This window comes from Dermacentor silvarum, chromosome 4, assembly GCF_013339745.2.
Source record: "Dermacentor silvarum isolate Dsil-2018 chromosome 4, BIME_Dsil_1.4, whole genome shotgun sequence".
Classification (NCBI taxonomy): domain Eukaryota; kingdom Metazoa; phylum Arthropoda; class Arachnida; order Ixodida; family Ixodidae; genus Dermacentor; species Dermacentor silvarum.
Genome location: NC_051157.2, coordinates 84,131,020 through 84,265,364, shown reverse-complemented (window position 1 = coordinate 84,265,364; position 134,345 = coordinate 84,131,020). Strand labels below are relative to the sequence as shown.

Below are 134,345 nucleotides of genomic sequence, written 5' to 3'. Positions count from 1 at the left end.
GTCGGCGTCGGTCTCGGCGTCGGCGTCTGCAGCCAAGAAAATAATCCCGAACCAACCCGACCACCTGTTCACGATTAAGCGCGAAGGCGGTTTCTTTTTTGCGTAATTTATTGCACAGGCCGTATTACCCCAAAACATTCAATTTTGCCTACACACAACCTAGAACAAGCCACCTATGTTTGCAAAATATTAAGTTGTGTATCACAGAGTTCCCTCGGGACACTGAGAAACAGCGTGATATGATCGTCCCAACTATCAGGCGCCTAGATTTAAAAATATGCAAACGCCACGTAGCTGGACAGAACCAATGTAATCTTGTTTGCCGTCGCTTGGAGATGCTCAGATTATTTTTTTGCATTCCGCCGAATTACATAATTAGTCTTAATTAATCAACTTCTCAAATATCATAACTAGATTAAAAGTGTAAATGAGAAAATTGGTGAGCAACATGAAAAACTCCCTGATACAGCTTTCTGGTGCTCAATACGTGCTACATAAAAGTGTTTTTCCGAGCGTGAAAGAAGTCCGCGAATACACGCAAAGTGCCTCGAGCGGCCCCGAGCGCGGCATTTGCATGTTTTGAAAGTTTGTGCATGATACTTGGGACACCCTGTATGAACAATGCGTGCTGTTTAGTTCACCAGGGATATTGGAGAAAGCAACTGCTAACCCTGTTTGGCGCAAGATAATAAAAAATGGCGTTCATCAATTATTTGCAATGCTTTTAATTAAGCCTGTAACGTGAAAGTTTCGCCACATATTAAACTTGACAATTCTCTTATTTTCATGCAATTTGAAGTTGGTTTCTTGCACAGTTGTTTTAGGACGCTGGGAAACATTAATGATACCGGCGGTATGACACTGTGGAATGCTTGCATAAGTAACTTTCTACAAAGGCCGTAATTGATGTATACCCAATAAACATTTATCGTTCGCCAAATCACAGCTCGCTTTCTTCTTCAACAAAATATATATACTTTGCCTTGCATAGTTCACCGAGGGAACTAGGAAAAGCAACTACATGCAGGCATAAAGATTGAAGGAATACAAATATTCAGTAATTATTTGAAAGCACATAATTAAGGTATATACTTCAAACGTTCGGTACATAGTACATATAGAAAGTCCGCTATTCACTACAAATACAAAATATCTGCCGCTTATGGCGCTCCCAAGAATATGGGGCAACTATTTAAGCATTTGTTATAACGCCTTCAAACGGGCCAGAAACGAGGGTGTAACCGTTTTCATTTAACCCCTAATCACACAATTAAAAATTGGCCTGCATATTGCTCTTCGCATTGCCCACATTTGCTTAATATATAAACTTCATAAATAATATAGCTTTCTAAGAAAAGTTGTGATAATTGGCATATAGCGTTTTTGAAAGCTTCTAGTCGCGTTACCAGCTTGGCTGCAAAATTTTCCGTATCACCTTTTAAAAATAATAATATAGTTAATGTGTAGGTTCAGTTGCTGAGATCACAACTGGTGCTGCTGCATAACAGAGGTTTTCTGTACATAGGATGTCACGGCTAACCTTAGCCTAGCTATTCAAAGAAAAAGACTAAAAAAAAAAACATGGTGCGAGATAAGATCTTAAGAACTACGGTGTTTAGTCACCATACTTCTGACGACACGAAAGAACTCCATAGGTCTTGAGGTATCATCTTGTACCATGTTCTTTTAATTTTTTTTTTTTTCGTTGAACAGGTTAGCTAACGTTAGCTGGGACACATGGTGCATGTACATTTGCTGCAAGTCGCTCGTGTCCCCCCGGTGTTCTTGTTTGTTTCAAATCAATTTCTATTCACTTTTCTCATCTTCTATATTTTTTTTTGTGCTTGGAACCTGCGATTCATCTGTTGAATGGGCTAGACGTAGACTGTGCACATTACTGGGAATAAGTTATTAAGCCTAATCCCACCTTTCTGTTCCGTTCAATCTCTCCGGATTAATTTCGCTTCCAATTAGGCGTCTCTACAGCACGTGCGGAAAGCCCCTTTGAACGCAGCCATGTCATTTACGGATAGCAAAAGTTGGCGAATCGGTTCCCTGTGGTCGCACGTGAGAAAACTCTGATGCCCCGGAATTTCGCCATCGAAAAAAAAAATATATGGGGTTTTACATGCCTAAACCACGATCTCATTATCAGGCACACCATAGGGGGGCACTCCGGAATAATTTGAACCGCCTCGGGTCTTTAAGGCACACCTAAATCTCAGTACACGGGTGTTTTCACGCTTTTCCCCCCATCGAAATGCGGCCGCCGTGGCCGGGATTTGATCGCGCGACCTCGTGCTTAGCAGCCCAACACCATAGCCACTGAGCAACCACGGTGGGGCCGAAAAAAACTGAAAGGGGTAAGTATGCTACGCAAGACCGCCTAACAAAAACATTACACAAGCAAGGCCGGGACACGTGGCCAAGAAGGTGCATGGTCGAATAAAGAAAGAAAGAAAGAAAGAAAGAAAGAAAGAAAGAAAGAAAGAAAGAAAGAAAGAAAGAAAGAAAGAAAGAAAGAAAGAAAGAAAGAAAGAAAGAAAGAAAGAAAGAAAGAAAGAAAGAAAGAAAGAAAGTGCGAGCTAGAGAGAAGTGTGCAAACTATATGTTTATGCAGTTTGACCGACAGGTAAAACAGGCCTTGGGACGATGAAATGCGCGCAGAATAGGATGTCGCCATTATCGGTTCATCATGTCTGCTCGCTTTAGCAAATTAAATTCTGGACGAGTCGTGATTCGAGCAGCCTACACGCTGAGCGGAAAGTGTCCTATGGGTACCAAGAAGCTGTTGCTTCTTTCAAGGTGCTCGGGGTGTGCCAGAGAGCGAAGAGGTAGCGCTACGATGAAGAGCACAACGCTGAAAATAGCAACTACAATATGAAGAACGGCACCAGACACGTAAGAAAACAACTGCCGAGGAATATTTGCACCGAAGCGGACGGTTACACCGCAGTTGGTGACATCTGCATGGCCTCCACCCAAAAAGCGCCCGCTGCCTGTGGAAAGGTTGCAAGTGTGGCGTCTTCTGTTCTTTGCACGACCGCCCTACCCTGCGTTGAGATTTCGCCTCAGACCGGTAGGTATTACTTGGGTGACGAATAATATGTGACAGGTGTGCCGTTACGCGCCATGTTGTTCGCACAAAGTACCTCGTGCTTACTTACCCCTGCTTCCTGACACGGTATACAGACAGCAATTTTGTAGTTCGCTTCAAAACTGCAGAGATAAGTTCGCATTCGTCCACAGCTCGATATTGCTTTGAAAGATGACAATGTCGCAGAACTATTTACTCTGACCTTCTCATTTACTCGCTTTAACACGCGCCTGACAAGGCCAGCGATAATTTTCATTTTAAGATGGTATTGTTCGATCCGTACGTGTTCGACAGCTACAACAGTTAAGTATTTGAAACTGGGTCGCCTTGTCCGTCTGTCCGTCCAATCTCTTACGCTATAGAGGACCATTGTCTTCATCGACGGGTTTTTGTCCTCGTCAGGCCACCTCGTCATCCCCAGCTGAACCACTGCCATAGAGGAAATAAAAAGAAAGCGTATTCACAACCGCCATCATGCACTAGAACACGAATCGATCCAGCAATGTGCATTCGGGAGTCGGGCGCGCTCACCCCTGCGCTATCGCGCAAGAGAAGCGCAGAGCAATTAGTAACCCAAGTTTGTTTTTTCCGCTCCACAAATTCTCTGAGAGCTGTGGCGTCTGTGCATGTTTCGAAGGCCAGAACAAGCGCTACTGTGGCGGACGAGGATGGCATTACGTGCATCGCAAGTAAAGTTTCTTGACAAGTCCCTATCAAACTGAGTTCATGGCCAGTTACACAATGTGGAATAGCCCATGTAGATTTAGAAAGCCGCATACAGCTCGCACAACGCCATAAACAATACGCTGCTTCATTGACTCTAGATATTGCTAAAGCATATGATACCGCGGAGCACGTTTTGATAGATCGGCTTTCCTGATATGTGGTGTTCCAGGATATATAGTTGCGTGGGTTTAGGCATGACCGCTCAGGGAAACAGAATTTTATTGCTATAAAAGTGGCTTCTTTTCTACATATATATACAAACAGGCTAGAGGAGTACCACAAGATTCAGTCATTTCCTCGGTACCTATTTAATATTTTTATCAGTACAATTGTCCATCATAAAAAAAGAATCACGTTTAGGTGGATCATATTGCTTTTTTTTTTTGCGTCCGATGACGATATCTGCACTTTATATGAACGACTGCTTACCTGAATGTCCTAACGAACTGGTTAGATAATATTTTTTTTTACTCAACTGTCAGTAAATGCGCCATTCTCGTTTTTCCGTTACATGACCCAGTGCATATCTCTCAGTCTTATCATTTTGAAGACATAACACAGAGTCCATTAAATAAATACCTAGGCATAATTTATGACGCCTCGTTTAACTGGCGCCCGCACGTTGATTATTTAGCCGGGAAAGGTAGACTTGCCATTGTCATTTTGGTTAGGCCAAGCAACGGCCACATGGGAATGAGAATAGATGTACCCATAACATATCGCACGTACGTTCGTCCCTAATGTCCCTTTTATCTGGTGCTCTGTCCTACAGAGCACGCCCTATGAAAATGTGCCGAAGTGTTTCTAGCTGTTCGCAGTGTTGACAATATTTGGCATATTGAGTCCGAAAGACCCGACGTACAGGCGATGAACAGGCGATGAACAGGAATGCTTGTAATGCATATGATAATATGCGTCAAAAAGGTATTTGAAAGATAACGAAAGGCATCACACTCCTAGCGAAGCAAGCCCGTGCGAACTAGAACCTCTACTTTCTTCGTTCTTCCTTAAAAAGATCCAAAGAACAAAGTAACGAAGTTATCGCCAAACCCTTGTTTATTGACTTCTTTGTTAACTTGCTTTTATTTATTTATTTATTTATTTATTTATTTATTTATTTATTTATTTATTTATTTATTTATTTATTTATTTATTTATTTATTTATTTATTTTATTCACTAGGCGTGGGCGAATATTCAAAGTTTCAAATACTAATCGAATATTCGCATTAACTAAACTCAATTCGCCCTCATTCCGTGAGAGAGGTTGTATAGATTTAGACTAATATGTTTAATGTATAGAAAATCGTATTCTCTATACGACGCGCTTTTTAAATTGCAACATTCTGCAACTCGACAGCGAGATTTTTGCACTTTGACTCAGTAAATATTTTTTCTCTGTAAAACTAAGACGGGTATGTACTCTCCATTTCATGTTTCCCTCCTTTTTTTTTTTTTTTTTGCTAATTCCATGCGTTACACAAACTTCTCCATGTGTTATCGGTGAACTAAGACACATTATTTAAGCTTGGTGAAAGTAAGGGCCAAGTAATGGTTTATGCCTAGGCAAAGTGCAAAGTGAGTAGCTTAAATCTCGCATTTAGAATAAATTACGTATTCAAGTGTTTTTTGAGCGTTGTGGATGGATGGATGGATGTAAAACTTAAGTGAAAGTCCTGAGGTACGCGACTCAGCGCGCAGCGGGCTTTGAGCCTTATGAAAGAGTTTTATAAGCGGGCGCGAACTTTAGCACACTGTCGATACATAACTAAAAACGCCCCCAAAAATCAAATTTAGCAGACATGTAGGGAAAGCTATGCCAAAATAATGTGATGTGAAATTCCTGTGGATTAAGTGCAACTTTTGTAAAGATTTCCTTTGACATGTGCTCGAAGGTGTCATGTGACCATTTTATGCTGTGTTTCCCAATATCCCGAAGGAACTCTACCTAGCACAACGTTTATATTTAGCAAATATATGGGGTACTTTATGGGTGATGTGTAGGCAAGAGTGAAAGTGCTTCAGTCTATCACGTCCTTTGCAATAACTTGTGCAATCAAGCGCTCCAGAGCACACATGACTGACTTTTACGAGCGGCGCAAAATTTTGCACGCAGCCTCAGCATAACTACAGATGCCACCAAGATCAAACTTGACAAAAACGTGCAGACCAGTATATATGGCAAATATGTTTGCGAAGTTACGGCTGTACCAAAAGAAAAGGAAAAAAAGACCTGAAACAAGTGTTCACAAGTGTCACGCTGCCTTTTTTTTTTTTTTTTCCAATGTCCGCAAGTAACTCTGCGCTACACAATGTTTTATATTTAACATATATGAGGGTCATACTGAGCGCGATGTGTCCTGAAATTTTAACGTTAGTGGCTTAAAGAGGAGCGCTACAGATAATTACTGAACACTCGTTTTTTCGGTATTTACATGCGTTATAGGACAGTCTCCCGGTGTTCTCGGTGAACTAAACGATGAGGTACCTTATTACTGTTTGGTGAAAGTAAGGGTAACGTGACGGCTGATGTGTAGGCAAACTTCAAAGTGGATGGGTTTATTGCGGCTTTTGCAATGAAATACGTATGCATGCGCTCAGGAGATTTATGAGTGTTTTAAGGGCGTGCAGAATTTAGCCGATTTCCCAGACATGGCTAAAGAATGCCACCGAGATTTCGCGAAAGTGAGGGGCAGGCTATGACAAATCTCTGAGTGAAGTTTGTACGGAATGAGCACTCTCCTTGCAAAACATTTAGGCAGGTGTTCATAAGTGCCGCACTGCCGTTATCAGCTATACTTCCTGATAACCTGAGATAACTCTATTTTACGCCAAGTTTATGTCAGCTGGAAAGGGAGGTTTATCATCACGGACTGTCCAAGGGTGCCTGAGGAGCTGCTTTCACACAATAAACGTTGGCGCACGCAGTCCCGGGAGCTCTTGGGCGGAAAATCGAAAACACCATTGTAGTTCGTAATACGGAGGCTGTGTAATCAAAGGATAGGGTCGGCAGATCCTGATAATGCAGCTGTGTTAGTGTCGCTAAAGTGTATACCATGGGGACCTGTAAATTTACTCAAAGTTCTTTTTTTTTCTGTAGCCATTTTTACGGCGATTCTGTATATCGCTAGGCTCTGGCGGATCGCGTCCGCGGATAAAACGACGCGTAGAACAACAATTCTCGGCGGTGGATATATATAAGTTTATGTATAAAGTGCCTTAGCACAGGTGTCAGAACAGATGTTAGCTTAAAGAATATGAGCTAATTTTAAAGTGAGTCATAACAATATCATCAAAACTAAGATTGCCCAAATTGGTTAATAGATATAGATCAACAGCTGAATGGTCAACAACTGACTAGATCAACAGCTGAACAGCTGCAATTCGATGGAGAGGCAAATGGGTATGTCCAAGACCTGGAACATTCTCCGATGCCTCTTGGATGCTGAGAGTACAAAAACTGTACAAAGACACAATGTACAGAAGGTTATACACAGCTACGCAGGTACAGAAGAAGAGCTCTTTCGAGAGCTCCAAAAGATGTACGTTGGAGATGCGAATAGAGAACGACTTCCGGATTACAGCGGCAATGAGAATCCTGATCTCGATGCCCCCATTACGGAGGCAGAAGTCAGGTATGAACTTACCAGACTGAACCCGAAATCTGCACCAGGGCCTGATGGTATAACCAATAAAATGCTCAGAAACCTTGACGATGAATCCATCTGAGCTCTCACAGACTACATGAATAAGTGTTGGGAGCAAGGTGACATTCCAAGTCAATAGAAAGCAGCCCAAATCATCTTTATACCAAAGCCTGGAAAGAAACTACACCTGACAAACTTAAGGCCCATATCGCTAACATCCTGCGTCAGTAAACTCATGGAACATGTGGTTCTCACACGCCTCACGAGATACATGGATGATGGAGGACTTTACCCACATAGCATGGTTGGATTTCGACCAAAGTTATCGACGCAGGATATTATGCTCCAACTTAAACATCACATATTAGATGCGGGCGCCAAAACTCTAGACACCAAGGCGATACTAGGGCTCGATCTAACAAAGGCCTTTGACACTGTCACGCACAAGGCAGTACTGCAAAATCTCCAAGAGTTGCATGTAGGACGTAAAACATACGCGTACATCAAAGACTTCTTGACGGATCGTACGGCAAAGATTACAATTGGGGGAACCAAATCGGAGGAGATCAAACTTGGTAATAGGGGTACTCCGCAGGGGTCGGTCCTATCCCCCTTTCTATTCAACGTGGCAATGATTGGTCTGCCTGCGAGACTCGAAAAAATAGAAGGACTCGGACACAGCCTATACGCGGACGACATTACCCTCTGGGTGGCGGCTGGAAGTGATGGGCACGTGGAAGAGATCCTCCAAACAGCAGTAAACACGGTCGAAAACTACATCAGAGACAAGGGACTGCGATGTTCCTCTCAAAAATCAGAACTACTGCTCTATAGACCCACATGCAGAGGTCGAAAAAGCATTAAGGAAACGCCGGACATTGTGGTCACAGTAGAAGGCACCAGGATACCGATAGTGGAGAGCCTAAGAATACTGGGACTCCGCATATCCAAAAACCGTCATAATGGGGAAACCATTAGACTACTGGATAATAGTGTTCACCAAACAATTAGACTAATAAAGCGGATATCCAACAGGAACTATGGCATGAAAGAGCACAATCTTATTCGATTAATAGAAGCATTCGTAATGAGTCGTATTGTATATGTGGTCCCTTACCTTAAGCTCTACGCTGCGGAGAAAGCCAAGATAGAATGTATCATTAGAAGGGCGTATAAGCAAGCCTTGGGACTTCCAGCAAATACGTCAAACGAGAAGTTGCTAGCACTCGGCGTGCACAACACATTAGACGAACTTATTGAGGCCCAGAAAGTGGCGCAGTATGAAAGACTTACGCAGAGTTTGACGGGCAGACACATATTAAACGACATCGGAATATCCTACGAAGCACAGCACGGACTGCGGGGAGACATCCCAAGGAAAATAAGGGAAAATCTCTCAATACTCCCAATCCCCAGAAACATGCACCCGGAGTTTCACGAAGATAGAAGAATCGCAAGAGCGAGAGCTCTCCACAAAAAATTCAGTAGTGCTAGGGACGTGGTCTATGTGGACGCGGCGGAATACACAAATAGACAGAGTATGTCGATAGTTGCTACCAGTCTAGAGGGTGACTCCAAAGTTAGTGGCAGTGTAAAAACAGGAAAGGCTGAGGTGGCGGAGGAGGCTGCCTTAGCACTGGCAATAGCCTCCACGGAGGCCAACATCATAGTCAGCGACTCCAAGACCGCCGTCAAAAACTATGCCAAAGGAAGAATCTCGCCGGAAGCGCTACGAATTTTAGCCAATTATCGAGAAGATCGAAAAGTTTACATTATATGGGCACCCGCACACTCCTCCCTTCCCGGGAACGAAATTGCGCACAACCTGGCTCGAGAACTGACGGACCGAGCAGGTAACACGCAAATACTGGGAACGGAGAGAGACCGGATGACCAGCTTTACAGAGATAACCAAACACTATAAATTGGGCAGGGCCCGTTTCCCCCCGGCACACTCCTCGCTAAGTAGACGGCAAGCGACAGCATGGCGCTTGTTGCAAACAGAAACATATCCGAACCCGGTGGCCTACCACCGCTACTATCCAGACCTTTACACCGATAGATGCAGATTCTGTCAAGAAAGGGCGGACTTGCAACATATGGTTTGGGCTTGTCCTGGGACACCCATATAGAATAGAACGCACAAGACCAGAGAGCAGTGGGAGACCGCGCTGCTCAGCTCTGCACCGGAAGACCAACTTAAGGCAATCCAGCAGGCCGAAGATGCCGCCAGAGCCCAAGGGCTCGAGGCCGTCATCTAGGTAGAGACGCCTAGGTCTCACAAATCTGCTACACAAATAAAGTTTATTCCTCCTCCTCCTGTAGCCATTTTTACGGCGATTCTGTATATCGCTAGGCTCTGGCGGATCGCGTCCGCGGATAAAACGACGCGTAGAACAACAATTCTCGGCGGTGGATATATATAAGTTTATGTATAAAGTGCCTTAGCACAGGTGTCAGAACAGATGTTAGCTTAAAGAATATGAGCTAATTTTAAAGTGAGTCACAACAATATCATCAAAACTAAGATTGCCCAAATTGGTTAATAGATATAGATCAACAGCTGAATGGTCGCGAAGGCGACGGGAAGCCTGCTATAGACGAACGCGTGCCGTCCGAAGGATCCGTAACGTCGGATAGCCGCTCTGTGACCGATGAAGAACAACACCGTGCCCGTGAGGATCGCCTTTGGGAACAGAAACAGGAGTGGGCGCGAAATCATCGGCAGCCAAATGGCAACCATCACAGTGACCACAAAGCAAGGTTACCATAATGACAACATGCAATAACGCCCGCGTGCTTGCATTGTAGTGCACGTTAAAGAATCCCAGGCGGTCAAAATTAATCTGGAGCCCTCCACTACGGCGTGTCCTCATAATCAGAACTGGTTTTGGCACGTAAAACCCCAGAAAGAACCATAATGACGAAGTAAAGAGAAAATAAAAGACGATAACAACAACGAAGTTATGTGTATGTGTCTTTATTCAATCAATATAGAAATTAACCATATATAACTCAATATAGTTATCAACAAGTACAGCTTCGCTGGTCTTCCATAGTGGAAGGGCTCTGAATTTTTTTAATAAATATTGGCCTTCCTACATACGAGGCGTCCGTAGATAAGTCGCGACGCATAGGAAGTGTTGCTGATGCACCCATTACCCGTATCCACTCGAGTCAACTATTCTAGTGAGAAACGAACTTGTTAAGGCTGTCGTCAGCCGCAAGCGACCACGCATATTTCTTCATAACTCAAAGTCCTGATGTAAACATATCCGTTGCGACGGCATTGAAATTCTGTAAGCGTCCATTCTATAGTTTCGAAGAATATACCGCTCAGTCAGAAAAGCGTTCATATCTCATTTTTTACAGCATGTTCTGGCCACCAGAAAAATTTGAAGCCTTAGTATTCGCAATTCTCGCTTAGTTCGTCTGTTACAGCTGAATGGTAACTGCGAATAAATCATGCAAATAAGTTGGTTTGGAGTGAGCGCTATTTCCTCTCCTCACCTCGTTCTTTTATGCTGCTTGTTTAAAAGCTTCAACTCGTTTATCCAAACTTACACAACGTTGTTTCTTCATTAAACCATTGCCTATAGTACATGTGCGCTTCGTCAGCCGTGGTTGTGTGCTCCTGAAATTGCCTCAACGACCTAATCTCCGTTTTGTTCTTGTTTTTTTTTTCCTAACACGGTAGCCTCATGAGGGCCATAACGATCAGGAATGTGGCAGTCTGGACACGTTCGTACTCCATTTCTATAAGAACTGTACAAGCTCACGGAAAACACGGACGAAAACACGGACATGTGGTCTTTTCATCGCCAGAAAAATTGGTAAAGAGACCACGGCTCTAAACGCACAAAAGCAGTGGTTGCGAAAAGAACCACAAAAGCAAATTCATAGATTGTGCTGAATGCGTAATTTATTACCTATTGTTGTCATGTGGTCGCAGCGCTGTAGGAGAAACCGGCTGTTAATTTGCCTGAACGTTCGGTTGCGCGAGCACAGTTACAGTGTCAAAGACGTGGCCGGTGGCTTTCTGGCGATGCATTGTAAGAGTTGCGGTTGCGTTCCCTTGTTTCGCACTTGTATAATTGGCGGTAGAAATAGGAATCAGCTTACAAGAGAGATTATAGAAGCCGAAGAAATAGAAAAGATGGGGTAAATATGCCTAAGTATGGCATCGATCGCGCTGACAAGGAAAGAATTTTCTTAAAATAGTTCTTAAAAATGGCCATAACGCGTAGCGCATGTCAATCAAGCATTCATCAAGGACAGATTAACAGCCCATAATTACGCCCCTTGGCTTTCTGTGAGAGATTGTACTATGGCCGCATTTCAGTTTGCGGGATTGATGCCACAATCTCGGATGAATTCAGCACGATGGAATCCGTGGTACGTTGAAACGTCTGCAATGGGCTTTCGCTGCGTAATCTTGCATAGCGATAACTTGTCTAAAATACCGTCGAATACTACAATTTTCTATGAACATTCCCTTCAGATTTTCTCGCCACGCTGCGACCTTTTGTAGATGCTTACGTGTGTAATTCATCGTTTTAGCGTGTCTCATAGCATTCGCAAAAAAAATTAAGGGTGCTTACTTCTGCTAAGTGTACAATCGTTGCATTCTACCGGTGGTAACATATGGGGCAGACACTTGGAGGTTAACAAAGAATTTCGAGAACAAGTTAAGGGCCGCACGAAGAGCGATTGAACGAAACATGTTAGGCCTAACGTTAAGAGACAGGAAGAGAACGGTGTGGATCAGAGCGCAAACGGGGATCGCAGAATATTCATAGCAGAAGCAGGATAGCATTAAGAGGGGAAAATGGAGCTGGGCAGGCCATGTAATGCGTAGGATGGATAACCAGTGGACCATTACAGTTACAGAATGGATACCAAGAGAAGGGAAGCGCAGTCGAGGACGGCAGAAAACTAGGTAGGGTGATGAAGTTAGGAAATTTGCAGGCGCAAATTGGAATCAGCTAGCGCAAGACAGGGGTAATTAGAGATCGCAGGCAGAGGCCTTCATCCTGCAGTGTACATAAACATAGGCTGATGATGATGATGACTTCTGCTTTCTTGAAGTCTGCTTTACGGGAACAGCAATACAAATGTGTGCTTTGGCCGCGTTCGAACTAGGCGCCTCGGCAGCGCTTGGAAGTAATACATCATTCACTCACTCACTCACTGCAGCGACTGACCGACCGGTCAATTGATTGATTGATTGATTGATTGATTGATTGATTGATTGATTGATTGATTGATTGATTGATTGATTGATTCTTTAAAGCTCTTATTACGGGCCGGGGTTTAGTAAACCTTCAACAGCGTCTGCTTGGACCTCGAACCACGTTGACCATAGGAGAGGGTCCGGCAGGGAAGACGAGGCGACGTAAAAGCATATAACACAAGTTTAATACATGGTTACGGGTGAGCGGTGTCCTCCAAAGAAAACCTACAAGAAAAGTTCAGCGTGCATGCACCTGCACGCTAGGGCAAAGCAAAAGTGTTCTCCAGCTGGCTGCTTGCTGGCTTTCTTATACCCTCCACCATCCGGGCACTCTTCCCCTCTCCTGCCCCCACTGCAGGACAGGGCACACCAGACGAAGTAGTGAGGGTGGGTGACCGTAGCAGGGTCAGCGTCCTCAGCGGGGGTGAGATGGTCCCAAGGCGGCACGGCAGGTTTCGTCTCTGACGTATCTCTGACCCTCGCGACGGACATGTATGTTCATGTTGACGAGCGAGATCGTTAGGCCCGCCGCTTCCCATGTGTTTGCAGGTGGTCCGGGCATGTCCGCTCTAAGTGAATCTTAACACGCTGCATCGGTGCAAGTCTCTGTATTGTTATCGAGCAGCTACACGGTTATTTAGCGTCCTCCCTATTATCAGCACATGGACGTTTTAACATTCCGTTCCCGCCAAAACATGGTCACTAGCCGCACGAATTCCAACTCGGGGCTTTGTGCAAATCAACAGAGCACCAGGCCTAACGACATAGCTCCAACGAATGGAAGCGAAACATGAAGCCTCTTTTTGCGTAGATACAGTCTAACGCCTTTACAGCGATATGATCTATACAATGGATGATAGATCACGTCCCGGCGGTATCCGTATCTTTCGTATGTATTGCGAACGCCTCTACAAAACCATTACAACGAATTTGCTTCTACAGCGAAGAAATTTAGGCTTCCTGAATGGCTGATTTGTTGCTTTACAACAAACGCCACGTATCGGTGCCGCCACCACCGACCGCAAACGTCACCAATGTGCGCTCGGCGCAAGAGTTAGCTGCAGCGCTAGCGACGCCTTTGACGAGCGTGGCATTATCATAAGTAGTTCTCCTGCACTGCTCCAGGAATCGCTCAGCACGTGTACTGTTTGTTTAGCGCACCAGCAGGTGCGACGGCTGACAAATATGTCGCAGTTGATGACGTTGTGATGATGTAACCGACGACGCCTTCAAAGTCAGCTAGGCTGGAGGACGCGAGTATGGTAACGAAAGCAACAGTGATAAACATCTTGCAACCAAATCACGATTTTTGACCTGCAAGGGAGGTGATAGCGGCATTACAAAGTGATGCAGCTTTGCTTTGCGTAGCTCCGGCGTTTCGCTGCGCAGCATACTGTGAACCTCGGTACGATAAGGTTTACTGCAGTCGCACATTCTCGGCAGATAAAGTGTGGGCAAAACATTTGCGAATTATTTCACTGAGTAGTGTCACGTGTCTTCAGTAGTGTATAACGATGAACAATTCTAATTTCTTCTGCTTTTATATTGATGTGCTCTATATAGCGTTTTTTCTGTGATTTCTAATTACGCATACTGAGTGTCTCTCTTTACGTGAAAATCATCATGTAATATAATGCTGATGCCTTGTAAAGGGGGCCCGAATCCCCGTCAAGTGAACAAAGTTCCACTTTTTGATCGTCCACGGGATCGCCGTGGACGATCTTTTGAGTGTCCACGGGATCGCCACGAAAAGGGTCAATATTGACCCTTTTCGCGGCGATCCCGTGGACGCTGCCATGTTTGATCACGTGGTGACGCGTCCATTGCTTGCCTCAGCTGCCTCCCTTGCCTCCGTGTTTGTAATGGATATGCATGACGCCCGATGCGACTCAGGAAACGTCTGTTTCGGGAGATATCGTAGACGCTGATTGGGTGGTCGACACAAAGCTTTGGCCACAGCTTAAGAGGACGTGCAAAAGCACTTTCGAAGCTCATTAAGCTTTTTCAAACGGCAAATGCGAAAACACCCGTGTACTTGCACGTTAAAGAACCCCAGCTGGTCCAAATTTCCGGAGTCACCCACTACGGCGTGCCTCATAATCAGATCCTGGTTTTGGCACATAAAACCCCATAATTTAGTTATTTTGTATTTTATCCAAGCGGCGGGAGCAGCGTATATGGTGCTTCTTCCAAAAACGAGACTATAATGTATTCCAAGCTATCCAAGCTTTCCGCTTAGGAATTGAATCAAGAGTCAGTGTGCTTTGCTCTTCGTTGTTTATTTGGCAAGTACTTTGAAGCAGCGGTTTGTCACGCTTCTGACTCAGTGAAGTTCGTCGGTGCGGTCACTATCTGATTATTTCTGCCTAATCGCTCGCGGGTGTACTCAGTTGGAATAGATTTGTTCTTGCAGTACACAAGGCTTGGAACGTAAGCTGTTCTGTTCTTTGTAATAGCTTGTAGCAAATATGTAGTATCACTAGTAACTCGCTTACTCCTGTGAACCGTCACGAAATAGTCAGCTTCGACCATTCGTGTGCTGTCGGTGTGGTAAAAAAATATATGGGGTTTTACGTGCCAAAACCACGATCTGATTATGAGGCACGCCGTAGTGGACTCCGGAAAATTTGGATCACCATGGAGTTCTTTAACGTGCACCTAAATTAAGTACACAGGATGTTTTCGCCCCCGTCGAAATGCGGCCGCCGTGGCCGGGATTCGATCCTGCGACCTCGTGCTTAGCAGCCCAACACCATAGCATCTAAGCAACCACGGCGGATATGTCGGTGTAGTCGCTGTTGCCCATGCTTTGGCACATTGATTCAAGTGTGCGCCCATTCACATATTCTTAATACATTGGCGATAGAGTGTGCGTAAGTTGGCGTGCGAGTTGAGATAGATAGGTGTAGATAACGTGCTCGAAAGTTACTATGCCAGGAAGCGGTGCTGCTCCCTTTGTCATTGTTTAACGAGCAGTACGCACTCTTGCCGACGTTCCGGGGTTGAAGTCTTTGGAAGTTAGCGATACAACGGCTGACATGACTTTTTGTGAATTTTCTTGAAAATTTATCCTTTTCTTTATCGACGAGAAGATCGTCCATTGAGAAGGGCCGGCAACAGAGGCTATTCTTATATATGTATAGCAACGGTCCGTGAACTTAGACACACATATTCATTCCATTCCTTAATATGCCAGTCATTATTTTTGGAGCCAGCTACTGCAGACGTCTTCAATACACCTGCTCCACATTTTGCAGCATGAATGGAGCACAGTACGTGAGCGAACACCCTGTTGCATTCCCGACAGCTGATTCGCACGGAAACAGGGCAGAAGCGGTAATAATTTCGTATTCGTGCGCTTTTGCTGAGGCAATGTATGGCGCGCTGCCGAAAGCGCCATCTCGTTTCTCGAGAACAAGCTGCTCCGCGAAAAGGGTCAATAGATCCGCGTCGCCGAGGCGCGGAGACGCACTTTGCCTCGTGAGTTTGCGCCGAGCACATGGGTCGTTCGAAGAAGATCGTCACGCCCGAAGAAGAAGAGGAGCGGCGCGAAAAGCGCCGCGCTGCCACTCGAGAGCGATTCCGAAGACTTCGCACCGATCCAGAGTTTCCCCAGCACCGCCAACTAAAGCCTAGAAAAGCCAAGCTAATAAAAAGGCCAAGTTAAAGCTAAGAGAGAACCAAGCTAAAACTAAGAGAGAACTAAGTTAAAGCTAATGAAAAGCCAAGTTAAAGGTAGGGAAGGGCCACCAGCTTCGCTGTTTGCTCAGATTTCGCACCACTAGCGTGAAGCTGCCCCCATTTTTTTATTAGTTTAGTTTCCTTACTATGGTTCGGGTGTACTTCGATAAACTCGGCATTACTTATGAATAGCACTTCCTCCTCCCCCCCCCCTCCTTTTTTTTTTCTTCAAGTATGCAACTTGACTAGACCGACGCTCTACGCCAAAGTATTTTGCGTGAGGACTGTAATGACAGGGCGCCCAAATCATTTCCGGATAAAACAAAGCTCCGGGCGTACGCAGGAATTTGCGACACCCTTACAGTGCTCCATGTCCTCGTCCAGTGTAGAGAATTACAAAGTGAGCGTAAGAAGTACTTTCATTCTGCGTATCGCCAGCCTAGTCCACTTCACCCAGGACAAAACTTTCTAAAGGCTCATTCACAGCGTCGCGCGACCAAGTTGGTCGCAAACGGTCGCAAGTGGTCGCTTTTCTCGAAAAGCGACTAGTTTGGGCCAGTCGCTCGCTGCTCGATTTTTCAGTCGCGCGACCGTGGTCGCAAAGCCGCTCAACCAATCAGCGCCGCGCCGAAAGTGACGTTATGTGTTTTCATCCGGCGTCCTCCTGCGTCACGCCAAATGCAATGTCCACGCCACCATGCAGACTACAGGCCGGTAATTTGTGTTTTGCCTTGTGATGCTGGAACGCAGCAGTTGCAGCAACGTGTCGAATGTACGCGGTGGCATTCACCCGAAGGTATAAAGCAGCAAAAGAAAGCACAACACAAACCCCTTTTTCCAGCTGCCGTTCTTTGGATGAGCACGCCACCCAAAAGTGAACAGGGGGTGAACAGTTTCGCTGTAATATTACGCAACGATTCCCACGCAACGCGAACTAGAAATTTCTCGATAATACTTCTCGTCATAGGCCGGAGTTCGGGCAGGAGGCGGCTTGCGTGGCCGGCGACTTCTCGCGAGCGGAGGCACGGGCGTACCCACCAGCGTCGCGTTTTCTTCGGAGGCGTCCGCACGGCCACAGCTGACACCACGGCAGAGCACGTCAGCACAGGGACGACGCCTTCCTCTTCGCTCGAATCAAAATCCATCGCTGGTGCCGCAACGCGAAACGCGAAACCAATGTACGAAGTGCCAGCGAAGTGCGTGCGAACTGAGTATAGATTCCTGAGTTGTCGCTGAGAACGATAATCTCCGGGATTGCGACTTGCCGATCGCGCTCAGCCGGGCTTGCCGGTGTGAGCGTCGGTCGCCTTTAGTCGCTTTTTGGTCGCAAGTCACAAATGGTCGCGCGACCTCCTCAAGTCGCCGGTATGATTGAGCCTTTAAGGTACATCATGCGTTCGCATCGTACATATAACTAGCAAACTTGTTGCAAGCTTTTCATTGCATTGGCGACTTGTTAGGGTCTATGCTCTCCCTTAATATCTGGATTTACAGACCATGAAAATATATAAAACGTACCACAACGACAAACCGAACAGGCTACGCTATCACATATGTGCACTCAACAGGGACGTCGCGTCCGCTCGATCTCAAAGCGAGGTATGCGCGACGTCTATAATTATTTTCCTGTACCCGAACTCAGCTTCGGAAATGACTGTAAGAGATAGTAGAGGCAATATGTGCGGCACGATTCATAGTAAATTGTTTCGCGAGAAATAAAAAAGCGCAATTAACGAATGGTCAGCCAACGTGACAGGCAATTACCCTGGGCTTAATCACTTCGCTATTAACTGAACGTTTGGCCTACAGCTGAAAACCATTCTTTTTTTATTATATGGTATTTAGGAGACCATTCTTTTTTCTTCTCACTGGTGTCTCTTGTGGGCTCTCAGCGTGCCGAGAAGCACCCGCCATGTCACCCGAAGCCTATCTCGAACAGCTGAGTCCAACACCGGGGGGAGTCCACGGAGAAAACGATGGCTCCCAGGTAGCGCAGTTCTACAAGGATCGAGTGGTGCTCATCACAGGAGGAACAGGGTTCATCGGAAAGGTAAGCTTTTGCTACCAAGATTTTCACGACCGTCGTGACGTCTACATTTCCTGGGGGGAACCATTCATCCGACGAGTTCCTTGCGTTTATTTATCACCCTTAGGTTCAATGGGGAGTCGTGGAAATATTGGACCACGTTAGCGTACGATGATGACCGTGTGTGCAAAGGGAAGCCATGCAAAGTTTGGGTCCCCGCGATCACGTTAGAGCGCCAATACTTTTTCTTGAGGTGCTGCTAAGGTCCCTTTAGCTCATGCAAGTCTCTTGCCTCCCGTTAATTTTTAACTTCTAGTTCACAATAGGCAGGTAGCTATAGAAAAAGAGCCCCAAAACAGCAGCATGATTAGCTCTGTGGGTCAGCCAGTTCAGTAACCACCGTTGCTCCTCTGACTATGTTAAATGTGACACGCACCCTGGGAATGGTGGGAAACAAGAGTGAGTTTAAGCTGCGGGGTGTAACTATCTGTTTGCCCTGTCCAGATCGTTTCGTTCCGCCCTTATTTCGCTCAACAATACAACGTGACGCAACAACTGGCCCAACAGTCAGCGACCCTACAACTATCTAGTTCACTTGTCTACAGACACGTACTGCTTTTTTTTTATTAAATGTATTTAAGGAGAGGTTGGTGCCTATGTGTGGCGTCAGCGCTACTCCTGTATTTCAACTGTTTCAACTGCCAAAAAAAATAACCCCTGAGCCGCGAGTATACACTACACTCTTTACTTCAAATACTCTTCATCACTTTCAGCGTTATTCTTTTAAGCCGTAGTTGCCTTACTAAAATCATATCATGTGGCGACACCCTTACAGTGCTCCATGTCCTCGTCCAGTGTAGAGAATTAGAAAGTGAGCGTAAAAAGTGCTTTCATTCTGCGTATCGCCAGCATAGTCCACTTCACCCAGCATTGTTTTCTTAGTAACGAACTGTTTTTTAACCTGGAAACAGTTTCTAGCTTTTTAGATGAAGTTAACGTCACCTAAATAATTTAGCCGGGTCATGTGTAGCACAGCGTCGCCTTCGAGGCTGTAGCCGCAGTGACATAAGTTCTTATAGCACGTGCCTCTCAGCTATTTGCCTCAAGAGCCCTGTTGAGGCAGTACTTGTATGCACCTTATTATGTCTCCTTTTCGTGGTGAGACTTTTATGGTGCTATTTTTTTAACACGAAAGTGTTTTATGCCGGGGTCCACCAAGACTTCACTGACGTATTTCCGTCACGGAAATACGTCATAGAACATAATACAAAGAAAGAAACCAGAAGAAAAAGTTCCACAAACATGCAAAATTTGAAAATCGAACCCACGACCTCTCGGTCCGCGACGATAGATCGCCGAGCGTTTAACCCATTGCGCCACAAACGCATTTGCAGAGAGCTACACAGACGCGCCTTATATATCTAACACTCCTCCGTGTACCCGCGCTCTTGCTCGGGGCGGTGCCGCCGCCTACGAGCAGAAAAGAGAAGTACTGCATTATGACACTAACGCGCACCGACAGTGAACGCTTCGGTGGTCTCAGCACTACGACGCCTCGATGCCAGCATTCGAAGGGACGCTGGCATCAAGAAGCACTACCAACGCCACCTAGGTGGCGTTCACCGTACTCAGCACAGCGGAGCGTGGCCTCCGCAATTAGCTCTGAAAATGTTTCTGAAGTTGATCGCGGAGGCTGCAATTACGACGCGCTGTACGCGCTGATTTGACTCGGTGACGATTCAGTTACGTGCTTTGTCTTGCGCGTTGTATTAGTGTGTCAGTTACGTGCTTCGTCTTTCGCGTTGTGCTAGCGTGTGCAGCGTAGTGCAGCTTCCATATGCACGACGGTTGCTCATGGTCATCGACGTTGGTAGTCGTGATGGAGGAGACGTGCCACCAGGCGTCAGCGTGGGTGCATCAACGCCTAAGGGCGCTTTAGCCACAAAACACCAATAGACATTATATATCAATGTGCAATAAACATTACACTACTTCTGTGAAGACACGTTTCACTTTCGTGTTCTATACCGATTCCTATATAAGAGGGATCAACCACATTTTTTGTCATGAGTCATTGTTATATTTTACGCAGTTTACAGCGAACCGTTTTTAGGCCTCTCTATAGCCACATTACATTACAGTTTCAGCTCAACTCAATCATTTCTTACATAATACATTAAAAATGCATTACCATATGTAATGGCGCTTTTTGGCCATAGCTGGCCATTGCGCCATTCAACGCCACACATCAATCAATTACTAAAATCATGTCCTGATAACCTAATAATACCAACTGTTTTGCCAGAACATATAATAATGACGATCGAAAAAGAGGTGTTTCTCATTTTAAGTGCCGGATGCTTTCAAGAATGCTTCGACCGGAGCTAGTTGGTATGGTATGATTGTTTAATGGCGTGAAAAAAAGAAAGGGGGGGGGGGGGGGCGATTGGGGTTCAGTGCTCCCATCTTTACTACCTTAGCAGCCTATGCATATGCCATACAGTCGGAGTACTTCCAGTGACTGATGTCGACTACCGGCATAATGTAACCACGAGCTCTTGTGATGTTCTGAAGGAAGCAATACCAATTTTACCGCGACATTTGTACTTCTTTACAGCTTTCACACACACCCTGAATATTGCTTCACGCTTTGTTTAGAGCCATTTTCCGCTTCCGTCCTCACGCGCGCTTTACACAGGGACACATTTTGAACTCGATTTGATGCATAGACTAAATCTCCCTTCTTTTTTCACTCACACTCCACTTAACCGTCCATCAAACGGCCTATTAGGATGCAAGTGTATGGAGCATCACACGCTCAAAGCTCCTAAAGTTGATAGCAACATGCAGAAACACCGGTCACGCCTTTCCACAGTGCTACTCCACGTGCCTTTGATTCGTGAAAGTCCCATTTTCAGGTTCTGCTGGAAAAACTCCTGAGATCTTGCTCTGGACTCAAGCGAGTTTACCTCCTCGTACGCAGCAAGCGTGGCGAAGAACCACAGGCGAGGCTCAAGAAAATGTTCAACTCACAGGTGTGTATACAACCCCGTTCTTATGTAAAAATATGTGTTCGTCAGGCCGCCATAACTCACAATGTTTCCAGAATTGCAAAGAGAAAAGTAATGCGGATCCCACGCACTATGGTAATCGGTGGACACAAAGCTTCTTTGATGTAGATGACTGTATTGAGGATTAATTTGTTGACATTATGTTATGTATACCACGTTGCGTTATGTAGACGCAGCTTTTCCGTAATAAAGATACTAGGCTTATGCCATACATGTGATGACATTGCTTTTGTACTCGATAACAATTTAAGTTGACTTCTTTATTCTTTGAACGAAATGAACGGTCGTCACCCTTTCACGATCGATAATCAATCGCGCCTCCAATCAAAACGTTGCTAACTGCCCTTTGGAGTCTTACTGAACTAAACAAACGCGATTGGTGACGTACAAACCTCAGCCATTGCCCAAGTGATCCCTCTCCTAACTCTCTTCACGCTAACGTCGCAGTTCTTCGTGCTTTCCCTTTCCGCGCCTCGGCTGTGCGAAAGGCCTCCGCTACGTCTACACGACTTGGGAGTTTTACATTAGGCGTACGAAAAGTTAGGGTACGCAAGCCACCGGCCATACAAAAGAGCCCCAAATGAGCGCAAAAGAGGCAAGCCGGGCGTGGCGCTTTACGTACGCAGAGGCCCTTTTGAGTAGCCTAAACTCGCTGGCGAATACTAAAGCTAAATTAACACCAAACAGGAGAGAGAGGCAATGAAGTTAGGCCAACATGCTGAACCTGAGCGACTGTAGCACAATAGCATTATAAGGATCGGGCCACCCACACCTCTGATTGCACTGTCTCCAGGGTTGGCTCGCGTTACAATCCACATTAACACAATAACGAGGACACATATCTTGGGCTGATGTCACGATCGGTCCACCAAGTCACCACCTTTGATTACACAGTATGCGGTATTGGCCCAGTTTTGAATACATCATCTCCGAGGTTGGCCCAGTTTACTCGGCCAAATACACGGCCATGAGGACGGTAATATGCCAGTTAACGTTGCAATCTGTGCCGGACTCACGCAATGGTCGTCTCCTTCCATATGGCGGTCCAACCTGACGCAGCATCATATGTTGTTTAATATCATCATCAGCAGCAGCAGCCTATATTTATGTCCACTGCAGGACGAAGACCTCTCCCTACGATCTCCAATTACCCCTCTCATGCGCTAGCTCATTCCAACTTGCACCTGCAAATTTCCTAACTTCATCACCCCACCTAGTTTTCTGCCGTCTTTGACTGCGCTTCCCTTCTCTTGGAATTCATTCTCTAACTCTAATGGTCCACCGGTTATCCGTCCTACGCATTACATGGCCTGCCCAGCTCCATTTTTTCCTCTTAATGTCAACTAGAATATCGGCTATCCCCGTTTGCTCTCTGATCCACACCGCTCTCTTCCTGTTCCTTAACGTTAGGCCTAACCTTTTTCGTTCCATCGCTCTTTGTGCGGTCCTTAACTTTTTCTCTAGATTCTTTGTTAACCTCGAAGTTTATGCCCCATATGTTAGCAGCGCTAGAATGCAATGATTGTACACTTTTCTTTTCAACGACAGTAGTAAGCTGCCAGTCAGGACTTGGCAATGCCTGCAGTATACACTCCAACCCAATTTTATTCTTCAGTACATTCCCTTCACATGATCAGGGTCCCCTGTGAGTAATTGACCTAAATAAACGTACTCCTTTATATACTCTAGAGGCTGACTGGCGGTCCTGAATTCTTGTCGCCTTGCCAGGCTAATGAACATTATATTTGTCTTCTGCATATTAATCTTCAACCCCATAATCTTACACTTTCTCGGTTAAGGTCCTCAATCATTTGTTGTAATTAGTCCCCATTATTCCTAAATAGGACAATGTCATCTGCAAACCTAAGTTGCTGAAATATTCGCCGTTGATCCTCACTCCTAAGTCTTCCAAGTCTAAGAGCTTGAATACTTCTTCTAAGCATGCAGTGAATAGCATATGGAAAGATTGTCTCCTCTGACCCCTTTCCTGATAGATAACTTTCTACTTTTCTTGTGGAGAACCAAGGTAGCTGTGGAATCCTTGTAGATATTTGCCAAGGTATTCACGTATGCCTCCTGTACTCCTTGATTACGCAATGCCTCTATGACTGCTGGTATCTCTACTGAATCAAATGCCATTTCATAATATATGAAAGCCATATAGAGAGGTTGATGTACTCCGCAGATTTCTCTATTACGTAGTTGATGACATGGATATGATCCATCGTACAATATCCCTTCATGCAGCCAGCCTCTTCCCTTGCTTAACTGAATTCAAGTGTTGCCCTGATTCTATTGAAAATTATCTTGGTGACTATTTTGCACAATACTGAAAGCAAGCTAATGGGTCTATAATTCTTCGATTCTCTATAACGTCTCCCTTCTTATAGATTAGTATAATGTTGGCGTTCTTCCAGCTCTCTGGTACACCTGAAGTCGTGGAGCATTGCGTTACACATAGGTCGGCAGTGTGGGAGAGCACTCACTCACACTCACTCACCATAATTTTTTCCAGGCCCCGCACTCACTCACGTTGACGCTCATCTCCACTCACACTCACAGCACTCACTCGCACTCACTTCCACCCACACTCACTGGCGCTCACTCGCAGTCGCACTCACCTGCACTCACACTTACCGGCGCTCACTCGCACTCGCACTCACCAGCACTCACACTAACTGGCGCTCACTCGCACTCGCTCTCACCGATCCACTCACACTCACTGGCGCTCGCTCGCACTCGCACTCACCTGTACTCACACTCACTGGCACTCACTCACACTCGCACTCACGCCCTGTGAAATGATTGCGAGTGAGTGTGAGTGAGTGCACTCATGAGCGAGTGCACCGACCTATGATTGCGTATGACGAGCCGCAAGCTTTTCAAGCATGATATCTCCTCCACTTTTGATTAAATCAACTGTTACTCCATCTTCTCCGGCAGCTTTTCCCCTAGTCATGTCTTGCAAGGCCCTTCTTACTTCATCGCTAATTATAGAAGGAGCCTGTGTATCCTGTTCATCACAACTTCGAATGAAAGTAGCTTGGCTGCTCTGGGAACTGTACAGGTCAGTATAGATCAGCCTAGTTACGGTTTCATTCATTACCTCTATGTTGTCTTCATCTTCCTGTTCTAAAGCAGCATATTTGTTTGCGAGGACCAGCGTAAACTGGTCAACTTTTACCCTTACTGCGTCTAGGTTGGCTTGTTTCTTCTTGACTAATTTTACCATTTCTCTCTTCAAATTGAGAGAAATCCTAGATCTCACTAACCTATGGTCACGGCACTTTACCCTACCTAACACTTCTACATCCGGCACTGTGCTGGGATCGGCAGAGAGTATGAAATCCATTTCATTCCTTGTTTCTCCTATTAGGGCTTTTCCGGGTCCACTTCCTATTGCTGCGCTTCCTGAGGAAGGTATTAATTATTCGGAAGCCTATTCCTTTCCACAAATTCCTAGGATAGATGCCGTAGTTGCCAATTGCTTGCTCACCAGCCTGCTTTTTCCCCACTTTTGCATTGAAGTCACCAATGACTGCAGTTTACTGAGTTTGCACCTTTCTCATTGCTAATTCAACATCTTCATAAAACTGTTTTATCTCTTCATCATCGTGACTGCAGGTTGGGGCGTAGGCTTGTACTATCTTCATTCTATACCTCCTATTCAGCTTTATTACTGACGATCGCTACCCTCTCATTATTGCTGTAGAATCATCAATGTTGCCCGCTATGTCCTTATGGATTAGAAATCCTACCCCAAATTCTCTCTTATCTGGAAGACCTCTATAACAGAGGACGGGGCCGTTAGTCAGCACTCTATAAGCCTCACCTAGTTCTAACCTCACTAAGACCAATAATATCCCAGGCAATGCCTGACAATTCCTCAAATAGCACTGCTAAGCTAGCCTCACTCGAGAGGATGCCAGGTTCAGATTCCAGTGGCGGCCTGTCCGACCCAGAGATTCTTAGCACCCTCTGCCGCGTCGCAGGTCTGACCGCCGCCTTGGTCAGGTGCTCCGCAGCCGCTGTGGACTGAGAGCCATGAGTTAATCGTAGGAGTCATGAGGGAGGCAGTGGCCGAATACTGCGCCAGGGAAGCCAATTCCTCTTCTGGTGAGGGAGTGACCTTGTTGAAGCTTAGTGGGCCTCCCTAATTTGGTTGCACCTGGATTATTATAGCCCCACTAGCTCTCGGCAATATTTTCTTTTTACCGGTGTCAGGCGTGACTTCATGCCTGAAAATGTAGTGGACTGGAGGCGGATTCGAAATTACGACCCTCAGATTAGAAGCCGGGTGTTCTACCTCTGATCCACGCCACCTCGCTGTTTCAATATAGAAACTGATATATCCAGAATACTGCTTTGTGTTTCTCAATGCTGTTAGCGGGTAATGCGAGTGGCCGGCAGAGAACAACCATTTGCGTGCACGTATGCTGTATACGCATGCAGCAGTAAGTTCAGCAATGTGGCATGCGCTTACTGTACAGTACTGCAACATAGTACTGCAACAGTACATTCGGGAAGGTGGCAGTATCATCAGCCTTAAATGAATAATCGGGAACACTGGATATAAAATTACCGAATCTTAAACAAATTTATCAACAATATATATTTAATTAGTTTTTAGAATTTTGTGTGTTTGAGCAGAACTAATGACGAACTTTGAGGAAACCAAAAGCTGGTTATTCCACAGACTAAAGAAGATTAAGGAATAAAACTCCAGATTCTACACGGTACTTTTGTTTTAGTGTTGTATTTTCTTTTTATTGCTTTAGTTGAAGCTCTGTGAGGACAGCATTGACTTCTATACATCAATAAATCGTCTGAGAAAATTAGGTTATGTGTTATCAGTGCGATGGCTTCATCGCTACTTTTACGTCAGACAACTGGCGAAGCCGCACAGGATAGATATATAAACATTGTTTCAAATTCATGCGCGTAATCAGATACACCAAAGTGGGTATCTTAATGTTTATTATATTATATCAATCTTTTAAAATAATAATTTTTTTCTCGTTTAGAACTCACGCTCTCACTGTGCTCGAGACTTCGGACGATAACCTACGACCGCATTGGATAGTCGGGATCACGGTTTGCACAGTCGAGAAGAATCGAAATGAATCGAGTGTTCTTCGAAATGACCATGTAGCTACGTGTAGCCAACCTGTACTCAAATAGATAAGCGTCGACCCAAGAACAATCAAGAGTAATTGCGCGACATACTTAATTGACCTTCCAGCCTTGGCTCCAGTTAGGCACAAACTAGATTGAAAGGTATCAATGTAGGATGTAATCATCCGCGTTCTCATCTGGTCTGCTTTCTTTTCCTTTTGTTCGTAGATGTTCGAACGCCTAAAGAAAGAACAGCCAGGGGCTCTTGAAAAAGTGATGGCACTGGCCGGAGATCTAGCTCAGCCAGATTTGGGGCTCAGTGCGTCTGATCGGGCCACCTTAGTCGACAATGTGTCTGTCATCTTTCACTCCGGTGCCACGGTCAAGTTTGAAGAACCTCTCAGGCAAGTGAGATAAACGCTTGGGCTGTTTGGTAAACAGCACAACGGAGTCATACAACGGCAAAATTTACTTCTTTTATGTCAGAGCTTGAGATTCGTAACGCAAATTAGTGGGATAGAAATCGACAGGTTTAATTTTTCTCGCAATTTAAGCGCATCTCGAAATGACAGTGCAAACTGTCATCCAATATTTCACATGCTGCACATAGTATAGTCGTGAGTAGACCTATACAGTCAATGAAACACTGAAGAAACCTTTTCAAGTGAGGGTTCTTCAAAAACAAAACGTGATCCGCAAAAAATTCACTTACGGGCACATTATAGGTGAAAATACCATGCTTCACAGTTTTGTGAACACTATAATGATATAAGAGTACAGAAACAACTAAGTGTGTTATAAAGCTCCTAAATTGGGACATGTTTGTATTTCAGGAACGCATTTGAGCTCAACGTTTTGGGTACAAGAAGAGTTCTGGATCTCTGTAAGCAAATACCAAATATAAGCGTAAGTTGCAGGGCATCTTTCTTCATTTTATCATAGCTGATCGAATATGTTGTACAATGTATTTCATACCTTATAGTCATACCATGGGACACGCCTGCTTAGTTTTAAGTATTGAGTTCTAGCCTGCGGGTTTCCTTCTAGGCCCTTGTTCATGTGTCAACAGCATACTGCAACTGTGACAAGCCGGATGTCCACGAGGTGATACAACCACCGCGTGAAAATATCCAACATTTTTTTAAAGCTTTTCAGTAAGTATGTCTCACCACATTTCTGACCTTTTTCCTTTTCTCTTTCCCCAGTACAGGGTCGCCAAGCGGGCTCAGTCTTCGCTCACCTCTCTGTCTTTCATTTATCCTGCTCTCCCTCTCTTTTCTCTCTCTCTCTCTCTCTCTGCCTTCACAGTTACGCTGGGCTAAATCAGTCAAATTAAATTGAAATTATGTTCCGATTTTCTACATCTAATGTAAGACCATCTCGGATATCATTTTTGTAAATGAAAAATACTGGTACGCCTCATCAAGACGTAGCACCAGCGAAAGTGTCCCTCTAATAAGCACACAATGTTTCCAATTAATAAATTGCATTGAGTTGTGAATCCCTTTGGCATCTCGATGTCACTTAATGGGGCAGGATTCGAGCTCTCCATCGCGGCACACTACGAGCTCATGGTCGTCAAGAATTTCATTTTCAGCCATGCTTATATTGAGAGCAACTCGATAGTATGTATTAAGTATCGTAATCTTTGAAGATGTCGTCCATTCTTTCACAGCTGCAACCGTACATCCGCAGATATAGAGAATTCCAACGCGATCACATTTCTTTAAACATGCATATATCTGTTACTCGAGAGGTCAGATAGAATTCGTTGAACTGTCGAAACTGATCAACAAGAATAAAGTAATGGATATCCGAAATTATAACGTGGAAAAGATTGAGGAAGGGAAGCAGTAAAATATGGACGCAGCATGAAATCAGTGAGAAGAAAACTAGGCATAGGACAAGTTAAAATGTATGCACCGAAAGACAAGCAGGGTAATATCATCAGCAATTTCGATGACATAGTAAAAACAGCGGAAGAATTTTATACTGACCTGTACAGTTTTCAGTGCAGCCGAGCTACTTTCATTCGAAGTAGTTATGAACAGGATACAGAGGCCCCTTCTGTAACTAGCGATGAAGTTAGAAGGGCCTTGAAAGATATGGCCAGGGGAAAAGCTGCTGGAGAAGATGGAATAACAGTTGATTTAATCAAGGACGGAGGAGATATCACACTTGAAAAGCTTGGGGCCCTTTATGTGCAATGCCTCACGACTTCAAGTGTACCAGAAAGCTGGAAGAACGCCAACATTAAACTCATCCATAAGAAGGGAGACGTTAAAGAAATAAAGAATTATAGACCCATTAGCTTGCTCTCAGTATTGTATAAAATATTCACCAAGGTAATTTTCAATAGAATGAGGGCAACACTTGACTTCAGCCAACTAAGAGAACAGGCTAGCTTCAGGAAAGGATATTCTGCGATGGATCATATCCATGTCATCAACCACGTAATAGAGAAATCTGCGGAGTACATAAACCTTTCTATATGGCTTTCATAGATTATGAAAAAGCATTTGATTCAGTAGAGATACCTGCAGTATTTACGTAACCAAGGAGTACAGGATGCATACGTGAATACATTGGCAAATATCTATAAGGATAGAACAGCAACCTCGGTTCTCTACAAGAAAAGTAGAAAATTACCTATCAAGAAAGGGGTCAGGCAAGGAGACACAATCGCTCCAATGCTATTCACTGCATGCTTAGAAGTGTTCAAGCTCTTAGACTGGGAAGGCTTAGGAGTGAGAATCAACGGCGAGTAGCTCAGCAACCTTCGGTTTGCAGATGACATTGTCCTATTCAGTAACAATGGGGACGAATTGCAGCAAATGATTGAGGACCTTAACCGAGAAAGTGTAAGAGTGGGGTTGAAGATTAATATGCAGAAGACAAATATAATGTTCAATAGCCTGGCAAGGGATCGAGAATTCAGGATCGCCAGTCAGCCTGTAGAGTCTGTAAAGGAGTACGTTTATCTAGGTCATTTACTCACAGGTGACCCTGATCATGAGAAAGAAATTTATAGAAGAATAAAATTAGGCTGGAGTTCAGACTGCAGGCATTACCAAATCTTGGAGATTACCACTGTCGTTGAAAAGAAAAGTGTACAATCATTGCATTCTACCGGTGCTAACATATGGGGCAGAAACTAGGAGGTTAACAAAGAAGCTCGAGAACAAATTAAGGACCGCACAAAGAGCTGATGGAACGAGAAATGTTAGGCATAACGTTAAGAGACAGGAAGAGAGCGGTGTGGATCAGAGAACAAACGGGGATAGCCGATATTCTAGTTGACATTACGCGGAAAAAGTGGAGCTGGGCAGGCCATGTAATGCGTAGGATGGATAACCGGTGGACCATAAGACTTATAGAATGGATACCAAGAGAAGGGAAGCACAGTCGGGGGCGCCAAAAAACTAGGTGGAGTGATGAAGTTAAGAAATTCGCAGGCGCAAGTTGGAACCAGCTAGGGCAAGACAGGGATAATTGGAGATTGCAGGGAGAGGCCTTCGTCCTGCAGTGGACATAAATATAGGCTGATGATGATTATGATTATGATGATGATGGTCTCTGTTACCGCAGAGCTAGATTTCTTGCTCGATGTTGTAAGCAGTGTTAGTGTGCCATAAGTTATCGCAAGGAGGCAGCAATGGGCGATTTCGAGATATTGAGATCCAGAAGTATTGTTAATGGGAGAGAACGAACGCGCCCGTTGCGTAAACAATGCCGTCATACAACAATAATTTATACCACAGTAATTATATCGTGCACTTAGACTGTTTAGGGCTAGCATAGTAAAAAATGACAAAGGACTAAAGCACTGCACGGGGAGGTTTTAAAGGCCCAGCCCGAGCCCAGCCCAGTGATTCAAAACCAGGCCCGTACATGGCCCGACGCGGCTTGGCCCAGTTCCGTTCGGCCCATTAATCCTTGAGCATAAACATAGCATGGTCGAGATCTCGGTTATTGTGAAACAAGCAGTTTATTATTCGATTATTCGATTTGGAAACATACATATACAAAAATGTTGGCTCTACCATAATTGAAAGTAGATGTAAGCATGAAATGGCTACCGGCAAAGCAGATTGGTTAGAGACGATACTAACCACAATCTTAAAATGGGTATAGTGCACGTTTACAACGTCGCACCCCACCACACCGCACTACGCCATACTGTGCACTGGTCCATATGGACGCAATAGTTTCCTGTCACAGACAGAACCTCATTGCAAGTCTCGTCTCGGCCAAATAGCCATCCCCTGCGCGCCGGATCCTGCCGGCTTGATCACTCAGCGTAGCGCCATCTCTCGAGCCAGCGCACAACCCGCGCCGCGGAACTCACGTGCCGCTGGCGTTCAAAAGAGCACAGCCAACCCTGTCTCAGCTCCAAAAGATGACAATCGAGTGTATGGTGCCCTGTATTTGCCTTTTGAACGTCGCTATTGAAAATGGCCAATAAAACTGCAGCGAACTACTTCAACAAAGATTAGGAAGAACTCGGAAGCAATATTTTTTGTAACTTGTTTGGGCAATAACTATCGTATGTAATGCGGTCCTGTACAAAGAGCTGGGGGCCAGAGACCGCATTTTCTTAACTTTTGACTGGTTGCCCGGATGATCTCGCTTTCTTCTCGCAACGATGCACGGTTGTTTACGTTTGAGTGCCCGGATAACGAATCTGGCTTTTGGCTCAAGGTCACTTGAAGGTCGCCGACAACGGGAACTAAAAGCCAAGCAAACTTGGCGCTCGTCTGGTTGACCCTTCCTTGCTTTCTCCCAGCAAGCGGAATGATCATTCGAGCTGGCTGGCAACAGCTACCGAGAGGGGCACAACACCTGCCTCCTATACTATTTAGGACCGAGGAAATAGAAAAGTTGAAGATAAATTTCAAAAGGCAGGTTTCACTGCATCAGGTTTTCCGCTGGAGTTGTTGCTCAAAGAAAGGTAAAAAAAAGTTACATCTCGTGTTCACCATGCCAGCGTGGGCGTTAAATTGTGATAAGAACGACCGTACTACACTTTATAAATACTCGTATTTGTGCTGCTATAGCGAAGGCACAGGTCAACACTCCAGTGCTCCCCGCTAACCATTTCATATCACTTTTGAATCTCCAAAAATTATTTTAAGGAACAATGATGGAACTCGAGCAAATAAATTTAACGCTAATGTAAATTCAAGAACGCTCGGTCTATTGGCTTTCAGGATTCTCATAATACACTGCCAATAGAATCGTTTTAGCTCCATTAAATAGAAAATGGCGACACACAAGGGTAACGCTCATGTGCAATTATATTGTCACGCTGATTATGCAACTTTTTATCCAGTTACTTTCTTAACAAAACATCGTTTTATGCATTAAATGACGAAAGTAACTGGAACGCCCAACGCATTTATCTGCAAAGTTCCGGAAATTAATATCTCGAAACTGGTGTCATACTGAGAATTCGTTCCAAATAGATCCGCCTAGCGAACTCCACGGCTACAATTTGTAAATTTCAATATGAGCCATAATGTAATTAGTAAAAAAGTTAATTACTAAATTTTTATTCATTAGACGATTATGCATTTCAATTTCTTGCGCAAGTAATGTTCGCCTCTTCGAGTAGACCAGCTCATGAACTAGAATTGCGCTATCTGCCACAGGCAACCTTTAAAAATGCATGAAAGTGTTCGCTGAAACACTCGGTATATGACGTACAGTCAGAATATTTTTCTTCACCGCAAAACTCTGTTGAATTCCGGGGTTTTACGTGTCAAAACCACGATTATGAGGCACGCCGTAGTGCGGGACTCCGGATTAACTTCGACAATCCAGCGGATTGTTAACGTGCCCCCATTGCACGGGACACGGGCGTTTTGGCATTTCGCCCCCATCAAATGCGGCCGCCGCGGCCAGGATGTGATCCCGCATCCTCGTGCTTAGCAGCGTATATAACAACATAGCCGCTAAGCTACCGTGTCGGGTGAAACTGTGTTGATGCCGCGGTCTTAACATTAACGCACTAGTTTGAGGCCACATAAATGTCAGGTTCGAACTTCGGGAATACCACGTGTTGTTTTTCATTTTCTGCATTATTTCGATGTCAAAGGTACCAACTTTCTCTGGCAAACAGGTCATCTGCAGTCTGACACCCACTCCCAATCACTACAATGTTACGTATTAAAAGCCCAAAAAAATAGTCTTATTCTGTTTAAGCGTAATGGAACTCCTGCCATTCCTATATAACAAATATTATTCTTCGATAGGTCCGCGGGCAACGAGGCAACGGGTAATACGAAAGAGTGCTTGTTTGGCCATCCAAACACGTACACTCTGACCAAGAGGTTAGCTGAATCACTGCTGCTGGAAGAACGAGGAAACATTCCCGTTGCCATCGTACGGCCCTCCATGGTCACTGCCTCGTTGACTGAGCCGGTTCCGGTGAGCCATGACCCTCACTTCATTGTAAAATATAAAATAAGGCACTGTGCTGGCCAGTCGTTTCCCCTTTCTAGCCAATACAACTTTCACATCATCCTCCCCGGCTGTTTAGCAGGTAAAACAACAAGGAAGTGCGGTGCTCGCAGTGATGGCGTTCCGAGATCGAACCTCTTCTCCAAGTTGCCTTGCCTGTGGTGTGTGTTTATATGTATCGGATGTAGGAGGCGTTCTGGAACTCTGTCCAAGGTTCTGAACTATGCAATCTATCACTGTGCTTGTCTTCGTGGTCTGTCGCATTGATAACCGTTTTGCAATATTATAATTATCCGGCTGCCTTCGTTGTCACTTTGAATACGGTGTTTAGGCGGGTTTTTGTCGGTAATTCGTAAGGGCACTACATACCGACAGTATGTACGAGAATGTTTTAGGAACGCATACTCATAGTATACGAACTTACCCGTTTGCATTATTTTTTTAGGGCTGGGTCGACAGTTATAACGGGTGCACTGGCATTCTTGTAGCGGTAAGTAATGATCAAATATTTGAACAGTTCTAATAGCGAGGGTTACATACCAGGTGTTTCAAAATTGCCTCTGGCAGATAGAACTATTTTAGTCCTTGAGATTGTCTACTCGAAGAGGCGGACTTTAATCGCATGAGCAAGAGAAATTCCTAATCGACTAATTAACAAAAAATACTAATTAAGGTTTTAACTAATTACATTACGGCACGTATTGCAATTTACCAATTGTAGCCGGTGAGACTACAAGGCATATCCACTTGAAAAGAATTCTGTGCATGACGCCATTTTCGAGATATGCGCCACCAAACTTGAGGTAAGATCGCAATCATGCTACACTTACTTTTTACAGCGTAAGCTGTTATGCGCTCATACCAATAGACGTTTCGGTTCGCGATGGTGTCCGCCGCCGCCTCCACCTGCGCCGCCGGGGACTACGCCGTCGGCGTCGCCGTGAGGTTCCGTATAGATAAAATCTTCGCCGCGCGCCGTATGCCCCAGAGGCAGCGTGCGGGGACGCGCGCTATCACGGAGAGCGAACGCACTCAATCTCCCACGCGCAAGCAAGGAAGCGGAAAGCCAGCGCCGGAGGGAGCAGGGGGGGGGGGGGGGGGGGGGGGGGCACTTTTCTGCCAACAACCGCGCTCGTCGCTCGTCCGCACAGTCTCTTATCTCTCCCAAGCGCAAGCAAGGAAGCGGGAAGCCAGCGCCGGAAGGAGCGGGGGGGGGGGGGGGGGGGGGGGGGGAGCGCACTTCTACGCTGCCAACAACCGCGCTCGTCGTTCGTTCGACCGCACCGTCTCTTATCGCCACACGGCTCTGACCTTTATGCGCATTCGCCGCTCAGTTTTCGTTGAAGCGATAGACCGCACGTACAGTCAACCACAAAAGTTTGCGGACCACGCGAGCGCGTGGCCAAGAGCCTCTTCGCGACACTTCCGCTACGTCACCAGCGATCGACAGCAGCGCTGCGTTGAAGACGCATCCCTCCTTAAATCTATGGCCTGTCTATTTTCGCACTGTGCGCAAATATTTTCTACCTGTCTCGTTCAACGTGACGCGCTCTTTGTTAGCCAGGGCTACTTGCTTATGTTTTGAGAGCAGAATATCAGTGCAAGTAATCAGACAGCGTATTCTTCGGCTGTTATCAGTTCTATTTTCGCGTAGCCGCGCTGTTTTTTTTTTTTTTTTTCGTGAGTGCGTGAGTGAGCGATGAGGCAGCCATGGGACACAGATGCTTAGTCAGTAGGCAGAATTTTTCCGTTCCTCCCCCATCGCTAAGTGACAGTAGCGGCCGGGATTTGATCGCCTGCGCCCAGGTTTTGCTGCGCAAAGCCCGAACCACCGCGCTGCTATAGTGGTTACATTTAGAAAAATAAGAAATAATCGGGTGCGATGACTCTTTTTATAACCCTTTGCGACACGGCGTCCTCGTTTGGGGACTAGAACTTCGGAGGCGCGTCCCACGCCACGTGTTTCTTCAAATGACCTAAAACTCAGTGTGCACATTCGTGTGCGCTTCCTGATGGGACAACTAGCGGTCAGTTAACTTCATTGTCCTGCGTATTGCTGCAGATGATCACTTTGCTGGAGACACTACCATGTTAGACAATCGTTCGACGTGCCGCGTTCCAAGACCAACGTCAAGAGTATTTTTTTCTCCGGTCGACACGAATACAACCGAAAAAGCAAGTGTGCATGCGTTTCGGGCCTAATAGTTGATTCTTTTTATGCAAGCATTGAAGCTGACGGATTTCAGAATAATTAGATAATGAGTTATACGCCAACTAATTTTTTTTACTGAAACTCGCACAAAACAGCACATTGCTTCGTCTTCTTTCTTGGAATGTAATAGTGAGCGTCTTGAAATGATGCCATGCGCATTTGACGCATTTGCAGACAGTGCATCATAAATCGTGTCTGAAGGGGATGAATTTATTCACAAGACATTTACAGAAGTGTCATGAAACATAGGTCTCTCAATGATCTAGCAGGAAGTGAAATGTCCGCCGTTTTCTAGCACCTTATTGATGCGTGTGGGCATCGACTCGTACAAAGATTCCGTAATCTCCGGTCGACCGCGCAGGCTTTCCCATTCTTGTGTGATCGCTTGCCACAGCGTATCGGCCGTGCGGCCGCGGTTGGCTCGTGTGGACAGCCGTTTCTTCAACATGCCCCAGACATTTTCTATGGGATTCAAGTCGGCGCCACATGGAGGCCACTCAAGCTGGCAAACAGCATGTTCTTCTAGCAATGACTGGACGATACGTGCTTTATGGATCGGGCTGCGGTCGTGTTGAAAAAAATAGCAGCCGTCGCTGAAGGGACCGTCCAGCGCATACGGAACGAGGTGTCTAGTGATGACGTCGCAGTACCGTGACGCAGTGAAGGGCCCTTCCAGACGCACAAGGGGACCAAGGCCATCTTTGCTGATTGCTCCCCACACGCTCACGGAACACCGTCCACTGGATAGAGCACTCTGTGTGTAATTAGGCAGATATCTGCAAGAAATAGCATACAATTGGGTTCCAGCGGCGCGTCTAAAAATGTTGTGAGTCCTCTTGCGTATGAACTTTGTAATGCTGTTATAGAGTTGCAATAGAAAACGTGCAAACATCATTAGATAGTACTGAAAGACCCACTGGCAGCTTTTAATTAGCTTCAGAGTAAGTAGTACTATGAAACAATCGTTAATGTTTTCAACATAATACCACTACAGAAAAATCTCGTAATGTCCAAAAGCTCATTTTACGTGAAACATGTTGTGATGCAGAATTAGCTTCGTGAATTAACTGCCAATACACTGTAAACACACCTGCAGTTTAGTGGACGCCAAACCCGCTTCCGTTGGTCCCAGCGCGTGGAAAAAGTTGACTCGCCGCTAAAGATGACATCGCCCCATTTCTCTGTTGTCCAATCTTTCATTGCTGTAGCGAACATGAGTCGTTCTTGTAGCTGGCTGTCTGAGAGGCAGGGCTTCTGTGCTGCTACGAAAGACTGCAGGCCAAGCTCACTCAGCCTTCTTCTTACAGTCTCAGACGATACCGTGAGCGAGAGCGCTTCTCGGATATCCTCTGCACTTTGAAAAGGATCAGCCACGATGGCGGCCGTAATCAGGCGGTCCTCTTCCTCAGTCGTGGCCCTTGGACGCCCACTGCGCTCCATATCTGTGAATCTGTCATCGTCGCGGAAAGCTTGACGGCAGTCCGGCTCGGAAAGCTATTCACGGCAGTCCGGCTCCTGTTGGTTCGGCGGCAGATTTCGCGCTGAGGTATTCCCTCTATAAATAAACGCACAATGTGCCTTCTTTCGTCAAGTGGAACACGCAGCGGCATCTTTCCAAATAGGCAATCACCACGTGGCCTGAAGCAAGTCTACTACGTTTTCAGCGACTGATGCGAAGATGCGCCTATGTGTGAAAGAAAATTTTCTATGCATCCGCTTTTTCTTTATTTTTGATGACAGTGAAACACCTCCCTACCCTTTCTCTCAAGACGCAGAAGCAGCAACACTCATTGGACCAAGATGCTGCCAACCAAAGTGCGCCAGTAAACGTCGCGTAAAAAAAATCGTCGCAGCGCTTCGTGAAACTTATCTACCCACTGGCACACCAGTCGACAAAGGTTGCAGTGATTGCTCCGATACTGCTATCAAGCCAGATATGTGGCGGTCTTATCGCAGACAGCGCTCTGCGTCAACACAACGAACTAACAATGTCATGCACGGGAATAAAAAATTAACAGGCAGGCGAGTACCAAGAGGGCTCATATCCGGGAGAGCGCCCCTGTCGCCGCTAGGTGGCGTACCGGTAGGTGGCGCGGATAGGCAGTCTGGCACGCGCTCGCGTGGTCCGCAAACTTTTGTGGTTGACTGTACCTTCGCCCGCTGCCAGCGTTTTGACAGTCGTTGGCTGCAGTCATTCAGTGTGATCTATTCATGTTTGTTTGTGCGCGCTCACACCACGCTTGTTCATTCAGTTAGTAATAGTCGGGCCACATTTTCCAACGCACGCTACACATGCAATGCTGCCCAGATCGGCAGTGCAGCACTACAGGTGTGTCCCTTCGAACGCGCTGCCCACGGTAAGCGCTTCTCATCAACACCACCGTTTCACACGCGCCTTCTCGTGGTCATCGAGTCTCTCTTCATGTCGGTCTACTTACGCCGCAGCACACCTGCTTACTTAATCCAGCTCATGTTTACTACAATTCATATTGCTACCAAAGCCGCTCACATTACTTCGTATGACATTGTTGTGTTGCTATCGCATTCATCGCTTCGCCCTTAGGGCGAAACTGTGACATTTTTTTTTCTTTATTACCTTCTTCGCAACAATACATACACCCGTACAAATACAGAGCAGGTCACTTGGTGCTACACAATATTTTACATAATTTGGCTAGACTGTACTAATTTAAAAGGCCACCAATGACACCAAAACGTCAAGCTCCTGAAACCACTCTGGTGGCTCAATCATGTGCTTTAGCTGCATCCCGCGTGCACGTGAGACTCTCAATTAGGTATTGTCTTGCCGACCTAGCATCTACGCGGGCATTCCTGACATCCAGGCGTGTTTTCCACACGCTGTTCATACACAAAAGCATCATCGTGTTAACCGGCACTCCCTCTGCGTCTGCGCATGGGAAGAAACGAATACCGAAAGGGCTCATCGGCAGTTCTTGTTTAAGAGTTCCTTTGAGAACGTCCCACAAAAAAAAAAGGAGTCATGGCAATCCAGGAAGATGTGCTCGATATTTTCAGATTTGTTACATATGATGCAGTTAACAGACCACTGAACAAAGACGCCTTTACTTTGTAGCCATGGCTTCACAGGGAGAGTGCCAGAATGCAATTGAAAAAAAGGATGTTTTCGCTGAAGGTCTAACAGGCATTTTTTTTTTTCAAGCGTTTCAACACATTGCGTTCAGGTCCTAAGTTGTATATCGTGCCATATACAGGAAGCGGCAAGAAAACATCTACAAGATCCCGATAAAGTTTATTTCGCGTCACAGAAGACAAAAATTCATTCGAGAAATGTGCTTTCGGTAATTAAGAGGACATAACAACTTCCTTCAGAAAATCAATTGGGCGTTGGTGTTCGTTCACTTCTTGATGAGACAACCCACTCAGGCAAGGAAGAACTAAATCTCACTTGAATAACAGTACGCAGAAATATATCACTTTGATCCCGTAAGAAAAAGAACCTACTTACGATCTGTTTCAAAAACAAATGTGTTAGCACCAGTCCCCCATTCTTCAACGAATGAAACAAGTAACATCGGCTAGTTCTTTCCCAAGTACATCCCCATATATATATATATATTGCCACGCGCCTTCAAAGGGGGCTAACGACGTTTATTTATGAGCAGCTGGGCTCTGGAGAAAATGGCGGCGAGACCTAACCATCGAGCGGGGCGGTTAGCACGCGCCCTTCGTTCTTCTTGCGCCTCTGCGCTTGCCCTATTCCCACTACTACAGGTGACATTTCCCCCCTTCCTCGGAAAGAGCATCGCCTCGATGCTCAAGAAGTGGTGTGGGAAAGGGAAAAAAAACAACAAAAAAACAACAACAAAAAACAAAAAAAGAAAACACGCTCAATGAAAATGCTCGAGCACAGAACACAGTGATAGCTACAGCAGCGTAGCTAGAAACAGTTCTCTACGTCTCTAGAAACAGAGAGGTAAGCGCATGAGGTGCAAATGGGAGCGTAAAAATCACGAACGCGCAACGTAGGGCTTCATGCGTACGACGTGAACGACGTCAGGGCTAGGTGGTTGTCTACGCCGTGTTTGCGCCGCACTGTCTGGAACGACTTCATAGTTCACGTCACTAATGCGGCGCAGCACTTTGTATGGGCCAAAATACCGGCTGAGCAACTTTTCACAAAGGCCACGGCGGCGAACAGGGGTCCACACCAACACTTGGTCTCCGGGACTGTAGCGCACTTGCCGGTGACGGATGTTATAGCGCCGTGCATCTGAGACTTGCTGCTCACCGATGTGCAGCCGCGCGAGCTGGCGAGCCTCCTCAGCGCGCTGAGCAAACTCTTCGGCGTCAGTAGTTAGGTGCTCGGAGTCGTGGCACGGAAGCATAGCGTCCAGCATCGTCTGTACTTCGCGGCCGTAGACGAGGCGAAATGGTGTGAAGCGCGTTGTTTCTTGTACGGCGGTATTATACGCGAAGGTCACATAAGGCAGGATACGATCCCATGTTTTGTGCTGGACGTCGATGTACATAGAGATCATGTCTGTGATGGTCCTGTTTAGTCGCTCCGTAAGGCCGTTGGACTGCGGATGGTAAGCGGTCGTCTTTCGATGCCTGGTGTTGCTTAGTTGAAAAATTTCGTCCATGAGCTGTGCCGTGAACGCCGTTCCTCTGTCTGTGATAACAATGGATGGGGCACCATGGCGCAAGACAATGTGACACATGAAGAACTGCGCTACCTCAGAAGCCGTGGCTCGTGGGAGCGCCTCTGTCTCAGCATAGCGGGTTAAATAGTCAGTGGCGACAATCACCCACTTGTTGCCGTCGGTTGATAGAGGAAACGGCCCAAGAATGTCCAAGCCGACTTGGTTGAATGGCTTATGAGGTGGTTCGATGGGTTGCAATAACCCGGCGGGCTTCAGGGGTGGTGACTTTCGCCGCTGACATTCACGACAGCCTTTAACATACTGTTTGACGCTTGCCGACAGCCCGGGCCAGTAATACATCTCGCGCACTCTAGCAAGCGTTCGTGAGGAGCCGAGGTGGCCAGATGTAGGCTCGTCGTGGCAAGCGAAAAGAATATCGTCCCGCAAGTCTTTGGGAACTACTAGGAGGTAGGCTCGGTCATTCGGGCGGGCGTTCTTCTTGTACAGCACATGGTCTCGTAGACAGAAGGACGTCAAGACGCGACGTAGATGGCGTGGTATGGTTGTTTGACGGCCCTCTAAGTGGTCGATTAGAGGTCGAATTTCAGCGTCGTCACGCTGCCATCTGACCAAGTCCGACGTAGTGAGGGCGCCCAGGAAGCCGTCGTCGTCCTCTGACTGTCGACTGACAGATTCGGCGGGAGCACGCGACAACGTGTCGGCGTCTTCGTGCTTGCGGCCAGACTTATAAACTATAGTGACGTCAAATTCCTGTAGCCGCAAGCTCCACCGTGCCAGTCGTCCTGAAGGATCGCGTATGTTCGCCAACCAACATAGAGCATGGTGGTCTGTCACCACTTTGAAGGGGCGGCCGTAGAGATAAGGGCGAAACTTCGTGATCGCCCAGACGACCGCGAGACACTCTTTTTCTGTAGTAGAGTAGTTCGCCTCGGCACGGGACAGCGAGCGGCTAGCATAAGCAATTACTCTTTCAATGCCGTCTTGACGTTGGACGAGTACTGCGCCAAGGCCGATGTTACTGGCGTCAGTATGCACCTCGGTGTCAGCCTCTTCGTCGAAATGTGCCAGGACGGGTGCTGACTGCATGCGTTGTCGTAGGTCAGCGAAGGCCGTCTGTTGCTCATGCGTCCAGGTAAATGGCGTGTCATCCCTGGTAAGGCGAGTCAGGGGTTCCGCAATCTTCGAGAAGTTGTCAATGAAGCGGCGATAATACGCACACAAGCCCAGGAAGCGTCGGACGGCCTTCTTGTCGGCAGGAGGAGGAAAAGCTGCTACAGCGGCAAGTTTTTCGGGATCGGGTCGAACTCCTTTGGCGCTGACGACGTGTCCAAGAAACTTGAGCTCTTCATAACCGAAGTGGCACTTTTCTGGTTTAAGCGTGAGATCAGCCGATCGGAGCGCTTCTAGCACATGCCGCAGGCGATGAAGATGTTGCTCAAATGTTTCAGAAAAGACAACTACGTCGTCAAGATACACAAGGCAAGTCTGCCACTTCAATCCAGCGAGGACAGTATCCATCATTCGCTGGAAAGTAGCTGGGGCTGAACACAAACCGAAAGGGAGCACTCGAAATTCGTAAAGGCCGTCGGGAGTCACAAAGGCAGTTTTCTCGCGGTCTCGTTCGTCTACCTCGATCTGCCAGTATCCACTTTTCAAGTCGAGTGACGAAAAGTACTGGGCACGCCGCAGTCGATCTAACGAGTCGTCGATACGTGGCAGTGGGTACACGTCCTTTTTAGTTACGTTCGTTGAGCTTCCGGTAGTCGACGCAAAAGCGTAGCGTTCCGTCTTTCTTTTTGACAAGAACGACCGGAGACGACCATGAGCTGTTGGAAGGTTCGATCACGCCGTCTTCAAGCATCTCTTGTACTTGCGTACGAATCGCTTCGCGTTCCTTTGCCGACACGCGGTAGGGCTGCTGGCGTATCGGGCGTGCGTCGTCGCATGTGATGATCCTGTGCCTTGTAACTGAAGTCTGGCGCACCTTAGACGAGCTTGCGAAGCATGCCCTGAATTCAAGCAAGAGCGCGTGCAGTGCTGCCTGTTTGTCTTGAGACAACTCTGAATTAATGTCGACGTTGCCCAGTGCCTTGTCAGCCATCCTCACTGGTTCAGGGGCAAAACATTCAGCAACGTGTTCTATTTCTTCGGCAAACGCTATGGAAGTACCGCGGAAAAGGTGTCGATGCTCGTTACTAAAGTTGGTGACTAGCAACTTAGATCGGCCATCACGAAGCTGTAGCACACTTCTGGCCGCACAAACACCTTGCGTCAGTAGATACGCTAAGTTACTTTCTGCGACCACTCCACCTTCGCGCAATCCACCGCACATCACTTCGACTAGAACACTGGCTCGTGGAGGAAGCGTAACACTTTCGGCGGAAACACGTAGCGCGTCGTCACGTCGTTTGTCGGCGTTTGTGTCGATTGCTTGGTCGGCTGAGAACGTGACTACACCTCCCCGTAAGTCAATAACAGCGCCGTATTCCTGCAGGAAGTCAACTCCGAGAATGACGTCGCGGGAGCATTCTCGTAAGACAAGGCAACTCGCCACGAATGTCGATCCTCGAATCCGAACTCTTGTCGTGCAGGTTCCCAGTGGAGTAACGACGTGACCACCAGCCGTACGAATCTGCGAACCATGCCAAGGTGTAATTACTTTCTTCAGAAACGTCGCCATCTTCCCGCTTAATATAGAATAGTCCGCTCCGGTATCCACTAAAGCGCTAACCGCATAACCGTCAATCACCACAGGTATGTCGAGCGAAAGCCGGTCATTCCGTTCAGCTGCAGTTGATGTCGGTCCGGTACCCTTCGTTACTCGCGTCGATCGGAGGTCTTCAGCGCGTCGACTGCCAGCGGCCTCGCCCCCAAAGGTCGCTGGAGTTAGTTTTCCCGGCGGGGACTTGGCGACCGTCTGCTCGAATACCGCTGAGGCGATGGTGAAAATCGCCTTGGCGACGGCGAGCGCGACTGCCGCCCGGTAGGCGGTGGCATGCGTTGCTGAGCGAGATAATCTTCAATGTCCCGAGGTCGTTGGCCCAGTCGGGGTGGTGGCGAGTAGGCGGAAAAGCCCCGCAACCCAAGGCGTCGGTATGGGCACTGGCGGTACAAATGATCTGCCTCACCACAGTGGAAGCACAGAGGACGGCGATCCGGAGTGCGCCAAACATCTGACTTCCGAGGGGACATGCGTCGATCGTCGGCGTAATGTACTGGTTGCTCCTGCGGAAGCACAATCGGAGGAGCGGCATGGTGAAACGGTGGAGGCGTGCGTCGTTCCTCGATGTACGGCACCGGTGGGGCTGGTGGAAGTGCAACCGGATGAGCGGCCTGGACAAACAGAGGCGGGGACGAAGCAGGCTGTCTCAACACTTCTGCGTAGGTCGCACGGTGGTGTACAGAAGGTACAGGCGCGGTGTTAGCAAAAGGAAAGTTGGACCGGAGCGCTTGGTTCACTTCATCTTTTACAACACTCGCAATGGAGCTCACCGTGGCTTGTGGCGTGCCATAAACCTTCATTAGTTCTTCGCGCACAACGGTGCGGATGAGTTCGCGAAGGTTGTCATTATTGTTTCCAATGGCCTGTCAAAATGTCAGTACTCGCGTTCACTTGCCGATCATAAAAGTTCGAGCGATGCTGAAGCATCTTTTCCATACTTACAGCCTCGGCTAAAAATTCGGCGACAGTCTTGGGAGGATTGCGCACCAGACCAGCGAAGAGTTGCTCCTTCACCCCTCGCATCAGGTGACGCAGCTTCTTGTCCTCGGTCATTCCAGGGTCTGCTCGTCTGAAGAGGCGCGTCATATCTTCGACGAACGCAGTAACGCTTTCGTTGGGAAGCTGGACTTCGGGCCTGGATTGCTCGTTCGGCTCGTTCGCGGCGATCGGGACTGGCGTAGGTGTCTAGTAGCTGACGACGGAAGTCGCGCCACGACGTCAGTTGCTCCTCACGGTTTTGAAACCATGTACGCGCGCCGTCCTCCAGGCAAAAGTAGACATTCCTACGTTTAGTCGCGTCATCCCATTCGTTGCATTCGGCCACGCGCTCGAAGTCGGCCATCCAGTCTTCGACGTCTTCGAAGACGTCGCCATGGAACGACTTCGGCACCAGTGGATTTTGAAGCGTATACCGATTCGTCATTGAACGTTCCATACCGGTTGGGGTAGTCTGAAGCACTGCGGTGTCTTCAGTATCTTCAGGAGGCAGTCCCCGGATCCTGCGGCTGGTCCGATGGACGGGAGTATCGACTAACACAGGGCTGGTGCTTCCGCTCCCAGGAGGAGTCTGCGGCATGAGTGAGAAGTACCCAGCACCTCCACCACTTTGCCACGCGCCTTCAAAGGGGGCTAACGACGTTTATTTATGAGCAGCTGGGCTCTGGAGAAAATGGCGGCGAGAGCTAACCATCGAGCGGGGCGGTTAGCACGCGCCCTTCGTTCTTCTTGCGCCTCTGCGCTTGCCCTATTCCCACTATATATATATATATATATATATATATATATATATATATACTGCAAAATCTCTATTAAATTTCTGCACCAAAACAAGCAAGCAAGCGGCTTTCGGGGAGCGGGAAAATGTTCTCTAAACGGGCCCAAGGCAGGCGCGGAGGTGCGCAGGCGCAGACGACCCGAGCCTCTAAACTCCGCCAGTAAGGTGGCGCCATCTAGCTAAGGCACCTGCAAACGCAGCGTGCGGGGGCGCAGACGACGAGATGCGATTTAGACGAGGCGCGCAATCAACGCGAACCCCAGCCTCTGCCAGTATGGTGGCGCCATCTAGTTAAAGTGCCTGCAAACGCAGCGTGCGCACGCGCAGACGACGAGATGCGATTCCGACGAGGCGCTCAATCAACGCGATCCCGATGTGAGATGTGCGCCACGTATTCTGGATACCTCTTCGGTACACGTTATGGCGTCTCCTCGCAAGGTATACGAACCGCTGCTAAAGAAGCGAATCGTAGAGATACGTGCGCGGCTACAACCAGGCATCATCGGGCTAAGCGGACTACTGTGCAGAGAGCATTACAAGCCACAGATCGCCGTCGACGCCGGGCGGAAAGTTCAGATCGTTCTCATCAAAACGAGGCGAAGAGACTGCCGCGAAGACCCTGTTATTCGTGGTGCCGAAATTGGAGCTATTCTTGAGCCACTCCACCAGCTTACGATGTGACTGTGCTGCGTGTGCCGCGCAGGCCTGCTACTTTTTTAACAAAACGTCGTTTAATGCATTGCGTCAGAATAGTAACTGGATAGTCAACGTATTTCTACGGAAAGTTCTGGAACATATATCTTGAAAATGGTGTCATCCTGAAAATTAGTTCCGAGTGGATCCGCCTAGCGAACTCCCCTATTACTATTTGTAAATTGCAATATTTGTCGCAGACTAATTAGTTAAAAACGTAAATAGTGAATTTTTTTTAGTTCGTCGATTATGGATTTCGAATTCTCTTGCAAGTTATGACCGCCTCTTCCAGCAGACTAGCTCAGGACTACACTTGTGCTATATGCCACAGGCGATTTTTAAAAATTGTTTAAGGTCTTCGCAGAAACACTCGGTATACACTTCAGCATTTGAGCAAAACAGTGTGTACTGTTAGAGGCTTGTGAAAGGTGTGTTTGTTTCCATACCCTCACAGCTAGGTTTGGGCCTGCTACCGTCGTTCATTACGGAAAAGAAGCTCCTAGCCGACATCGTTCCTGTAGACATTGTGGCAAATACACTGATATGCGTTGCCTGGCATATTGCTGCAACAAGGTAAGCACGCCATACACCGTCGCAGGATATATATATATATATATATATATATATATATATAGATTGTAGTGGAGACGAATGCCCGGCGCTGCAGCCACATCGCCAGTCATCAGGGAAGCGCGAGTGTGTGTGTGTGTGTGGGTGTGTGTGTGTGTGTGTGTGTGTGTGTGTGTGTGTGTGTGTGTGTGTGCGTGCGTGCGTGTTTCCTACCCTCGTCCTATCCTTCCAATCTGTCGGAGCTAACACGAGAAAGATCCAGCCCTGAGAGCGTTGAGTTTTCGAACTGATTTTTTTTATTCTCGCTCTGCACCTGCCGCGCGGTCGAATGCCAACTTCTTCCTTGACGGGCGCCGCATGCTGAGGCGCTACAGGGCTCCCCCCCGTAGAGCGTGAGCCATTGTAGTCTCCCAGTCAACTTGCTTGGATGTGGGCATCCAGACTGGAGATGGAAGCTCCGCGGACACGAGAGCGGCAATGTATGCAGGTTTTAGTCGATCGGCAGCCACGACGTCTTCACGGCCGTTGATCTCCAGCGTGAACGTCTTAGGTGTACGATGCAGTACGCGAAATGGGCCATCATAGGCCGGTGTGAGTGGTGGCCGTATTTGGTCACGCTGAACGAAGACGTGACTGCAGTCATGCAGATCCTGGCTGACGAAGACAGACTGGGGGTGTTGGTCGGCAGGAATTACAGGAGCAAGGTCGTGAAACGTGGTGCGTAGCTCTCGAATGTACGTGGAGGCATCATGAGTGGAAGGGGGCGACGTGGCTCAAAGAATTCCCCTGGAAGACGCAGAGACACGCCATAGACTAGATCGGCTGATGAGCAGCCGAGATCCGTCTTCAATGCTGATCGGATGCCCAGAAGTACGAAGGGGATGTGATCAAGCCAACGTTCTCTTGGCTGGTGAGCAGTGAGGGCAGCTTTCAGTTGTCGATGAAGCCGTTCGACCATGCCATTGGCTGAAGGATGGTAGGCAGTCGTGTGGATGTGTCGAATGCCCAAGATATTGGCAAGTGCGGCGAAAAGGGCGGATTGAAATTGACGACCGCGGTCGGTGGTGACGACAGAAGGGCATCCAAAGCGTGATATCCAGCCGTTCGTAAAAGCCTTAGCCACTGTCGGTGCTGTAATGCCGGAAATGGGAAACGCTTCTGGCCATCTGGTGAAGCGATCCACACATGTCAGTAGGTAACAGGCCCCTTGTGACGGTGGAAGAGGGCCGACGATGTCGAGATAGACGTGAAAAAACCTGGCGTCGGGAGGCCGAAAGGGGGATGGTGCCGTGACCGTGTGACGGTGAATTTTAACACGCTGGCACTGAAGGCAGGTTCGCGCCCAGCGTCGGACGTCAGCATTGATGCTTGGCCAAAGGAAACGAGATGTGAGTAGCTTCTGGGTCGCACGAATACCCGAATGGCTCATGTTGTGCAATTGATCAAAAATTGCACGACGAAAAGCTGTAGGCACGAAGGGCCGAGGAACACCAGTAGACGTTTCGCACGTTATTAATGAGGTAGAAAATGGAAGTAGGCACTCCGTGACAGATAGAGACGTGGATGAAGAGCGAAGACTATGCAGCTCAGGATCGTTCCTCTGGGCAGCTGCTAGCTCTTCCATGTCTAGTGGTGGCTGGGTCGACAAGGCATCGATGCGTGAGAGTGCATCAGCGGCGGCATTTTCCGGCCCGTGGACGTGTCTGAGATCCACGGTGAACTCGGAGATAAATCATAATTTATGGATCTCCCTTGCAGTGTAATTGCCGTGATTGCGATGGAAGGCAAACGTCAGGGGCTTGTGGTCTGTAACGACTTAAAAGTCCCGGCCCTCTAGTAAATGGCGGAAATGTTTGATGGCGAGGTACACCGCAAGGAGTTCTCGGGCAAATGTACTGTATTTTTCTTCCGGTGGTTTGAGTTTTTGCGAGAAAAAACCAAGGGGCTGCCAACCTGATGGACGGATGGATGAGGCTGAACCCTTTAAACCGGACGGTGGCATACGCCACCTAGTCATGACTATTAACATATTTTGTACTTTGTGGTGGGTGAAATTTCACCCCTGCCTTGATTTTATCCACCAATCAGATAACCTCTGTTTGGTTATTTCTACCCGCTTAAAGTCTATTTTGCCTTCACTGTCCCTAAACAGCAATGCTTTGAAAAAATCAGCCCCGTTGCCTTGCACTGTAGGGTTAAGCCCTTTACAGAAAAGTATGAGGTGTTCAGCCGTTTCCTCTTCTTCTCCACATGCACAGCACAACGTGTCTATACCTTGGTACTTGACTCGGTACATCTTAGTCCGCAATACTCCCGTCCTGGCTTCAAACAACAAAGAGCTTTCCCTAGAATTATCGTAGATATTTTCTTTGGCAATTTCTTGCTTGAAAGTTCGGTATGTTCCCAGTGCTGATTTCGTCTGCATCCCTGTTTTCCACAGACCCCTCTCTGTTTCCTTAACCTTTTTCATAACCGCTGTTTCCTGGTTTGAATCCTTCCTGCAGTCCAAATATTTGATTGACAGTTTTCTGGTCAGCTTCCTCCTTTTTGTATCAACATTCCTCATGTACAAATAACTGAAAACTCCCCTTTCCCACCGCTTTTCTGCCATTTCTCTCAATTGCTCCTCAAATTCTATCTTGATGCTGGCTTCCCTGCCCTCGAGTGACGTCCATCCCATGTCACCCTGTACCCCCTGATTTGGTGTACTTCCGTGTGCTCCCAGAGCCAGTCTACCTACCCCTCGCTGCTTAACTTCCAACCTTGCTCGAACCTCTGATCTCATGCACAGGACCGCATTGCCGAAAGTCAAACTAGGGACCATCACCCCTTTCCAAATCCCTCTCACCACTTCGTACCTATTGTAATTCCACAGTGCCCTATTTTTCATCACAGCTGCATTTCTGCTACCTTTAGCCGTCACATATTTTTCATGTTCCGTTAGGTACTCACCCCCATTGTTTATCCACACTCCAAGATATTTGTACTTATCCACCACCTCCAGCGTAACCTCCTGTATCCTATGCTCGCTGCCCTGATTATCATTAAAAGTCATGACTGCCGATTTTTCTTCACTAAACTTCAAACCTAAGCTATCTCCCTCTTTACCACAGATGTCCATTAATCTCTGCAAGTCTTCCTTGCTGTCAGCCATAAGTACAATGTCATCCGCATACATCAGTCCTGGTAATGACTGTTTAATCCATTCTCCTTGCTTGAAATAGGAAAGGTTGAAGCCAAGTCCGCTCCTCTCTAATTTTTTCTCTAATCCTTGTAAATACAGCATGAACAACAGAGGTGACAGAGGGCACCCCTGCCTAAGCCCCTGCTGTATCTCTATAGGCCCAGATACCTTGTTTTCCCATTTTATAAGCACCTTGTTACTTTTATAGATATCTTTTAAAAGATTTCTTACTCCATCTTCCACCTCTAGAGTGCCCAGTATGTCCCACAAACCCTTTTGGATTACACTGTCATAGGCTTCCTTGATATCCAGAAAGGCAAGCCATAGGGGCCTGTGTTCCTTTTCTGCTATTTCAATACACTGTGTCAATGAGAACAGATTATCTTCTAACCTTCTTTGTTTTCGGAACCCATTTTGTAGTTCCCCCAGCACCTCCTCGCTCTCCACCCATGACTGCAGTCTGTCCTTTATAATCTGCATCACCACCCTGTAAACCACTGACGTCACTGTTATGGGACGGTAGTTGTTTATGTCGGCTTTGTCCCCCTTTCCCTTATATATCATGCTCATCCTGCTCAGTCTCCACCCGTCGGGGGCTTTACTGTCCATTATCATTTTGCTCACTGCCTCTCTTAATGCTTTCTTAGATTTTGGGCCCAATGTCTTTATCAACATAATTGGGATGCCATCAGGACCTGTTGACGTGCTACTAGGAACCCTCTTCTCTGCCCTTTTCCACTCGCTTTGTGCCAGTGGAGCCACTGCACTGACTAGTCCATCCTCACCTGATTGAGCACATGCTATGTTTGGTTCTTTAAATTTTTCTGTCATCATTGTTCTTATATGTTCCATTGCCTCATCTCCCTCTAGTCGAACACATTGAGCTGTAACTATAAACCTCTGCTCTAGGCTAGTCTTATTACTCAAGGAGTTGAGATGTTTCCAAAATTTCTTCGCTGCTTTTCTATCCTTTTTGTTTACTTCTGACAACCATTGGCTCCCCTTTCTTCTGATCTTCTCATTGGTCAAATTGGATGCTTCCCTTCTACAGTTTAAAAAGTTATTCCATTTTTATTCGTCATATGCTGAATTTGCCGCTCAATAACACAATCCACGCTGTTTCTATATTTACTATCGAGTCTTTTCGCGCTTTTGAGATATCACTGCCTTATTCATTTATTTCTTAATATTTTCATTTATTTGGTACCTGATAGTTTTTACTCTGCAATCCTTTTTTCTGCCTCCGGAAAATAAACGAAACCAGTGGCATAAGGTATGCTTTGACATGTAATGAAACTATGGCGTTATGGAATCACAATATACTTATACTAATAAATCGTCATAAGTTGTGTTCGGAAATTGTTATTAATCGTTTAATTTTTATATATGTTATGTCCCATCTTCTCCCTAACGTGTTTAACTGCATCCGCTTGACGCATGGCTCATCATCTCGTACTCTTGGTGGTACGAGGGGACTCAGGCTGCAAAACTGAATTGTCTCCTACTCTGAGGTCTTGCAAATACTCATATGAGTTCGTCACTTCAGTGAACAATCTTGCGAGGTCACGCGAAGTTTCCATTTTTATTAAAGGTAATTTTGTGTGTGTGTGTGTGTGTGTGTGTGTGTGTGTGTGTGTGTGCGTGCGTGCGTGCGTGCGTGCGTGCGTGCGTGCGTGCGTGCGTGCGTGCGTGCGTGCGTGCGTGCGTGCGTGCGTGCGTGCGTGCGTGCGTGCGTGCGTGTGTGTGTGTGTGTGTGTGTGTGTGTGTGTGTGTGTGTGTGTGTGTGTGTGTGTGTGTGTTATCTAGGTCAATTACCCACAAAGTGACCCTGATCATGAGTAATAATAATTTTTATTTGCACGAAAATATGACCCCCCCCCCCCCCCCCCCCTTTTTGAAGTGAGAGGCTAGACAGAAAGGATAGACCCTTACACTCGTGCACCTGCTAGCCCGCCACCGAAGTGGGCAACTTAGCGAATAAAAATGGGTTGGAGTGCATACGGCAGGCATTGTCAAATCATGACCGACAGCTTTACCGCTGTCCTTGCAAAGTGTACAATCCTTGCATTCTACCGGTATTAACATATAGGGCAGAAACTTGCGAGGTTAACAAGGATCGAGAAGAATTTAAGAACCGCGCAACGAGCGATGGAACGAGCAATGTCAGGCGCAACGTTAAGAGACAGGAAGAGACCGGAGTGGATCAGAGAGCAAACGGGGGTAGCCAATAATCTATAGTTGATACTAAGAGGGAAAAATGGATCTGGGCAGGCCATGTAATGCGTAGTGTTGATAATCGGTGGTCTATTAGCGTTACAGAATCGATACCAAGAAAAGGTAAGCGCAGCCGAGGAGCCCGGGGAAATAGGTGGTGTGATGAATTTAGGAAATTTGCAGGCATAACTCGGAATCCGCTAGCGCAATTAGGAGTAATTAGAGATCGCTTGGAGAGGCCTTCGTCTTGCAGTGGACATAAAAATACATATAGTAGAAGCGGGTATGGCAAATAAATATTCCTCTGTCACCTAAATCTGAAATTTATACAGGTTTAACGAATACATGTCAAGTATTTTCAATAAACAAATATGGGGGAAACAAGCTTGTGTGCTTCCTGTATTTTTAGTTTAGCATAAGTTGACTCATAGAGGGTATTGATGCAGTGGCTTGAAAAAGAAGGCAAAATAAATATCAGAACACAGCGTTAATTAAGAGAAAGTATACATTCGGTGTATCCGTTTTGTCCTATTGATCAATATGAAATTAAAGGAAAAGAATATTTCACCGAAAATCAAGAACATGGCCACACAAAAATGTTTAAACAAAGTTCTTACATGTCAAAGCTAAGGCGCAGTAAAGTTGCCCTAGAATGTAGCCAGTGCACACGTACGCCCGTAGGTGGCAACTTGACTACATACATTATTGATAAACTATAGGTCAATACATTTCTACCAGCGTCGATCGAATGCTGCCCGCACCGTTACCGAGATATTAGAAACGCAGATGAACATTTTTTTTTTTTTTGACTCCAACTTATATTTATTTGGTAGATTGTCAATGTGAAGTATATTTTCAAGAGGCTTCTTAGGATATATTACATTTGATTAGGATCACAATAACAATATTAATTAAGTGTATGTACAGACACCAGTCGAATTACTACGAGAATAAAAATGTCCTCGCGTCAGCGTAAGAAATGAAGAAACGAAGGCACGACAGGCAACGGCAATTTCCTTTATCCTTCGCAGGCTCTACGTCGCACGGTTGTCCTTGCAGGCGATCCTGCTTGCTTTCACGTATGGGCTGCTTACAACAGGGACAGCGTGGAACCTCGGCACCACAGCGATGCTGCTTGGCTGGAAAACGTGCGACACGCTACTTGTCCCGTTAGGTCTGCCGCCAGAACTGTAGCAGGCAATAGAGCTACTATCCCTTATAGAAAGAACTAATGCACGCTGACGTGCAACTTCTGCAGACCTGTTTCTATAAGCCTAGTGAATATCTATGAACAAGCTCTCGACATAGGACCTTGTAAATTATGTCAGCTAGCTACTGTCTAGGGCTGTATAAAAGAAGCCATTACGATTAAGAAATTGACTAAATAAAATAAATTTCGCTGCTTTCAGTAGACATACACTAGTGCGCGAGCCTACAGACGGCAAAGTGTACAGAGGGGTCCACTGTTAAAGGGAACACCGGAGCGCGTGGCGTCTGCTCGGCGCCACCGAGGGTCAGCGGCCGCAACAAGTGTCGCGCAGGCGCAGTGAGCGCTGTGGGCAGTGCTCTTTCGTCGTCTGCTACAGTAAGCTGCCGTGCAATCGTGCTCACTTGAACTGGTTTGTATACATCTTGCTAAAAAGCAGATTTAAAGAGACCCTGAACCACATGTTATCGAAGTGGAGAAAGGCACTTGAAGTGAAAATAGGCTATTTCAGAAAGACTTTGCCGCAAAAATACTTCAATGCGTTCAGCAGAAGCGGAGTTATTGGCAATCAAATACGGACTCCGCTGTGCCCCCATTCCTTTTTCAATGCCTAGCCCTGCGAAGGCTACGGCAGAGCGAGGCGTGGCCACAACGCTCCGCCGCAGTGGCACGCAGTTCACATTTCATTTTGGATGTTAACGTAGTCACCACGACTTCCGATAAGACGCGCTGAACGCAGTTGTGCTCAGCAAGCTGCAGTGCGCTTAGCCAGTGGACTCGTGGCGGCACCCTGCGCCTGCGGCACCCTGCGGCAGCTGCGGTATCTACAGCAGGCCTTCCCTGCGTCGAAAGGGGATCAGGACCACTCACTATCTACGCTGCGCTGCCTACCGCAGCTACCAATAGGAATCCGCTTCATAACGAAATAAAGCATCCAGACGAGAGTGAGGAGCAGGCTTCTGTTTGAAGAGTTTGACTTCGCACTTCGCTTGCGAGCTCCACACACCGCTAAGACAGCAAAACTTGGTCAAGATGTTCACAGCAGCGTATGCTACCCGCTGACTCGTATGTCGTTTCACCAAGCCTGAGGGATAGTTCAGGGCCCCTTCAAATCAAACCACTTGATAGAATCTAAGAGTGAAATATTAAAATCCCCATCCTACACATATAAATCAACTTTGCATTAACAATTCAAAACATTTTCAGCATAAGACAACAAGACATGCTCAATTCATGCTCACCTTCCTTCTCCCGAGAGATAATACTGAGCCAGTGCCACACATAAGCTCCAGAATGACATTTCTTTATTTTTATTTTTTGAAAAGCTAGCATACTTAACAAGAGCTCTTCAACATAAACATAATTTTCACTTTATTAGGGCAAGGGTTTATTAACATGGAAGCCCAAGAATGTCATTCAGTTTGCACAATCCAAGCAGTGACAGTTCACAAACATTTGGTGCTGCCACAAAACCAAATGAACTGTGTAAAAACCCATTTTATGAACGAAATTTTTTTTCTTTACAGCACATGCTGTACTGTATACTTCACTCAATGGCATAAAATGCAGCGAACTTATTGGCTACACATCAGAAACAAATTGTTGGCAACACATTTTGTTAATGTATCTTTTGGCACAAACTATAATGAGAAAACAAAACACAATGAGAAGCGAGGGACTAGAGAGCATAATTTAATTATTTTTCAACATTATCAGATCAGCATAAGTATCACGCAGTAGAAGGCTATCTTAACTAGGGTCCTTCGCTTTCAGTTTTTATATTTGAATTTCGAAGGGTGAAAGTTAGGTGTTATGTTTAAAGAGAGAAACGAGGGAGAAATTGAGGGTTTTGTCATCTAGAAGCCCTACGTTTGGGATATTTTTGGTAACTTTTGCAAGCGATTAACACAAGCAATGGTCTCCAATGTTCTACAAGGTTCGATTTAGACAAGCAACCACAGGAACGAACTCATCTTTAGGAATCCTTGTTGTCAGGCATTATTGATACATTTAAAGTAACCATATCAACAAAAGCAACAAACAGAGAAGGGTTTGGTGATCTGTTCTAAACTTTATTCTCGGCACTTTTGTAACGCAGTAAAAAAAGTACAAGTAGTAGTGCACATGGACACATTTCACAAGAGGTGTGATGCTTTTCCCTATCTTACACGCCGTTGTTGATGTACATAAACTGGGAGCATCGTTGTGTCGGTCATAAGCCTGTTGGACATTGTCATCATATGCTTCAGTCCTATTTTAATGGTTCCCAATATACAGTATATTTTTGTGTATAACCCACCACCGCGTATAACCTGCACCCCTAATTACAACAACCCAGAAATAAACAAAAAATGATGCGTATAACCCATTGAAATAACTGCATACAACAGCGCTCAAATCTTTGCAAAAACAGTCTCCATTCATGGAATCACGACTCATCCAAGTCCTATCTTCGGCCCGTGGCAAATTCTTCGCCCCTCTTCCCATGCAGGGGTGGGGAGAGGGTTGGAGTTCCCTAGGAGATAACGAAACTTTGCATGGTGGAGAACCTTGCCTAGAGGTGAAATTCACATATAACCTGCACTACGACTCTATGTTAAATTTCAAAAATTTGTGGTGCAGGTTATACGCGCAAAAATACGGTACGCTCTTGCAGCAAAATTAATCTAATACAAACTAAACGAATCAGCCACCCTTCCTTGAACGTAGCCTAGTTGGATAAACATCCCCTCAACGTCAAAGCAATCATTCCCAATGCAGAGAAAAGTCAGCACTGCATTAGTTGGCTTCCTAACACATTATTGTCGCATATGTGTGTAACGTGCGGAATGTGCAACAGAATATGCTATTGCTGTATTTGTGTAAATGCATCTATTTATCAGGGCCAGCAAGTGCTGAATATACTATATCCTTATATATATGCTTGAGTGTCAAGTGAAAATGAGACATAATATCATATTTATATACAGTGGAATCTCTATGATACGATCACGGCTAATACGAATTTCCGGATGATATGAATTTTTCTGTGGTCCCGGCAGAGCCCCATTACTTTGCAACGTGCTAAAGAACGGTTGTTACGAATCGATTTTCGACCCGTGTCGGTTGATACGAATAAACTCCACCCCACCGACAGCCGCGAAAGAGAACAGCACGCAGTCACGTGCTTTCTCCCTTTCTCTTTTGGTGTGGAGGCGCGGACGCGGCGCCGGACAGCACAGAGGCCGCGACTGGGCGCGAAGAGTTCAAAGCGGTGACGCTTTTGTTGCTTTTGTGCTTTTCCTCCTTTTCCAGTGGCTGCTGTGCTTTGGGCCGCGTTCTTTGTGTTTGCGCCATTTTGCCTAGTCGCAGCGAGCTATGTCTACCGAGATACGATCTCGGCTGATTCGCGCGACCGTACGCCGAGGCACGGGAGCCTCCGTTGGCGCGCCTTCCGTCGACTGCGTTATCAGTGCCGATGGCACAGGGCGATTGTCTGTTTCGCTGCCGTAATCACATGGTGCAAGATAGTGCGGCACATAATCCACGGTGCAAGGTAGCGCAGCACGTTCAGTCAGGTGCTGCTCCGCTTCTCCCGCTAATCGCCATATTTTTCTTGCCGGAGGCTTGCGCTTCCGTATTCCGAAGGCGTGCTTCGTCAAAAATTTCTTCTCCAACGAGCGACGATCCATCACTAACCTGGGAGCTCTCAGTAATCCGAACTCTGCATGTCAAGTGAAGACACCGGCGCAGTTTACGAAGCAGACCATTGCAGTTGCCATCTTGCGCCTGTCACAGCAGCAACCAATGGAGAGATGCCTTTCAGCACGGCAGCCAATCGGAGGCCCGCTTTCATCGGAGGGCCCATGTGACTACCTATCGCAGACCCGCGCTTCTTTTGTGTTTGTTACAAGATGGCGACTACGGACGAATTGAGAAGCGGAACGGCGGAACGGCAAAACTTTGAGTTTTTCGAACGATACCAGCGGCGCTCAGTGGCGGGAAATACGAGATATGTCTCCGTGAACTACGGGGATTTTGCACGATTTAAAGCTGTTTTCTCACCCCGCGCACTGACGAATTAATCTTTTTTCGGGCACTCTTAGTGCGTTTTCAGCCAAACAATTTTGATACAGCGTAGATTACCGAAACGCGTGGTTTTCAAAAATAGATTTTTCTTGCGATTTTCGCGATCTGATCCCCACGTCCCCCCCTTAATTTGGCTAGTTTTAATTGCGTTTCGATGATACAAATTTCGGCTAATGCGAATATTTTGCGTGATATTTTCGTATCATTGAGATTACACTGTAGTATTAATATTATTAATAGTATGATATATCTTGACGACTTAGTCACAAAAGGTGGGCAGCATTCGCTAGTTTTGTAACACCTGCATTTATTATAATCCTTTACAGAAGGTACAAAAGGGGCAAACTTCCAGGAGAAGTAGAGTTTACCACTATTTTAACCAATTTCATTCAGGGTGCAAATATCGGGAATTGTCCGGTTTTACCAGAAATCGAAGGACCCTAACTATAACAAGCCATCGCTTCAATGGTAATAACACTGGTATAAATGCAAGCATCACGAACCATAAAAAAACTTACATTTGTACTTTTTCACAATAATAACAGCTAGAAATGCATCAATAGACTAAAAAAGCAACATAAGATATGGCGCACAATTACGAAAATATTATAACTTTTTTCGCTTGCAAATCATGATTGTCACAAAAAATAAAGCTGAGGGAAACAAGAGCACTCTCAAAAAATTATAAAATACATGTCGCCAAATTACAAATTAGTTGCGTATAATGCACATCAGAGCGCACAATGTTCACCACACCTAGCCACTCAAGTCCCCACGTTCACAACAAGGTCAACATAATGTGACATGCAAAAGTATCTCCAAAGTGAAAGTCAAGTTCAGGTCACAGGTAAACTTCAGAGTTCAACTTGCTGCATTGGCTTTAAGTTTGGCGACACCTAGAAGAGAAATAAAAAATAAAATCATCAACTAATCTTTCTTGCGTCCCTACCCAGCAGATTTCAGACATGTTCTAAGGCCTGGAAATCTACCACCCTTAAAGTGTGTCACTCCATTACCAGTGAATGAGAGTCACTAAGTACTTGGTGAGCTTAGAGCCTTTTATAAATAGTATGAAGGAGCCTCAAAAACTTTAGACTTATCAGAAGTTTAGCTTATTGTATGTGCAGTGAATCAGTGTGAAAATAATTGTCCCCAGTCTATACACCTTACCAGACAATGCAGTTTAACAGAGTTTGTCTTAAGGAAGTATACTGCATTTTCTTGTCACACAATATCTCTAGGACGCCTTCCTTTTGTCAGTGAACAAGCATTCCCAGAAGCCTCCAATGTAGAGAGCCACTGCTCTAAACCTTTGAACAGTGTCAGCATGCTCACCTCAAATGGGCAGGCTGTACTATTGGTGATGTCATCAACCTTAAGACCATCGGCAATCTCAACCAGTGTGAGGCCTTTCTTTTCGCACACTTCAAACACACACTGGAAAAAAAAAATCGGTATGCATTTTTCTTATCAATGTGGACCTCAACAGGCCAAATGATCGCAACTATAAACAATAATAAATTGACATATCTTCTGATAACAAACACCATTTGTCACGTCAAGCCTGAACCCAAAAGGGCTGTGACTCGGTACTTGTAGCAGAGAGCTTTAGAAGCCAACAATCGCTTTACAGAAGCTCCAGCCAAGCACATGAAAAGCACATCCTCTTTGCTGAGTAAGTGACCTTGTATTTTTAAAGAGAACGAACTGGCATGACTGCCTATTTCAACAAGTAGCCTCATCAACATAACTGATTTCTCTAAACCCTGCACTTGATGTCACATCAATATGCTATTTTTTGTTTGCCACACTCACAGGATTCTTCTGTCAGCAAAAAAATGAACAGCCAGAAGTTTTAAGGAAATAGCACACAGCTCACAACGTGCACCTTTTCAGTGATGATGAGGTCAACACAGCGCTCTCCGGTGAGCGGCAGTGTGCACTCTTTCTTTATCTTAGGCTTGTTCCCTTTTGCCACGTGTTCCATGGTGACGACAATTTTGGTGCCAGCTGCTTTGCTAGACACCAAGTCCATGGCGCCTCCCATGCCTTTCACCATCTTGCCCTGTAGCAAAAAAAAAAAAAAAGGCCAGAGCACATAAACGCCATCATGAAAAATAAAAAAATGGCAGTTTACCCAAGGGCACAGCCTCGAAAGTGATAGCAAGGTCTAGCATTACACTTAAGCTCTTCAGATAGCGTTCTAAAAATATGCAGAGGCGACATGTTGGCATGACGCAGCATGCAAGGAAACTGCTGCTGTGCTGCAGAAACAGCGCCATGAGAGCTACAAGGCATCTCACAATGCTAGCGTGATGAGGTGTACCGACATTTCTTTTGTGGCCGTCGCACCTCAATGGGACACAATGGGATACCAACAAAAACCCGTCTGCATTTCTAAGTGCCCAATGAAAAGATTAGATAGTTTTAGCTTAACGTTTATTGTCCGTTCAACTCAGACCAGTGAACACACAGCTGCTCAGCAAGAATACAAGCACGTGTGAGCACAATGCTCATGTCAGCAGCAGAAGGCAGAATGCTGTCCTGGCACCTCTGTACAGTCAATCGAGTGGCGCATGATGGTGCATTCAATTGGCTTCGTCGTTTCTCCAGCAAAACACACTGCACACTGCTTGCGCCTCTAAGTCCTTCTAACCCTCTGTACAAGGGTGGCACAGGAGACATTGATAACCATGACAGTATGATGGTGAAAGCACTGACGGTATGAATGTGCATAAAAGGTTTAACGTTTGTATAACTGCTATCACAATAATACATCATACACAGAGATTTCACTGGGTATACTTTTCCAAGGCAACATCGGGGCTATGATAGGCACCACGCTGGAATACAAGAGCGCTCACGTTAGCACTTTTGCGTTCAACCCTCATCAAAATAAGACAACTGTGGGCACAGAAATAAGAAAAGAAAAAGAAAACAGTGCCCTACTCTATAATGTGTCAGAAATTCGTAGCGTGGAAGAAGACTTTATATTTGTATGGACTCAAGCAAAAGGTGTTCTCTTTTTCAAAATAATGCTCAGGAAGTCAGTGTGCAACAGTCTCACCGATAAAAACACACAGCCATGATTTGCTTCAACTCACGGTGTAAGATATATACTCTTTAGGTGAGGACACTCGCCAGACTCGATCGACCAGATAAAGTAGCAAAGGCGCGCGCCAATCTGCCCGGTGACGGCAGCGGATACCTACCGACAGTACGACGCAACTTCAACACAGAAAGCTTTTTATTGGTTTAATCTCCCGTTGTTATAGCAACCGGCGGTTCGCGGGAAATCCGAAATGATTGAGTGACGCACGAAAGTAGGTCACCGGGGAGAGGGCATGCGCGCGTTCCTTGTCGACGCATGCTGTCACGTGCGTTCTAACTCAAGTTGCGTCGTTCCGCCGATAGGTATTCGCTGCCGTCACTGCCCCGATAGACGCGCGCCCGTGCTACTTTATCTGGTCGATCGCGTCTAGCAAGCAAGCCGAGAAGTGTCCCCACCTAAAGAGTATATATCTTACACCATGCTTCAACTAGAGAGTTTCCCAGGAAAGCTAAAATGTTTGCCTTCACATAATGACTCTACTTATCTTGCTGGCTAAAAGGAAGTCGTTAGACTATGGGCACACCCCAGGTAGTCACGGACCCTGTGACGAAGACAAGCAAGCCCGTTTCAACAGATGCCATTGAAAAATTATACTGACACAACGGAAAATTTGGTACACTGTTTTATCTACATGATCCTGCTGCGCTGTACATTCTGTCAGCCAGGGTTCTTTATTCATTTATTTTTTGGTAGTATGATATTTTTTAAAGACAAGCTATTGAAGAATTTCACCCCAGAATTTTTCACTGGTATTTTAGCACAGTTTACAATAACCGCAGAATGGCAACCCACCGGAATCATCCAGTTAGCGAGGTCCCCATATTGTGACACCTCCATTGCGCCAAGCATTGTAAGGTCAATGTGGCCTCTGAAATAAGGAGGAGGAGGGAGGGGGGGGGGAGATGAGAATTGGTATCCACACTACTCAGCGAGTGTTCACTAGCTCATGCCGCGCAGAGTGTTCTGAACTTCAGCGAGTCAGTTCAGAGCGGTTCAAACTCAGCAAACCGTTTAGGTGTCCTGTATCAAATTATGATCAAGAAAAGCCCTTACCATGACCCATGTGCCACAAAGACAAGTTAAAGAATTCTCTTTTAACTTGTGGCTTCACTGGACTTATCTGGTCTGGTTGAGCACAGCCATATTGGGGCTAAACTAAAGGAAAAGCAGCAAGCAGTATGTCTGTCTTGATCCCATGGCTGCTCCTGCTATAGGCAGATTCACACAACGGACCAAATTACCACTTAACTCTGCAGACCAAGTGCGGTGAGGCTAAACTGTACTTACTTAATTATGCTTTGATTCATTCACTCAGTGAATTCTGTGGATCTGAGACAAGTACACCGAGTTTTCACAGTAAATTGGCAGTTAGGTCCATCGAGTGAACCTACTTCAACCAGCTCACTGAAAGTGCTATACATGCGAGACTCAATCACAGTCCTGCTTGTGAGAATTGACAAATCCTTTACCCTCGAATCATAGCGAATGATTCGTCACTGCCAAAGTAGGAAGCTCCAGGCAGTGCAGTGACCGTCTCCTTGCCTGCGTTAATCAAGTCAGGGTCCACTTCTTCCTCTGTGGGGTATGGACCCTGAAGAAAATATATGCGTTAACCAGAAAGAATGGAAGCTTTAGAGTACAAACTTTTAAGTGTAGCTGCTTTAAGCTTTGAACCATTGAATAGAGATTTACATTTGCAATGTGACAGCACTATCATAGAAACAACCTAGTTATCACCTGACAGCTGATTTAAAAGTGATGAAACAAGCATACAAAACGGTATACGACTGGCTTGGCAGATTTTATTATGAAAAGTACACGTAAATAACACCCTTAAAATGTATGACTAAGCATCATCACATTCCAGGAAACTTATTTTTCTTATCAGAAAATAAAACCCAACAATAATCATTTATTAAATTAACTAGACTGTTTGACCGTCTACTACAAGAAACAGCACATTGTCATGGATTGAATACACCCATTTACTTGAAAGCAGTAGTGAACTATGAAGCAAGAGCAAGCTTTGATCATAAAAGTCTCACTTACGACTCCAAGGATTCCATTTTCACTGTGGAGCACCACGTGAATTCCTTTGGGAATGTAGTTGCTTGCAAGCACAGGGATCCCAATGCCAAGGTTGACTTTGCGAGACGCAAGCTAAGGAATTAGCCATCCAAATGCCCATTTTGAAATGCCATGACCACTTAGCTAAAGAGAAATAAGAGCCCCCACATCTGTCATGCAAAGAATAGGGCAGTAAAGCATTAGAAAGCTATGTCAATATTGTGAAACTAATTACCTAACATCACTAATTAACTGATAAATTATTCAGTTTGGTTGGGTTAGGTTATGTTTTGTGCCTAAAATCTGCACCTCAGCTGTACAATGGCATAGCTGAGGCAGTAGTCCCATAAATTTTGATCACTCTGACATGACATGAAGAGGCTTTGGAAATAATTTAATCTTCGTTAATAATAATTGTTTAAAAGTGGGATGCTGAGCTTCCATCATACCTGGGGACCAGAAAGACTCACGCACCTCCTGCCCCTTCCTGAAACCCCTGGATCCTCTTGCCAATCTACCAGTGTACTGTCACCCTTTGGCCTTCGCTTCTCTGGTTACTCGACGCCAGCCATAGCATGCTGTGCTTTACACAAAGTCTCACGGGGAAGCGATGAGGCCACTTCTACGTGACATGTGGTGGTTTTAAGCGTTTCATGGCTGACACACGGCAGGCGTCTAGAAAAGAAGGCACTGCATAGTGTTACTGTGTGGATTCTTGTGCTTGGTTTAAGTGGCCGATGTTCCTTTGCGCAGCAATCGCACAGGTGAGGTGGATATTGTGTCGTTCTTTAGTGGAAGCTAAAGGTTAGATAATGGAGGGGTGAGCCTCTCCAGCCCTCCGACTTCCGAAGCCGCTCCTAATATTTCAGCCAATGCATGTTTCTCCATTCCACTCAACAGGAGTGTGGCCATTGCAGCAAGGAACTGAACTTGCAGACTAAGCATCAGCAGGCGAGTAATGCATATCCTGCTGAAGCGTTGACGCACTGTTGTCCTTTCTGGTAGCACAAGTGAATGAAACACAGCTGCTAGACCTAACAATGTGCACACAACACAGCAAGAAGCCCACATACTTAAATAAAACATAGCCAAGCATAGCAAAAATGTAAGGATACCATACATGCCATCCTGGAATTCTAATGCTGCCCTTCGGATAATGCGGCTTCTCATGTCATCTTTTCCGCTAGTACCAGCACCAGCTTTTTCCCTCAGCTTCCTTTTCTGCAAAGCAGTCAAATGTCCAAGTTTACAGGCTGGGAAAAACAGACAGCATGACTAGAGCACTTAAACAAAAGACATATCTGCCCCACGGGACCCATACATTAAGATCATTCAAAAGCAAATTTACCAAGCCATACACTTCACCTTCTAGGGTTTTATTCTAAAAGGTTTCATTACTTTTTCCCTCCATAATCAATGCTAGAAAATGAGCTGCTGGCCCCTTGTGAGAGAACACGAACATTGTTACAGTGGTGGCCCTCTCCTGCGTGCAAGCATACATTTTTGGTATTCCATCAAAATAGCAACCACCAATAATATATCATAAGATGCACCCTGTGTTTAAGCACAAAGTTTGATTTCATAATGCATCAATGTTGCTTGCTTGTATGTGCCGTAGGAAGTACACACTTACAAAAGCAAACGAAAAAAACAGGAAAATGTATTCGTGAGTACACACTCCTTTAACAGCGTATGTGAAGAACCCCTAAGTGGACTCGTGCGGCCACTCAAGTATGACCGTGTGCACAATTCTATAGTTTTATTTTTTGCCATTATGGTAAATTATGCCACACGTCTCACAAATTACCCACAGTGACATTTTTCTGCAGTGGATGAAAATGTTAACTGGTACACAAATGTATCTCACTGCACATTTTTGTGTGTATATTTTTATAAACTGGTGCTAGGCCGAGCATTTCTGGCAAACTTGCATGTAAAACAGCAGGATGAATTCGTTGATCCATAATGCCAAGTAACCGCATTATATGCTCCCTAAATTTGTCTGCCATTTGAACCGGCTGCCTTCAATTTTGAAATCTCAACAAGCCCTGCAAAAAAGTTATTTAGTGAATTTTAGCTCATTTGTCCATCCATCAGCTATTGCCACATACAGCTTGACATCAAGAGAGTTTTGCTGTTAAGCTAGTTGGTAAATGGTATTAAGAACTAGAACAGCGCAAACTGATTGTCTGTCTCTCTTGTTCTATTAGTTTGTGCTGTTTTCTGTCTAGATCCTGACATCGTCAACTGCAAATGGTGTGCTGCCAAGAATGCCTTCAGCTACTGCTGCATTGTATTTATCATCACTTAAAAGTCCTCACTGAAGCACCCACTTAATCTTTCCGATTCAAAGCACTGAGACAACATTTGTAAATTAAATAAAACTCATCAAACTGAAAACACAACTCTGTTTTGATTTTGTCCATTTCAAAAGTTGCTGGATCAAACGAGAACTGGCACAAAATTTTTGTCTAGCTTTTTTTTTGCTCTGTTAGATGGCTGCCGAATTCGTGATCACGATATGACATCTGAATTCCTCGAACCATGCAACAAATTATTAATTATAACCAGGGTGTCGAACCGAAAAAAATACTGATTTGGTTTTGGTTTAACACAAACTGATTTCAGTTCTGTTTGGAGAAATAAAATTTTGCAACAGTTCGCGATCCGGTTCGCAACACTGAACCAATTTGTGAACCAGCTTGGCACAGTAAACTTATCTTGTCCTATGATGACGATACGCTACGCGGTGCTATTGACTTGTCCGCATGGTGCGTGCGCAGGTTTTGTCAGGAGGTGGGAGGAATGGTCTCCTTGGCCCAAGGCCTAGGTAGGAATTTATGGAGGCGTTCGAATAGTGAAATCTTCTAACCGAATACAAGTATTCGAGAAAAACGACCATCAAATATTGAATTTACACAATTAAAAAAAAATCTGAAATGAAAAGTCTTGTGAGATCTGTTCAGCAACAAAAAGGCTTGTTGACATGTACACCAAATGTGATACAACACGATCCCATCCGATGCACCACGACAATACAAGTAATAAAAAAAGAGGAAGGGTACGTCCCAGATGCATTTAGTAAAGTGTAGTGCTTTTTTAAAGAGCTAAAGGCAATGCTACAGCACCGCGCATCGTTTTGAGGGAATCCAAACATGCCGAGATGGGTCATATAATTAATTGCTTTGTATAAATCAAGACGGCGAATCCATAGGCTGCCTAAGACGAGGCGTGCTTACTCGATGGCTGATAACAATTGTGCGTAAGTAACCTCCTCCGTCTGTTTACTCAGTAACTCGATCTCAGCAACTCGATCATCTACGCAAATGCGGTCCTGCTAAACCACAATTATTCAGACAAGATTTCCAATCAGTGTTTTTCCTTGCACACTGCTAGAACTGTCCTTGTCCTTTAATTAAATTGTTTTTGTGGCGCACGTGTGTTTTGGCAGCTCAGGATAGAACTCAGTCCTTCCCATCTGGCACTGTGAGGTATGAGGGGCACTGTGAGGTATGAGGGCCTGTCTCATAAACAAAATTGGGAGCTGCTAAAGTTGTGCTGCACAAAGAAAATATGACTTTACAATATGCCACATTCTACAATTCACGACAGCACAGCAGAAGGTCGGGGTCACTGTTCTGCTTTTTGAGCTGTCGAACATCGCACTAGGCACTGATAATTTTGTAAGTCCTGGTTTGTCCACAAAATCAACAGCTAGCTGCAGCTAGCTGTTTGGCATCATGCTTCCTTCTAGTTTTTTTTTTTTTTTTCCCTATCCTCCAAGGCACCAGAGTGTTCGCACGAAAGCTACATCACCAACATTCAATCTACCGTATTTACTCGATTCTAAGCACCCCCTTTTTTTCATGATCGCGATGCCCAAAGTGAGGGGGGGTGCTTCGATTCGAAAAATCTCCGTGACACTCGGCTCCACGCTCTCGTGACGCTCAACTTCGGCTACGCGCAGCGCGCGAGCGTCACAAGTCCGCGCGCCTCTGCAGTCCTGACTGCACGGCAAGATCGCGCTGCGGACGCCGTGCCACCTCGGGACTCCGACGGCTATGGCTACGGAGTCCACATGGCTCCCGGGCATCACGAGTCCACGCGCCTCTGCAGTCCGACTGTGCGGCGAGATCACGCTGCGGACGCCGTGCCACCTCGGGACTCCGACGGCTCCGGCTACGCACGGCGCGCGAGCGTCACGAGTCCGCGCGCCTCTGCACTCCGGCTGTATGGCGAGATCGCGCCGCGGTGGCCGTGCCACCTCGCAACTCCGACGGCTCCGACTCAAAGAGAGTGAGCAAGCGCGCTTGGCGGCCTTGGCTGCGCGCTCTTCTTAACAAATAGGGGGGTGCTTAGATTCGCATGCAAACTTTTTTCCCAATTTTTTCGCAAAAATAGAGGGGGGGTGCTTAGAATCGCGAAAATACGGTAACTACGCTTCACAAGAGCCCTGTTGAAAGTCCAGGTCATCTTGTTGTTCTCGAACGTTCTGCTGGAGATTGAGCATTTGGAAAGTGCGGTCACTCCACAGAAGCAACAGGTGTACAGCCGCTCATTATATAAATTGCCACAAGCGCATAGAGGCACAGCACGACCCACAAACGAGCTGTGCCATGTCAGTCGTCAGTCATGCTGAACCCTAGCTGGCACTGCTCCCGCACAAAAACAAGACCGCCGACAAAACAGGGGAGATTTCGAGCAAGCGCTGAATGGGCGCAGTAATTGAGCCGACCGAGCCTACCACACTCGAGAAATATGGACATCGTCCATCTTTCTCGCTTCTCGTAACACCGTAGCCCACAGCGCTGTAGTATCTATCTAGCCTTGTCTGACCTTGGCCACAAAAGAGAAAGGGAAAGCCTACATAGCATACACTACTCGCACGTGCCCAGATGTCTTGTTCTTCGAAGCAAGCCTTCCCCCACTTCTCTTCCAAACCTGCCACCAGCGTTTAACTGAAGTGCAAATAGTAGGAAAACATGAAGCAGTGAAGATACATGTAAGGGAAGGGTCGAAAGCGCAGCAACTTGAGTTTTGACTTAGCGGCGCCAACTTACATTGCCGGAACAGCGGTAAGGATGGGCGTAAAATTGCAAGAGCGCATTTGGGAGGGAAGGAGGAAGGGGCATGGGGGTGCCAATGTGGCGCAGAGCCCGGCGGCTAAACGAATGACAGCTGCATATTCCCCTGTTTTATCATTTTTTGTGCACTCGTGCGTTGTACGCTATGTGCCGCATTGCGCTGCTGCTGTCGCCACAATTTTAGCGATGTTCTTTTTTTTTAGATCGGCAACATAAACAGAACTCACTCAGACTCACTCACACATACAGTCAAACTGCCTTTATAACGAAATGCTTGGGGCAAGTCACAGTTGTAAAGGTCACGCACCGCACAGCTCACAATACAACCAGGACAAACTTATTCCTTCGTTATACAAGTAATTTCGTTGTAAAGGCATTCGTTGAAGAGGCGCTCCAGAGCGGAGCTCACGCGGACTGAAACTCGCCAGAATTCCACTCAGCCAGCCCAGGCTCGCTCAGACTCACGGGTCGGTCTGAGTGAGTCGACTCATGAGCAAGTTTGCCGACCTATGCGTTGTGCAGTCTTGCACTGACTAAGTGCAGACAAATAAGTCTAAATCATGCACATTGTGCCCAGAGAAAGATCTGAAAGGTCTTAAAGCGTTGTAATCTGCTTGGAGGCGGCAAACATACGTTGAACCATGGTCCGCAACAAAAAGCACATTTCCCATGCCCGTTGAGCCTCATTATTGCTGGTGGTTTTCAGTATGGTTTTCGGTTCGGGTTCGGTTCGACACCCTGACAGTAGCATCTATTAATGTGATGAATGTAAAAAGCGCGCCAAATTTCACGGTATCCGATTGGTTTACAAGGGCAACTTCTGTTTGTCATGAAAATTGGAGGGTGGGGGGGTCACGTGTATCACTGATGCATGGGGCGATGCCATTGTTGAAGCCGCATTGTGATCACCTTTTCTAAAGCTTTAAATAATGGTAAAACAGGGGAGAGAAAGTGAGAAGAATGCTGTGTCTTCTAACAGAAGCGACAGTGTAAAATCACGTTTTTTATCCTGTATGGAATGTGGAAAAGCACAGAGTGAACAAGGAATGACTGGTTTATGAGGCGTGCGTCCAGCTTTCGGTGAGGCACGGTCATTGTGTGGCTTGCGACCACTGGACTAGGATGACTGGTGCATGTGAAAGCAATTTGTGACCACTAACCCCGATTTTTTTTTACCAAGCAGTGATACGCCGTAAACAAACCATACACCAAGAAGCCGTGCTCCATTTGGCAGGCATTTTTAAACGGTCACAAGAGGATATAACTGGTTATCTTCTTACGTGTTAAGAAATTCTGGCAGGACACTGTAGTTGCAAGTTGAACAGCTATTTGATAAAGCCACAAAAGTGAGACACAAAATTTTTTTGTCAGTACCCCTTTAAGATAAGTATTTAATGAAGAGAATTTATCACATGCCTGAAGGAGTTAAAATACAGTTAGGAAATTAAATTGCGCTTAACACATACCTCAATCCTCTTCTCAAAGCTTGTTCCTTTGTAGATGGCATCCACATAGATGCTTGGAATGTGGATATGGTCAGGAGGCAAGGCACCAGTCTCAACAATCTCCTCCACCTGATTGCAAAAATAAAGAAGAGTAACATAATTTTGAGTAACGTAATTTTGAGACATTATGTGTCTTCAACATGCAAATGAGATTCAAGACAAGTGAGAAGTATGGCAAAAGAACTTACTTCAGCTATTGTGTATTTTGCTGCCTTGCACATAACTGGATTGAAATTGGATGCTGTTTTCCTAAAAAGGTACCAAGAACAACATTTCAACTCATTTCAAGAAGTAAAAAAAAATTCAGTCGCGTTTTATCGGTAAATGCAAGATTAATGCCTTAGCATTACGTCAAACCTTTTTGAGGTCCCAGATCTATGATTTAAACTGCGTTTAGCACACTGTGCAAATAGTTGTTCAGGAGCTCACCCGATACATGTCCTGCCTCTCCAAGGAGTGAAATGCAAATGATGGTAGTGCAGAGCAGACCTTTGTCAATTGCACTACAGTAGAACCCCGCTGATACATTTTTCACGGGACAGTAAAAAAAACCGTAAGAGCCGGGAAACACAAGAGCTGAGAAACAGGAAAAATTGAGAAATGGGAGTAGTGTTGAACTGCACACAATATTATTTTAATTCTTACGTGTGAAAAAAAGTCGTAGTTTCAGCCGACAGCCGAAGTATCAATTGCGATAGCAAATTAGTGGACAGCTATACAAAGTAAGAATAGTAGTTTTATTGTCCGTATAAACTTGTAAACATTCGCTTATTAACTACATTAACAAGCACGATGTCAGCGCCCACAGGCAAACATGAACACATCACATTCAATGAGCGCAGACACGCGCTGTCAAACGCTGGCGTGAGGAACTTAAGCGCCGCTGCAGAAGCGAGCGAAGTGACCTTTTATCACTTCAACACAAACTGAGCGCCGAGAACACAGAGCACGCACAAAGCTACCGAGCCGCCGACGCACCTACACTGCGTAGACTCTGCCCCCAACAGTAGATCGCTTTCAAGATACGGCCCGCGCGACCAGGCGCCGCCGCGCAGTACGCAGTTGATGCCAGAGTACAGTACAACGCCGCCCGCTATCCCTCCCCCCTCGCTAGTGCATCGAGCGCAACAGAAGGAGGCGCGCTTCGCTCCTTGCTTTTCTTTCTTTCGCGCGCAAGATTTAGACGCGGTCATCGGCTCCCCTCGCACGCTTTCACTCGCACATACAACATACGGCGCGCGGCGACGGCATTATCGCCCTTGGACTTTGTACGGAACATCTATGAGCCAAAAGCAATTTTAGGGCCGCAACGTGTCATAGACACCATCTCTAGGTAGCAAATACGGATCTCAAGGGTCATACTTTTGCTGGCGGAAACCGAAAATACGTCATAAGTGTCGCCCCCGGCACTATGGGTGGCCAATGACATCGTCAAGCAACCAAGCCAAGCGACATGAAAAGTCAAAATGGCCGCTCAGGCCGGCGCGGGGTGGCAGTTTGCAACGTATGATGCGGGAACGGTCCCCATTAGGTTCTATGGGAGCTGTGTGTGTGTGTGTGTGTGTGTGTGTGTGTGTGTGTGTGTGTGTGTGTGTGTGTGTGTGTGTGTGTGTGTGTGTGTGTGTGTGTGTGTGTGTGTGTGTGTGTGTGTGTGTGCGTGCATGTGCGTGCGTGCGTGTACACAGTGTAGACCGCTTATAACGAAAGTCGCCGGAGTCTAATATCTGCACTATAAGCGGTACCGCACTATAACCAAAACAACTGATTTTCAAGCCCTGCACGTATGCAAAACATGTGGACCAAGCATGTAGACATGCTTTGTACTATTGGGCGCACATCGCGATTACGTTTTCGCCAGTGAGCTGGCGAAAACATAATCGCAATGTAGCCGGTGCTCTTCAAGCTTGACAGCTTTGCACAGAGTCAAAACGAAACAACTGTCTGCCGCAACCGCTGCGGAAAAAACCGTGACCTCTATCGACGTGATTATGAACAGCGACTTTGCGGTGCTGAAGGCACGCGCCCGACGCACACACCGAGTCGTCCAGTCGCTGCAACAACTGGCCGTCGAAACCGCGGTCGCTATCTATGCGATCATCAATGGCGACTACTGCATTTCTTTAGGCACGCGGCCGACGCACGTACCGAGTAAAAACGAAACTACTGTTCGCCACAACCGCTGCGGAGAAAACCGCGGCTGCTATCGACACGATCGTGAATGACGACTACGCAGTTACGAAAGCCCGCTGCCAACGCAGTGTTATGCGTGGCGGTAAACGCAAGAATACAGGCTTTAAAGACACAAATCACACAAATAGGCTCGAAGCGTTCTGGCAGTTGCTGTCATTCACGTACGATTTCAACTAATGGCTGTGGCGATGCGGACTCCGCCAGCTTCGTTTCGGTTGGACGCTAGCGCCGTTCTTGCTCTTTTGCGTCGCACATTTGCAGCGCTCCTCGCTCAGCGAGCTCCGAAAGTAGTCCGAATTAACCGATGTGCAGCCAAATGAGTCCGAATTAACGAAAGTTTGATTGCATTGAATAATGCATAAGCTGGCCGGCAGCACGCACCTTGTTCAGAAGCGTACTCGCGGCCACCCTTGTCGGCGAGATTTTCCCGCGGAACCCGCATTATAACTGGTATTTCGTCTCACGCGGCTGCACTGTAAGTGGTATGCGTATACATGGAGTTCTATGGGAGGGTAAACGGAAGTCAGAAAAGGCTTCGTTGTAGCCAGTTCTGCACTATAAACAGTTACGTTATAAGTGGTCTATACTGTAGTACAATCTCCGTGATACGATTATGGCTCATACAAATTTTGGGGTGATACAAATTTTTTTGTTGGCCCCAGCCAAGTTACATTAGAGTACAACGTGCTAGAATTCAGATGTAGCAAACTGCTCTTCGTTCCACGGTGTTTGATACGAACAGACGCGGCCACCGAAGACTCTCCACTGACTCTTCGGTGAGGCGACGGCCACAGCGACGCAGACAGCAGTGTTGGCTGTTATCAGTCCGGCTAAATGGCCGTGCAGCGTTGTGCCAAATGCCAGCCTCACCTGCTGGCTGCGCCTTCACTTTGCGAGTACAGATGGCGCAGGCCACGCATATGTAGGCCACGGTATGGTCCTTGGAATAGTTATAGCGACGGGATGGGCTGGGTCGGGCTACAACAGCCACGTTATTTGAGTTCTCAAGCAAACAACGATGTCTCGCAAGCAGACAGCCCTCTCCATTAAAGAGAAGTTGTACATTTTACAAAAGGTGGACGAGGATCCAAAAATAAAATGCACAGACTTGGCAAAAGAGCTGAACCTCGACCATTGACATTGTGAACGATTGTTGGATGTGATCAAATAATAGAGAATGTGCTTCGCTCTAGCGTCGACGCAAAGGAGGCGAAGACAGCCCACCAAGTTAAGCTGGAGGAAGTTGGTTTAAAGAAGTGACTGGAGTGTAATATTAAGCTGGAGGAAACGTTAATTAGTTATATAGGCAGTGCACTTGAAAAAACACAAACAAAAAGAAGAAATGAAGCGCTGAAAAAATTCAGTGCTTCTGGGGTGCCCTCATTTTTTATGTCCATGTTTTTGTGTCCATGGTTCTTTGGTGCCGTCATTTTTGTGTCACAACCTTCTCTATTGCTGCAGTGTCACTTCATGTGGCTGATTCCTGAACCATTTCATTTTGTCACCTCACTGAACCCATAGTATTTTGCAATGTTCCTTCAAACGTGCTGAAAGGGTGGAAACCGCATGAAGCCAGATCAGCATGGCAGGATGGCATACAATGGCTCAAAAAGAGTTTTTCAATCACTTTTTAGAGCAGATAACTGCTGATATTCGCAGATAATCAGGCAAACGGCTGTGTGGAACATTTTCGCACCTGTTTGTTTTTTTCTTTTAATCCAATCCGTCGATAATTTCAGCGACGCTCATCCTCCCATCAGGCTTGAATCAGTGTAAGCCCACTGTATAGCGAAATCTATTCATAACTAAAAAAGAGAGAAGAGATACAGGGCACACAACTTGCCTGAAGACTATGTTTCCAGCCTTGTCTGCTTTCCACGCCTTAACAAGAGCAAAATCACCCGTGATGGCATGTTCCATGATGTAGTTCTTGCCGTTGAATACCTGGTGCTGCAAGGCAGAACACAGTTCCTTTTTGCACTGTCAACAAAGTGTTCTAGCCGAACCCACTTATAGTGACACCAGTTTGAACAATATATCGGATATAAAAATGGGCAGCCGACGCACCGTCAACCTTTGTATGTGTTCTACTGTAAAATAAACCCCTGACTGCTATGCACCTAATTATCGGTGATAACTAAATCTGGCTACTAGGTGTGTGCACAGAGAGAAAAAAGAACACAAAACCCTCGATAAAACAAATGCAAGCCGCTTGGCCCCGCACCCCCCTTTGTGCCGCGCACCCCACATGGCACGTCTTTGTTGCATTGCCGGCCTTGCGCACCCCTCTTCCGTCTTCCTTCCACCCTAATGCAGACATTGGAGGAGTGGAAGGGGGACCGGAGACGGGCAACAAAGGCGTGCCGTGCAGGGTGCATGGCCCAAAGGCGGTCATGGCGAAGCAGCTCGCACTTATTCTTTAACTCCCTGGATTTCGTGTTCCTTTTATTTTTGGTGCAGAGACCCAGCAGCCAGATTTAATTGTTATATCCAATAATGTGGCACGGGGACATTGTAGTAAGCAGTTTATTTACCATAGAACCCACACAAAGGTTCACATTGCAGCAGCTGCTCACTGTTACATCAGAGTATGTTTAAAACCAGTAAAGCTATAAGCGGGTTAGACTGTACTTCTTTCTGTGTAATTAAAATGTTTGAATGTTTGCCCCTCTGCTATTTTCGTGCCACCTGCTTATAACAATTATCGGTTATAACAATGCGATTTTCTTGCCACTTGAATATTGTTATAAGTGGTTTCAACTGTACTTCTTTTACATCTATAGGTTCCATGCCAAATTCAACAGGGACAGGCTAATATTCAGTTTTGGTGCTACAAAATGTTGTCCCTTGAAGCTGCATTCGCAAAGTCCGCAAAGCATTTGACAAAACAAGTTGTTCTATCTTCAGTCTCAATAACAAGATATCACCGTATGGCAAACGGATGTGCTATATATAAATTAATTCAAGTTTATTCATAAAATATTTCATACAACGTATATTTATGACTATGCTCATGATGAAATGAGAAATGCCTCGACAAAGTAATTTCACTGTACAGAGTACTTTTCTACATACAGTATACAGGGTGTCTGAACTATTACACACCAAGATTTAAAAATATGCAAATGCCACGTAGCTTGACCAAACCAAGGTAATAGTGTTTGCCGTCGCTTGGAGATACTTAGATTTTTTACATTTTGCCTAATGACATAATTAGTCTTAATTAATCAACTTCTTGAATATTATAATTAGATGAAAAGTGGGAATAAGAAAATTGTAGAGCAACATGAAAAATTCCCGATACAGCTATCTGTTGCTCAATACATGCTACATAAAAGTGTTTTTCCAAGCGTGAAAGAAGCCCATGAATACACACAAAATTGCCGTGCGAGTGGCCGCTCAAGGCACTTTGCGTGTATTGCGTTTTGTAGGCCTTTTACGTCACTTTCTTAACCCTTTATGGAGGGGTTGCCTACAGGCAACACACAATAAAAATATTTTTTCCTTGCTGAATTTTGGCTTTGAGCACGAATGACTGGCAACAAGCATGATTTGCTGAATTGAAACAGGAACAGAGGACGAGGAAGAAGTTTGGTGTACAACTCGTTTTCTATTGAAAGCTTAGTCATTGGAGAAAGACTGGTGCAACATCCCCAGTTGCAGTGGTATCACACAATGTGCACCTGTTTCACATCCGACAAAAACTGTCCGTACAATTTCCACACAAAGTCATAGGTGGCTTGGGGTGAAGCTCACTTCCAGTGTGCTGCCTGGTGTTGCCTACCTATTGCTGAAAATGTTTCCACAAAATATTTTTCTTTTCATTGATATCCTTATTTTCAGTGTATTTTGAGCATTTAGATTAAAAATAAACATTTCGTTAATTATTTTTAGGTCTCATCATTAAAGGGTCAAAAACATGCTGGTTACCCGTCTGTCATGTTTAGTCAGTACTTGTACAAGGTCAGTTGACAGCAGACACTATCACTTCCACTTCAAAAAGCTTTGCACACATGCAAGAGTGGAATGTCTGGCACAGTGAAGTGGGAAGAATCACCTTCATGCTATACTCTGTCTCAACGACTGTGCAGTGTAGAAGTAGTTATGGGTGCCTTCGGACTCAGAACCAAAAGGAAGGCTTGCTCATTGTCTGTCACTAATCCCTCTGTTAAGGGGAGAGGCGGGTCAAAAAACGGCGATTTTCATTAAAGAAATAGGTCTTGTGTTTTTAGTTGTTTCAGCAAGATTGATCTCTCCTATTTCACATATGAAGAAATCAGCGCCAGAAATGATCGGGAAAAGTATAATAAACTCGATTAAAGCCCTCGAGGTGGCAAGAAGAGTCACAGATATGACACATTTTCAAGCGCGCGATGGGTCAAACCGCGGTTTCACATGCCGTTGGGCTCGTGCAAGGTGGTAGGCCTAAGCTTTTTCTCTCCAAGGTTAGCTTTGCCGCATCACAATCTCCCTGACAAGTAATAATAATAATTAACAGAAGTAAACAACTTTTAAAACTTTCAATCGCATTTTTCTCAACTTCATACTTTGGGCAAAACAATGCGTTTGTGCACAACATTTTATGTACTTATTGTGGTCCTAATCAAGACCACATTTGATGGGCGTAATTTCTAGGATATGTAGAATGCACTTATCTAGGATTTAATGCAATCACTTTGTTTTTTTAAGGATGAAAATTTTAATGTACTCGGGCACCAGCCATTGAATATGAAGCACCAGATACGAAATTCTCTTAAAATGTTGCCTGTAAAGGGAATCACACTATCTTGCTTATTAGCACTCAGTGGAGTGTTAGGGATAAGAAAAATAATTTTGCACTGCTCTATCATGCTAACTGTTAAGTCCAGCAGCTGCACAAACATACACTGCTTCTCACTTATGCATGGCACTTAGGACACGAAAGCATCGAGATATCCTAAAACTAAAGGTAGATTTCGAATGAAGAGATCAAGCTCTATAATTGGTAAACTTTTCATTCACCCAGCATCATTATTTAAAAAGAAATGTTTCTGAGGAGCATTTCCCCTTAAGCACACCAAGAACCATTAACTGATTTCGGCACACAATTGGTAAGCCAATCTTCTTCCTTCCCCAAGACATGCAACCTGTTCTCATTCCTCGTTGAAAAAACAAGGCAACCTACTCGTGTGAGTGAATGATCGAAATGGCCGTGAAGACTTCATACATTATTCCTCCAGGCCTCACGCTGCAAACCCTCTTGGGTGGGGTGTGTCTCACCTGCCTCGGCTCGCTTTTGAGGGCAATATTGCCATTAGAGTCATATCTGATGGGGGCTCCACCCTTGTGAATCAGTGTGCCATAGGCAGTGGGTGTGAAGAAAGCCGGTATGCCCGCTCCACCAGCACGAAGTCTCTCGGCTAGGGTTCCCTTCAAGAAAGAAACACAGAGAATCAAGATTCAGAATTGCGACACCATGCTTCCACATATGCACATAATGAAAATGTATCGGTTTTTATGTGTTGAAGATGCACAGCAGGCACCGCAGTGGAGGGCTCCAGGTTAATTTTGATCACCTGGGGACCACAGACAAACATTAAATCAGTTTAGAGTGCTATTCTATAGAGTGTCACAGAGGTGAAATTACTTATCTATAATTCCTTGTTCAACTCTCACTTCACCTACTGCGCTGGGGGGGGGTACCACAACGTTTTCTAACGTGCAAGAAATACATATAATGCAAAAACAGCTCATTCGGTATGCTTACAAAACTCCTTTTGGACACCAACTGCTGATTTATTTATCAGTGCTGGTATCATTAGAATCCACCAGTTGCAACACTATAGGTTAAGAGTGCGATTTAAATTTGAATTTAAAGAAAACAGTATGTATTTTGACAGTAGTTTCTTGTTTAGAAAAGAAAAAAAAAACAGGGTTACGAGACAAGGGGAAGCACTATATAAATGGTACCAACTGTGCGTTTAAACTCGGGAACGCAACAGCTTTTGCTAATCTTGTCATGTCTTCTCAGTCACTATGAATCTATTAATTTCGATTTGTTTTCCTGTGCTTCAAGCAAACTGCACTTGAAAGTAGTACCTAAATGCGAGAGCATAATTTAGGAGTATAGATACTTTGTGCATTGTGATTATATTTGCCATCTTGTTACTTTAACGATGTGATTTCTAATTATGTGTTTATTTTGATGTTATTTTTATTTGTATGTTTTTGTAATATGTAATTATGTCTGTGCTGGTGTGAATCCTTGTAATGGGGGCAGCAGGCTCGTCAAGCTGCCGAATGGCAGCTCTTATTCGCCGCTCCTGTCTATTGTGAAATAGAGGAAATAAAATTGATTGATTGGTTCTTTCAAAACACCATTTTCATTCATATGGCAGGGAAAGGTTGATTATTACTGGAGAAAATGAAAGCCAGACTTCTCTTTTTAAGTTTTGCATCAAAACCTCAGCATCAGCATATCCGTGCGACATCACAGATTACAAAGTATTTTTTAGCATTTAAGCTGCTTTTGTATAAAAGAGCATGTATGCTTTTTTTTTTTTGTATAAAAGAGCATGTGGCTTAAAATACTAAACCAGTCATTTTCTTTTCCCCTGTGCATATTGCAATTTCTTATTTCTTGTTTAACTGTACTGTACAGGGACTCACTAGTGCCATTTGTATAATGCTGCTCCAAGTGCCATTTTACAACATATTGTTTATATTTTCATAGGCCACTAGTTCAAACTCTATTTAGCCTTTGACAAATTAAAGATTATTCTTCATCAAACTTTATATACTTGTATTTCTAACTTGGTTCCACCTCTCAAATATCTGGATAGGATCCTACAAAAGTAGATAATTGTGTTTCAACCTTTTTAAAGTACCCGGCAAAAATTTCATTTAATCAATTCATTCATGAAAAACCCTGCATCGAAAGCGATTAATCGGTTAAAGACTAAAATAATGAATGATTAATCGTTAATCAAATAAAAAAATTAATTGGCCATCCCTAGCGCTGTGTACAACAAAATTAGTGCATCAACAGCAAAAGCATTGATGAAAGTAATGATATTCGCAATGAATGAACGAGAGAAGAAAGGCAACCAAGAGCCTCAGTTTTTGGTAATCATAACAGATTATATATATATTGAAAGACGGACGACAACCAGGACAGGCAGCGCTGGCAGACCCGTTTATTCTGCAGGCACGGCCCAGGCTCGAACACGAAGAAGAAGACAAACAGGGATGATGATGGCTATGTACAAATGAGAACGATGAAGTACGTTAAATGTGCTTACACTAATTTCCCCCCCTCGTAGAAGCGGCCAACCTGGCCGCATTCTAAAGATCGGCTGAACGGGGAATAAAGTGCTTCATGCGGGAGACGTGAACAATTTCTGCACTACGACGACGGCGGTCCGCGACGGAGTGAAGTGGAGTGACTAGATAGTTCACTGCAGAAGTTTGTTGTAGGACTGTGTAGGGTCCAATGTACTGGTGAAGAAATTTCTCGCAAAGTCCAGGGGTTCGAACCGGTGTCCATAGGAAAACTTGGTCTCCAGGATGGAAGGCGATGTCGCGGCATTTACTGTCGTAGCGACGTTTTCTTTCTTCTTTGGTAGCGGCGGTGTTGCGACGAGCAATTTCACGGCAATGCACGACTTGAGCTGCAAACTCTTCTGGGAGGGAGGTGTTAGGCGAAGCAGGAGAGAAAAAGAATTTGGTGTCGAAGACGGAGGCGGTAGATCGTCCATACACGAGGAAGAAAGGGCTGTAACCGGTAGTTCGTTGTGTCGCAGTATTGTAGGCGAATGTAACAAAAGGAAGGATGTTGTCCCAGTTTGTGTGGTCAGGATTTAAGTACATAAAAATGATGTCAGAGAGCGTTCGGTGGAAGCGTTCAGTAAGGCCGCTGGTTTGCAGGTGATATGTAGAAGTGGTTTTATGCTTCGTATTAGTCTCCTGCAAGACTTCCTCGAGGACGTGGGACATGAAGGCTTTGCCACGATCGGACAAAAGAACGCGAGGAGCACCATGGCACAAGACTATGGATTGCAAGTCAGCAACCTCAGAAGCAGCACCAGATCGAAGAGGCGCAGTCTCGGCAAATCTTGTTAAGTGATTTACCACAGTGACGATCCAGCGGTGACCGGAGGGCGTCAATGGCAAGGGACCGTATAAGTCAATTCCAACGAACTCGAAAGGTTCGGTCGGACATGGCAGAGGCTCAAGAAAACCGGCAGGAGGGGATGTGGAGCGCTTACGGTGCTGACACAACGCACATGAGGCAATGTATTTGACTACCGTTGTGGACAATCCAGGCCAGAAGCAGCGGGTCTTGATGCGGTCGTAGGTCTTGTGGAAGCCCAAGTGGCCGGCGGCAACGTCATCATGAAATGCTTCTAAAACTCGAAGACGAAGGCAGCGAGGTATGACTGGGACCCACTTGTTACCCGTGGGATGATAAATATAACGATGAAGCACCCCATCTTGAAGGCGAAATTGTCGAAGCTGGCGTCGCAAGCGGCTGTTGGGTGGTTTAGTTAGGCCGCGAAGGCGATCAATGAGAGTTCGACAGTAGGAGTCTGCGTGCTGAAGGGAAGTTAAATCGGAGCGTGAAGAAAGCTGAGCTTGATCCAGTGACATTAGCGTGAGCTGGTAGGAGGCAGGCGTTGCATCAGAGCAACGTGGTAGAGACGGTGATTGCACACGATCGATAGAAGGCGAAAGCGGGCATCGAGACAGTGCGTCTGCATCATGATGACATTTGCCAGACCGGTACGTTATCGTGAAATCATATTCTTGTAAGCGCAGTATCCAGTGTCCCAGACGTCCTGACATGTTCTTCATAGATGACAGCCAACAGAGAGCATGATGGTCGGTGAGGATGGTGAACTGGCGACCGTAGAGATACGGGCGAAACTTCTGAATGGACCAAACAATAGCCAGGCATTCCTGCTCTGTGATCGTGTAGTTCCGTTCAGATGGCGAGAGGGTCCGGCTGGCATACGTCACAACCTGCTCTTTAGACGTGGGACCCCATTGCAGGAGCACTGCTCCGATGCCTTGTGCACTTGCGTCAGTGTGGAGTATAGTGGGCGCCCTCTCATCAAAATGGCGAAGCACTGGTCCGGAAGTGAAACGTTTCTTAAGGGCTTGAAATGCCGACTCACAGTCTTCGGACCATGTGAAAGAGGCGCCGGTGATCAGTAGCTTATGTAGAGGAGCTGCTATTGTAGCAAAATTGCGTATAAAATGGCGAAAGTAAGAGGCCAGGCCGAGAAAGCTGCGCAATGTTTTTTTGATTCGATGGGCAAGGGAATTGAAGCACAGCAGCAATCTTCTCAGGGTCTGGTTGGATGCCGTCTTTGGAAACGACGTGACCCAGCATTTTGATGCTTCTGCTGGCGAATGTGCACTTTTTAGCATTAATCTGGAGGCCAGCATTTGAAAGGCATTGGAGTACTTCGTCTAATCTCTGCAGGTGTTGGCTGAAGCTGGAAGAAAAAACAACGATGTCATCCAGATAACAGAGGCAGGTCTTCCATTTTAGGCCACGAAGAACAGTGTCTATCATACGCTCAAACGTGGCTGAAGCGTTGCACAGGCCAAATGGCATTACATTAAATTCATAAAGTCCGTCCGGCGTGGCGAAAGCGGTTTTCTCTTCGTCAGCCTCGTTCATGGGAATCTGCCAATATCCCGATCGCAGATCGAGGCTGGAAAAATATTCCACTCCTTGTAGTGTATCTAAGGTGTCGTCAATTCGAGGCATGGGATACACATCCTCGGTTGTAATCTTATTGAGCGCTCGATAATCAACGCAAAAGCGAACGGAACCATCCTTTTTCTTCACGAGAACGACTGGAGACGCCCAGGAACTGGATGAAGGTCGTATAATGTTTCGTGCTAGCATGTCATCAACTTGTTCTTCAATGACCTTCCATTCCGACGGCGAAACACAATATGGGCGACGGCGTATAATTGCAGAACCGTCTGTTTCGATGCGGTGTGCAGCCACGGAAGTCTGGCCCAGTGCGGTGGCACAGCTATCAAAGCAGGATTTGTGCTTAGCCAAAAGGGCGAGTAACGCATCCGACTGGGCAGCGGTTAGGTCGGAACCAATTAGGACTCGGAGAGAAGAAGAATCCAAACCTGAAGTTGGTACTGGTGACGAAGAAGGGGAGAGCGCTGCGACAGATATCAGTGGTGGGTCGGTGAAGGTTGCCACGGTCATTCCTTTGGGTAACAGCACAGGATCTGGGGTTGTGTTGCAGGCGAACAGAAGAGCTTGGCCACATGAAAACCGGACAAGACAAGGGGCGACTAGAATTCCTCGTGAAGTGCAACGTGAAGATGGGGTAACCAGTGCGTCTCCATCGGTTACCTGGCTGGAGGCGACAGCTACAACGTGTTCGTGACCAGGGTGCAGGACGTAGTCTGCAGCGACAGCCAAGTTCAAGATGGAGGGTGACGACTCCAACATAGGTGCACCCGTGGTATCTGTGATGTGGACGACGTTTTTCCTACATGATATAACAGCGGAGGCAGAATGCAGGAAGTCCCAGCCGAGAATAAGTTCATGGATGCACGCGGGTAGCACAATCATCTCAATGTGGTGACGAATGCCGTCGATCAAAACACGAGCCGTACATTGTCCGTCGGGGTGAATGAGTACTTTATTAGCGCCGCGTAAAACGGGTCCAAGATAAGGTGTCCTGACTTTACGGAGCCGTGAGCACAAATCACTACGCAGAACGGAAACAGCGGCACCAGTATCGACAAGAGCTTGCACAGGAACACCTTCGAGAGTTACAGATAGCATATTGGCCGGGCGACAAGGAGGTATTTCCGATGTTCGAAAGGACGCAGTTTTCCCTCCAAAAACTGCAATCCTTAGTTTTCCCGAGTGTTGGTCAGCAAGGCGGGAGATGGGGTGAAGTGGTGACGCAGAACGGCGGTAGGGCGAAGGAGAACGTCGTCGGGCCGAACGGGATCCCTGAGGCAGATGTGGAGACGCTGGAGGAGATGGAGAACGACGCTGCGTGAAAGCGGACGGACCTGGGTAGTAAGCATTGTGTCGTTGGATCTCGTCTCGCTCGAAATCAGCATAGCCTCGGCTTACATCCAGCTGGCGGCAATGGCAGTAATGCGATATGTGGCCCCATATACCGCAGTAAAAGCAGACCGGACGAGGTGGACGCCACTGAGGATACGAAGGTGCAGCAGGTGCTCGGGCGCCCATAGAGGCCAAATGGCCGCAGGTGAGGTCAGGAGGCCCAGAAGGGACAGTGGCAGGTGGTATTGCAGCGACTTCCACGTATGTGGGCATCGGGAACGCTGCTGGGGCAACAGACGTTGTCGGTGTCGTCATGGCTGCCAACTCCTGCTTCACAAGGTTGCGCAGTTCGAACGCTGGGGATGGGGCAGAAACAACAGTGGATCGCCTCTGTTGCTGCTCCTGAAGTTCTTCACGAATAATAGTGCGGATAAGAGCACGTAAATCAGAATGAGGAGGCATTGAAAGGTCACTGTCATGGTGAAGACGGAGGGCTTGAAGCTCGTCCAAGCACTAGCACGTCGATGCAATATCTTGAACCGAGGTAGGATTTTGAACAGCTAAGGCGTTGAATGCGATCGAACCAATACCTTTAAGAATTTTTTTTTATGAGTGCTTTGAGGCAGTTGTCTAAATTACCTATTTGGAAGCTTTGACATTTTCATGCACACACATTTTTTTAATAATCTTGGAAATTGCACCTAATTTGAGATATTCATCCTCAATTTCCAAAGCTCAATCGAAGCAATATAGAGACTGAGCACGTCCTGCTGCACGTCAGGGGGACGTGCCCCATAGCGTGTGGCTAAGTTTGAATGATAGCATGCCGCAGTAAATCACAACCTGACACACAGCCGCACATGCTTGCCAGGCAAAGTGTGCCGTATCAGTAGCTGCCGCAACTAGCCAGGACATTCAGTTTCAAACTTCCTCACGTTTGTCGTCACAGGGCATTTGCGTCTGATATGATAGCTGGGCCGCCTTTTCTGTGCTCCCGTGGTTTCGATAATGCCTGGATTTACCGATGAAATATTTCGAATTAGGTGCAATCGTCCAGATTTTTATAAAATGAGGATGCATTACAAGGTGACTGCCTTCAAATTCGCCATCTAAACAACAGCCTCTAAGGCACAAATAAAAAGTTAACAAAGTTTGGTTATTATGTCGTCTGAAGCTCACATTATTAGCAGCGAGGTATGTCCAACTCGCCTAGGAACTCCTCTGAAAAAATGCCACGTTCACTGCGCTTGTAATCTTCTTTTAAAAAATATGTAGTCTAAAAAGGACACCCTGTATATTACACACACACACACACGCAAAAAAAGTTATAAACTTGCAATAGAAAAGCTGATCCACAGATATTTCATCCAGTATGCTAAGTACTCATGTCATCAGTACAATAAGTTTATGGTATGAAACAGTCACTTGCCAGCAGCTTTGGAATAAATATGTAACAAATTATTTCATAGAAGTTTATATTTCAAAGAACAGACATGCGTCTGATGAAAAAAAAAAAAAAAAAACGCTGGGAAATGAAGTGCACCCACTTGTTTTAGCACCCACTTCCACAAACGTTCACTGCCACCTTGGTAGTCTATATGGACTTACCTGCGGCACAAATTCCAGTTCAAGCTCGCCTGATAAATACTGTCGCTCAAACTCCGCATTTTCGCCAACATATGAGGAGATCATCCGCTTTACCTAACCAAGAGAAACAGAAATAACATTAACATTAATATTCATCATGCCACATAAAATGAGCACTTTTTTGAGAAACACCTGCTTGTGCTTGCAAGAAAACAAGGTGGGTAGGCAGAAGCTGTGCAGTGAAATACCACTTGACAGAAACCCACTTGTACTTACTCCTTAGTTGAATAAATAATTGTAGAATTCTGGCACTGATAGATGCCGATGTATTTGTGTCTCACATAAATGAACTGCCACATGAGTGAACACGAGGTCTCTCGAAGTTTGCTCAAGTTTTACTGCGTGCGATCAAGTCATCCAATTCCATTCTTGGCAAACAGCATACAAAATCTATAATTGGCACTAACAAAAAAACTTAACAAGCAAGAATCACACCCAAATTTTAACATTATTAGGCACAATTGAGAATCAGCATAATTAGCCCAAACCTCAACACACCGGGAAGAAAAAAAAAATATTTAATGGCACACCACAGGGTCATAGTTGTGTTCACCCAAAACCTTGCGTCCTATAATGCAACTGGACAGTTCTAGTTGGTATTAAGGCAGTTCCAATTGTACAATAAGCATTTTCGCACTCATCTCCATCCCCTGCGTTGTTTGATGTACTGAACCTAACCAAACCGATGCAAGTCAACACCTTCCAGAGCTGACATATTGCAACTTGACTGCTGAGCATGTTATCTTAGTGAATGTAAAAACAAACTAAATGCAACAAAATCTGCTACAGAGACTGTTACTGTCACATAATGATATACCTAAATTGTTCACTTCACTACTGAGGCAACATGACACCACAAAGCATATTGAACAAACAAGGCAGCCAAAAAAAGTACAGACCAAAAAAAAAACTAATCGACAACTCAAACATAAAAATAAAAATTCAGTACTTTTTTAACAATACTGCTCAGCGACAGACATTTTATCTGCTAGATGCCAGGACAGCACATAACATCCCAGTAGTTTATTTCAATCTCTTTATAATTGTTTACCTATACTTGTTTGAGCAGAGTGTATGAGTTTTAACATTCGCACCGGTTGAGGTTTCAAAAGCGACAGCGTATTTTTCTTGAGCTCTCTAACCAAAATGAGGAGCTCTTGCTGGGCAGCATGCCTCTGGCTCTGTGCCAGGAATGTGCACTGCTGTCTGAGACAGATCACTTACTCTTATGCACTAGAAACTCAGCAGTATCTGCAGCTGATAGCGCCATTCATATTGAGTTCAAGTGGCTGACACTGCAATGCTACTCTATTTTCTTTTTTTCCCTATTTCTCAGAAAAGCAAGAATAGCGAAGCCATTTCAAGAAAATGAAATGCATTAATTTTTAAGTTAGTCAACTAGTCAAAAATACCTGCAAAGTCATGCTCCATTATTTCACAATGTCACATTGCGAAATTTCCATTTATAACTTGAAACACTGGAGAGAAATACAAAAATAATAAAGCCATTTCGGGAACCTTTTCTTTTTTTTTTTTTTATTAATCAGCTAACCAAAACTAACTGCAAAATCATGCTCCACCCCTTCACAACTATAATGTCGCATTCTGAAACTTCCATTTAGCACTTAATTGAGACACCACAATCTCAGCATCCTAAAAATTCTAGTAAACAAGTTTTCAAACCTGTCGCGTGTTGAGGAGTATCCCAAGGCCAAAGCCATCCACACCAGCATTATTACTGACGACAACAAGGTCCTTCACACTTGTCTTTGAGAGTGCAGCGATCAAGTTTTCAGGGATCCCGCAGAGACCAAATCCTAGAAGAGGCATTTAGCACTTGTGATGCTTGAAGAAATTGTAGGAAAGCAAGGCAAGGCACCAGACAAGCTAGACAGTGGGCAACTGAGACAAAATAGACAGGCTGTGCACAGTATTTTTTTTTTTTTTTTTTTCCTGTTGTCTTCTCATATAATCCGTTTCTCCTGGAGATATTTCGCAATTATATTCAGTGCGTGTCATTGTGGCCACTTAAATGTGTGTTTACACTTGGCTGCCTAATTGGATAACTGCAAGTTTTTTGGCCATTAAACTCTTTCATTTTGAATTGCTACGAAGTAAACTTTAAAACCAAGGCTAATAGCAAGCTGTTTGACAACTTATATTCTAGTTTTACGTGTGGCTAAAGCCAGGAGTCACTGTAAGGAAAACATCTTATTTACTTTAATGAGGACGCTTTATGCAAAAGCTTTTTTAAACAAACGCGCTAAAGTGGCGTTTTACGCACCTCCAACGAGCAGCTTGGAACCGCTCTTTATTTCCTTGATCGCCTCCTCGGCCGAGTTGCAAAACTGAGCATTTCTGCTGGGTGTCGTACTGATACTCCGCTGTACGTGAGAGAAAGATTGAATAGTTACTGATGTAACGTAAACTGCACATGACACTGTCGGAATGCGCACACAACCATGCCCCGTACAAATCTGAATGTATATGCCGATACCACTTCGACAGCAAGAGATAGTGCAAAGAAAAAAGAAAAACAAACCACCAAAACACCACAATCTTCTTGATTTCAAGCAACTTGTGGTACTACTGTTTGGCGCTTCGTGCGACGAACGCATACGGAAATCTTCGCACGAAGTGCTCTCGGTTCATGTTCGCATCTTCTGCAACGTGCAAACTTAGATCATCGAATCTCTTCAAAAAAATGTGTGCAGCAAAGAACACCCCACTTCTATCGTGTTTACATTATTCTCGCTGCCACTATTCGTTCTGCGCGACAAGATTTGTGTGCCGTGTGAGAGATGCGGATAGTTATCACCACGCTAGCATCTCGCAACATGCAACCCAAGAAGACAGTAAACACGACGTACCGCAGCAAGCTGCTGGTTCCTTCCGAGTAAGGGAGCGCAAATCCTGCAGAGAACTATCCTTGCGGCCATCCTTTATGGATGTAGGCAAAAAAAAAAACTCAAGTTAACGCTTTCTGCACTACAGAAAAGTGCTTTACGCATGCACATATCAAGAACCGCTCTCACCCGATCAGCAGATCGTCCGACAGCGGCTGCCGTGGTGCCGCGGGGGGTTGGGCCGGTTGGTTGCGGTTGGGCCAACGTTGTTGGGCGCGTTTCCCAGTGCGTTATTTGTAGTCTAGATGGCGCGACACGTCAGCATCTATCCAAAAAAGGAGGCATTGATCTATCATCCTATCATCCAACATATTATTGCCTTCTTTTTATATATTTTTTTTCGCAAAAGAGAGAGAGAAAAAGAGGAGGTAGGAAGGAGGAGATAGTTAAAAAATATAAATGAATGCTACACAGCTTGAAGTGGCGGCGCTTCCATCCTTTGGAGAAGATTGGCGACTATGATGGTTGATTATGGTGGTGTATATGATGATATGGTGTATATGATAATTATAATAAAAGCAGTGCATACCCAGTGACCCAAGTTGTTTCCAAAGAGGTTTATTGAAGTGGCACATATACCCATTGACCCAAGTTAGCGAGAAACATATAGAAAGGTGGGACACACCCTGAGCCAGTCACCCAAGTTGGCGATCGGCACATAACCGTCCGACGATTAGTTTGAACTCAATTCCCTCAGCACAGCAGCCCAATGTAATTTGACTATGGACTACCCAGTGACCCAAGTTGGCGTGAAAGAGGTTAGGCACAGAAGTACATACATAGAAACACACCGCAAACTGGGTGAAGTTCCCAGAGGATACTATTGCATTAAAAAAACCTCTCGCGAATTTTGTGCATGGTCAACCATCCGCGAAATATTCGCTGCAAATTTCACATTGTTACATACCACCCTACTCAGAAAATTTAGTGCCCAAGATTTTATTGGAAAATTCGGTTGAATGATCGAGTTCGCAGAAACTCTATTCGAATTCCGCGCCCCAATTCGATGCCACTGACGTCATTGGGCGATGTTACACTTAGAAGCATGTTTAAAAGTAAATCTATATGTTTATCGCCAACACATATATTGGTTATAACAAACATATTTTTGTATCGGATGTGACTTCGCTACAATGAGGTCCGACTTAGTCCAAGCAACAAGATCTGTACTAGCGAATAATATAGCAAACAAATCCGATGCTGAAGTGTGTGCTAGTTGGGTAATCATTTATGTGTCATGCTCTCTAGAGGCAAATTAACGAAAGTAGCATGATGGACAGGGAACATGCTGGACTTGCAACCGAGCACATGCACTGAAGCTACAATGTGTTTACTGCGGGCAGGAAAGAGGGCAAAGCAAATAACTAAATTTACCACAAATGTGTGTGTACTCAAACTGCAACTTCTTTTGTCTTTATGAAGCATGCTATGCACTTGTCGCATGTAAATCTGAGGTGGTATATTAGCATACAGACATCATGCAGCAATCATATCATTTAGGCTGGAAGGCATTTCAACTACAATCTAGCTGAGCTCATTCAGGAACGGTTGGGGGACCAGAGCATTTGGCTGATCATTTCTAAAAAAATGTTGATGTTACCTGCTTTCTGACGACGCTCATGAGCTTGGTCATTGTAGATATGATACCCTGCGAAGCTTTCAGCATACAAAGAGAAACGGATAATCTCATCAGTATTCCTTCATTTGGTATCTCCAAGGTAGAATTATCTCTCTAAATGCTTGGGTAGGCACACATGCAAAGCAGATTTTCTTTTTGTTGAGAATGCAGACACCTCATAAATGGACGGTGTTCATCGATGCCAAATCAGCGCTACAGGCGCTAAAATGCTTTTTAAGGAAAGGACCATATTACCTGCTCATGCTAGAAATCACTGAACTTCATCACAGTGCCAAGCTAGGTGGCCACGTGATCACTTTTCAATGGGTGCCTAGTCATTGTAGTGTGATTGGCAATGAACTCGCTGACAGTGAGGCAAGATGGGCATTCTCTTCCTCTGACGAAGTACGGATTGCATACTCACGACCTGACACCAACTCAATGATCAAGGCACTCATGCAGGACCTTATGAAAGCATAAAGAGCCCATGCTGATAACATCCACAGATGCCTAAATATGATCAACCCAGACTGTAAATTCTGTTTGCCCCCGAAGGTTACACGGAGCAAACCGTCATTGCTACAAAGGATTCGGCTGGGCGTTGCTTTCACCCATCGCTATGCACACCTCATCAGCCAGTCGAACAGCCCCGATTGTGAGCACTGCCAGACACCTGAAACGCTAGAACACATATTGTGCGATTTCCCAGCATATATGCTGGAGCGAAGGACGTTGGAAGGTTCCCTCGCCAGCATTGGCAGGCAACCACTGTCAAAGGGCGCTATCCTCGGCCCATGGCCTGACACTGCAACTTCAATGCAGGCAATTAAAGTGCTGTTTATGTTTCTGCAGGACACAAAACTAGACGAGCAGCTCTAGCAGGGCCACCATCTAATAATGTACATAAGCACACACCACTCCTCTTATCATCATCATCCATCCCAGTACTTTCACTTTCTTTCCCTCTTCCCCAGTACAGAATAGCAGCCTAAGCACACTAGCTCAGGTCGACCTGTTATTCCTATCAATAAAACCTATCTATCTATCTATTTATCTATCTATCTATCTATCTATCTATCTATCTATCTATCTATCTATCTATCTACCTATCTAATCTATCTATCTTTATCTATCTATCTCTTTTTTTTTTTTTTTTTTTTGCCTTTCTTCCTGTGAACAGCAGCTTTGTTCCAGTAAACCCCAGTTGCAAGTCCAGCTCCTTGCCTATCTGTCATTTGTCTTCTGGTAACTGCTTTTATTGTTGGAAAACATGACACAGAATACTGCAAACAGTTTTAAAAAGTAAACAAATGTCATTATACATATACTTTGTTCAACGCTAACATAAATGCTTTCCGGCTTAACATTACTTGCCAAGCAAAAATACTGGAGCCCAAAATGCCCAACATAAAAATAGTCGTATTGTATCTTAATCCAGAAAGTATTCGAGCATGTATTGACATTCTTTTGGGTGATTTCATGCATATGGAATGTTTCCTTGAAGTTGCACACAAATAAATGCACAGGAGAGACATAAAGGCGCACATTAAAGCATTCACATAGAAAGAAACAAACACAAGCATGAGTACTACACATTCAACTAGTTTATTCACAGCCCGAAGCCTGGAATATATATGCATGTATGCACATGTACACAGGGTCTAGAAACAACTGCTTGTGTATATATGCATACAATTCTTGGCTCAATTTCAGGCTGCACACCTATCCTGCAAAAAAAATTGTGTTAGTATTTACAGTTTTCAAACTTTTGCTCACATCTGCAAGTCTGCTACATGTAATCCTCTTTAGTGTTTAGAAACTGAAGCAACACAACTGAAGAACACTTTAACAGGTATTCAAAACTTTATTGCAGTAAACGGCAGCAACTAAAAGTCAGACTGCTGCATTTCAATACCATAGAGTACAAAGAGCACAAATGCACAGAAATAAAAAAGTTTTGCAATTCGACATCTGGTTTACACACTTTCATTTGGCACTTAAACTGGCCATATAGCTACTATTAAAAATAATACAACTGTAACAGCCCACAACAAATAAGTTGCTTGAGGTAAGAAACTTGAGTAAATGTTTGCATAATATGACTAATAACCGGTTTCGTGCTGGTTGTGGCAGTGTATAACCACTCTAACAACAAATGCTAATGAATATAAATATACTGTAAATCTTGTTGGGTACATAACAAACTCAGCATATCAACAACAGTGCAATTGTTCAACAAGTGCACCAGTGGAGTTTACATGAAATTTGTCAAGATGTTGCCTGTGAAACTGGTTACTTACAAAACTTATGTTTTCAACAATCAGTCAACACAGAGTAAACTTTGATACAGGAATAATAGCACAGTCCATGCAGAATTACATTTGTGATTTGTTCATAAAGGCTCATAAAAGCGAAGAAAACATGGCACTGCACACTACTTTTGCAAACTAAGCAAGTTTCAGCTCATCATATATAAGAGTAGAAAAAGGCACTTTTTAGATGAAATATCAATTCTGTGAAAGCGGAGCTTAGAGCACCTGTACACAGATGCGTGATAATACAAGAAATACCACTCTGACAAAGCAAGATTCAACTCTTCCCATATACCTGCCAAACAGCTTAGAACTAAGACTCAAAGAGAAAAAAAAAAAAAACATATCTGTGGGCTTAAGTCCACACAACAGGGGCACCTATGAATTAAGATAAACATACAAACTGTACATTAACATCTCTCTTTCACATTGCATGTCACTGCGTGATAGCAACAATGAAGTGAAGAAAAGCACGTATACAATAACATCAGGAACCCTGCAGTGAACTTAAATGGCTTGCAACTTCTCGCTCCTGATCTTTTACCTTTTCTTACCATCATCACAGTGTGGCACCATTAACAAAACCAACACCATGGAACTTCAGTCAAGTGTTTGTTTTCATTACCCAATGGCAGGAACCACAGAACAACTAGGCGAGAACCACCGCAACTGCTACAGCCAACTAAAAATTGTTCTAGGGAGATGGGAGCTATAAAAAAGTTCGATTTTCCCACAGCATAGGGCGTAAATTCTAAGGCAAAAAAAAAAATAATAATAATAAGTTGCGTGACCAGCTCTGCATTAAGAGCAGGTGAGCTGCAGACGGCATCTTTCAAGTACAGGTTGCTTTCTTCTTTGAGGATATTGTTTTTTGTTGTTGTTGTTGTTTTTTTTTTCCACAATGACTTCCATTAAACTAATGCTAGTAGGGCTCCTAGACTTCACAATCATCATTAAAAAAAAAAAAAAAAGAACCACCTGGTACAGAAATCTTCAAGCAGAATGCTCAGTGGGTGAAGAGTACATTTGATGTCCATCACACAGAATGATGACCACACAGCAGTAGTAAGTGCAATGCATTGCCCAACAAATATATAAAATTATAAACACTATTTCTTTCACCTCTTTTTCTGAAGGGTCAATCCTGTACAAAAAGAAAGGCTTATTTAAGGTACAGCACACTATAAGGCCCTTGTTCCTATTGGCTTGTAAGTGTATCACAGTTCAAGCCATAATGATAAATTCTTTAAAGCTGCACAAGAGCTGCAAATGTATCAAACACATTCAGGGTAAATAATTAGGCAAACAGGTCAGGAAAACTCATCAAACTAAGAAATCCAGCTTTCGCCTAGGCTTGACAGGTAAGCAAACTTCACATAAAAGCCGGCAAAAAAGTTTCAGCAGATCAATCACGAGAGGGTAACAAGGAAATTGCAGTAAACCAACTCGGGCTGCTTTTTTATTTATTAATGGTAAGTTAAGTTGCAGCACAAGCATGCATGGTCATACCAAGTCTAGGCATCTGTTGCACATGAGTACAGTGCTCAATAAATGAAAGCAATAATTTGAGCAGTCTGCTATTGGCATTTGTTGCAATGCCATGGAAACTACTGCTTTGGGATACGGCAAGCAAAACCTTCACCTTATTTTAGTCACAAATTGGAAGCAGCACGTCACATTAACACACTATCACATTTCATTCGTTGGGCACTGTACAACACTTCAAAGCCCTTAGTAATAACCATCACATGAAACAGTGCCTGGAACTGTAAAGTCTGCACGTTGCTGCTTGCAAAAGCAAGAATATGCCACATAAATCTGTAAAAGCCCGCACGGCCATCCTAATGGACCACGGTTACTGGTCTGTTTACCACATGAGCACCGAATGCAAAGATGTGGTACACACACATTGTACAATAATGCTCATGCCATCAAGTGTTATAAAAAAGATGCGCCCTCTACTGTGAAATCCGCTACAAGCACTAGCTTGTAGGAGGTGACTGGTTGCCGCCCCCGGTTGGTTCAGCTCCGAGCTGGACGGATTGAGAAGTGCCGTATTTAACAACAATCTTGAACTTTGTGTCAACTCCCCAACTCTGAAGTTCTGCTGAGCCAAGCAGGATAAACTCCAGGGCTGTGATTATGCCTATTGCACTCCCTATGTAGTAGAACAGTGCCCATGCTTCGAGGGGATTCTGGAATCAGAAGAAGCAGAACCTAGCTGAACTAGGCGTTGATAACATTCCCATTTGTTTTTGTTAATAAATGTGCAAAACAAAATGTCCCATCTAATGGCAATATGCAAAAGAAGCAAATGCATCCCATGGTGCACTTTTGCCAAATATAGACTCTTCTACCGTCACCATAACGCCCTCTGCACTGTTTTTAACCTGTGCTAGCCCCAACTCAAAAGCACTGCAGAAGCAGCAACATGTGCACTTTGCACTCACATGCAACAGTCCAGAGAAGAGGTCCCCTCTCCCCCCAATGGAAAGGTCAATATAAAAGCCACTGTGAACACCAGCTACTGCCATTAAAATTTCACTGGAAACGTTCGAAAACCTAGCACATACCATTTCCAAAAATATCTTTAAAATGTATATGCTTACGAAATCCAACATCTTTACAACCCGTCCTAAGTCTTAAATAAGTGCAACCTATGTTATGTCGCAGATTACGAAATTCGATTTCTATCATTTGTCCTGGGCACTACAAAAGACGACACATGAACACGCTGCTGGCAGCCTCGTCTGATGTTGTCTGATAGATTTGAAAGCAAGGGTGAGGATAACACCGCCACATTTATAGCAACCAGTGACTCATCATAACATTGTAGCCATAGAATAAACTCATAAACAAACAAATTCCTTTCATCACATAACTACACTTCTGCTGCCTTTGCCAGCCAATACACATGTGAATTATATAGATGAGTGGAGTGGCAGATCTCTGTAAACAAGTGATGCATGGCAACATCCCTGGAAGCCTTGCATAATACTCAGGGACTTTATTGCAGAACTATAAATTTAGCCAGCACTTTTTCACAGGACATAATCAACACTACAAATAAGAAATAATGAGTGCAATGCTCCCTTTTTCCATTCCTCTTCAATTGAGTGGTTCTTCTAAGCTGGGACATCGATGCCCTGCCTGATACTCTTTTCTTTTTGCAGTGTGCTTAAAGGAATCCTTTGAGGCTGGTGCCTGACAGAGGCACCCAAGGGCGACAACATACCAGCAACGTACCAGCAACGTACCAGCAACAACCACTGCTTCCCATTTCCTAGAAAACCTAAAATGGTGATGCACACATGTGCCCAATGGCTGGCATCTACAGACCATCGCGCTTCATGTAACTTCATCACTGACGTTGCTTAAGGCACAACAATGTGTGGGTATTGAGAAAGCTACAGGAAAGAGCAAGCACATGTACAGGCCCAGCATTGTCTGCAGATTACAGTGTAGACCGCTTATAATAGCGTAAGTCGCCGGAGTCGCGAATATCTGCACTATAAGCGGTAATGCACTATAACCAAAACAACTATTTTATTGCGATAATGGACACTCCAGGCGCATTTCTGCCATCGCTGTCACCGTGCTCTAGGTTTCTTAGTCGCTTACTAAATAAATTAACAAGCATAGTGTCACACATGCACAAGCAAACATGAACACATCTTGCTCGTTGACCACGGAAACGAACTGTCAAAACGCTCGAGTGACGAAGCACAGCGAGCGAATTGACCTTCGTGCTATCATGCCTCTCGCTTCAACACGACCTATAATCGACGAAAACACGGCGCGCGGCGGACTTTCCCCGTCGCAGATTGCTTTCAAGATAGGGCCAAGGAGATCGTATCGCCACAGTGGATCGTCGCAGATTACGTCCTGCTTCAGTAAACTAAAACCGTTCGGCATTGCTTCGATGGCGAAAATCCTCTCCTTCTGTTTGCACCAGTGCCGAACCCAAGTTACGGATTCTCCGAACGCCCGTGCTGTGGCCCGATTTCCGTCCGTCTCCGCACACATGATCACTTTCCTTTTAAATGCGGCATCATGATGAAGTTGGTACTCCATGCTGATAGAGGAGACGCAGAGAACGTGAAGACAGACGGTAGACTACTGCCTAAGCACGTGTACTGCAGCACATGGAAGAAGCTACGGTAGCTAGGCTCGACGCGCGTGTGAGGCAGCCATTTTGAAATGCCGACGGCTATATGGTAACGCAGATTTAGGGTCGTACTCGATTCTAGCGCGCACACAATTTTTGAACCCGTTTTATCGGGAAAAAAGTGCACGTTAGATTCGAGTAAATACGGTATTTGTGGCTTGAGGGGAGCGCTTGCCGTATAGGTTGACTGCCAAACTTCCAGGCAGTCACACTGTAACCGGTATTTCGTGTCCCGCAACTGCACTATAAGCGATACGCGTATACATAGAGTGCTATGGGAAAATTAATGGGAGTCTGAAAAGACCGCCTTATATCCGGTTCTGCACTATAGGCGGTTACGGTATAAGTGGTCTATACTGTAGTAATGTTTTCTTTCCATACTCAAAAAATGTTTTAGTGCGTATTTAAGAATATACAGATGATGAATACAGCAAATGCACACACAAAAGAGATCAGGTGCAACACAGTCCACTGTACCTGATCCTTGAGCAGTTCACCTAGCATGGCTGGTATGGCAATTCCGGGAATGCTGGCAATGACATTGGATATTCCCAGAAGGGTACCTGTTGGAGGCAGACAGTCAGTTTTTGCTTAGACTACTGCTGCCATTTCCTGAATCCTTGCATTCTGTTTGCTGTCTCGACAATATGAAGAGAGTGCATACTATTATATTACATAGTCGAATGCCTGGTACGATGTTGAGATGACTCACAAATGACATTTACACAGTAATTTCGGTAATTGCGGTAAGGTTGCCGTCAACCAGCTTCTTTTGGTAAAGAATGCTCAATCCTTACATGAACAAGGGAATTGTTTCCTTAATGCCGGTGTCACTGCCTTTACCTGTTCTCTCTGTCTCTCTCTGTGCATGCGTACGTACACGTCTGTGTGCGCACATGCATATGTGTGTGTGTGTGTGTGTGTGTGTGTGTGTGTGTGTGTGTGCGTGTGTGCGTGTGTGTGTGTGTGTGTGTGTGTGTGTGTGTGCACGTGCACACGTGTGTTCGTTAGAATTAGATACATGAAACATGAGTCAACGCTGCAACAAAGTTAGTACTCAGAATAGCCCAGATTATTTAGCAACAAAATGCAAGGGATGAACATTACAGAGAAATGAAGGAAGGCAATAGAAATAGAAGCATGCAAAAAGCCGAAAAGGAAAAATGAGCAGCAGCAGCATATTTACCTCATCATACAAAGGTCACCATTAGGAAGCAACTGCGTGTTCACTCATACTCCTTATTTCTTGCAACAGAAGCTATCATTTTTGTGCTCTTTCAGCTTCATAGTCTGATACAGGTGAAAGGCACTAGCTTATGTAATTCTGAACAATTTGGTGGCCAAGTGTTGGCAGAATCTGAAACAAATCAGAGATTTCCATAGATGCAAGACATTTATATGCCTGTCTTTTCAAGTGGAGTTATGACATAAATGTTCCGATACCGAAACTTAAATATCTGCAGATTATGTACATACAGTCAGACCCAGATATAACGAACTGGAAGGGGATCGCAAAGTAGTTCGATATATAGATCATCCGAAATATAAAATATGCCTATCTGAAGCTTATCTGAAACCTCTGCACATCTCAAACAATTTCCCGAGATAGTGAAAAGCGGAAATTTACGGATTTGCTTTACTGAGGCCGTGTCATGCGCACAAAAGTTTACTTCATTTTTGCACGCTGATGTCAAAAGTCGTTCACGCAGTGGAGTGGTCTACCAATCGCAATGCTAACCCTAAAAGCCTGCGTCGCCAGAATGAGAGACCGCAGTGTGCCTTGCACGCACTGAAGCCCTTGTTGCACATTTTTATTCCAGATAAGGTAGAAATGGACGCAGCACACAAGCAAACCAGCTTGTATGGATATGCGCCGTGCCACCATCGGTGCACTTGTACTGCGAATCACACGTGAGCGTGCCAGGCTGCATGTATGCCATTAAACGGCAGATTGTCACACTTCGGCAACGAGTAATCCGTGCAAACTGTTGCATCAAGTTTCAATTTTGAAGCCGACTTTCCGATGGAACCAGTCACGCTCACTTCTCATCCGCCCCAGGTCCGGCCGTCTCTTCTTGTGTGCCGCTTAGCACTCCAATGCCTCACGGTCCCTTTGTTCTCGGCCCTTCCTTTCCAGCTGCTGCATCAATCGGTGACTGCCGACACTACACAGATGCTGTTAGATTTGAAAGTGGCTTTCAGCTTACAGAATATCTGACTCGATTCTCATTCACATGTAACCCCTAGCAAGAACAAATAAAACGTGTTCAGCATGGACCGAATCGCACAGCGCATGTGAGTGTTACACACTACTGCCATGATGGTCTTTTCGCGAAGGGCAGTTTTGGCATGTGGTGGTTTTGTTAAATCCAAACTGTAATGTAAAAATCTGCCCAAGTTGGGGTTGAGGTCGGTTTCGTCTCGGCCGCCTGCGGAAACCTGGAATGTTGTTCACGGAAAGCCCTGATCTACAAAGCCAAATCCAGCGGCACCACTCATCTCCAGGTCAGCCTCCCGTGCCCACAGCTACTCAGTGAAAAAACCTAGTGTCATCCATGCTTTCTTGTGGAACGCGTATCGGACAGGGAGACCATTCGCATTCTTGAAGTAGAGTGGTGATCTGCTCTTGCCGATAACAAAAAGCTACAGTTTGCACGATCGTGTCCTCCGTATGCGCAGCGAGCAAAACTGAAATACATCATACACACCATGCCATTTCTTCCATGACATGTACTGCCTAAATGTGATCGCGTACCTCTTAGGAGAAACGCACTTGCAGGGACGTGGCGCGGCACAGTGTTCGATACATGCATAGATCAGCGCCATATTTTTGCATGGGATTTTCAAGAGGATGTTACGGCCATTCAATATAGACAATAATTTCATATATCCGGGTTCAACTGTATTGGGTAAATATTCATAAGGAGAATGTTTAACAGCTTCCATGTTCAAGCCAAACAGAAGCTGTCAGAGGAGAGTTCATTAAGCTGTACATATAATAGCACTTGAAAAGCTTTGATATATGATATCAAGCCACCAGCTCACTACTACAATCCTTTTGGCCACAGCATGGTTCTCTTTTTACTTTCGTCGTCTTTATTTCTACACAACCAATCTAACTGAATGTGGCTAAGTGACAACACTAAACTGGGACATGATTGAAATCATACTGCAGTATGATGTAAAGTTACTGTATTTGTACAAATATAGCAAGTCTTTGTTTTGTTCCGTCTTATCTCGATGTTGAGAAAATGTTTCGGGTTATGTCTGAAACAAAACTTTGAATACAACGCATTTTATTTATTTCTTTCCTTCTTTCTTTTTCTCTTTGAATTTACACTTCACAATCGGGCAGCTGAGTTTTGCGGGAAACCCGGATTCTTGTCGTGCAAGACAGGATATAGAAGCACAAATGCGAGAGGGGACCAGATTATGAGGTAACGAAAATTTAAAAAAAGGGAGGGGGGGGGGGTGCAAGGTGGTAAGGGCCATCTAATGGCCTGATTAAATACCAGACATTACTGCTACTTTATTACATACTTTACCACTACTGTGATGATGCGCGCCTGAGAGGTCTCAATCACACGAACACAGCTGCCTCGGAAAGCATGCGCATCTCACCCCTTATAGTAGAGCACTGTCGGCATCCCATTACTATATTAGTGTAAATACAGTACTCAGTTATTTTCGGAGCATTTTGCTACTTGTGAAGCAATCAATGCAGAATGAAGGAGAAAACCAAGGTTCATGGCAGAAGAAGGTTAGTTGCACAAGAGCAGCACCAGCACAGAGATAACCTGCATGCAGCTCTTACACAAGGCAAAGAACAAGGCGAGATAAAATTGGTCATGATGAGGCAATAAGGAAAACAGCAAGAGATAAGAATATCAGACACTTGTGGGTAAATGTCAGTGATCCTTAGTAATGTGAACAATTTTCACTTAAATTAGTAAAGAAAGCTGTGGTACTTATTTCCGCACACCACACGAGTCAGGAAAGCGAGAACTTGTCTGTGAAGTCCCTTGTGTGAAATTAACTACTTATGAATGTACCATAAGGCAGCGCTGGTTTCTCCTTGCAACACTAATCGATGCCTGGAATAGGTAAAGCATTTTAATTGTAATGGAACATTAGTTGCCAAGGCAACACAGGCATGAACAACCACATAATGCACATCACTGTTCATTGTGAACAACAGTTATTGACTCTTACAGCCACGGTTTTAGTTGTGGTTGCGCACGCTACCTGGCACAGCAACATTCAGGCTGTACACAAGCATGCACCACTGTGGGCTGAACGGTAATGGTGAAAGGCTATTATACAGGCTACTGCCTTACAAAATTACTCTCGTTCATTCCAGAATGCAAAGAGATCGGCGGGGTAAACAATGAGAGACTTTGCAGGGTGAACTGATTGGTTGATATACTCATAAGCACCACACCTAATTTTTATGCTGCACTTCATAAATGAATCGCACTTTTGGTGGAAGCTAGTCAGGATCATTGGCATAAGTTTGCACACATGCTACTATTACCACAATTTTTCCAAAGGAGTTGAACCAGACAAAAAATAATTAAATTAAAACCACGACACCGTCGCAGCACTGCACGACAGTACTACTTCTTCCTCTCGGACAGAGGAAAACACAGAGTGAGGCACGTGAGCTTGGGCGTACTCTGCGCCACCTGGTCCTTCCCTGTGGCTTTGCTACTGCATCTCGTTTCATCGTGTCAATAAACAACTTTTGTAACACTACTGTTATGGGGCACGCCTTAGCGGGGGACTTTGTAATAATTTTGACCACCTGGGGTTTCTTTCACATGCACCTAAACTTAAGTACACAAGTATTTGCATTTCACCCCAATCAAAATGCGGCCACTATGGCCAGGAATCAAACCCCCAACCTTGTGCTTAGCAGCACAGCAACATAGCCACTAAGCCATTGCGGCATGTTTGAATCGGACAGTCCTTTTCTTCTTGCATTTTGTCCTTTGTGTTCCCGTAGCATTGTTTCTCATGTATAAAGCAGTTTTGTTCTAGAACAGACAAGTATACGCAACTCCTTAGCAGAGAGTGTCTTTAGGCACACATATGCTGAAGATATCCAAGATATGGAGAGTGTGTCTAAAGACGCACTGTGGGTTTGGTGGGGTGTGCACACACATCTTTCTGAATGTATGGCTTAGCTTATGACAGTGGTGAGTTTGGTACACTGCTACCACCTACTGCAAGTGATAACTATGTTTAGTTCATGTTACCTCTACTACGGCAAATAAAAGAAAAGAGAGGTCACGCGCAGAATGTCGTCAGAATGTCCCCAAGGCATGATCGACGATGAAAGAAATTAAAGGGGCTAACTCGCTATCATACATTTATGCAAACTCAAATGGTGCAGGGAGCACACCACCAAACTGTAAATTAAAGGTGCCTAAAGAAAAACAAAGTTCAGCATGCTCACCTGCAAAGTCTGGTGCAAGGTCAACAAAAGCAGCCATAAAACCACTGTGCCCCATTCCGTGAAAGCCACCCGCAACGGCAAGCAGTACCATGTTCCAGAAACCATCGCAACCAGCCAAGGGTACCAGCACCAGGAATAGGCCAGGCACCATTACACCTGCAGTTGGAGAGACGTGAAAGTTGTAGAGTTGGTGGAGGAGGAAGAATAGAAGCAACAAACACAAACAATTGAAGAGCACAGTAGTCACTTTACAGTTGCACACTTCACAGCTGCATGCGTTTCGCAGCACAATTTTGTTTTCTCATTATACGGTATGCAACTGCAGCAGGTTCAGGAAAGTTAAGTTCATGGCCAAGAAAACATAACAAAGCTGCACTTTTGTACACAGGCGCAACTACTATTACTGCCATGGAATTCATACACTGTGCTAATGCTTTGCCTTTACACTTGCCTTCATGACTTATGAGTGGCTGCTGCTAGCCCCACCCTCCTCCGATTATGGACACAATTTTATTTTTTTTACTCTTTTTTTTTTAATGAGTGAGTGAAAGAAATGCTGAAGCATACTGCTGTATTTTCACCAGCATGAAACCAGAGCGACAACGAAGCCAAGCAAGAAGACTTGAGCTGCTCCAAGAATAAACATGAAGCCTGCACATGCTACTTATTTTGATGATTTAGAGGATAAAGTCTGCTTTATTTTCTTTATTATGACAACAGATATCAAAATACATCCCATAAAGTACAGAAATACAGAAGGTCTCAATGTCATGAGACTGAGAGCGAGACCTCCTACTGGTCTGCACACTGCGGAATTACATTGTGGTGAACACCACAAAAGAAAACACAGAACAGTGGTTAGCACAAATAATATGAGAGTCACATATTTAACAAGTATAAGTGCAAGTTCTTTTTAAATAATTCTGTGAAATTCTTCTTTTATGACTGCAGGCAAAAATTTCCAGAAATGATACTGATGAAAAATTTCCAGTAGGTGTGCCGTAATTGGTCCCGAGCTTAGAGATGAAAAATTTCCAGTAGGTGTGTCATAATTGGTCCCGAGCTTAGAGATGATTAAGTTATTTAATGTTGCAAAGCAGGTCGATGCTTGAAGCTCACGTACCACCAATTCATGACACCTGCTTCAACCCCATTATCCCTACTAGGCCAATAACCCGTCCACATTTTAATAAAGCCTCCCCATTATCGTCATCGTCGTCAAGGTGGCATTTCTCTTACTCCCCAGATCCTGCTTTTGGTGCAAAGCGACAACATCCTGCAGATGACAATGGCTGCGGCTGCCAGGCTGGAAGACACCTACCTAAGCTGTTGAACAGCTTCCTGTTGTTGGTGATAGACATGGTGCCACGTTTTCGAAAGACATCGGCCACCAGGCTGGCAACACAGCACAGGAAGGCTCCGAGAATGTAGGGTACTGCAGAAAGCAATCCATTCTGCAAGACAAGAACACAAGCCGGTCAGCTTTTGATGCAACCCTATTATCTTCGTGCCCTGAATCATTAATTATGATAACCACAGGACTGCATTTCATAGTGTTTTTTTCTGCAGACATGCATCATAGTGTGTACCGAAATATTATATAGAAAGGTAGCTCTTAACTTAACACTCTAGATGTTCAAAGACTGCTTCTCAGTCAGGAATAATGTTAAGCACGACATTCCTTCATTTGTGTGTCCTACAGCATCTAGTACTTGTGTAACCCTCTTGACCGCCGCCAATTCACAAACCTTTAATTGTACGCACTTCTCTCTCTCTCTCTCTATCTCTCTTAGGCACACACATGCCACACATGGACGCACAATTTCTTGAATAGGCAAACTGCAGCTTGGATTTGTGTTAACGGTGACATCACTTCAATTGGATGTGGCGACCGCATGGCATCACAAGCCACAGATGTAGGCACCAGTGAGCCCGGTGTCGCAATGAGGGCTTTATACACTGCAGTGGTTCAGGCAACACCCCAAATGTGCTACCAAAACTTGAACCCAGATTTGTTACAGCATAAAAAGGAGCCACCAAAAAGGAAGAGAATATGAGAAGGGATGTTTTACATTCCTAGATAAAAGGAAATGGAGAACTATTAAATCCCACATCCAATGCGAAAAAACATTAAGACACCAAGTGGGGGCAGAGAAGAACTGACGATTACAAGGTGCGCAATACGGCTGTATTGTTTTTGGCAAGCATGGTCACAACGTGGCCTGCATCTGCTATATCAGGTTGACATGCATGCCCCCTCTCACCACCTTTTGACTCGAAGGCACACCGCACTCCATGCACTTTCTCAAATGGTCAATATAAAGAATTATATAGTTAAGTTCCTTTATTTTTTGTAACAATGAATGAATTTTGGCTCCGCACCATGGTCACTAAATCAACAGGTACTATTAAAAGCAGGACATAAAATCTGACAAATTTTTTCATTCACTTAAACAGGGCATCTAAGTCTGAAGAGAAACCACTTAACTGGTTTCAGTTCTGGTTTTAACTTAAGCAAATACAAAGGACAACTCACCGCTCCGAGGCTGTAATGCAGCACTGATGTCAGGTAGGTGGGCATTTCAGAGAGAAAAATGTAGTGAATCCAATTGAATCCAAAGTGTGAAAGGACACTCGACCAAACAGGGATGGACAGCAATATCTTGAGCCATGGAACCTTCCGCTTCTATGGGAATGAAAAAAAATAAGGCAACATACAAGAGCTGCAGAGGTGAAATAAACACACTGGCCACCGAGAAAAGCACCCTGGCATTCTTACAATTTTTGTCCTCTCCAACAACTCCAGCCTTGAAACAATAATGTTATGTTAAAAAAGCTGTACAGTTGCAACCAGGTGGATGTTAAACGCAAACGGCAACAAAATTTCAGTTCAGCTATTCGTTACAAACATGTACTCACATATAATAAAAACAATCTTGGCTAATCTGCAGGGTCAGTAATTGTCCAATTTATTTATTTAAAGTCTTTAAATAGCCCTTACACTGATGACACAGGCACCTGGTGACTAGTGAATATATGACACATATACGATAACATGGCCTCCGAGATATTCAGCACACTGCGTGGGTCACTCCATCTTGAAGGTCATGCCCAATAGCAGCACTGATTTTCAAAGCTCCCGCTTTTCTATTACATTCAGGGAGCTGTAATGGTGATGCTGTTCTTTTATTTCTGACATGTAACATCTTTAAAATCGGTCAGAGGGGTCCGGTTGCTAGAAATGCATGTAACAAAAACATATTAAAGCATTACTGCTTATATCTTTATAACAGTATTACCCATGCACCTTACTTTGGTATCATATGTAGAGGAAAGAAGCCATTACTCGATCATACATGTGCCACATGTACAGATGGCACAAACGGAGCCAGCTATAGCCTCACGCACGTCATTTAGAGAGGCATAGCTTGGCAGTATATTTGTCCATCCAAGCAGGAACGGCCGCGTTTGAGAGAGCTCACTACGCCACAGTACGTATAAAATATCAAACTCATGCTGGCACTCATCAGGTGTTATAAGGCCAACAAGTGTGCAATTAGTTGCAGAAATTTCCCACTTGCTCGGCTATGGCGCCCTTACTAACGACATGTACAGTCCAGAAATGGTGTGAAGAGACTCGGGCAGCAAGACGAAGGGATATCTAACCCCTTTGACCACAGCGGAATGTGTCCTTCTCCATAGGGAGCGCAAGCGCAGGAGACTGAGGCAAGCACAAGAGCCCTGACCATCTAAGAGGGCGACCGGCTCAAGTGGCACAGGACAGTTTCGGGCACCACCAGCAGGGGGGGGTCATTTCTTCACCCAGTGCCCAAACACCCTTTGTAAAACAAAGAGGCACACTACAAATAGTGAGCGAGCACGATTATGAACTTAGGCTACAAAACGCCCACTAGCTGTATATATCGACTGAGGTACTTCCCCGCAAGACACCGAGTACTGTCCCGCAAAGCAGCAGTCAGATAGTGGCATTGGACACCCCAGACAGCCAAACTCAAAAATTAAAAAAAAAGTCAGGCCAAAATAAAAGTTATTCTCCACAGGGCTTCTGGTGAAGAAACATGCGAAAGAAAGAAACACCGCACCTCGTCTGGGTGTCAGATGACCTCGGGTTCGAGGACGGCAGTTGGAGGAGAGACGCATTCGACTTCGGATTGGGTGGGCGTTAAGAGGCCTGAAGGACCGAAGCCAGCCCGCAACATTGCGCGAGGCCAGGTGCCGTCATCACCAAACGGCCAGTTGCTGCCAATGCCACTTCCGATAATTACGATTAACCAAGCCTCTACATCCACAGGAGCCACAGCGCCAAACTCTACTAGTGAACCAACATCGTCGCACCACATAGGATGACAGAAATTTAAACTGTGAGCCAGCTGCTAAATTCTCGCACTGCTTCTTCTAAATGCACTCTGTCCTGCTGTTATGTCACATTAGATATTAGATGTAGGGATGGGCGAATAGTGAATTTGAGGTTCGAAGCGAATTCGAAGCGAATAGTGATTTGGTCGAATAATTTTGAATAAAATATTTCAAATAGTATATATCACACATTACAGTAAAACCTCGTTAATTCGAATTTTACGTGACCGAAACAAAATGTCCGAATTAACCGAATGTCGAATTATCAGGGTATCCAGAAAACAATAAGCAAATGCTTACTATGTCAGCAAGATTTTATTAGTGTAATGGATGAGCAAATCCTTTTGCTATTTTGCACAAAAGCAGTGCGGAAGCTGCAATTCTCGTCATCTCGTGACTGATTGGCTCTTGCAGCGGCGATCGAGACCTCGCGACTTCCTTCACAGCATGGCCACGGCGCGCGCCATCATTTGCGACACGCTTTGCACTACCGCGTGCACTTCCTGATTATTTTTTCGCCAGTAAGCTGACCGCTAACAGATCACACGTCCATCGCAATGTAGCCGGTGATCTTCAACCTCGACAGGTTTGCATCGAGTCAAACCGAAACAACTTTCGGTTTGACGCGATTATGAACGACGACACGATTATCAACGGCAACTTTGCGGTGCTTAAGGCACGCAGCCGATGCACGCACCGAGTCAGAACGAAACTACCGTTCGCTGTAACAACTACAGACGAAATCACGGTCGCTATCTATGCGATCATGGATGGCCACTACCCAGCTTTTTAGGCACGTGGCCGACGTGCGCATTGAGTCAAAACGAAACTAATTTTTGCCGCAACCGTTGCGGAAGAAACTGCGGCAGCTATTGACACGATCATGGATGGCGACCATGAAATCCCGCAGCTTACGCGTTGTTATGCGCGGCAGGTAAATGCAATAAAGGCACAAATAGGCACGAAGCGTTCTGTTGTTGCTGTCATTCACGTATGATTTCCGCTGATGACTATGGCGATGTGGATTCTGCCGCTTCGTTTCACTTGTACGCTAGCGCTGTCTCTGCTCTTTTGCATTGCACATTTCCGGCTCTTTAATGCAAAAACGTATAGCCTTCGAGATTTATGGTTGATGTATGGCAGCCATGACATGAAGCATAGCCTCCGAGATGTGTATTGGCCATTCGTGGCTTCTACTGCCTATTCGGGAGCGCCGAATAATTCGAAAATGTCGAATACCTACATTTGAATCGAAGCGAATAACGAATATAGAATTATTCAATCAAATATTCGACAATACTGAATATTCGCCCATCCCTAATTAGATGTTCGGTTTTTTGTGAACTGTTCGTTTGTAGGTATGTCATATTTCTTGCCTGTATTCGGATTATTCCTTTGCAATATAAGTTTTGATTATTTATTTGCATGTAGCTTCTTGTGTCCATTCTCCTTGCATAGCACACCCGCAAGTGTGACACTTAAGTTCCTTACACTGTAGCATAGGTTAGGCATGTAAGCTTTGTAATCCATGTATAAATGCAGCTTGTGCACTTCGTTATGTCATTTCTGTACCCTAGTGCCCATACACCATGTGCAGCATGTACAAGATGTTTCAATGTGAAACGTCTTGTGCCCCACTGCAGCTACATCCCTCCACCCGAATTTTTAATTGCTTTTCTATCAAAAATGTCTACCTTTTCTAGCTTTTGTGACGAATCTCATATTAACATTTTGCACGGAGCCAGCCCTACACCTACATTATCGGAAACTATAAATTTTTCTTTTGCAGTTGATCTTCATGTGTCCATAGGAAGCCCCGTGTCATAATGGATGTTTCCCTAAAATTGTTGCACTGAAACGTTCTGCAAAGGCTGCAATTTCTTGTTTTACTTAGGGTACTGCTAACTGTAACATAGAAACAGAAAATCTTCCTTTCAATCATGAATAACGAGAGCCATGTCCTCTGGAGACGAAATCACCCCATAAAGAGAAGGAAAGGAAATAGGCACCACGAATGGAATTACAAACCAGTTGCGCCTGTTCATTTCCTTGGTTGGCTATGATGAACTCCAGTTCTTCTCTTGAGATTCTGGGGTGCTGGCTAGGAGTGTCAAACGCCAGTAAACACCAGGCTATAAACCATACAATACCTGCAAAGCCTGAAACAAACAGAACAGGGTGTACAGGTTCGACACAGAACATTTCAGCGTAACCATGCACCAAATTACCTGCTCTGTAGCTTCCTGAACAACTTTCTTAATAATTTCTCAGCTGTACATGGTTTACTGTCAAGATATGAGAACAACTACTCTCCAGAGTGTTATGCATGGATGCAAAGTGCATGTGTTGCCCAAATGCCTTTGTGCTCCAAACAGTCTAGACCCTAGAGCATAGGTCTGCAGAACAAGTGGCCACTCATTCATACTCACCCACCAATATTTTCGCAGGCTATGTACTCACTCACACTTATGTGCACTGTAGTGAAGAAGAGGGACGATGCAGTCGGGCATCCTTACTAGCGCTGTCTAGTGGGGCAGTCTTTCCAGCGCATCACTCGGACTACGCCGCCGGTGCAATAAACGCCTTTACAGCACTCACACATGTCTGCACTCTTCCACGTTTCTAGTCACGCTCACCAACTCTCACTCGCATTTATAGTCACTACTATTATCACTTATCAGCATCCACTTACGCTCATACTCCCGTACACCCCCACTCACTGGCACTGACTCACATATATACTCATGAGTCATGTCCACTCATACTCGCCGACTGTCACTCAAGTTCACACTTACTCAAAATCACTGTCAGCAACGTTTGTTTGTACTGACATTAACAGACACTCACTCCTGTTCATATACGTGTCCACTCAAACTTGCCAGCACTCCCTCCCATTCTCACATCCACTTACATCCTTTGTCATTCACCAACGCTCTGCCTCGTGCTTGTGAAATCAGTGTGGAGCGAGTATGAGTCAGTGTTCTCGTGTGTGAGTGCGCAGACATATGATCTAGAGGATGCTATGGCAACGTTCAGGTAGCTGTCTCCATAAAAGTCTATATACAGCAGATGCAAGACAGGTATGGTTTCCTCTTGAGTAACAGAGTTCCTTGTTCTCGTTGAATACGTGCACTTCAAACACTGTTCCTGAAGAGCAGTCACATAGCGCTTGCTTGCATGTGCTGTTAGAGACTAAAGGCAAATATTAAGTCAAGCTAAAGTGATTGAGTGGTGGTACAAGATGTCCAAAGTGCCATTTTTACTACGAAGAGAATGCTCGCAAGGGAGTAAAATGATGTAATATGGGACAGAACAGGTGCAGCCGCTGTGAAAGTGTGGTACTTGATCCTACGGCACAATTCCCCTTCAATTCCACTGCATGTTCTGCAAGGCACTGTGTTCTTAAACTTCAGAGTCCTTAAACTTCACGAAAATCCTGCATCAACAGTCAGCCAGCACATTATAAAGGCAAGTGCTGGTAGCCTTTCAAAGTTTTATCAAAGCGTGCAATTTCCTTGGTTGCTATAAATTAGCATGTCCTTACTCCCCTAATGAAGCCTCATGAATAATGAGCTCGTATATACAAGTTTGTACATCTAATTTATCTATCCATGAGATGTCTCAGTAGAAGTCGTCAACAGTTTTATTGCTACGTGCAGGATTTGCACACTAGTGCGCTAGTTCATGTTTAACTTGTACTATGTGCTTATCTGCCAGTGTGACCTGGCTTTGTGTGTGTGTGTGTGTGTGTGTGTGTGTGTGTGTGTGTGTGTGCACGCGCGTGTGTATGTGTGTGTGTGCGCGCACATGTGGCCTAGACAAGGTGTAGCCATGTACCTTGTGCACAAACATCTTCTTAGATTCAATTAAATGAAAAAACTGTCAGCCCTTCCCCTGGGGTGGAGATGGAAGACCAGTGAAGCTGTACTATGGTGGGAATTATGTATTTCCAATTATGACTATTAAGATGTGATGGTTTAATTGATTATTTGTAACTATTAAACAATGAGAAATATAGATGATCCGGTGGTTTTCATCTTTATAGTGACCACAGGGCCCATGGCCTTATGGTCACTACGGTACACCGCCATAGGGTGTATGGCAAAGGTTGGCCCGTTCTTCATAAACACGTCACCAACGCCGCGCACGTTCGGTGAGAACGCGGGCAAAATCCCGCCACCGTCGACAACAGTTGTGCGCATTGTTTGTGTGACTGCACACAACCGCTGTCAAAATGCTGGCTACGTGATGGAATGGCTAAACACCGTTGTCGACACTGTTAGGTGGCCTAGCACAGGCAGCAGAGGCCGGCAGGGCTGCACGCATGCACCGCAGTGGGAGAGCGGGCACGCACACGCACAGTCTAGGGTGCCTCGATGCCCTCCTCACCCACCGCTTCCCTTCCACTGGGAAGTCGCGTTTGCTATCCGCCGTACGTTCGCTCCACGTGAAAGCGTGCATCTCGATTTATATACTTGTGGAAAATAGGCCTTCGTGTCAGGTACTTCAACTTACAGTACTTTCTTTATTAAGTAGGATTTCTGGAATATGTAAAAACCTTACACCTGTTCCATCCGCCACTGCTTGTAGAACAGTCCAACACAATTACAGTTCACTTATTTGCACCCTGATTGCACATCATCAAGTGCTGTTGTCACATTTTAAGCCACTAGTAGCTACTTAGATCTGGAAACTTCTTTTACAGCGAAGCTGTTAAGGGCTTACTCTTCGATGGTCGCATCCGGCAATAGAAAAAAACTCTCATTGGCCGTATGCTGTATGCGCGAGTGAAAGCGTGCGTCCCTCGCCCTCGCGCGCTTTCACTCACACATACAGCATACGGCAAATGAATTTTTTTCTACTGCCGGACGCGACCATCGAAACGCATGCTTTCACTCGCACATACAGCATACGGCCAATCAAAGTTTTTTTCTATTGCTGGACGCGACCATCCAAGAGTGAGCCCTTAACAGCTTCGCTGTAAAAGAAGTTTCCACATCTAAGTAGCTACTAGTGGCTTAAAATGTGACAACAGCACTTGATGATGTGCATCAGGGTGCAAATAAGTGAACTGTAATTGTGTTGGGCTGTTCTACAAGCAGTGGTGGATGGAACAGGTGTAAGGTTTTTACATATTCCAGAAAGCTAACCTAATAAAGAAAATATCGTAAGTTGAAGTCTCTGACACAAAGGCCTACTTTCCACAAGCATATAAATCGAGACTGCAGAATTGTCGGCACATAAAGGCTATACTAACTATAAGCTGTGTGAACTCAAATATGTCCAAAGCTTCCCTATGAATCTACTCAGTGGTAAATGCTGTGCACAAAGCAAAAAAAAAGGTATAATTTTGAAAGAAATTATGTGTGTTGCATCTGTAATGAGCAGCATTTCATGCTAAAATATAGTGGACTCCTGTTAAGGTGAACCCGTTTAATCTGAATTTTTGGATATGAGAAACACTATGTGAGGAGGAGGAGGAAAAATAGGGAGGTCAGCCAGTGTGTAGACCGGCTGGCTATCCTCTGCTTGGATAAGGGGGTAAAGGGAATTAAGTATTGTAGAAGGAGACATGAGAATAAAAGAAAAAACTGCACACAAGTGTGCTGTAACGCACAATAATTCTCAATGTCTGCAACTCAGCCCACATGTCCTCAAGAAGTGCAATAATGCGTTCAACACATTCTGTACTAAGGATAGTATAGACCAGTGTCCAATGATTCTCTCTTTCAACAAAGCTAGTTGTCCAGTCTATCTAATGTGCTTGAGAGCTTTTTTTTTTTTTTCTAGGCACACTATAGCGAGGAGTGTGTGAGCATTTGGTTGGTTTCTCATGGGCCCAATGCAAAGGAAGACCACTGAACACGAACCACTCGATTCGGTTAAGCCAAACTTCTGAAGCCGCCACTGACGCCTGCTGCTTGGCTTATTGAGAGGCCCTGATCACCTGACTTTTAGAAGGCGACTCTGCGAGCAAACTAATTAGCAAGCAATGTTTCTGGGGTCACAGACAGCTGTACCAGTGTCGTCGATGAAGTGGACACCTGCAGGGCTGACACTATATGAAAAATAATTGAGGAAGTCCTCAATGTGCCTCTGCAGGCTGATTATTGTGGTGAGGGCACTGCCCTACAGTACTCACACATGATGCAGATGATATTGCCCTGAATCCTTCGGTGCATTTTTTTCAACATAGGCAACAACACTGAAGAACTCTTTAGCAAGCTAGGTGAAATGTTGCTCTTCGTGACAGCACACAGATTTTCATAGTGCCAGCAAGCAACAATTACTCAATAGCTTAAAAGTGCATAATGCAAGCCTTTGTAACACACAAATCCAATAGATGTCCCTGGATGCACCAAAAGTAATACACTTTGAGTTTTCAGATCACTTCTGTTCAGATGAACTTCTGATAGGATGAACATATTTTCACGGTCCCTTCCACTCTGTCCCAACAGAAGTCTACTATACATACACAACAAGCAGTTACATGTGAGAGGGACGCAGACAACTTTGTAGAGGTGAGACAAGCATGCATAGTTAAGTTTGAATACATTACTACATAAAACATAGATAAGCAAGGTCATCATCCAATAAATAAAAGAAACAGACTTTTATGCTGACTGCAATCCGACCACTAAATCACCCATCATTACTGCGTTGGCATTCTCAGGGCTTCCGCACAACACAAAAACACCTTTCAAGCTGTGAGGCTAAAAAAAAAAAAAATGTGATACACAAGACAGAAAAAGGCCAGCAGTGTTGCATAAAATGGAGCGCAAAGTGATTTCTATAATGTCCTCCACTGAAAAACCTCTGTGAGCATGCTAAAATGAATATGTGGAGTGATGGGAAAAGAGTTTGCAACAGCCACAACCTATGAATTGTCGTGGTCACCAACAATGCAGTAAAAGTTGAAGATGGATATGTAGTTTAGCAGCATAATGGGAAGAAACAAGGACTGCATCGACAACAGGGTTGCAAAAGGCACATTCCAGAGGCAAGCAGAGAAAAGGATAGTTCAAGAAAAAGTAGCGAGATACCATTCAAGATGATCTAAAAGCTAGGAATCAAAACTAGAATTGAATAGGCAAATGATAGGGCAAAGTGGACGAAAAACAGATCATCAATATAAAAGTGTGACCAAACTTTGTACCAAGAAGGATCATTTGTTGTTGTCAAGAGCATGCAATGACCTTCGGGACAATGCTTACTTCTCTCTCTTCAATTCAAAATGAAGAACCATAAGAAGCCAAGAAACACAACCTCAAGTGCCCTTTTAGATGCTATATGATGCATACACAACGCTTATAGATGTTTATCCTGAAAGCATACTTGTACTCACCAAAGACATAAAATATAGACGGCCAACCACCAAGAAATGTTGATTCAGCTAGAACCCCAGATGCCATCATGGCAACCACAGCACCAACGTCAGAACCAGACTGCACAATCGAGATGACACGGCTCCGAGAAGTGATCGGCGTCCATAATGCAATCATGGTGTGCATGGCAGGGAACACAACCCCCTGCAACGCAATATACACAGCTGTCACATGAAATGACTGCTACCCAGCTCAGCCCTGTCCCCTGGCTACTTTCTTTAACAATCCCAGCTGAGTGTTTCCTTTGCCAAAACTGATTGTTCCTTAGCCAACCTGTCGAGTATATATGTACTACATGCATACTGTAAGCACACATTACATGCTATAACATACATACCAGTAATATTAGCAATACCTCTCGTAATGTGCTGTATAATACTATTACCAGCACCTTATACCTGATCAACAGTGGTTGATCAAGAGATGTCACAGGCTGGAGCCAACATTTTGACTAAGGGACTTGTCTTTGTGACAATCACTGACAAAGACAAGCTCCCTTGCCAGAATGTTGCCTCCAGCGTGAGTCTACATGTTCCTGTCAATATCTGTCTTGTTTGGACAGCATATTACGCTCATTTACTCACAGATTAGCGTGGCTCATGAGTGAAACCTTCCTTAATACTACAATAAAATGGTAAGTTATAAGCCAAAAGCACAAGTTTCACACATGGAATACCACATAGTTTAGTATCCCAATAAATGGACGCTTGGCGAGCCAGCAAAGATGCGAACAAACAAGACATGTGACAATACAGTCCTCGATACATTCACACGCCAGCTCCTCGTGATGCATGTACAGTGAAACTGACGACTTGGGGCTAATTAATTTTTTTATCAATGGATAATGATTACACTGCATTATGAAATATTTAAATGCTCAGCATGAAAGGATCTGGCAAGTTCTTCTGGACAGAAATAAACTCGCTATCAAAATTGTGAAATTCATGGCACTACGCTGATGTCACCGACACTGCGCAAAGGGGGTGAAGTTCGAAAATGGGAGGTTTGACCTCAAGTTCATCTGCAAGTATTCCCACTTTTTTTTCTCTCTCTGCAAGAAAGTGCAAATAACAGTTTCAAATGTTTTCAAATGTTCTGCGAGTCTAAAGGGGCTAAAAATCAAAAGAGAAGCGCGCGCGCGCGTGTGTGTGTGTGCCTCTCTGCTTACCTCCGCCAGACCCTGAAGTATGCGGATCGCAACCACAACTAGGTGGTGCGCGTGCGCAGCTGCGGGCAGCACCATGGACAGCAGGCTGGTGATGACAACGCCAAGGCCAATGAGCCACTTCGGCCCAAGCTGTTCGGCCAGCACCCCTCCTGGCAGCACTGTCAAGATGTAGCCATAGAAGAAGGAGCCCAGCACCAGGCCTTGCACCTGGGCATCCCAGTCAAAGCGCTCCGCCTGATCACCACGCTGCCCTGCCATTGATGAAGAAAGGGGAAGGTGAAAAAAAAAAAAAAATGCGTGTCATCCGCACAGACAGTGCGTCACGTAGTGATTCTGAATGTTTTGACCTGACGTCAGGTTATTCAATAACCCCCATCGGCCCACATGTGCACATCGGTGCCAGCTTTTGCTAAGCAACAATTAGGAATGCAACTAGAAATAATCCCTTTAACCTGCCTGTTGCACTCACTGGGCAGACTCTATCACACATGCTGTCACACAGCATATGACCACGCAGCAGGAACTGTGTTCGTCTCGTTTCTTGCATGTAAGTGTGTTGCACTGAGCACTGTACTTTACGTCATCTGACCAAATTGTCCAGCAACAGGTTTCCAATGCAGACAATGAAGCAAGGTCACATGTGGAACGGCCTCTGCAATCAACATCCAACTGTCAAACTTCACTGAGCTCACCACCACGTAGAAAACAATGTTGAATGGCCCACATGCGGTTAGCCCTCCAATCTTGTGGGTGCATGCATGATCTCAAAAGCCATGTCATGTATAACCCAACTCCATTGTCTACCACTCGGTGGTGCACTCTACAGTCTGCTTGACAGGCACAGAAGGCAGTGGAAATGAATTATGACGTTCAGCGATTGATAGAGTAGTCTAAAAATGTCCCTCCTAAGAGGTTCAATAAATAAAAAAAAATCAGGATGCACAGAAAAGCAGACACTTTTTTAGGGACACACAGCCAATGTTTCATTCTAGTTCGACATGTCACTCAAGAGTCCATAAGCAATGAGAAGGTAAAGCTGTGTGCCAATAATAGGAATGAACTTACCATTATGAAAGGCCAAAATCGAAGTGCTCTTATCTTATCTACTCTATTTATTGGTTCTTCTTTCCAACCAAGTCATCTCCCGGGATCCTTCAGAGACCCTCAGCACCAGCGCAACTAGCATGACAAAAGGACCACCGTATGACCCAGACAGAGCTCTGAGAGTAGCAGCCAACCGACGCAAGATGGAACTCCGTGCAAGTGTCCCGCCAGACCCAAACCCACTTCCCGTGGGTCTTCCCAGGTCTGGGCAAGTGCTGCTGCATAGGCTCCGTTCCGGCTTTGTCCTCACACTGGACGTGCTGGAGCGGTGGCGGCAGTGCCGGCCACGCCGGGAGAGACCCCCTCGACAGCCTCTGAGGACGAAGAAGCACCCCAGGAGCCGCACAGTGTCCTGACTGCGGCGTGGCCACGCGACCATCCGCAGCCCATTTTGTTTTGGGAGTGCCAGCGCTACGCTAAGCGGCGGGACCACCACCTGAGGGCGGTGCAAGTGTCGTCCTACGAGGAGTGGATTAGGCCGGCAACTGGATTGGCGGATTCTGACAGAGCCATTCTGGACTCGCTCTTGGGTTTCGCCAAAGACACGCAGCTTCTAGGACCCCTCTCCCCTTCCTATGCCACATAATAGGCCTTCGAGCCATCCTACAATAATACATTTTATCATGATCGTCATTGGTTCTGGCTTGGCCTAAAAAAGTTCAGGACATGGCTTCATGCAGGTAGGTTAGGTTGTTGCAAATGCCTCGTCAAACATTTCACTCCATCTTGAGATAAACAGCGCTCACCAAGTCCCCGGAATGGTCCCAATGAATCCTGTTGAACTCTCTTGAGGAACCCTGAGGCCATGTAGACCACAGTTTAAGAATGACTAACTTAAGATAAGGTACAGGTCAAAATGTCATAGCTTTCTCAAAAAGTAAATGTTTCCTATTTCTTGCATGTAAAATTGTTCTTGTACTTTCTTCTTTTGTGTACAAAAATTAAAAGAAAGAATTTTACCTAGGATACAAAAAAAAAAAAATGCATGGCTCTGCTATCGCAAACACCAGAGACCAGCGGAGCTGGGGAAAGCCTAGTAAAGTAGTGGCAAACAACACACTTAGTCTAACTTTTGCTGGGCATCCCCATCTCTGCTGGTTTCTGGTGTTTGCGATAGCAGAGCCATGCATAACTTTTTCACATGACAGTGCAGATTGAGAATGCTAAGATTAGCAATCTCTCGCTTCAGTCTTTCGGAAGCGACAAGTGTTCAGTTCTCTAGTCAAAACCTGCCGAGCGGCCGCCAGAGGCGTTGGCTGCAGTCACGGACAACGGGCGCATTCGGCGCGAGCGCGAGAAAACGCGGTCGGCGTCGGCAGCAGCTCTATGCGTCCTACTACTCCCTGCGTCACTCCTCCCCTCCACTTCGAATCCGCTATGCTGCACGATGCTATATTTATACTCTGCTTTCACTGTCCAGCTCTCTCTCCCCTAGCTCAGCGAAGCTGCGGACGACAGAATGATTATTATAGCGAGGTTCTAACAGCTCCGTTATAAAAGTTTCCTTTAATGCAGTCATGGTGGCTCGAGAAACCACAGAGTTGGCTTGACAAGTCACAGCTGGATAAAGGCAATACGCTGGCCATTGCATCATAGAACATTGAAACCATCTTCCAGAACAGAAAACTCATGGGCCGGCATATGCAATAATTCTATTCCAATCTTTTTCCTTTCCACGCTTCATCAGTAGTCTGAGCAATGCTTTGAATACCAGGACCAGCCAGTCGTGAGTAGAAGTTTATAAGAAATAAATAAAATCAAGCTAAAAAAATCGTTACATCATTTTTGCCGTTTTCTGCACTGTCTTCGTCACTGCAGGGAAAGTATACCAAGTAACAAGATCTGCTTGCATTGCAAGAGAAGTGGTTATAGAAAGAGAGAGAGAATGATGTCAGACAGTGTTGAGCAGTACCTGCTAGTAGATCAGAAGTGTTCAAGTGATAATCATCGTCTGGTCGGCATTGGGTGTAGTTGATGAAGTCTGTTCCATTTATAGTGACCACCCCTTCAGCAGGATGCTTCACCATCGCCACAATGGCCACGCTTAGGCTCACTCTGAGAGTGTAGACATTCACGAGGGCAAAAAAGCCCAAGAGGACAAAAATGTATCTTGCAGGGATTGACAACCATCCTGTTGGGAGCAAAAAAAGAAGAAAGTAATAATAAGAGAAAAAGAAAAAGTATCATCCCTAACTTCATTGTATACAGAAGAAATTACCATATTTTCCAGACTACAGCCCACTCTAAACCTACAGTCCACAGAGGTCCAGTTGGGAGCGAAAAATAACTTAAACTGATTGCATGCGGTACACAGTCAACATGGCACAAATGTAGTTTGTGGGGCACAAATGGTGGCACATCCGTCAGTACACAAGTGGCACGCTTTATATTCGAACTAGCAACAAGTGCCAATCCCAGCAGTACATGAGCTGTCACCCAGTGATCTAAACGAAAGACCTCAAACAACACACACAGCAGATATTTAGCAATTAAACATGAAAAAACAAAAACAAAATGGTAATTTAGCAATAGCAGTTTAGCAATTTCAGTACAGTGGAGATGTGCCAAAGTATGTGAATGTACAGTCAGCGACAAAAGTTTACAGGATATCGGTTCCACATCAAATGTGAATTTCTGCTCTGTTATGGCAGCAATTTTAAACGAATAAATCACTATCTAGGTCGCAAGAGCTACTACAGACCGACACTTTTTATTTGAAATTCAGGACTATGTGCCTAGGGTTTGTGAGAATTCAGTTTTATTGTGACAGCAATTATATGGACACTCCAGGCAAATGCTTGGTGTTGCCGTTGGCATGGTGTTTTGTATAATATTGCTACATGCGTGTTGTATTTGGTCATTTGAACGAGGCGCGTGGGCTCCATCACTCGAGCAAAGAGGAAGACGAACGAACTGGGCTCGCGCTGTGAATCCAACCAGTCAGCGCTGCAACCGCTGCTGTAAATATAATCTGTAAACAGTTTCTTGTTTAATCGACTTGTCCTTCACGTAACATTGTGGGGGAGGCGCAGGGTCAAATACAACACGCATGTAGCAATATTTATGTATAAGTACAGTGGAACCTCGATGATACGAATCTCACGGGGTCACGAAAAATATTCGTATTAGCCGAAATTCGTATGATCGAAACACAATTAAAACTAGCTAAATTAAAGAGTCAGAGGTGAACTCACTCAGGAACACGCACGTAAAAAGCATTTACAGTATAGATCACTTATAACGTAACCGTTTATAGTGAAGAACTGGCTACAATGCGGCCTTTTCCGACTCCCGTTTACTCTCCCATAGAACTCCATGTATACGCATACCACTTACAGTGCAGCCGCGTGAGACGAAATACTGGTTATAATGCGGCTTCCGCTGTAAAATCTCGCCGACAAGGGCGGTAGCGAACACGCTTGTCAACAAGGGCGATGCGGAGGAGGAGCATGAGACGAGGAGCATGAGTCCAAGGGCGATAAAATCGTCGCCACGCGCCGTATGTGTCAATAAAAGCGCGCTGGGGATGCGCGTCTTCACGGAGAGCTAACGCACAGCAGAGAGAAAACGTGACTTCCGTCGCGGGAAAGGCCGTGGGGGTAAGGGAGGGAGGGGGAGGGGGGCGTGGTGATGCTGTGCTACGGCACCAAATGCGTACATTGCAACCAAGCGCAAGGGTAACTGGCGACGCAATCTGCCACGCGAAAGGAGCAAAGCGGGAAGGTAGCGCGGGTGGGAGGGAGTGGGGGAGGGGGGGGACGGCTTCTACTCTGCCAACAAATGCGTTCTTGTACTTTGCGCCTGTGCCGGCTGTCGGTGTTGTCGCGCGCACCGTATTTTGAAAGCGATCTCCACACGGCTCTGACCTTTGTATGCGCTGTGCTTACGACGCTCAGTTTCCGTTGAAGCGATAGACCGCACGAGCCTTCGCCGCAGCGAGCGAAGAGACAAAAGGAAAAGCACAAAAGCAACAAAAGCGCTGCCGCTTCAAACTCTTCGCACCCAGTCGCGGCTTCCGCGCTGTCCGGCGCCGCGGCCGCGCCTCCACACCAAATGAGAAAGGGAAAACGCGCGTGACTGCTCGCTGTTCTCTTTCGCGGTTGTCGATGGGGCGGCGTTTATTCGTATCAACCGACGGGGGTCGACAATCGATTCGTAACAACCGTTCTCTAGCATGTTGCAAAGTAATGGGGCTCGGCCGGGTCCTCAGAAAAATTCATATCATCCGGAAATTCGTATTAGTCGTGATCGTATCATCGAGATTCCACTGTACACTATATTTTTACCTATACTGTATATGCAAGATAGACGCTATACTATTCAACCGCCAAAGTTTCTCAAACCAGGTTTATCTTTTTGATTGAATTATTCATCCAATATTTTTAGAATCGCAGCATGCAAGCAAAAGTCATGAAAACTTTCATTCATAGCGTATGCATTTTATCCTGAATGCTATGATTATTAAAAAGTGCAAAAAAAATATTAGTGCGCATATAATCTGAAAATGATACAATTTCACTGGCACCACTCTTTACAGGCAGAGCAGCAGCACCTGTGCAATGCCATTACAGGCCCTACACATTGTGTTGAAGCTTTTAAGGGCAGCAGAAAAATTGGTGCTGTTCGATCACTTGCATCAGGTCCAGTGTGAACACCCACAAAATGCAACATTTAAAATTCCGTTGTTCCACCTTTTTCTGCAAGAATGCCACATTCTGCATGCATGTTCGAGACCCTGTAGTTCTTTCTGATCCTCCATACAACCACTAAATTGATTTTTTTTTAAATGTCCCCATGATAATTTGGTAAAACACGTGTAGTGACCACAACAACCAGCAGAGCTTTAAGGGCTGCTTCAGTCACTGCATTGTCGTGACAATATGAAACATGACTTCTACTTCTTCCTAGAAACTGAAAAGGATTTGAAGGTGCTCTCACTGAGAGAACTGGCCACATCACTTATATTTATGTTCAATGGTAGGAGAATGGTAACAGGAATACAGAGGGTGCCAATGAAACAATAAGCCAGACAAACTAATTTGGATTAAGTGCTTATGAAAGTAACTACAGTATCTGGAGCGATTCTCAAGTACATCACTCCATGCTAAAACCCCTAGTAGTGAACCCAGTAACAAACACCTCAATCGAAGGCCATTAAAGAAGTACTCACTCATGTTTGCAGTCTTTTTTTTTTTTTTTTCGTTAGATGAAGGTCCTAGACATCAAAACTGTACAAAAAATACTGGCAAGCATAAGAGTGCCCCCTAAGTATTCTACTATAACGCTTTTTCCTACGAATTAGCTTCAGTTTTGGCACAAAGAATGTGGATGCGTCAAGACGTCATGATACACCGGCTCATTCCGTTCCTGCAATTACCTACCACACACGAGTGCAGCTGGAAGACACATGCACCATCTGTCTCTCGCTCTTTCTTTTTTTTTACAGGCAATGGCATCGTGCCCCAGATTTACTGCTACACGACAACAGGAAATTGCGCTCTCGGTGACATCAAAATAATGTTGATGATGCCAGACCCAGCAATTCGAGATCACCTTCAGCATTAAATTCTCTCATTTCCTAACCTTTGTTATTGCTGATTGTCATCTTCCCACAACTTCAAAAATATGTGTCAGTACCATGTCACGCAAGAATGTTCCAGGGAGACCCCATAGAATAGAATGCACCTAAAACTGCATTCTTAGCTCCCACCATATGTGAATGCTCTACATAGAAATTTTCCTATGCATTTGAGTTGGCATGTCCTTGAGCCAAATAATGCACAGTATACATATTTCTGAAGAAAGTAGGATAAAGAAAAATGGTACAAAGATATCTTCTTGACTTGAGAAATCACTGTTTCAGCTTAATCTTTATTGATAAACCACTCCAACCATCACCGCTTCTGAACTCTAAAACTCATTTTTATGATGAGGCAATGAGTAATAGTGAAAGGAAGCTTCAATTCACAACAGCCTCAATGCATAGCAACTGTTTTTGTACATTAAAGGACTTTTTTTTTTTTTTTTGCTCGTCACAGCATTAAGATGTTTGTACAATACTTGACAAAGTAAGCTACACTTATCTTGTTCTTTTCTGATTAGGAATGATCATGTTCCAAGTAATTAGAAAATTATGTCCCACATAATTCAGTCTCAATATGGGAGCCTTTCTCGGTATTTCATTCCTCTGTAATTATTACTTAAGCCCTGAAATAAAGTGGTTTTCTATTTCAAGTACTTTCAATCTTTGTCATGAGCAATATTTGAAATGCATTTTTTCTAGATGCTCTTACATTTTCTAGCGAGTTCCCTAACCATTTCATTTCCAGTTTTTTAGCCTATGATCATAACTAGCAGCAGTGCTAACAGCACAATATAACCGTATTCACTGCCTGTAAATGATTTCTTTTCTCCATCTCCAGTAAAAGCAATAATGCAGTTCCTTTTTTAGTTTTTTTCGGTATGAATTTACATATAACTTGAGGCTATGTATACCCTGAATGACACGGAGGAGTGTTAAGTGACTGAAGAATTAACAGCAAAAAATGTTTTGCTAGCTATAATTTACTTAGATCTAGCAGCATGAATACAAAAGCATGCATACAACACAACAATTTTTCTCAACTCTTTCCTTGTGTCAAAATTAAACATTTGACAGATAGCCAGCGGCCAAAATTTATTTCAGGGTAACGGATGCCCATCTAGCTAACATGTAGTCTTCTTCTGCATGTATAGAAGTGCAATTTGTAAGTTTCTTCCTGTGCATAACATGAATTACTACATTTAAAATTTACAGGTGAACTGAATTCGAGTTTCCTGCGCCATCTCCGTGGCAATTTTAGATGCACAGCCGTTCAGAAAAAAATTCTTCACGGACAGCTATGAACAGCTCACTAGCATGAAGCTTGATGTTAAGAGAAAGGTGTGAAATGAACTTGCACGCCTATGCAAACAGCAGTTAGAGCAGAGTGCCAACGCTTTGTCAGTCGATGAAAAACTTAATTCTAACCTTTCTTATCGGTTATACAAAACAAAGGTTTGTCAATTCGCTTCTATTACCTAGAAACAAAAGCAAACACAATGATGATAGCAGTGACGGATGCGACACAGAATATGCACGCAATTAATATTGAAACGGGACAAGGCAACAGCGTTGGGACAAGTCAAAAAAGAAGAGGAAGACAAGGGCATCAAGAACGGCACGTAAAAAACCACTCAGGAAATTTACAATCACAACAAAATAAACTGCGACAGCCAGCCGCGGTGGACTAACTTCGCTGACCGTCTCCCCAGGGTGGAAGTGACAAACAGTAATGAGCAGAAAATGTGTGCGCTAATGGACGGACAACTAGAAAGACGAAGCGAGAGTTGAGGGTGTATGGTAATTGAGCATGTGTATTATTGATATCACACGGTTACTTCCAGCTTGCGCAAAGGAGCCAGTCGCGACCGAGAAATTCGATCCCGATCGGGCTCGATCGCGATCGAAAGTGCGCCGTATGACACACGTTTTATAAAGCAGTGTGGGAGCTAGAGGTTTTGTCCACATAACAAAATATGCACCAGCTGCAGAAATATTTTGTGCACAAACGAACTCACCCTGTACACATGGAATGCGTCGCAATCGCCCATGATTTGGTTCTCCGCTACATTCTGCCATCCTCACTTTCACTTCACTTCATTCAGAGATAGTGTTTTTGAACGGGAAAGAAAAGTACGCGGGCGTCCTAAAACCGTGTAGTACGTAAGCCTCGACTTCGCTGAGCGCTGGATCAAACCTAGCAGACGTGCCGCATTCGATTATAAACAGGAATATCAAAGCAGTGTAGTGGAATGCGCAGTCACATCAGCAGTCCTGCTAAAGCAACAGGTTTCAAAAACGATCGGTGCATCTGACGCAGCGCAGACGCACTAGCCGGAGCTCATGAACGTTTTGTTTCGCGCACCACCCATTCCGTGTCATCGCGTTCGGTGTTCTTGGGTAAAAAATATGTTGCAGGACTCGGGACAAGTGAAGGGCCGACGCACTGGACTCAATTCACGTTCCACAGAGATACTTGCGGAGCACCGGTCCCAAGCATTTCTGCTACTTTCGCAGAGGTGCAAGCGCGACGCAACACGAAACGCAGAGAACGTATTGCGGGTCGCATGAAAGCAAAGCACAAGTAGTTCAAGGTTCAAGCGACAAGTTGCACAAGTGTGAAAGGGGCGAAACCAACGAAAGCACGTGTCTATGGATGGAGGCGTTGGTTTGGCATGGTTTGGCCAGATGTAGCCAGGGCCGCGATTTTGTAGCGATGTCTTATGACTTATTTTGGAATAGTCTTATCATCCACCGCTCACGGCCGGCTGATCCCGTTGATAACGCGAGCGGACCGTCGCTCTGACCACTGACAAAGCGCGATTATATTACTTTAAAGTCATCGCTACAAAATACCGGCCCAGGATAGAGTGTACTAGACAATGGTCGAGTCAGTGTGCCGAACGGCGCTCTGCCGCTGAGGCGCCGCGTGTGGAAAAATAGTGCGAGGGCGCTGCGAGCGAACTGGATTGGGGCGGAGACGCGCTCCGCGGCATATTCAACGTACTCTCGCTGCGGGCTCCGAGGCCTATTGCGCATAGTACGCTCTTAAAATAGTGCTTTATTTCAACTGCAAATTTATGTGTACACCATTTTGCCAAACATATATATTTGAGGCATGGATTATACAACGCGACGTCTTCAATTTTGCTGTCGTTGTCAAGCGCGTCGTCTGCTAGCGAGCGCGGAACGCCCAGTTTTTCTCGCAGAACCTCTGTGCAGTACATTTTTTTATTAATGTTTTAGTTGCTTCGGTGTGCCCATGACTCTTGCCGGCCGGTACCAAATGTAGCTTTAGCCAGGTGAACTGCTGTTTTTACCACTGTCCTCTAAAAGTAACTGGTATCTCCGCACCATGAAGGCTACGTTGAAAATTTTATTATTGATACCGTGTCAATTTACGCGCACTTCTTGTTGCTGGATATTGATCAGGGACAATGATCGAAGAAAACAATATTAGAGTGAAATAAACCAGGTTTATTAACTGCGTGGCGCGAAGAATGACCAATGTGTTTCTAGGTAATTAAATCAAAGGGTACATAGACATATATATTCACGATATATATGTAAGGGGAAAATAACAAATCTTCTAAATGCAATAATTGAAAAAGTGAGAACTCCCGACCGGGAATAAGCGCACGTGTTTGCAGTAAGAAACACACTTACTAGTTAATACTGCAAATAAAACTCTCATTCGCAGAAATAATATTCATAGCTGGCAAAACCATCTTATTATATATATATATATATATATATATATATATATATATATATATATATATATATATATATATATATGTGTGTGTGTGTGTGTGTGTGTGTGTGTGTGTGTGTGTGTGTGTGTGTGTGTGTGTGTGTGTGTGTGTGTGTGTGTGTGTGTGTGTGTGTGTGTGTGTGTGAGCAAGTGTGTACGACGCCGAATAGTCGTTTCCGTTCGAATGTAACCCATAACAGCACTATTGAAGTCTCAAAGGTGAGTGATCGACTGCATGCAAGTGAGGACTGTTATTCCGAATGATTGTGCTGCCGGAGAGTAGTGGCTGTTGCGCAGAGGCGCAGTTCCTGAGAGAATTAACGGACGGGTGGTAATAAGTCCTGCTTAACAAGTTCCTATAGCTCTCAATCACTATAAACGCCCCGTTTTAGGGCAGCCTGTAAATCTGCTAACTTGATTCAGACAAGGATTTTTGACAGTCTCACCATGTTTTCAACCCATTAAAACTGAGTGCCCCGTGCGGTGCCACACTTATCTTCTTCAACGAACGCAACAGATCTGCACATATCTCTACGTGTATGTGAGACATGCCGTTCCTTTAATTCTTTCATTATGGTCGGTATATATGATAGCGCACCGAATAACTGAAAGCAGCTGTTTATAATATACAAGCTGCTGAGTTAAGCGGTCATACATTTGGGAACGGCATTACATTTGTGCATGAAATGTAGGATAAGCGTAACATGTTTTTCTCGGAAATCAGACTCGAGAATAATTTATGTTGTTGACACCCCCAGAAATAAGCCGAAGAACGCAGCCACCTGCTTTTTTCTTTTTTTAATATAAGCAAATTATTCGGTTTTACGTGGCAAAACCACGATATAATTAAGGCACCCGGTTTATATATATTTTTGCCACCTGGGGTTCTTTAACGTGCACCTAAATAGAAGTACACGAGTCTTTTTCCATTTCGTTCCCATCGAATTCCGCGACCTGGATTGAACCCGCGAGCTCAAGACCGTATCCACTATACTTTATAGCCACTAATTAGGCTACCGCGCAGGCTTTCTTTTCTTTTTCTTTTCTTGAAGTATCGACTGGAAAAAAAATTCCTCGTACGGCTTACGGCCAAAGATTAGCATATAGAATGGCCGCTTTAGGCTATGGGACCAAATATTTTTGTACGCATTTTTTAAAATTATTGTCTAACAAAATTCCCCTTTGATTTGATTTAATTAACTAAAACCGCTTTCGGCGCTCGAGGTCCGACTGCAATAAATGACCCCTTACCGATAACTTCGCATTCTGTTACGCGAGAAAGGCGAAAATTTGAATGAAATGTTGCGCTGCAGCTTTTTTTTTTTTTTTTCTACAACAATACTTCCCGTAAATCTGAGGACAACGCGCCGGATGGGGCAGCTATGTTTTATTTGCTTGAAGCGGCAAGCAGGAAGGTTACATATGTTTCTCCGTTTGCGTTTCGCAAGACCTACTGATGAAAAACTTTATGTGCAACAATACACACGAGAGATACATGCTGCTTGAAGAACGAGAAAAATATTTTTTTCTCCGAAGGGAACCGTGCAATAACATAGTAGAATGAAAGCCGACACTGCGGCCGCAATGCACGCGCAATGACCGAGCGGTATTAAAAAATAATAAAAATAAATAAAGAAGAGAAAGAAAGGAATTTATTCTTAAGGCATAAATACATGTCATATGCAATTATGAACCCCATTTGAGCGGTCTGAACGCAAATACCAGCGCGCGAAGTAGTACGAATGACCCTGCCGAGCAGTATCGCCAGAAGTTTCCAACGGCGCGACCTTGATGCGGCCCAATCCACTTCGACCGCAGCGCCGCCCCAGTATTTTTCCACGTCGGGCGCCTCACTGCAAAGCACGCGCCGCCCCTGCCGCTCGTCCCACTCGACCATATTCTAGTACACTCTAGGTAGGGTCTCCGATAGAGTGTACTAGAATATGGTCGAGTGGGACGAGCGGCAGGGGCGGCGCGTGCTTTGCAGTGAGGCGCCCGACGTGGAAAAATACTGGGGCGGCGCTGCGGTCGAAGTGGATTGGGCCGCATCAAGGTCGCGCCGTTGGAAACTTCTGGCGATACTACTCGGCAGGGTCATTCGTACTACTTCGCGCGCTGGTATTTGCGTTCAGACCGCTCAAATGGGGTTCATAATTGCATATGACATGTATTTATGCCTTAAGAATAAATTCCTTTCTTTCTCTTCTTTATTTATTTTTTATTATTTTTTAATACCGCTCGGTCATTGCGCGTGCATTGCGGCCGCAGTGTCGGCTTTCATTCTACTATGTTATTGTACGGTTCCCTTCGGATAAAAATATTTTTCTCGTTCTTCAAGCAGCATGTATCTCTCGTTTGTATTGTTGCACATAAAGTTTTTCATCAGTAGGTCCTGCGAAACGCAGAAGGAGAAAGATATCCAACCTTCCTGCTTGCCGCTTCAAATAAATAAAACAGCTGCCCATCCGGCGCCTTGTCCTCAGAATTACGGGAAGTATTGTTATATATAAAAAAAGCTACAGCGCAACATTTCATTCAAATTTTCGCCTTTCTCGCGTAAGAGAATGCGGAGTAATAGTTAAGGGGTCATTTATTGCAGTCAGACCTTGTGGGGTCTCACATGTGCTCTTGGGAGAAAGGAACGACAACACAGTAGTGCAAACAATCAAAAGGGCATTTATTGCACCTTTCATACACTAATGCACACTAGCCGAATTACAACCAATTGAACATTCACACGGGCGCGCGACAAATCAAGGAAGTCCGACTCACCGCGACCCGATAGCGAGCGAATACGTTCGCCCCATGCTATGACACCATCGCCTAGTCGTTCGCGTGTACAGTCACGCGAACGGTGGCGCGCTCGAACGATTCGTGTTCGTCCATACCGGTGTCCTGCTCTTAGCCTCGCGCGACGGTCGCGCGAAGCGGGCCGGCGCACCCGCGAAACGTTCGTGCGTGTTGGTCGCCGATCCCAAGCCAAAGAGAGAGCGCCTCCGACCTTTTTCGCTTTTTCTCCCAAGTGACCCCGCGCCGTTCGGTGGCGTTAGCATCGCGACACTAGCGCCATCTCTCGCAACGCGCCGCAACCACCGCCGGGCTAAGCCACGCAGAGAAGCCGGACTACAGGAGACATGCGGGGAAAACAACATCAGGGGACGCGTGAGAGTCGCGCATCCCCACATCCCCCCAAACTTAAATCACTACACATAGGCCGGCAAAACATGTCACAAGGCCTATCAACGCGCGCGTCGCGAACAAAAGTTAGTACATGCGACAGTGGCGCCGCCGAGTAAATGTCCACGCGATATCCATAACGTGCGAGCCGACATTGACTCTGGGGTTCACCGCTGGCGTCCGTTGGTCACAGCACCACGTCTGCAGATTCGATGGCACGACTCCAGCCCAGGACTCCGAAAACGACGACGCAGAAGTCGGCACGAGCAAGCGTCGCTCGCGCCCTGCTGACGAGAGCCGCAGTAGCCGTTGGTGACTACCGGCTCTTTTCCCAGCCGCCGAGGGTTGCGAGCCGGACATTGGCGGCCGCCGAAGTCGCTGCGCCGAATTGACCACAGGCATCTCCAAAGCCTGGGGTAGCTCGATTGTAGTCCGGGGCAGCAGCGCTGACAATGTGCAGGTGACAGCAAACCAGGGGTGACTCCGCTCACGCTGCGTACACTCAACGCACTCGACAAACACTAAAGTAGTGCAAGGGAGAGAAATTCGGCATACGCATCGCCCACGTGGTACGATGTTCAATTCGGCTAGCCAAATTTCGGGCGGCTATTCAGATGCTAAGTTCACGTGAACAAAGCTTACTTTCTTGAGTCGAAGGAGTAATTTCAATTCGTGCGAGGCTAACTAGAATGAGGGAAGCAAAGTGCAACACCTCAACATCACGGTCCACCAGGTTGTGTCCCTCAACGTGCGACAGGCGGCTTTGTTAAGCCTTAGGCCTAATGCGTCGCTACTTTGACAACCGGCATCCAAAAAAAAAAAAGACACCCAAAATGGGCACAAGAACAGGCAGCCGCGAGGAGACGTTAGCTCTGTGAGGTGGTCCTACTCCGCTCGGTGCACACAGCATCCGAGTTGACGGCGCCCACCGTCCCAGACGGTGTCGGAGCGCCCGGTGCCGGGCCGCAATACCAGTCAGCCCGTAGCGGCACCCGTGGCCCGCGGCCACCCGGCTCCCTAAGCCTCGACTTCCTAAGTCAAAGATATAGAAGAAGCTATTTACATAAGAAATTCGGACCACCCCACGAGGCTTCCGTACTCACTCGCTTCAGGCTTGCCAGTGCTCCGCGGGCGCTAGGCCTCGCTCTCCCAGGATGCAGACCACGTGGCTCTCGTACCGACGAGTGTACTTCAAAACACTCGCGAAAAGGCTTAGCATGTTGAAAAGTTCAAACACGCTACTGCAACCGTCGCCTCACTCAAGAAAGCACACCGCCGACACTAGCTATCGAAATCTACGCTAGGACTACGCTTCGGTTGAAACATTTCGAACCGAGCAAAACTGTTAAAATTATCGTCCGATGCCGCAAGAGGTCCACGTTGGGCAGCCAGATGTGGGGTCTCACATGTGCTCTTGGGACAAAGGAACGACAACACAGTAGTGCAAACAATCAAAAGGGCATTTATTGCACCTTTCATGCACTAATGCACACTAGCCGAATTACAACCAATTGAACATTCACACGGGCGCGCGACAAATCAAGGAAGTCCGACTCACCGCGACCCGATAGCGAGCGAATACGTTCGCCCCATGCTATGACACCATCGCCTAGTCGTTCGCGTGTACAGTCACGCGAACGGTGGCGCGCTCGAACGATTCGTGTTCGTCCATACCGGTGTCCTGCCTCGCGCGACGGTCGCGCGAAGCGGGCCGGCGCACGCGCGAAGCGTTCGTGCGTGTTGGTCGCCGATCCCAAGCCAAAGAGAGAGCGCCAGGCGCCTCCGACCTTTTTCTCCCAAGTGACCCCGCGCCGTTCGGTGGCGTTGATGATGATGATTTGTGGCTAATGAACCCTTTGTAACGGGTGGACTCAATATATTAGTGTCCTAGCCAAAAGAAAAAAAAAGAAAAAACAATCCATACCACATAGTCAGGAGTTATGTCACACCCGGCACCGTTCGCGATTGTTTTACCGCTCTCCACCACCGCTCTAGGCGAGCTTTAGTTGTGGCTACGCCCTCGAAGCAGCGGCCACCTTCAGCGTCGAGAAATCCGAGGGCCTGCGGCATGGTGGTGCCCTCTTTTGGGGTGGGAGACTTCGTACATTTAAGGACCAGATGCTCCGCCGTCTCCCGCTCGCTACCGCATACCCTGCACACAGCGGCCTGCACCTCGGGGGCACAGTTAAACCGGCTGCGGTAGTCAAGAGTTCGGAGTGCGCCCGCACGCGCCTCGAATAGGAGGGCGCTGCCACCACTGTTGTCGTAGATCGGCTCCGGTGTGATGGTCCCCTTGTTCTCGCAGTACAGGCGGAGCGTCGTCTTCGAGGCCATAGCCGATTTCCACAGCTCTCGCTCTGTCTCACGCACATGGTCCTGAACTCCTTTAGCCGTCTCACACCTGGCTCCTCCGGTTTCCGAATAGTTCAAGAGGCCATATTTTCGCCTCAGGAACTGGACACGCGCCCTCCATTGTGTCTGGATGCCTTTAAGGTAGACGTACCGAAACACCCTGCGCGCCCACCTACCGTCATCCATGTTGCGCAGACGGCACTCAAACGCAATTTTGCTCTTGGCCTCTCGAGCCTCGAAGGAGGACCAGCCGACATCGCCCTGGATGGCCTCTACGGCAACTCGGCCATGGCAGCCCAGGGCCAGGCGGCCTACCTCTCGCTGCCCACGTTCCAGCCAATCACGGGTTGGTGCCGTCAGGCATATGGTTGAGTTCGCGAAGGTCAGTCCAGGCACATGCACTGACTTCCACAGCTCGCGCACCATGAGATATCGGCTACAGCCCCACAGGCATTGTCGGCGCAGTATGCGACTGGCCCGCTGTGCCGATTGTCTCAGGTGCGCTTCGTGTTCCGCGTTGACACCATCTGAGGCACTAAGCACTACACCAAGATAGCGGTACTCTTCCGCTGCCGGGAGCCTCTCGCCATCTGGGAGCACCATAGTCGGATTTTCCCGGTCCCCAGAGAACTGTACTACCGCCGACTTCCTCGAATTGAAGGCTAGGCCCAAGGTGCCAAGGTGTTTGGCTGATGTTTCAACCAGCTGCTGCAGTTGGGCTTCATTTTCGGCCAGTAGCACAAGGTCGTCCGCAAAAACAAGGCCAGGAATCGTCCAAGTTGTTGGGGTGCTGTCAAACGAGAAGTTGAGTGTGAACCCCACGTCCAAATTTAGAAGGGCGTGCTCAAGACTCGCTGTATATAGCATATACAGCAATGGGGAGAGGGGACAGCCCTGTTTCAGGCCTCTCTTTACCTCCACTGGTCGGGCGCGCGTCTCCCCAAAGCGGGTTTTCAATGGTGTTGCCAGTGTAGAGTCGGCGAAGTAGGTCGATCCACACGGGCGGCATGCCGAGGTCATCCATGCGAGATAGGAGGAGGTTATGCGGCACGCTGTCGTAGGCTTTGGCTACGTCCAGGAAACAGGCGAGTAAACCTCGCGATTCCTTGCGCGCAATCTCAATGCACTGCATGAGCACAAATAGGTTGTCCTCGACCCGCCGTTTCTGCCGAAAGCCATTTTGCAGCTCCGTGAGTGTCCCGCTCTTCTCCGCCCACGCGTTCATCCAGCTTTTGATGACCTGCATGAAGATTCGGTAGAGCACACTGGTGACCGTGATGGCCTATAGTCTTGTAGTTGGGCACTGCGTCCTCCCTTCTTAGGTATCAGGCATACTCTACCGCGGAGCCAGTCTTCAGGAACAGGGTCGCCTGCAACAATGCCGGTGAAAATTGAGGCCATGGTTTCTCGTGCTCGCTGCCCAAGTTGTTTCACGAGACCAGGGGAAATCTCGTCAAGCCCTTTGGCGCTGTGGGACCCAATGTGAGCTATGGCCCGGTCTATCGCAATGCGTGTCACCCTCCACTCACAATCCGCTGGGGTGCTGTCCCTCTCCCGCTCTTTGTCACGAGGCACAATCGATCTTACCTGTTGTACTGGTATCGGACTATTGTATAGCTGTTGCATGTAGGCCGTGAGATGTTCCTCAGCGTCTGTAACCTCTTCGCCTGCTGCATCGCGGAGAATAGGGCGAGGGGCCTCGCGGTCAAGCGAATAGATGTACGCCCAGAATTTTTGTGGTCCGTTGCGGCCAGCTTCCGTAATAGTCCGCAATTGCTTCTGGTTACTTTCGGTGATCTTCCTCTGTACCATTTGTTGCATGTCTTTCTTGCGTTTTAAGAATTCCTGCCACGCCTTGTGACATTCTTCGGTCGAGAGAGACCTCACCGCGTTGCGATGTGCGCGATTCGCCGCGCGTCGCGCCTCGAGGGCCGTTTTCACCTGCTGGTCCCACCAGGCCTTGCGTTTAGTGCCACCGCGGGAGTGGACTCGCTTCTCGTAACGACGCATAGTGTGATGCAGCTCATCGATGAACTCGGCGTATGTGGTTTGTCGCATGTGTATACCACTCTTCTCAAATCACCCGCCACTCTCTCAAAGGACGTTGCCGGCAGATACTGTCTGACTGACTTGCGACGATCTGTCCGGTGGACTCGATGGGCGGAGGCAGAGAATGTCAGGGCGATGCGGTTGTGGTCGCTGCCCAAACTAAACTGTCCGCTCTCGTCCACGTGTACTCTTGTCATATGGGCTGTCAAGTTTGGCGTCGTGAGGGCATAGTCGATGCAGGAGCGGCTATTTCTAGCACTCCATGTAGTTTCGCCTATGCAGTCGGGGCGGAGGTTGGCGACTTCAAGGGAGAGCCTTTCGGCTAGCTGCAGCATCAGCCCACCGTTACGGTCTTGGTAACCATCAATAAGTTGGACATGCCCGTTAAAGTCCCCCATCACCAGAACCTCCCTATTGGAACCCCAACATCCAACGTCTTCAGTGACACACTGGATGATGTCCTGATTTTCAACATTTTGCCCTCGATCAACGCTCAGGTATAACACCGCCACGATCACGGGCATGCCCAAGATAGAGCCCGCCAACCACATGTGTTCATTGCACGGGCCTTCTAGCTTCGTCCAGATGTTGCCCGCGTCGCTGCGCCATAGGATACCTACTCCTCCTCCTTACGAGCCCCTTGAACTCTATTGCACCCGGCCCATTGCCATTTTAGGTCTACCGGTGGTTCCTCGAGTCCAAGTAGATGGGTCTCTGCGACAGCGTACAGCAACATGTCCTCGGCATCGAGCATCTGATATAGCTCCTCCCATTTGCTACGCTTTCTTGCCCCGTGCATATTGAGGAAGCCAACCTTTGCGATTGCCCTGTTTTTCCTGCGGCGGCGGCGGCAGCGGCAGGCCTTTAGTTTTGGAGATTTGCAAGCCTGAGGTGGTGCCTGACCATATCTCCGATCGCATTGTATATGTCTGGAGGACCCATATGATGGCTCCACGCTTGTGCTGTGGGCCACAATTGGAAGACTGTTGCGAGTGGGGGTGTATGGTTGTGGAATTGTTCCCTCATCGGAGCTGGTGGCAGGTTCATCACCCTTGGCTCCTGGGCCGTTGTGGCTGCATGATTCGGGAGAAACGGTATCTGGGCGGTTGCAGCGCGTGCCGATTCCAGTATCCCCTGCGACGGATGCAGCGATCCAAGCTGTACCTGTATACTTTCGGCTGGACACCGTGTTTGTGTGAATGGTGCCTTTGTAACTGCATTTGGTGACTTGGTGCTGTGTTCTGTCGGTTGTGATGTCTTCCTCACCCTCCGGCGGAGGTCGGCTTCCCTGGTCAATGTCAGCCTTTCCGCTAGGGACCGTCCCCTTTGGACTGGCGGTCTGTTCCACGTTTGCTGTTGTCCGCCACTTGCGGAGGTTTCAGGTCCCCTAAAAAAGACCTGGCACATTGCATTACGACTGTCGCAATTTCATGTCCAGTCTCTGGGAATAGCGCATGTCGTGTGCAAGTTGCCGCTCCGCTTTCTCGAACGTTTTGGAGAGGTTGGCAAGGTCGCGCTTGAGTCCCTGCAGAGCTCTTGCATCTGAGCATTCAGAAGCACCGTCCGCGCATGTATTCCTTTCCTGCCGACACAATTTCTGGCACTGAGCAGACGATCAGTTCTCTTGTGGACGGGATGACTAGGTCACGCAACACCTGGATAGCGGCCTCTGTCTGAGTTCCATTAATCGCATCTTTCAGTCCAGCCTGAATGACAACTAGTCGGTTGCAGTTTTCGGCTCGGTCGTAGTAGCGTTGGAGGAGGCGCTGCGTAGCGGCGATTGTTGCTGCCTTCGCAACACGAACCCTTACTCTAGCTTTACCTCTTAACAGGTGCTTGAGGGCGTTCGCTACTTGCCAAGCATTAGTGTCGCCGCAGACTAGGACCTCCCGAGCATTGTTATGTGGGGGTTTTTTGGCCGGCTTTGTTTGTTGTGGGGAGTGTGTAGATCGTTGGATTTTGCCTGGCTAAAGTGTTTGTCATCGCCTGATCCCTGTTTTTTTCTGTTACCTTGCGTCGCTTCGACTGGCGTGATTATTGCTGGTTCCTTTGCATCAGGTATAGCGTTGTGGATACCGCTGGGCATTCGGTCTTGTTCCTCACATTTGTTGTGGACTCGCTCGGCACCTTCGTGGACCCCCGATAACTCGCGTTCCGTTTCAGCGCCATGTGTGGTGTGTTCATGTTGTTGGGCATTGCTGTGGGGTATGGGCGGTTGGGTGAGCACTGGGTATCTCTATCTGTTTGGTCTGAGGGCAGGGATCGGTGGCACATATCCGAGAGTTGTACCTGCAGCTTCTCACAAGACCGCGGAGTATCGCCACCTCGGATTCGGCTGCATGTAGCCTGGTGTGTAGGTCCTCCACTGTTGTGCATAGCTTACAAATAAAGGGGCTTGCCTCTTCCGCCTGCTGTATGCCCGTGAAGCCGGCTTCGTCGAGGTATAGCCACCTGCTGCATTTGTCACACTGTACGAGCGGTTCTTCACCTGTTGTTGTCGTTTTGTCCGCTTCACCATGGTCACGTCCACGACGGCTCGCCTGGATGGATGGATGGATGAGGCTGAACCCTTTAAACCGGGCGGTGGCATACGCCACCTAGCCATAACTATTAACATATTTTGTACTTTGTGGTGGGTGAAATTTCACCCCTGCTTGATTTTATCCACCAATCAGATAACCTCTGTTTGGTTATTTCTACCCGCTTAAAGTCTATTTTGCCTTCACTGTCCCTAAACCCCAATGCTTTGAAAAAATCAGCCCCGTTGCCTTGCACTGTAGGGTTAAGCCCTTTACAGAAAAGTATGAGGTGTTCAGCCGTTTCCTCTTCTCCACACGCACAGCACAACGTGTCTATACCTTGGTACTTGACTCGGTACATCTTAGTCCGCAATACTCCCGTCCTGGCTTCAAACAACAAAGAGCTTCCCCTAGAATTATCGTAGATATTTTCTTTGGCAATTTCTTGCTTGAAAGTTCGGTATGTTCCCAGTGCTGATTTCGTCTGCATCCCTGTTTTCCACAGACCCCTCTCTGTTTCATTAACCTTTTCTTAACCGCTGTTTCCTGGTTTGCACCGCTACTGCAGTCCAAATATTTGATTGACAGTTTTCTGGTCAGCTTCCTCCATTTTGTATCAACATTCCTCATGTACAAATAACTGAAAACTCTCCTTGCCCACCGCTTTTCTGCCATTTCTCTCAATCGCTCCTCAAATTCTATCTTGCTGCTGGCTGTCCCTACCTCGAATGACGTCCATCACATGTCACCCTGTACCCCTGATTTGGGCGTATTTCCGTGTGCTCCCAGAGCAGTCTACCTACCCCTCGTGCTAACCTCCAACCTTGCTCGAACCTCTGATCTCATGCACAGGACCGCATTGCCGAAAGTCAAACTAGGGGACCATCACCCCTTTCCAATCCCTCTCACCACTTCGTACCTATTGTAATCCACAGTGCCCTATTTTTCATCACAGCTGCATTCGCTACTTTAGCGTCACATATTTTCCTGTTCCGTTAGGTACTCAGCCCCATTGTTTATCCACACTCCAAGATATTGTACTTATCCACCAACTCCAGCGTACCTCCTGTATCCTATGCTCGCTGCCCTGATTATCATTAAAAGTCATGACTGCCGATTTTTCTTTACTAAACTTCAAACCTAAGCTATCTCCCTCTTTACCACAGATGTCCATTAATCTCTGCAAGTCTTCCTTGCTGTCAGCCATAAGTACAATGTCATCCGCATACATCAGTCCTGGTAATGACTGTTTAAGCCATTCTCCTTGCTTGAAATAGGAAAGGTTGAAGCCAAGTCCGCCTCCTCTCTAATTTTTCTCTAATCCTTGTAAATACAGCATGAACAACAGAGGTGACAGAGGGCACCCCTGCCTAAGCACCTGCTGTATCTCTATAGGGCCCAGATACCTTGTTTTCCCATTTTATA

General features: G+C 45.7%; 4 protein-coding genes across 6 annotated transcripts; 1 reads left to right on the top strand and 3 right to left on the bottom strand.

Annotated features, from left to right (window-relative positions):
- The first annotated feature begins 18,294 nt into the window (after positions 1-18,294).
- On the top strand, positions 18,295-27,702 carry LOC119448731 (putative fatty acyl-CoA reductase CG5065). The gene is made up of 4 exons (XM_049666479.1): positions 18,295-18,432; positions 21,327-21,443; positions 26,823-26,998; positions 27,642-27,702. The coding sequence occupies exons 1-4, from the start codon at positions 18,295-18,297 to the stop codon at positions 27,700-27,702; spliced, it is 492 nt and encodes a 163-aa protein (XP_049522436.1).
- A 25,931-nt stretch (positions 27,703-53,633) lies between these two features.
- Positions 53,634-86,135, bottom strand: LOC119450335 (succinyl-CoA:3-ketoacid coenzyme A transferase 1, mitochondrial-like). Its single transcript, XM_037713767.2, has 16 exons — positions 86,028-86,135; positions 85,863-85,932; positions 85,277-85,376; positions 84,676-84,809; positions 82,954-83,046; positions 75,564-75,713; positions 72,148-72,254; positions 68,303-68,363; positions 68,076-68,183; positions 62,641-62,746; positions 61,508-61,602; positions 60,928-61,049; positions 60,251-60,326; positions 58,235-58,411; positions 57,682-57,783; positions 53,634-57,242 (listed from the first exon to the last, which is right to left on the bottom strand). The coding sequence occupies exons 2-16, from the start codon at positions 85,929-85,931 to the stop codon at positions 57,201-57,203; spliced, it is 1,542 nt and encodes a 513-aa protein (XP_037569695.1). The 5' UTR covers position 85,932; positions 86,028-86,135; the 3' UTR covers positions 53,634-57,200.
- Positions 86,136-89,355: 3,220 nt separating this feature from the next.
- LOC119450334 (sialin-like) lies at positions 89,356-121,748 on the bottom strand. 3 transcript variants are annotated; one of them, XM_049665807.1, is made up of 11 exons: positions 121,088-121,117; positions 120,498-120,547; positions 115,401-115,619; positions 112,385-112,635; positions 111,177-111,360; positions 105,860-105,990; positions 101,991-102,140; positions 100,776-100,908; positions 99,455-99,610; positions 94,474-94,559; positions 89,356-92,023 (listed from the first exon to the last, which is right to left on the bottom strand). In XM_049665807.1, the coding sequence occupies exons 3-11, from the start codon at positions 115,513-115,515 to the stop codon at positions 91,811-91,813; spliced, it is 1,419 nt and encodes a 472-aa protein (XP_049521764.1). In that variant the 5' UTR covers positions 115,516-115,619; positions 120,498-120,547; positions 121,088-121,117; the 3' UTR covers positions 89,356-91,810. The 3 variants fall into 3 exon arrangements, 2 of the variants coding, with proteins under 2 accessions (XP_049521764.1, XP_037569694.1); XR_005191367.2 differs by lacking the exon at positions 120,498-120,547 and adding an exon at positions 95,183-95,353 and having other exon boundaries at positions 91,973-92,023; positions 121,088-121,748; XM_037713766.2 differs by lacking the exon at positions 120,498-120,547 and having other exon boundaries at positions 121,088-121,748.
- A 6,190-nt stretch (positions 121,749-127,938) lies between these two features.
- Positions 127,939-130,410, bottom strand: LOC119448729 (uncharacterized). The gene is made up of 3 exons (XM_037711953.1): positions 130,294-130,410; positions 129,268-129,592; positions 127,939-129,206 (listed from the first exon to the last, which is right to left on the bottom strand). The coding sequence occupies exons 1-3, from the start codon at positions 130,408-130,410 to the stop codon at positions 127,939-127,941; spliced, it is 1,710 nt and encodes a 569-aa protein (XP_037567881.1).
- Between the last annotated feature and the right edge of the window lie 3,935 nt (positions 130,411-134,345).

Coding starts and splice junctions, on each gene's coding strand:
- LOC119448731 (XM_049666479.1), top strand. CDS start 18,295: ATGTCACCCGAAGCCTATCTCGAACAGCTGAGTCCAACACCGGGGGGA. Junction 18,433..21,326: donor GAACAGGGTTCATCGGAAAG/GTAAGCTTTTGC, acceptor TCCCATTTTCAG/GTTCTGCTGGAAAAACTCCT. Junction 26,999..27,641: donor AAGTTTGAAGAACCTCTCAG/GCAAGTGAGATA, acceptor GTTTCCTTCTAG/GCCCTTGTTCATGTGTCAAC.
- LOC119450335 (XM_037713767.2), bottom strand. CDS start 85,931: ATGGCCGCAAGGATAGTTCTCTGCAGGATTTGCGCTCCCTTACTCGGA. Junction 84,810..85,276: donor TTCCAAGCTGCTCGTTGGAG/GTGCGTAAAACG, acceptor TGCCTCTTCTAG/GATTTGGTCTCTGCGGGATC. Junction 83,047..84,675: donor TACTCCTCAACACGCGACAG/GTTTGAAAACTT, acceptor TCTCTTGGTTAG/GTAAAGCGGATGATCTCCTC.
- LOC119450334 (XM_037713766.2), bottom strand. CDS start 121,148: ATGGCAGAATGTAGCGGAGAACCAAATCATGGGCGATTGCGACGCATT. Junction 105,991..111,176: donor GTCTATATTTTATGTCTTTG/GTGAGTACAAGT, acceptor TGTTTGTTTCAG/GCTTTGCAGGTATTGTATGG. Junction 94,560..99,454: donor CCTTGCACCAGACTTTGCAG/GTGAGCATGCTG, acceptor TGCCTCCAACAG/GTACCCTTCTGGGAATATCC.
- LOC119448729 (XM_037711953.1), bottom strand. CDS start 130,410: ATGCGACAAACCACATACGCCGAGTTCATCGATGAGCTGCATCACACT. Junction 129,593..130,293: donor AGGCCTGGTGGGACCAGCAG/GTGAAAACGGCC, acceptor ATCTTCATGCAG/GTCATCAAAAGCTGGATGAA. Junction 129,207..129,267: donor CGCGCGCCCGACCAGTGGAG/GTAAAGAGAGGC, acceptor TGCTATATACAG/CGAGTCTTGAGCACGCCCTT.